This window comes from Manihot esculenta, chromosome 12, assembly GCF_001659605.2.
Source record: "Manihot esculenta cultivar AM560-2 chromosome 12, M.esculenta_v8, whole genome shotgun sequence".
Lineage (NCBI taxonomy): Eukaryota > Viridiplantae > Streptophyta > Magnoliopsida > Malpighiales > Euphorbiaceae > Manihot > Manihot esculenta.
This window is the reverse complement of record NC_035172.2, coordinates 32,624,881-32,735,567: the sequence shown is the minus strand read 5'-3', so window position 1 is coordinate 32,735,567 and position 110,687 is coordinate 32,624,881. Positions and strand designations below refer to the sequence as shown.

The 110,687-nt window shown below is 32.2% G+C and overlaps 8 protein-coding genes and 2 pseudogenes across 14 annotated transcripts; 6 read left to right on the top strand and 4 right to left on the bottom strand.

The window, feature by feature from the left end:
• Positions 1-8,585: 8,585 nt before the first annotated feature.
• On the top strand, positions 8,586-14,290 carry LOC110628494 (serine hydroxymethyltransferase, mitochondrial). The gene is made up of 16 exons (XM_021775180.2): positions 8,586-8,755; positions 8,915-8,965; positions 9,081-9,167; positions 9,557-9,678; positions 9,795-9,871; positions 10,063-10,187; positions 10,937-11,029; positions 11,573-11,665; positions 11,770-11,967; positions 12,120-12,224; positions 12,444-12,509; positions 12,680-12,757; positions 12,985-13,096; positions 13,175-13,285; positions 13,447-13,612; positions 14,106-14,290. The coding sequence occupies exons 1-15, from the start codon at positions 8,666-8,668 to the stop codon at positions 13,584-13,586; spliced, it is 1,548 nt and encodes a 515-aa protein (XP_021630872.1). The 5' UTR covers positions 8,586-8,665; the 3' UTR covers positions 13,587-13,612; positions 14,106-14,290.
• Position 14,291: 1 nt separating this feature from the next.
• LOC110628495 lies at positions 14,292-16,102 on the bottom strand (annotated as a pseudogene).
• A 2,104-nt stretch (positions 16,103-18,206) lies between these two features.
• LOC110628492 (probable cytosolic oligopeptidase A) lies at positions 18,207-26,133 on the top strand. Of its 2 annotated transcripts, XM_021775179.2 has the most exons (17): positions 18,208-18,711; positions 18,877-19,044; positions 19,456-19,579; positions 19,685-19,761; positions 20,027-20,170; positions 20,286-20,516; positions 20,577-20,667; positions 21,149-21,270; positions 22,422-22,529; positions 22,631-22,876; positions 23,576-23,721; positions 23,983-24,100; positions 24,390-24,549; positions 24,640-24,671; positions 24,972-25,037; positions 25,529-25,600; positions 25,835-26,133. In XM_021775179.2, exons 1-17 carry the CDS (start codon positions 18,283-18,285, stop codon positions 25,919-25,921), a joined length of 2,421 nt encoding a protein of 806 aa, XP_021630871.1. In that variant the 5' UTR covers positions 18,208-18,282; the 3' UTR covers positions 25,922-26,133. The 2 variants fall into 2 exon arrangements, with proteins under 2 accessions (XP_043804765.1, XP_021630871.1); XM_043948830.1 differs by lacking the exon at positions 25,835-26,133 and having other exon boundaries at positions 18,207-18,711; positions 25,466-25,553.
• A 722-nt stretch (positions 26,134-26,855) lies between these two features.
• On the top strand, positions 26,856-27,600 carry LOC110628496 (protein BRICK 1). The gene is made up of 2 exons (XM_021775181.2): positions 26,856-27,153; positions 27,265-27,600. The coding sequence occupies exons 1-2, from the start codon at positions 27,021-27,023 to the stop codon at positions 27,387-27,389; spliced, it is 258 nt and encodes an 85-aa protein (XP_021630873.1). The 5' UTR covers positions 26,856-27,020; the 3' UTR covers positions 27,390-27,600.
• Positions 27,601-30,929: 3,329 nt separating this feature from the next.
• On the bottom strand, positions 30,930-41,013 carry LOC110627447 (nodulation receptor kinase). Its single transcript, XM_021773754.2, has 15 exons — positions 40,325-41,013; positions 39,171-39,684; positions 37,851-38,323; positions 37,582-37,732; positions 37,039-37,110; positions 36,878-36,946; positions 35,830-35,901; positions 35,647-35,712; positions 35,367-35,545; positions 34,578-34,804; positions 34,104-34,230; positions 33,965-34,033; positions 32,478-32,667; positions 31,735-31,867; positions 30,930-31,498 (listed from the first exon to the last, which is right to left on the bottom strand). Exons 1-15 carry the CDS (start codon positions 40,413-40,415, stop codon positions 31,139-31,141), a joined length of 2,793 nt encoding a protein of 930 aa, XP_021629446.1. The 5' UTR covers positions 40,416-41,013; the 3' UTR covers positions 30,930-31,138.
• Positions 41,014-41,934: 921 nt separating this feature from the next.
• Positions 41,935-44,071, bottom strand: LOC110627632 (annotated as a pseudogene).
• Positions 44,072-44,742: 671 nt separating this feature from the next.
• Positions 44,743-48,279, top strand: LOC110628763 (uncharacterized protein At4g37920). The gene is made up of 6 exons (XM_021775564.2): positions 44,743-45,010; positions 45,096-45,373; positions 45,749-45,914; positions 46,369-46,613; positions 47,308-47,495; positions 47,592-48,279. Exons 1-6 carry the CDS (start codon positions 44,809-44,811, stop codon positions 47,800-47,802), a joined length of 1,290 nt encoding a protein of 429 aa, XP_021631256.1. The 5' UTR covers positions 44,743-44,808; the 3' UTR covers positions 47,803-48,279.
• Positions 48,280-62,143: 13,864 nt separating this feature from the next.
• Positions 62,144-68,568, top strand: LOC110628516 (glycine-rich domain-containing protein 1). Of its 6 annotated transcripts, XM_043948822.1 has the most exons (11): positions 62,145-62,302; positions 62,403-63,371; positions 63,488-63,650; positions 64,137-64,254; positions 64,350-64,607; positions 64,941-65,396; positions 65,776-66,287; positions 66,768-66,966; positions 67,303-67,458; positions 67,561-67,972; positions 68,048-68,568. In XM_043948822.1, the coding sequence occupies exons 3-11, from the start codon at positions 63,493-63,495 to the stop codon at positions 68,284-68,286; spliced, it is 2,508 nt and encodes an 835-aa protein (XP_043804757.1). In that variant the 5' UTR covers positions 62,145-62,302; positions 62,403-63,371; positions 63,488-63,492; the 3' UTR covers positions 68,287-68,568. The 6 variants fall into 6 exon arrangements, with proteins under 6 accessions (XP_021630906.2, XP_021630905.2, XP_043804757.1 ...); XM_021775215.2 differs by having other exon boundaries at positions 63,294-63,371; positions 67,561-68,568; XM_043948821.1 differs by having other exon boundaries at positions 62,467-63,371; positions 67,561-68,568.
• A 12,975-nt stretch (positions 68,569-81,543) lies between these two features.
• On the top strand, positions 81,544-83,537 carry LOC110627831 (transcription factor bHLH93). The gene is made up of 4 exons (XM_021774201.2): positions 81,544-82,227; positions 82,379-82,564; positions 82,641-82,808; positions 83,328-83,537. The coding sequence occupies exons 1-4, from the start codon at positions 81,652-81,654 to the stop codon at positions 83,412-83,414; spliced, it is 1,017 nt and encodes a 338-aa protein (XP_021629893.1). The 5' UTR covers positions 81,544-81,651; the 3' UTR covers positions 83,415-83,537.
• Positions 83,538-84,855: 1,318 nt separating this feature from the next.
• LOC110628043 lies at positions 84,856-87,279 on the bottom strand. The gene is made up of 2 exons (XM_021774487.2): positions 86,517-87,279; positions 84,856-85,729 (listed from the first exon to the last, which is right to left on the bottom strand). The coding sequence occupies exons 1-2, from the start codon at positions 87,222-87,224 to the stop codon at positions 84,986-84,988; spliced, it is 1,452 nt and encodes a 483-aa protein (XP_021630179.1). The 5' UTR covers positions 87,225-87,279; the 3' UTR covers positions 84,856-84,985.
• Positions 87,280-110,687: the final 23,408 nt, after the last annotated feature.

The following is a 110,687-nucleotide window of genomic DNA, read 5'->3' as shown; positions in this document are numbered from 1 at the left end:
TCGATTCAATTTTAAATCGAACCGACCGAATGCGTTCTCCTAACAACAGCCAAATAATGTTAATAATTTTTTTTTCTTACGATAAAATATTATTAATTTAGTTTAATAATTCATTTTTTTAATTCAATTTTAGGATAAATTCATCGATGCTTTCATTTATTAAATAATAAGATTATTAGATATTATTGATTAAAAAAAGCCTTTTATGCATAGAGTTAAATCTCTCTTTGAAAAATTAGTGTAAGAAAATTTTTTATTAACGATGAAACCAAAATCATTAGATTAATTTTCTTTTTTTTTTTCTATATTATAATGCTTGATTGCAGGAATATTAATTTGGTGACAAGTTTCGGTTATATTAATTATATAACCGACTCGTGACATTAAAGTTAGAAGGAATCTCTAACTATCATTTTCACTGATTAAGCAATTCAACCATTTTCTTTTAAAAAATTTCTTTTTTATAACTAATATTTTTAATTTATTAAATTGAAACTAAATTTTATTTGCACGGAATCAATCTTTTTAAAAAATTTAAATTTAAAAATTTCAGATAAAATATTTTGACATTAATAAAAAAAAATATTATGCTAATTTTATCAAGATAATTTACTAATGAAATTATAGATAACAATTTATCATGAATATTATGGTAATAATTTACGAAAACTTGTAGAAAAATCATATAATTTTACAAGCAATAAATTATATTAGTCTAAACAATCAATGAACATATACTATTTTAATATTAAAATAACATTATTAATTATGTGAATAGGGATGAGGAGTATTCGGTTCAAATTGAAAAAATTGATTCAATCGAATTAATTTAAAAATTTGATTCGATTTCTATTTATTTCGGTTCGATTTAAATTTAAATTTTAAAAATTTTGATTATTTTGGTTCGGTTTGATTTTAATCTGAAAAAAATTAAAAAAATCGAATCGAATCGATTAGTGATAATAGTATATTATTTTTAATAATATAGTGAGATTAAATTATATTAAGATTAAAATATTTTAATTAAATTTTAAAATATTAAAAATAAAATATAAAAAATAAAAAAAATTATTAAAAAATCGAATTGAATCGAATTGAATTAGACCAGTTCGATTCGATTCGGTTTCTGATCAAAATCAATTCGATTTGATTTTTATAAATACTAAAATTTTGATTTTTAGTTTATTCGATTCGATTTTAAATGGAATTGACCGAATACTAAGAAAAATGGGAAAAAAATGAAAAAGGAAAAAAATGAAAATATGAAAAGAAGAATGAAGATAAGAAAAGAATATGAAGGAAATTAAAAAAAAAAGGAGTAAAGAGTGAAATTAGAGGAAGAAAATGAGAAACATAATATGAATAGAAAAAGGAATTGATGAAGAGATAAAGTAAATTTGATAAAATAAAAAAAAAGAAAATGAGAAAAAAAATATAAACGACAAAAGAATTATGAATATTTTTGTAATTTACAAATGAATAATTTATTTTTTTAAATAAATATGTAATTTAAATATATACATTTAAATTCATGAATTTTAATGTAAAACTAATAAAATTGAGTAATTTATGGATCATGAATATTTTTGTAATTTACAAACGAATAATTTCTTTTTTTAAATAAGTATGTAATTTAAAATTATAAATTTAAATTCATGAATCTTAATTTAAAATATAAAATAAATTTTTGGGGTAAAATTATAATAAACAAATAACATGTAATTATTCACTAAAAAGGGGAAATTTAAAAAACCAAAAGAATTGTTTTTTTTTTTTAAAGTAATGAATGGAATATTGGAATAATTTTGGTTTTCCGTTAAGAAAACGACGTAACACTAAGTATATGGGGACATCCAATAATAAAAAGTTTGACTGTAATTTGGGAAAGACAAATACATAACGGTAATGAGTGGACGGCGCCTAAGGAGAGCCACCAACCCAATAATAATTTTTTCATTTATAAATTAAATGATAATATTTAAAATAATATAATTAAAATTAAATTATGAATGAAGAAGAAATGAGAAAAATGAAATTATGATAATAAAAAAGAAAAAAGAAAAAGAAAATAAATTAGGGTTTGATGAGAAAGCATGTGAAGGCAGCACAAAACCTGCAACAGCAGTACCCACTAGAAACGTTGTGGGGACGAAGGTGGATTTGTCGGGATGCAATTTCTGAGAGTGTGAAGAGATAAGAAGAAGAGATAACATAACTCAGAAACAGAGACAGCCACAGTTTGATAAATATTAAAAAGGACAATTCCCACTCTCTAAGATATATTCGGTGGCTCCACCATCCATCCTTTATTTTATTTTAGAAACGTTTACTTAAGTTTATGTGATATAATAAATTATTAATTAATTATTAAATTTTAAAAAATATATTAAAATATTTTTTATCATTAAATATTTTATTATTTAATTTATATAATATAAAAATTTATTGATTGGTCTATAATTTTATAAAATTATATACTAATTAATTTATTTATATTAATAATTTTTTAAACTTTTTTAAAATATTAACTTTTAAAATATTTAATTATTAAAATTAATTAAAAAATTAATTTAAAAACTATTAAAATCTATACATATTTTTTAATATGAAAGGATTAATTAATGAATTATATTATACCATATAAATTAAATAATATATATTTTATTTTTTTATCTAGATTCAGTCCAATATAAATTAAAACATAAATAAGTGTATTTTTTTTATAAAAAAATAAATAAAATCTATTTTAATATTTATTAAATTATTGATTAATCAGATTCACCTAAATATTTTCGGTTTTATATTTCTTCTTGCTCTATCTCCTTTCCTTGGATTCCTTTTGCTTTCTTTTCCCTTTGGATTTGTTCTAACCATTCATACCTTACAATGTATTCATGCATCAATCATACAATGTCTTTTCTTTACGTGGCTTCTTATCTATAGTCTATATATAGTTTTCATTATTTTTATTTCATTTAATAGAATATTGGGAATTATATATATATATATATGATAAAAATTATTTTGATAAATAAAATTGTATTGATCTATTTTTTTTATTTTAAAAGGACTTTAAATTAATAATTGAGATCTAAAAGGGACCATGGCTTCTTGGAAAAAATAAATAAAATAAAGGCATTAAACTTTAAAAAGCAAAGGGGTTGAAACTACGGCTGATCATTCGGTCGGGTCGGTTCAGTTCAAAATCAAACTGAGCCGAATAAATCAAAAATCAAAATTTTAGTGTTTATGAAAACCGAATCGATTTTGGTCAGAAACCGAATCGAACCGAACCGGTCTGATTCGGTTCGGTTCGGTTCGATTTGATCGGTTTCGATTTTTACTAATTTTTTTTATTTCTTACACTTTATTTTTAATATTTTAAAATTTAATTAAAATATTTTAATCTTAATATAATTTAATTTCTCTATATTATTGAAATATATTATTATCACTAATCGGTTCGGTTCGATTTTTTCGGTTTTTTCTGATCAAAATCGAACCGAACCGAAATAACTGAAATTTTTAAAATTAAAAACCGAGCCGAACCGAACCGAAATGTATAAAAAACCGAATCAAATTTTCAAATCGATTCGGATCGGTCGATTTTTTCGGTTTGAACCGAATACTGCTCACCCCTAGTTGAAACGGCACCAGGCTAATCCAAGTAGATTATAATGTACCAAATTATAAGCAAATCTAGCTAAATTTAATATGGTATTAAAATTTTTCTTAATATTGAACGTTCCATATAATACTGAATCTAATAATATGTTCTTATAAGATTTTTTAGACAATTCTCTTTTAAAATTAATTTTTAGTGAATTATATTATAAATTATAAAAAGACCAATTCATAAAAAATTTCGTGTCTTGAGTAGATAGGACTAGGATATAAATGCACCATGACTAGCTTCTTTCATGATCTAAGATTTACATTTCTGGGCAAGCACATAAATGTTCATAGGATGGTCCCAATATTTAATTTTTTAAATGCAAAAGTGATGTCTTGATGAAAATTGAGGAGAGATTACCAAAGCATGCATATCATAGGGTCACTTTTTTCAACTTTTTTTTAGCTAGGGTTCTTACCATTTTGATGTAAAATATGTAGCATGTTACCCCTTAAAATTGTTAGTGCCTATAGAACTTGGATTTTTGTGAACCATGTGTAGTCTGAACAAACCAAATCATCATATTATATATATATTGAGACTCGAGAGAAGCAATGTTGTTTTCACATAATGAGGGGTGAATATGCCTTAGGACAAAGTTGGTGATTTCACATGCACAAAATAAATACAAGTGCCCCTATTTTCTTTTAGAGAAAAGTAAAAAAAAAAAAAAAAAAATTCTATAATTTTATCAATTTTTTATTTTGAAGTATGTGATTTATTTCGAAATTTATAATTCAATTTTATATGAAAATAATATTTTGTAGTATGAATTTCATATTAGTATAGAGTATAGAAATTATCATTATTTAAAAATGACACGAGATATTATTTAAATATAAAATTAAAGAGAAAATTACTTTATAGTCCCTGATGTTTAACATAATTAACACTTATGTCCCTCTATTTTGGCGACCCAACACTTAAGTCCCTCACTTTCTCTTCCGTCCAAATTCGTAGTCCTTCCGTCCATTTAAACCGTTTGGTCAAAGAGTCAAAGGTGAGATGTGATAATTTTTTTCAAAAATACCCTTCTTTCAATGTGAAATTCCAGAAGAAGAAGAAGAAGAAAAAGAAGAAGAAGAAGAAGAAGAAGAAGAAGAAGAAGAGAGTTAATTTTGTCAATTCACGTGTCCCAAACGGCTATTTTGGACGGAAGGACTACGAATTTGGACAGAAAAAAAAGTGAGGGACTTAAGTGTTGGGTCGCCAAAATAGAGGAACAGAAGTGTTAATTACGTTAAATCTCAGGGACTACAAAATAATTTTTCCAACATTAAATCATATACTTTAAATTAAATTATTTTTTAATTAATAAAATTATAAAATATTTTTTATATATTTTTTAAAATATAATATAATAATCGAATACCACAGTGATTATATAATGAAATGTGATTTTATTTGTTTATTATGAAAATGAATAGATAAGAAGATTCAAACTCGAGATATAAACTATTTTTTATATTTTAAAGGTGAAATAAAACCGATAAAAATAAACATAGTTGATTTTATTTATGTACTTAATTAATTCCAATATTATTGTATATTCTTAATTCAATCACTTCTGTGTGCGAAAAAAAGAAAAATATTTTTAAATTTTTGTTCCAACGATTTTAAAGTGTAACGTTGGGTATAAAAGCCAAGAATTACTATATAGAAAGAAAAAGAAAAAAAAATCAATTAGATAAAAAATTTAAATATATACAAATTTTATATTTATATTTTAAATTTAAAATTTTAAATAATAAAATTAATTCTTTTAAATGTCATTGAGTAGTTAGCCTCAATTAATTTTAACAAAAAAAATTTTAATCCATTTATCATGGCATGCGAATTATTATTTTTAAAATTTATTGGATAAAAAAATTTTAAATATTTATTTTAATTTATATTTATATTCAAAATTTTAAATTCTTTATAATAAAATTAAATTTTTTTAATTTGTTATAAATAAGATAGCTAAATTGAATTTAAAAAATTAACAATAAATTATAATATAGTGTCTAAAGTTTTATATTAATAAAATATATAATTTTTTAATTTAAATTTTATATTAAAAGTAAATTTATTTTATATTTATCTTCTATAATAATAAATATATTATATTGAATGTATATTTCTTACCAATAAATTTCTATTACATAAGTTAAATATTGTATAAAAGTATTTTATTAAATATTTACATTCAATATTATAAACTATGTATATATTTTTTTATATAAAAAGTTTTACATTGTATAATAATATTAAATAAAATAAAATATTATATATTTTAATTTATAGGGATTTTTTCATTTTATTTTTTTATTAATCTATGATATATAAAAGTGAAATTGAGAAGTAAATCACAATATTAATAAAAAAAATATTATTAAAATAAAAGTATGTATTTTAAAAATTATTTTATTAATAAAATAAAATTTTAAAGTCTTTAAATTCAATTTAGTCATATTAATTATAATTATAACAAATTAAAAAATTTTAATTTTATTATTTAAATTAAAAGTTTTAGATATAAATATGAATTAATATAATGTGTAAATTTTTTATATAATAAGCTTAAAAATAATAATGCATATGGTATAACTGATTAATTAAAAAAGTTTTAATCAAAATAAATTGAGGTTAATAATTAAAATTTAAATAAATGTGAAAGAATGTATTTTATTATTTAAAATTTAAAATTTAAAATATAAATATCAAAATTCACAAATTTATAAATTTTTTTAATTAAAATAAGATTAACATAAATATCATGGTTTATAAATCTATAATTCAAAGGATGGAAACAAAATCAATTATACCTATTTTGTACTTTATCTTTCAAATTTATATCATATCAAGTAAAACACATTATTTATATTTTAAAAATTAACAAAAAATTATAAAATTATTATTTCACATTTAAAATTTGAATCTAAATTTAGAAATTAATATTATATGACATGAAATAGCTATTATATTTTTATTTTATTATTTTATGTAATAAAAACTTAAAGATAATCTTTAATAATATCAATAGCTATCTAAAAATTAATACTAATTTTTTTTTTTAAAAAAAAAAAAAACAAATCACACGGCGCAGTATATGGAATAAGCAACTACCGATTAGATGAGATAATTGATTCTTACCGTTGGGGAAAAAAAAACTAATTAAAAAAACTTTAATTATTAATATAAGAAAGGAAAAGGTCTTTTCCCTACCCAAAAAAAGTAGCCATGTTTTTTTTTAGGCGGAGCAAGGAGTTTCCCTTTGGTAGGGCACCGGCTATGCCGCTGCGGCACCTTCATCCCCTTCAAAACATTTTTCGGTCGCCGGTACGGCACGTGCCCCTTGCCGTAGCTTTCCTCCGCCCCTGGCTATGAATCATGGTCAATTTTTGTAATAAATTTAATATATAAATAAGTAAATTTTATTAATTTATATATAAATTTAATCACTTAAATATATCTTGAATTTATAATGGAATGAATTTAAATATTTTTTTTCCAGTGAATGACGAGGTATGAGGTCCAATTACTACTTTTAGTAGAAAGCCTCTTATTTTTATTCCAAACAAAAAAATTTTCAAACTAATATTTCAGATAGACACCACCAAATTCCTTTGCTGTTTGGAAAAATAAATGAAACAAATTTTTTTTCCTTTGCTTCAAAAGCTGGCAGGCCTTTTAGCCTTATAACAATCCTTTTAGTTAAACCTTTTGAGCCACTCTTCTCTTCGATGGCCCATCATGGAAAATCCTCAACTTCTAACAATCTTGACTTATAAATGAAACACTGTCAGCTTTTATTGAAATTTTATAATACCCCATTATATGTGTAATAGTTGTTTTTATAGTTATTGATCATAATGGTCCATAAGATTTATGTCACATTCGATTTAAATTTATTTAAATAATTTTTTTAATTTTATTTTTATTTAATTTTAAATAATTAATTTAAATCATTTAATAGTTTTTAAATTATATTTTCTCAATTTGCTTTCCATTCAATATGGAAATATTTCCCACAACGGTCTTGGATTCCACGGCTCTATTCATACTAAATTTCCAACGTTCTTACCATAATTTTATTGTTCGGAATTAGATATAATTATTAAATTAAAATCAAATGCGTTATTTCGTTTTGTACATATAGCATTTTTTTTACAATTTTATTAATTTTATATAATTTTTTTAACATTTTAAAAATAAATATTAAAATGTATTTAAATCAGTTTAACTCAAATATTATATTCTAACTATAAATTAATGGTTAACTTGTGATATAACGATTACATAGATTAATAATATATACAAGGATTATATGAAATAATTTTTTAAATTTTTAGTGAAAAATGAATATATTATTCTGTCATTTACTTATAATAAGAGTTTAATAAGAAAGTATGAATAAATTTTTTTTTTAAAATGTAGATTGAAGATTGAAAATTTGAGGAGTAGAATTTGAATTTACTCAAATATATTTATCATTACACTAAATCTATGAGTTGGCATAAATAAAATTTTTTGCGGCAAAATTTCTATCTTCGTGAAATATCAGTTTTGCATATGCATTATATATCTCGGCTTTGTGGCCAAGAAAAGGAAGCAGTTCGGATAGGGCTTTCCTGGCTGGATTTTGTGTAACATTGCCAATTTCTTGTCCTTCACCTCTCTAAAAATATCTCGCTTCCATTTTTAGTTTTCAATATTGAATATATTAAAAAAAACAAGGCAATATAACATTTTAAGGAGGGGAATAAGTGGGAATGAGTATGGGAGACGTTGAGACAGAGCAACAATCCCTTTCCAGGGGATAACGAGATCATCGACCACCAGCTCAGTACCACAACACAACCAGAATAAATTATAAAATTTTTAAATAAATATAAAAATAATAAATTTAAATGTCTTTAACCACGGCAAGCTTCAACTTCCTGACACCACTCTCTAAACAGAGCACAACGACAATATTCAAACTCAGGGGAAGATAAACGAAGAGAAGAAATGGCAATGGCATTGGCGCTCCGCAGGCTCTCCTCTTCTATCGACAAGCCCATTCGCCCTCTCTTCAATGCCTCCTCTCTCTATTACATGGTTCTCTTCTCTCTCTCTCTTTCTCTGAGTTTTTTTTCCCCTTTGTTTTCCCTCATTTTGCCGAGAACCAAACAGAGGAAACTCTTAACTATCTCAACAACTGATTCTCCTTTTGTTTTCATTTGCTACTTCTGATCAGCTTCATTTGTTCCTTTGCAGTCTTCTTTGCCTAATGAAGCTGTGTACGAGAAGGAGAGGTCTCATGTCACAGTAAGCTCAAGAAATTCTCTCCAAACACATCTTTTCACTTTCCTTATTTTGTTTTTCTACTTCTATAAATCTAATAATTTTTTTTAAACCTAAATGAAAATTTGCAAATTTTCAGTGGCCAAAGCAGCTCAATGCACCGCTGGAAGCCGTGGACCCTGAAATTGCTGACATAATTGAGCTCGAGAAAGCGCGTCAATGGAAGGTACATACATTATGTATTCACTTATAACGGTTTCAATAAGGAATTATGCCTTTTCTTGAGTACTGGCTGCATGTTTCTTTCTGTGTTCAGTGTTACTGAATCACTGATTAAGAGATGTATCTCCCGAAATATTCTAGAACCTTCTTTTTGTGTCTTGGACTTGGTTTCCTGTGTGTCCATGGAAAAAAGTAAGTGTAATTAACTCCATAACTTTTCACAATCTTATGACTGATTAGAGGCCAGGTTTTCTTCTTTCCTATGTTTTTTTTTCTCCATCCGTTTATTTATCTATTCTGTTAGAAATTGCTTGCCAATTATGTGGGGATGTGTAGTTCAGGATACTGTTTGATTTAGAGTTTGATTTCTAACTAAATAGATTTTGTTTATAGGGGCTTGAACTCATACCATCAGAGAACTTCACTTCTGTTTCAGTGATGCAAGCTGTTGGATCAGTCATGACCAACAAGTATAGTGAAGGATACCCTGGTGCAAGATATTATGGAGGAAACGAGTATGACCTGCGATCTCTATCTCTTGTTTATGATGCTTATAACAATTTCTTGAATATGTAGTTTTTTGTGGTTGGTACATTCTTGTAATTGACAGTTTTGAACTTCCACTTTTCAGGTATATTGACATGGCAGAATCCTTATGTCAGAAGCGTGCATTGGAAGCGTTTCGATTGGATCCTGCAAAATGGGGAGGTACATATACTCTTACCTTTTTCTTTCCTGTGATATGAACTTTGTTGATGTTTTGTAAGAGTTGCTTGCTATTTGATGGTAAAGGGAGACAGGTTAACTACACATCACGGTTCCGAAAGAAGTTTACTAGACTGAGATTTGTTAGCATGTTTGGCAGTGCTTTGAAAACATCTTTCACTTTTATATTGCAGTGAATGTGCAGTCTCTATCTGGGTCTCCAGCAAATTTTCAAGTTTATACTGCATTGTTAAAACCTCATGAAAGAATCATGGCACTTGATCTCCCTCATGGTGGGCATCTTTCTCATGGTTATCAGGTGCTTGAAGCTGCCTTGATTTTCTTTCTTCACTTGTATTATTTGACTTAATAAAATTATTTATACGCTGTAGCTTACTCCCCCTGAGGACATCAGCAGGATTTTTTTGCATCAAAAGTAACTATTTGCTTTCGAAAAAAATAAAAAAATTAGTTCATCATGGATGGATGAAATATCCTTCTTTTCCCACTAGACTAATGCATGCCTGTTTTACTCTTAAAAGCTTAACATGGTCAACTATTGAACCCAATATGGCATCATCCCCGCCACATTGTTTCTTTATGGCTCAATTTGTTGTGAAGATGTTTGTTCTCTTTTTTTCCTTTTTGTCTATAATTTTCATGATGCAAACCAACTTGTCCAAGGTAGCAGCACAATGCATTCTGCTAAGCTCCTGAAATAGAACTCTAATTTCAAATTCCATTTGCTACTTTCTTCTGTTTTCTCAATGGCGATGGAGGACAAAAAGAAGAATATGAATAAAAGAACGTCTAGATTTTCTGTTCCATTTCCTTGATTTTCTGGAATCAAAAGGAAAAGATCATATTCAAGCTCATTTATAATTAAGTTGTGGTGTTATATTTCTAAGTAAGTTTTAATTTAAAATCATAAAACCTCCAGGGAGAATAATAACATGACTGGTAATTGTAATAACATTTTAAGTGGGTTTTGCTTGTCCAGTGATTTCATTATGAAATACTTTCTAGCGTTTTTTATGACAAGTTTATCATCATTTCTTTACTGTGCAGACGGACACCAAAAAGATATCTGCAGTTTCAATATTTTTTGAGACAATGCCATACAGATTGAATGAGAGCACTGGCTATATTGACTATGACCAGGTGGATTGTTCCCTCCTTGTTATAATTATGTTCTTGTTTGAAAGAGCAAAAAAAAAAATCTACTGAGTTGAATCAACTAGGGAAGGTTTTTTTTTTTTTTTTTTCACATTACCTTCTCTGCTTCCAATTGTGCTTCATTTCATCTGTCGGCTGCTGCTGAACCAACTTTAAGCACTTGAAACAATGAGAGTTTTTTCTTCCTCTCCAGCCGCTTTTCATAAGAACATGAAATCTTGGAACTGGTCTCAAGTCAAAATTTAACCATCTGAACTTGCGGATTATTATTTTTATGCTTTCATCTGTGGAATTCCTAATTGAAGATATTCAGGTAAATAGATGGAGATTCTCTAAAGGCCTTACTAGAAAAATATGAAAATTGGGTGAATGTAATCAGCAATATCTTTTTCCCAAAGCTGCGTCAAAGTATCAGCATGCTTGTTTGCAGAAAGTGCAGAACAGAAAAACGTTACATTTCTATTTCTAACACTTCATTATTTGCATATCTTGTCTCTGAGTAAAAAGAATTTGCAAAACAAATTGCAGTTGGAGAAAAGTGCAACTCTTTTCAGACCAAAGTTGGTAGTTGCCGGTGCTAGTGCTTATGCTCGTCTATATGATTATGCACGTATTCGCAAGGTAACTTCGTTTGGATTAGTTTTTTGCATTTCCAATTTTCATCATTGGAGCTTGCAGTTTTGCTTTAATTTGTGTTTTTTAGGGTCTAAGTTTATGGGTTACAGGTTTGCGACAAACAAAAAGCTATACTGTTGGCAGATATGGCACATATCAGTGGATTGGTCGCTGGTGGTGTCATCCCATCACCTTTTGATTATGCAGATATTGTGACCACCACAACTCACAAGTCACTTCGGGGCCCACGTGGAGCCATGATTTTCTTCAGGAAGGGCGTGAAAGAAGTTAACAAACAAGGCCAACATGTGAGTTGTTAAAGAAAAAGTAAAATTTTACTATACCCTTGTCCTTTCCAATTTTATGGTAGCATTGACTGGATCATCCGCTGCTTCTTTCTTTTGATGAAATTGTGATTTTTGAAGTTGGAATAATCATTTGTATCGTGTTCTTGCTGAAGGTGTTGTATGACTATGAAGACAAAATCAATCAAGCTGTCTTTCCTGGACTTCAAGGTGGTCCCCACAACCACACAATTGCCGGTTTGGCGGTTGCACTGAAACAGGTCATTTTTCTTATAAGATATTGTCTATTGTTTTTATATTTCTATAGAGGGGGAATTTTTATCTTACCCAAACCTATTAGAATGTGCACACAGATAGTATGAAAATTTAAAGGTTGTGTCAAAGTGAGTGCTCTGAGTTAAGTCAAATTTAGGATAGCATTGCAATTTTTTTGTCCTTCTCTTCTATTGTTATTCATGTGTTCCTACTTTATCATGTAGGCTACAACTCCAGAGTACAAAGCTTATCAAGAGCAAGTTCTTAGTAATTGCTCAAAATTCGCACAGGTATTACCTTATTAGATGTAGCAAAGTTTGTTGTTGAAACATCATTGTATGAGCATATCTTTATCTCATTATTGAGAATTTCTATGATGAAATATTTTCTCATTGGAGTAGGGACTTAATTTATGTCCCTGCAGAATCTTTATAACTTGAAATTTTTACTGCTTTTGCAGACTTTAGTTGAGAAGGGATATGAACTTGTTTCTGGTGGAACTGAGAACCATTTAGTTTTGGTGAATTTGAAGAACAAGGTAGAGGATTTTCTTCTCTCTATTTGATCACCCAATTGAATTTCTCTTGGATCTCAGCCAAAGTGGTAAAAGGTTGTTTTAAGACAATTTTCTGCTTGTGCTAATAGAATAATATATGTTTGGTCCATTTCATGGTTGTGATTTTTCAGATTATAATCATGCTAAGTAGGAGGTATTCTCTCTCCATTCTTTTCTGTCCCTGCTCCCTAAAATTTACATGATATCAGGGTATTGATGGCTCCCGAGTTGAAAAGGTGCTGGAAGCCGTTCACATTGCTGCAAACAAAAACACTGTTCCAGGAGATGTATCTGCTATGGTTCCTGGTGGCATAAGGATGGGTAAAGCCTTTTCCATAGCAAAATATTTTTCAGTTTGTTTGTAACCGACTTTTGCTTATGAGTCCAATCATATCTCAGGAACCCCTGCTCTTACATCTAGGGGATTCGTTGAAGAGGATTTTGTTAAGGTAGGAGAATTCTTTGATGCTGCTGTCAAGTTGGCAGTGAAGATCAAGGCTCAAACCAAAGGTTAATAAATCTCAGATATATTAATTTCTACCTTAGATCTGGTCATTACTGGTGCTCATGCTGATTGTGTGATGTGTGACCTCTTGACCTTTTATTCATGGTTGATTGTGGGTCTTTAATTTGTTAATTTGGGTTGTGCGGTATTGATTTTTGTAACTCAGGAACAAAGTTGAAGGACTTCCTGGCTACAATTCCCAACTTCGAATCCGAGATCGCAAAACTGCGCCATGATGTTGAAGAGTATGCTAAGCAATTCCCAACTATTGGGTTTGAGAAAGAAACCATGAAGTACAAGAACTGAGCGAGAAGCCCCACTGTGAGCATCAGGTATACGTTAACCTCAATGTTGTTGGAGTTTGGCCTAGGACCATATTCAGGGTTATACATTTTTACAATTGACTCTAACTGAGACTCGAACTCGAGATCTCATAATTCAGCAGTAAAACTCATTAACGTGTTCATAGTGATTTTAGGAAAATCAGAAAGAAAAATTGTGGTTAACATTTTGGATGTTTGCCAACTCCTTGTAATTCAGGGTATTGATAACAAACTAAGAGATGTCATCTTTTCAGAATACATCAAGCATCATGGCAAGAGGAATAATAATGCAATGTAACTTTTAATTGCTTAGTTAATAATCCTTGGAAAATAATAACTACAAACATGTGCTCTTTCTAGTGAAGAAAAAAGCCTGCAGTTCTACTGCTTCTTGTTTTTACCAGTTTTTGTTTGAATCAAGTATCTTTCATGAACTATATGATTTTTAAATTTCATTATTGTTATTTATATTGTTTGCTGATCCTCTATTTCTGCGCCCCAGGTTTAGCAAATCTGAGACGAGGTGTATGAGGGTCGGCATTAACTTATGGGTCATTTATCAAGGTTGTGAACTAGGGCGTCTTATCCATATAAATCTTGCAAACCTTGATCTGTGCCTGTCTTAAATGTATATATATACACATAAACTGAAGCCAAATAAAGCAGTGAATATGCTGATTCCAAATGCTGATTCCAAATGTCATGACATGTTTTTATTGATGATCTAATCGGTTATATATGCTATTGATTAACCAAATATCAATAATTGAACAATACTGGAAATCATTATCTGGTTTCCAAAACATAACATTCTTTTGACACTGAAGATTAGGCTTAAGCCAATTAACTAAAGTTTGAGACTAGGATACCCATACAAATGTTTAGAAAGAGGCACCTTTAGTTGAAGCTTCATTATTGTAACCATCCTTTCCTTGCCGCATGAGCTTTTTCTCTCTCTTTGCAATCCATCGCATCTTTTTCTGGTGAATTCTCTCAGCTATATTCTGTGATCTTGTCTGCTGTTTTTCTGCTTTCATTTTCTGTTGGGTTACAACCCTCTCCTTCCATTTCTCAACATTCTTTTGATGCCTCTTCTTCGCCTTCTGTATGCTCCGTTTCAACAGTTCGAATTATCATGAACTTTAACTCCTGCGCAGCTCTACTTGTTGCAGCTTTCCACGAGTGCTTCTTTGAGATAATATCTGCTTTCACTGGATCCTTTGCTTCCTCCAATTCTTTTGCCTTTTGAAGCTCCTTCAACTTTGAAAGTTTTCTCTTCTTCTTTTCATGCCCTTTATTCCCTAGTTTAACATGACTAAATTTGAGTTCTTTTGCAGCCTCTGCCACATCCTTCTCCACTTTTCTACTGAAGTTTTTGTTAGGCTTCTTTTCTTCAGACTCTGATTCCCTCTTGCGTTTTCTTTGCCGAATTTCTTTAGTCTCTAAGCCACTATAGTTTCGGCCTCCTCGAAGCTCATCAATTTTGCGACGTAGTCGTTGCCGGAGTTCTTCATACGTCACCCTTCGATCATTGCCTTCCAGATCAGACGTCATAGGATTAATCTCCAATCCATCATCAACACTGTTGTCATTTGATTTTTCCACTTCCAAGATTTTCATTAACCTATCAAGTGTTGTTGTAGAAGACTTATCTGAATCTAGCCTATCCCTCCGTGCTTTCTTGATGTTTTCTCTTGATTCCATCTTTGATGTAGCCTATTCATCCTTGCTAAGGCCTTGGAACCATTTCTTCTCTTTATCACTGATTGGTAAATAGAACTTAGCAGGGATCAATTCAATCAACTTGTCAAAGAACAGAGAATTCTGATGAATGCGAGAATCAAGATCAGCTTCAGGAATGAACGCATTGACAATATTTTGCCTCTTCTTCTTCATTTCTACAGAATAAAATTGTGCGATGACAAAGGACAAACAGAAAACACACACAGTTAATACCACTGAAAATTAGCCCCTAAAGATATGAAAGTGAAGCAAAGAAGCCCAAACAACATTTAACAGAAAAAAAGAAAAAAAAGGAAGACACATACAGGCCTATATGATGTAGCTAAATCATGAGTTCATGTCCAGAGTAATATGGATGAATCCATATCCCATACTAATCCATGCAAGTACGTAATAGAGAAAAACAACAGAAAATCCTAGTTCAAATCCTCACTAAATTTACATTCATCATTTTCTGAGTTCTTGTTTGCATCAATGCCATACTACACATTTAGATCATCTCCCCAGTATGCTATGGCTCTGATTATGGTTGGGAGGTCAATTTGCTGCTTTGAGAAATTAGTTATTTTGAAATTAGCTAAAGGAACAATGCAGTCAGATATTCGAGCACCTGATAAATAGAGAGAACCAGAAGCAGAGGCTGCGAAGAAGGGAAAACCAGGCACATGCGCCGCACACAAGAATCCTGACAAGTCACAGCAATTTCTTCTTCGACGGCGAGAAGTTGTTGGAATCCTTGGCCGCTAATATTATGGGTATCTGTTTAGGTCCTTGGGGCTTGGGCTTCAAAGACCCACTGGATACTGGATAGCCCAACATTTCAACATATCATTACACTAAGGTTTGAATTCAACGCGTTAATTTTTCACTTTCACTTGCACTAGCAGTTTTGTCGAACATGAGATGTGGTCGGTTAGCCAAATCAAATCGGATGAAAAAGTTTAATTGATTATTTAAATATATATTTATATTTTTATATTATTTGAGATTAGTTTATTATACAATTAAATTAAAGTTATAACAGACTGAATTTATTAAAAATCATGATAATTAAATATAAATTAATTATGTTATTCATAATTTATTAAAAAAATCAGAAATTATTCACTTATAATTTATTATTTTCTCTAACCACAATTTTTATTTATTTTATTTTTTTATACATATTAAAAAATATAATTTTTATTAACTTTTTATTATATTTATTTTAAATAAATTAAATTTTATTAAATATTAAAAAATATTTTGAAAGGTTTTTTAAAAATAAAATATGATTACAATAATTAAAATTATATATTATTATAATTTTAAAATAATTAAAAAAATAAATAAAAATTATAAAACGAATAAAATATATTTTAAATTTTATCAACTGTGCCTTTAAATTTACATAAAACGATAAAATTGCTGTCGTTTAATTTTATCAATTTATAAAAATTTAAAATATAAATAGCAAAATTTAAAATGCATGCAATAATATTCGTTATTATTATTTTTTTATTTTTTAATAAATTAGTAAAATATAATTAATTTTTATTTAATTATTATAATTATTATAATTTTATTTGTTCAATATAATACAATTTTAATTTAATGATTTACTATTAATTCCAACTAATATAAAGGCATAACCCTATGGTGGCTAACCCTATAGTTAACTACCATTTAAAATAAAAAGTTAATTACTTTTATTTTTTTTAATTATATTTTATATTTTTTTATTAAAATATAATATTTTTTAAATTATTTCAAATATATTCTATCGTCACTTGCTGCTCACTGTACCATAGCAAAATTTAAACTTAATATATTTTACTTTTATCACAAGTTTACCTACAGTTTAATTTTTTTACTAATTAAACTTTATCTTTATAATATCGATCAAAGAGACTTGAAAACTTTCAAATTATTTTTTTTATTATTAAATATATTTAAAAATTACTACAATATTATTATTTAATTTTTTTAATTTTTATCAATAATTTTATAAGAATAATTCATTTTATTTTTATTTTAATTAAAATTATTATTAATTATTTTTTTAAATTTATCTAATATACTTACTATTTAGTATTACTTTTAAAATTATTGTTAAGAAAATAATATTATTAAATAAATTAATTAAGAAATATTAAAAAATAATTTTTTAATTAATCTAATATTTTTGCTGTTTATCATTATTTTTAAAATTATTGTTAATAAAATAATTTTATTAAATACATTAATTATAAAGTATTAAAAAATAATTTAAAATATTTTTAATATGATTCAATTTAAAAATATTAAAAATAATAAAATAATTTTTTAAAATATTTTTAACTCTCAAATATAATATTAATTTATTATTTTTTAAAATTATACTATTATTCATAATGAATTTAAAAAATATATATATATAAATTAAGTATTTAATTATTTAATCTAACTTAATTAATTGACTAAATGAATATATAATTTATTTTAAATTATAAATTTAATTTTCATTCTTCTATCTTTTAAATTATTTTTAATTTTATTTTAAAATTGAATATGTAAAATTAATGTGGCGAGCCTAATAATTTTAATTTTTTACCGGCACAAATAATGTTAGAATATAATTAAAATAATTTTAATAAATAAAATTTTAATTTTGACTTTCGTTACAATAAATTTGAAAATATTAATTTAATTGACGAATTCGTTGAACTAACTTAAATTAAAAAAACTTATTGCATTAACATTTTCTAAAACAAAACATTAATTTTATAAAATAGTTTCAAAACTACATTATTTTTATAATTTTTTTTAAATATACATTATATAAATAATAAACCAGGGAATGGCGATTCAAACTTAATCTAAATCAAGCAGGTGGGTGACTAATTCCGATACAATTCCACCCTCTCCTCTAAAGATATATTTACAGGGAAAATGGAGCCAAAAGGTCCAAATCCAAAATGAAAATGAAAACTACACTACACATACCAATTAAAGTCCTCTTCCTCTTCATTTCAGCAACTCTCCTTCTTGTTGTAGGCGTGCTCATGGCCTCACGTATCTCTCTGTCCCGCTCAATCAACCCAATCCTCAAACGCTCTCCTTCTTCCCGTCTTGCCCCCAAACAATTCCTCAAATCCCATCCATGTCCTCTCTGGTCAGCTTCTTTCTCCTTCTGCCTTCAATCTCTCCATAAATCCACTTCTCCCTCTGTCTTTCCTTCACGCTCTTTCTCTCCTTGCTATTCTTCATTCTCTTCACCTTCAATAGCTGCTCCTGATGAAACCCTCCACTCCAATCCTCTGTTGCAGGATTTTCAGTTCCCTCCCTTCGATGTTGTTGAGGCTAAACATGTTCGACCTGGGATTCGTGCTTTGTTAAAGAAGCTTGTATGTTGCTTTGATATTTTTTCATGTTTTGGGATTTTCGAATTTCGATTATTTGAGTATGTTCCTATTACTTTTTTCCCATTTGAGTGATGGTAGATGCTTGTACATTTTCTGTATTTTGGTTTTGGGATTTTAAGATTGGTTCCTTTTGCATGTGTTCTATAGGAGAGTGATTTGGAGGAATTGGAGAGAACAGTGGAACCATCATGGCCAAAGTTGGTGGAGCCATTGGAAAAGATTATAGATAAATTGGCTGTTGCTTGGGGGGTGATCAATCATCTCAAGTCTGTTAAGGATACACCTGAACTCCGTGCTGCAATTGAAGAAGTTCAGGTAAATTTTTATATAACTTATTTCTCTGCCTCTCTCTCTCCATCTTGTGCAGACACTGTTAGTCTATTACTCATGCAGTGCATCTCATCTATGCTACGTATGTAAATTCTTGTCTGGGTAAGGACTGGATTTGGAAAACTAGTGTAATATATGTAAACAAAAAAATAACTCTCACTGAAGTTACATATATGCCTGAAGCAACGTTTTAATCAGCATTTTGTTGGATTTAATTTCAAGGTACCATTTGTGTTTCAATCAGTAATAAAGTTACTTAGCTCTTATTAGCATTTGAACTGTTAGTCTTAAATTGCTCTTCAAACTTGATTAAGATTGTATTAGGTGCATGAAGTTGGGCTCTATTCTCGTTGTTGCAACTTGCAAGTGCTTATGGCCTTAATTTTTCGGTTGCAGCCAGAAAAGGTGAAGTTTCTGCTTAGGCTGGGACAAAGTAAACCAATTTATAATGCAGTAAAGGCTATCCAAGATTCTCCTAAATGGCAGTCACTAAACAATGCTCAGAAACGTATAGTGGAAAGTAAGCAATGTCCTTCCGTTTTATTAATTAGCGGTGTTTAAACATTCAAGGTTGCACTTGACTTATTTAGCATGTCTGGTTACTTTTGCATATGTGTCTGCACAGCCTTAATAAAGGAGGCAGTTCTTAGTGGTGTTGCTCTTGAAGATGATAAAAGGGAAAAATTCAACAAAATTAAACAGGTATTTCCCTCATGTAGAATAGGAATGCTCATGTTCTTACTAGCAACTGGTAGGGGGAATATGTTTTTGACAATTTCATTGTTGAAGCCTTGAGTTATTTCCTCTTCTTCATCTTTCATCTTTTCTTCTGCTAACTTGCTTTCTTGTTTGAAATTTTTCTTCAGAAAACATCAGCTATTAAATCAATATTACAGTGTATAGTGTTGTTTCTGTTGTTATACCATTATTTCTGTTTATTGCTCTTGAATCATCTATTAATTTGCAGGAGCTGGAAAGGCTATCTCAAAAGTTTGGGGAGAATGTATTGGATGCCACAAAGAAATTTGAAAAACTCATTACAGACAAAAGAGAAATTGAAGGGTTGCCTGCTACAGCAGTTGCATTGGCTGCACAGACAGCAATGTCTAAGGTATAGATGTGAAAATATGTTGTATTTTTCTTCTCCATTCATTAGCTTTTATTTTTGTGTCCACCATCAAGTCTAGCACCCCTTTTTTTCATAATTATTTAGTTTTATCATTCAGGGGCACAAAGAAGCAACAGCTGAGAATGGACCATGGATAATCACATTGGATGCACCTAGTCTTATGTCTGTCGTGCAACATGCTCGAAACCGTGATTTGCGTGAAGAAGTTTATCGTGCTTTTGTAACTCGTGCCTCAAGCGGTGATCTAGATAATACTCCAATTATTGATCAAATATTAAGGCTTAGGCAGGAAAAGGCTAAACTTCTCAATTACAACAACTACGCTGAGGTATGGTTTACTATTATGCTAAAAATAACCCTTGATTTCTTGCTGAAGTAGATGTAACAGGTAAGCATGGCAACAAAAATGGCAACTGTTCAGAAGGCAGAAGAGCTCTTGGAAAAGCTTCGCTCTGCTTCCTGGGATGCAGCAGTTCAAGGTATCATATTAAATGTAATTTGTCAAACAGGCAGTAGCACATGCTAGTTTAGTTCCTATAACTTTGGGCTTAAGGTGAAGCTGTTATGGATTTAGTAACAGAAACCTTTTCCTCATGAAGGTTTCACCATTTTGTATTGTTTTATTAACTGCTTCATGTCTGCATCTGAACACACACACACACACACACACATTGGTAGCTTGAAAAATTATATGATTATGTTGTATGTGTAATCATGTTCCGTGCAATATTCTAAAATGAAAGTCCAGTTTGGATCAATTAAATCTAGTGATTCTCCATTCCTCTTGGCCTGGTATGATATAAATGTAACCTTTTTAGTTGGTTATAAGGTTACTGTTGACAATGGCTTGCTTTTTCTCTAACTTTTGGAAGCTTTCCTTTCTTAATGCTCCTTTCTCAGCAAATTCACCTTTAGTTGGAATAAGACATGCCCAACCATGTCATTCTTTTACCTTTGCAGATATGGAGGACCTTAAAACTTTTGCCAAAACTCAAGGTGCCATAGAAGCGAATGAATTAAGTCACTGGGACATGAGCTTTTGGGCTGAGAGGCTTCGTGAGTCAAGATATGATATCAATGAGGTTGGTCTTCTTTTTCCTCCATTGTTACTGTTTTGTGTCTTTCTGAAGCATATTGCAAATTTGGTATGTTAACTATGTGATAGAGACCAGTTAGATTTGGGGATAAGGGATGAGAAACCAATTCTCTAATGGTAGAGAAGACATCCCTAGACAACAAATTCTCATATGAAAAAGAGATACAAATTCTCAAATCTTAATATTGTCAACAATAATATCATAGCAAAAGAATATACAGAGAACATAGTTGTATATATCTATAGACTATAGAGTATTTAATGCTACTAACATTAGGATCAGAAACCCTGAATCAAATACTAATTAGGAATTACAAAACACATAAAATTTCAAAGTAACAAACTAATAAACCTTAAAGAAAAATATTCCTACATAAATAGAGTTTCTAAAAAATAGAAAACTAAACTTCCTAACTGTATAATGAATATAATTCCTAAAGTTGGTCTTCTCTGCATCACTATGATTTTCTTTTTGTCTTTTGTGATTCATTATATTAGCAGACAGATATTATGCAATTGATATTATATTCAATTTATGATATATTACTACTGTATTATGCATCAACCTTGATATGCTTGCATGGCCTAGTCTTGGATTTTATTGAACTTCTAAAATAGCCAGTTGAATTTAGTATCATGCACCAATTATAGTTGGAAGGAAATTTAGAAGGCTCTGATTTAGCACGTAAAGGAACTGCCTAAAGGGATTTAGATTAGAATGCAATACAGTTTATTTTTCCCAAACTGTCAGAAAAGTTATTGCTATTCTTTACCTACCAATTGGATTTTTTTTTAACTGAGGTTTTATTTGTATTCTAGTTGTTTAAGTAAAAAAATTTTTTTTTGCAAATAGTGAATATGATTGTAGTTTTTTTTTTCTTGGGATAAATCATTCTGTCTGATTTTGACAACTTCAAACTGAAGAATGTAATGATAGCATGTATATTGCATGTTTTGAATGTACAAGCACTAGCATTCATGTGCGCACCATCCATATGCAATAGTGCTTATAGTTATTTCAGTATGGTATCAATTACTATCTATGACTGACTCCACTTTCTTACCTTCCATTTTTGCAAAACTTCTATCATCTTTCATGGAGAAAAGCTTACTTTTTTTCTGTTTTTAATTCAACAGGAAGAACTGCGCCCGTATTTCTCATTGCCAAAGGTTATGGATGGCCTCTTCGGCATTGCAAAGACACTTTTTGGAATTGATATTGAACCAGCTGATGGTTTAGCTCCTGTAAAATATTCAATCTGCCACATTTTTGTTTCAGGTTCTGCCTCAAATGTATTTTATCTAACTGTTCTGCTCCCTATTAATTTATGCTTTTGATTTTATAGGTCTGGAACAATGATGTTAGATTTTATCGTGTTAAGGATTCCTCTGGTAGTCCAATTGCATACTTCTACTTTGATCCTTACTCTCGTCCATCTGAGAAAAGAGGAGGTGCATGGATGGATGAGGTAGTTGGTCGAAGCCAGGTTTTGTCATGCAATGGCACTGATCCAAGGTTGCCTATTGCCCACATGGTGTGCAATCAAACACCACCAGTTGGAGATAAACCAAGCCTTATGACATTTAGGGAGGTATGGAACATCTTGTTGTTTCAATGGCTTTGATTTGTATTCAGGGACGCACATAGACAAACTTAAAAGTAATAAATCAAGGATTGAAAATCCACATGCAGTGTATGGGGAGACAGAAAGGAGATATACATTACTGTGACGAATCTCTGCAAAGATGGCTAGGATAAAGGAGAAAGAGGGTGGCAGATAGACAGTTATCATCGTTACATGTGGAACATATAGCCATCTTCGCAGAGATCCATCGGAGTAATGTATATCTCCTTCTTTCTGTCTCCCTCTATGCTGCATCGGATTTTCAAGTCTTGATTTATTATTATTAAATTTCAAGTCTCCTCCTTCCAAGACTAGTTATTATTTTTAAAATTTATTTACTACAAAATGCCCATTAGGAAAATGACTCAAAGTTTCATGTTAAACCTTTGCATCTTTAGAACTCTATTTTTCTTTTAGGAAATTGAAAGAAGCTGTGTTCTCATGCAGCTATGGACTGCCCTTATACAAATATGAAGGAGCAAATATATAAACCATCACGTAGTTTTTGTTAAATGGAGGATATAATCTAATTTTGATATAAATTGCTTGTTTATTGGGCCAGTTATATATCCTTGTAGAAAAGGAAATTTGTAATTGGGAATTTTGTTTATGTAAAGCGAGTGCATTCTATTTTCCTAGTTGTGAGGATTGATGGCATTTCTGCAGGTTGAGACAGTCTTCCATGAATTTGGTCATGCCCTTCAGCATATGCTAACCAAGCAGGATGAGGGTCTTGTTGCTGGTATTCGAGGAATAGAGTGGGATGCTGTTGAATTGCCTTCACAGTTCATGGAAAATTGGTGTTATCACAGGCAAGCTAACCATTATAATTACAGATCATTAAAAATTATAATTTATAATGTTCCTCATTGAAAATCCTTCATCATAGCTTTCCTTATTATTTTTATTGCTCCTATGAAATTGTTTTGCAATGATAGTTAGCCTGTCTTAGCTTCTTATATTGTATCAAGCTTAGTTAGAAGTTATCTCACTTTTTTCATTTTTTGTTTTTGGAGTACTACTTTCAAATTGATTCAATTTTTATGTGCTTATATTTTCATGTATTGCTGCAGGGAAACCTTAATGGGCATTGCAAAGCACTATGTGACTGGGGAGACTCTCCCAGAAGACATATATTTGAAGCTCCTTGCTGCAAGGAATTTTCGTGCAGGTTCTCTTAGTCTTCGCCAGGTTTGTTGCACTTGTTGGTTTTGCTTATGCTTTCTCTGTACTTTATTTGGATTTGGTAGGTCTCATATCTATTGAGGATACTGCTTTCTTTTTACTTGTTGATGCGGAATTACTTTCCTTCTATTTGAAAAAAACATTTCTTCTATCATGCATATCACTTTATATGTGGTTGCTAGCAGTCCATTTTAATTAGTGAAAATTTTATTTTTAAGAGAATATAGCTTATGAACAAGGTCAAGAATTCATGAAAAGTTTTGAAATTGCTTACATTGTCATTGTGATGTTGCAGATAAGATTTGCAAGTTTAGACTTGGAGTTGCACACCAGGTATGTACCTGGTGGGTCAGAGACCATCTTTGATTTTGATCAGAAGGTCTCTAAGAGGACACAAGTGATCCCTCCACTACCTGAAGATAGATTCCTTTGTAGTTTTAACCATATTTTTGCAGGTTTGCTTTCCTGAGAATCTAAGCTCTAACTTTGTTAGTTGGTGACTTTCATTTTGATGTAATTAGTTGAATTCTCTTTGTGACTATTAGGTGGATATGCAGCTGGATACTACAGTTATAAGGTAATGTACTCTTTAGTTCCAAAATTCCTTAATTTCTTACATAGTTAATGTTGCAATTGGAGTGTGGTAAAAGTTTAACTTCCTTTCTTTACTTGCTTTTGAGGGTTCATGATGTGTAACTCAAACATTCAGCATTCTAGAGCAAACAGCCCAGCTTGAGCTTGCTATTTATTATTCCTCTTCTCTTTATTTTTAAAGAAAAAGAAAGAAGAATTTTTGTCATAATTAATGTTCTTACTTTTCCCCCCACACTTCTTTTGTTTATTGTTTGTCACATTCAAATAAATTTCTTAATTGCAGTGGGCAGAGGTACTATCGGCAGATGCTTTCTCAGCTTTTGAGGATGCTGGATTGGATGACAGCAAGGTATGCTTGCAGAAAATGCTTTCTAGGACTGACTGTAACAGTATTGTTACTGATTGTGAATTTTAATTTTTGCCCTTTCTTTATATGAATTATCTGTTTGATTATTGTAGTTGTGCCTGCTTATGATGAATTGCATTACTACCTCTTGAAAAGATTTAATTGGTTGTTTATTGTACTATGGATGCATGGCATAATAGGATGTTATTATGATTTCATTTAATATGCAATAAAGCCTTATTAGATTGATAAATAACAATTATTGAGTTGTGGATATTAGTAAAACGGAGATAGATGTGGGAACTATGAAAAGGTTAATACAGGATCCTTAATTTATATAAGTATTTACTTCCCAATTAGGATTCTGCCATAAATATGTTAATTTGCTATTCATTATGTTAATCCAAGTTTTGCCTTATTAATGTCTACAGAAAACTTAGGACTAATAAGTATTGAAGCAAAGCTTCATGGAATAAATAAGCTTCATTCTGCAGGCTGTCCAAGAAACAGGCCACAAGTTCCGGGAGACCATTCTTGCTCTTGGAGGTGGAAAAGCACCATTAGAGGTCAGAGGAGAGAAGCTATAATTTTCCTTCCATCTCACTTTTAATTGCTTCCTTCCTTTGCAATCACTTGAAACGAAGCCTGGATGATTGTCTCCTTTTTTTTTCCCCTTGCCTCTGCTAATATTTTCCTGCATATTTTTGTGGGTCATCCAGACATCTCGGCTTGCCCTTATGCAGTTTTATTTTTCTGTTTCTTCAATTTGACCATCCTCACATGTTAAGATGTTGCACCAGGTTTTTGTGGAATTCCGAGGACGTGAACCTTCACCAGAGGCTCTGCTCCGACATAATGGTTTATTATCAGTTACAGCTTCAGCATGACATACTGTATATCTAAACTCTGTCAGTGTACTGCGTTTTTAAATGAAATGCAGGCATATACATTAGGCCTTTAAAGACTCTGCACTGATCATGGGTTAAATTCAGAGAGAATTGCCTCTGATTCCCTAGGGACCAATGGTAATTGTCTACACCCTTGTTTGGTTCAATTGGCAGATTATAAATGTACAACATCAATTTATTTTTCCCTTTCATATCTGCTTTTATCGGTCGGTCCTTTTGACTTCCTTTTTTGTTGCATGAGATAATTTTTAATGCTCTTGCGGTGATCTCAAAATGGGAAGAAAAAGAAAGGTTCTTGCTGTTGCTTTGCTAGGTTTTCAACTTGGGATGTCACTTACCAAGCATGTAGCAACATCATGAATCCCTAACGAAACCTTAACAAGGCGAAGCATCTTGAGTTTTTCCGCTTTTAGGCATCTACGCCTATCCATAAAAAATTGTTAAAATGGGCAAATTTATTTTAATTGAAAGTAAAAGATATAAAAGTGAAAGAAAGGGCTAATTTACACGTGTTTAAAAACACTTTTTTTAAAATAAAAAAATTCCAAAAGCAGATTTAATTATTCTGAACTGTGAAAAATCAATTAAAAAATATTAAAATAATTTTATATTATATTTTAATAAATAAAATAATTTTAATAAAATTTCATTTTTATAATTTTAAAAATTATTTATTAATTTTATATTATTTTTAATTTTTATATTAATTAAAATAATAAATTTTAATATTTTAAATTCAAAAAATATTATTTTTATTATAAAAATAATATTATATTAATTCACTTGACCCTTAATAAAAATACATAAATCTATTTAAATTTTATTTCACCGAAAATATGAGATTTAATTAAACTTATTTTCAATTATTTTTTTCGGAAATGGTTTTATTTTTTTTTAAGAAGTTGAAACAGATATTCTTAATTCTTTTCCAAATGCCAAATTTGGAGAAAATGATGAGAGCTTAGCTTCGAAGATCAGAATGAAATAGAAGCATTTTACGGGAAAAGAAAGAGGTCAACTGATAGCAAAAAGCAACAATTTTTGCTTTTGGACTCGGTAGATCGAATCAGGTGGGAGAATGGCAAGAGCTGGAGGGATTACAAACGCTGTCAATGTCGGGATAGCAGTGCAAGCCGATTGGGAAAATCGCGAATTCATCTCTCACATTTCCCTCAACGTTCGTCGCCTCTTCGAATTCCTCCTCCAATTTGGTAATTTCTTTTTGTTTGTCTCCTCAGAGATCTTAGTCTTTGGGATTTTGTTTTTTCTTGGAGAAGATTTTCTGCTAATGGTAATAACATTTTGTATGAAATTCCTTTCAGAGGCTACTACCAAGAGTAAATTGGCTTCGCTTAATGAAAAGCTTGATACGCTGGAGCGACGTTTAGAGGTCCTGGAAGTCCAAGTGGGTACTGCAACTGCCAATCCTTCTCTTCTTAGTACCTGATGTTGATTTGGTTTATTGTTTGTATTGATTCTGCGTCTATGTAAGCGTTCCATCTTGTCTGTAATTCTTCTTGTGAACTAAATATATTTGAGCTTGCATTGTATCCCTCTTGAAAGGTAATATATGTGTCTTCTTTTTGTCCCTCTTTTGGAATATATCATATAAATTTAGCATTTTCCCTTTTTTAATAGAATGACCCCGTATTCCTTGACATTTTGTTTCACAACTATTTAGTATTGATCTAATTACTCTTGGCTGGTGTAAAGTTTTCCTGGATAATTGCTTACAAATTTTCCTTGGTAGTTGTTTATACTTTACAGACCACTATTTGAAGTGAGCATTTACTGTAAAAAGCGTGAGATGCTGACTAGGGTTTATGTAAAAATCGGACCATAAACCATTTGATTGCAGAGCACATAGCTTTGGGACTCAAAATATAGGCTAGAAATGGAGGAGGTGAATGTAGGTGCAAAATAGGTTTAGGAAACGTGAGGCTAAAATGAAGAAGAAGGAGATGTGGATGAATATGGGAGAAAAATAGATTTGCGACTCAAACCTTAAGCTTTGAAATCATGTTGAAATTTTGAATGATAGAAAATACAGAAGAACCTATATCTATGGATATAAAACCTCAAATGTAATATTTTATTAAGTTGTGGGCAAGCATATTATGTAAGCATCTATGTTTAGAATAGAAGACACAAGATGTACATATGTGGCATTCCTTCAGTTAGTCCTAATACTAGCACTAACAATCCTAATGATTTTGCTAATCAATCACATGGTTTCTTGCTATCATATCCCACAAATAAAGGTAAAATCTCATCAATTCCAACAAAAACAAAATAACAAATTTTCCTAGATGTGTTTTTCATTTTGAAGTGATATTCCCAAGGTAATCTGTTATTCAAAATACGGGCCATGTCTTGTATTTGACTGCTCTTAATTCACCTAGACTTTGGAGGAGATATCACCAATTCTCTTTGTAAGGGTTGCACAAACATTTGAAAAATTAGACAATAAGGAGCAATAAAGTTACTGGATGCAAGAGGTTAAGACAATTGACATTCACTAGTAATACCTTTTGAAACATATGAATTACTTGGATATATTAAAACAACATGTGCACATATCTGAAAAATTTGTTAGCTGCTCATTCATCATTCAAATTTTTTAAGCCATTGATCAGTTGTAATGACTTCATATTGTTCTTTCTGTTGTTAGGATCCACTCCACCTCAGTGCATTCCTGTTCTATCTATTTGAAACTTTTACTCTTAGGCTCTTAGCAAAATTATCAAATCCTTAATCCTCAACCTTTAGAGATTGACCTTTTTTTCTTGTGGAAAGAATATTCTAACCAGGCAAGTTTATTAGAGAATCCTCAATGAGCCTCCACATCATATATCTTTGTCCATTATCTAATTGTTGCCTTCATTTGGACTTCTTGAATTTTTATAACATCCTTGCACTATATTATTACTGAGTTTTTTTGCATCATTCATCAAATTTTGAATCATGAGTTGAACTCTCTGTTTGTGTTTGTATGTATGATATTATTCCACATAAAAAAGGCCCTCTTGAAAATTGCAATCTCATGTATCACAACATTAAGAGTTTAACCACTCCACCGAAATCTTGCTAATCTAAAACTACATTTTCGTTCTCTGCTCTATAAGTTATGATAATGTTTATGTGATACTTATTTTAGGAGTTGCTTCTTTCTGCAAAAGTCTAGGCCCTGTTTGGGGTTGAGGTTAGGAGTCTAAAAATGTGTTTTGAAAAAGCACTGTTTCAAATGCTGTTGGAAAAAAATTTAGTTGTTTTAGGATTCTTATATCTAAAATATGTGAAATTTAATTTTATACATTTTCTAATACCCTCTAGCTGACATGTTTAAAGATGTACTTTTCTGAAAAACAATTTACAAAACAATGCCAAATAGGCCTTGAAACATTTTATTGGAGCTGTTGTTCACAAAGTAGTTCCTTAAGTGTGCAAGTTAGATGGATTTGATATGTTGTAATGATAAGAATTGAAAAAATAACTAAATAGCCTTTCTCAATAGCATCTAAAATAGTGCTTCTCCAAAATACTTTTGCATTGTTTTTGGAATTGTTGTTGAGAAAAGCACATCTTTAAATATATTAGTTAGGGAGTAATTAATAGTCGAGTTAAAAATAAATTGACATGTTCATTGAAGAACTTCAAAATAATTAAACATTTTTTTAACCATATCTTAGAAAATGATATTTTTCCAAAGAATGCCTTTTTGGCCTCCAAACCTCACATCTTAGGATCTGCTTGGTAATTGTTGTTTGGCGCGGTTGTTAAGAAAAATACATCCTTAAATAAATTAGTTAGTGGGTGTTAAAATTGCTTTGATATTAAATTTGATATGTTCTGATCATTAGAACTCCAAAACAACTGTTTTAAAATAATTTTTCAATATAATTTAAAATGATATTTTTTTAAAATGTGTGTTTTTGTTGGCTATTTTAGAAGATTTTAAAGATTTGATTACTGTTTTAATTGCTGGATTTTAGGTTCCAAATTGTGGCTAATTTATTTGTTGCCGTTTGTATAAACTTCCTAGTTAAATTTAATTCTTTGCATATAAATAGGTGATTATATTATATGTAATTGACATTGAGAATCAATAAAACTTAGAATTTCTCAAAATACTTCAGTTTTTTCCCTGATGAACTGTTCTTTCACTCAACCTCAGAAAGAATACCAAAGAACTATTATACTCGTCATTATCTACATGAACACTCAAATTTCCAAAACTACCTGAGGGTTGTGCAAGTATGTGAGAAATCAAATAAAAAGAAAAAGGACAAACAAATGAACACTTCCTTGAGGCCTAGAAAGAAGATCCACAATACATTGAGAATGCATGGAGTAATTTTTTTTAATTATAATGTCTTTGAAACATAAAAATAAATTTGCCAATTGGATAAGCTCCAAAATTGCAAGTTGCCACAAAAGAAACCCGAAGTTTTGTTTTTTATTGGAAGAACTGCGTTTGAAATCTTCAAGAACCAACATTCTCCATCACACTTGCTCTTGACTTTCTTTATGTCATCAATATGCAACCTGTCATTAGGAATTTCCCTTTCTCTCCTGCAATCTTTAAGCATTTTATGTAATCAAGATTCTATGAGAACTTCGGAAATACTTAGATACTCATAGGGGTCTTGATATCTGGTTTAGATACTCATAGTGATCTTGATATCTGGTTTTGAGAAATTCAATTATATTCTTTGGATTGTTTTTTTTTTTTTTTTTGTGCAATAGATTATGAGAACATATCCCATTGATTCAAGTCATTAATTGTCCTGAAGTAATTGAAATGAATTTGGAAGTATAAATCCAATTTAGTTATTGAGTTCTTTAACAGGTCTTCCTGGTTAAAATTAAAATGCTTGGGCTGCTGTTTTATATCCGCTGCTGCCAATATGGACAACGATCTACTATTACACTGTTTTTAATAACAATTTATTGTAATCTGTAATTCTGTATTGATGTACTGAGAATGTAATGCAAACCCATAGTATATCCTGTAAAAATTTTATTGCAAAAAGTAGATTCTTTAACTTGAAATTCAGGGAAAAATTGAACAACTTGAAGTAAATGGAATAGATGGACGATCTCTCACAAAATAGCATTCGGAATCATCTTCAGATTTCCTTACTATAATTCGTCAGTTGATGCAACTAAACTGACTGTAATTTTCCAACCCTTCTACTATCTTGGTTCTGGAGGAGCCATCGCTTGTGCATTAATTGGTGAAGGTTCTGTTGGGGTTGGAGTTGGTGGTATAACATTCTTCTTGTCTATGACTATCGAGAAGCGATTGGAACCTCCCAAGCTGTACCCCCCTATGCTGTCTATGGACTTCATATATTCAGATGCATTGTTTTCAATTATCAAAGCATCCTCCAACTCCCTAACAATGTCAGCCATGCATGGTCGATAAGCAGAGAAGGGCTCGATGCATGCCAATGCAGCCTCCACCACTCTCCACATTGCCTCTGCATGATAAACTCCCTTTATGCTAGGGTCCACAATTTCGTCGATCTTTGACTCCCTTATATAGGGTTTTGCCTGCAGGTAGATCTTTTTTTTTTAGTTCAGTTCTTTGACATCTAAAAAGGAAAAGAAAATGGTAGGTGGAGACTAGGGAGGGTGGGGGAAGAGAAAGCTCAAGCTCAATGCAGGCAGTAATTTCAGTCTTCATGAAGTAACAAAGTCAAGCTATAGCTTGTTAAGCTTAAATATGGCATCTGGAAGAGAAGCTTAATAAACATATTCCCTTTAAGCTGGAGATAGCATGGACGTACCCATTCAACCAAGCTCCATTCATTTCGTGGCCTGTGGATGTTGAGAGGTTCTCGACCACTTACAATTTCAAGGAGAACCACCCCAAAGCTAAAGACATCACTTTTTGCTGATAGATGCTGCGTTGAATAGTACCTGGATGATAGAATTATCAAATAGTATTAGTGACAGACATTTTTGAGGTTATAGCTCCTTCTGAAAAGCATGTGCCAGCATCGACATCTCATTCAGCAATATACACTTCCTGAGCAGCTGTGAAGAAAATATCCAATGTGCATATGTTTGTGAAGGGGGGTCACATAAGAGTATTGTATACTGAAGCAGTATTTCTCTTGTTTATGGTCAAGGAATGATGGGAACAACGTAAAACTTGCGATAAAGCGAGTTAAAGACTCGAGAAATGTAGAATCATGGTCTGAAACCTGTATAGGTTTATTTGAGAATATATTAGTATTTTCTAGTCTTTACAAACTCCTAAGTTCGATAACCAACTAATTTTAAGATTTTTCCAGGTGCTTTTTGATGTTGTATGATGCTATACTAACTTTAGGTTTGATGGGACCTTGGATGCGATATGTAAGAAATTCTAGGAATTGGAATCTTGTAACTTTTTCATATTCTTAAGTAAGCTACAATGCTTGTAAGATCTGAACTTTTTTTTTCTTCAATGCTCCCTATCTTTCCTACATCAGTAAGCTCATCTGACTCGCAAAATGATATTTGAGTCTACGTAATATGTACTTACTCTGGATCCAAGTAGCCAGCAGTGCCTCTTACTTCCAGAGAAGCACCACTGTCCCCTTCCTGAGGAGCATATTTTGAGAAGCCGAAGTCCGCCACCTTGGCATTCATGCTTTGATCTAGAAGTATGTTGCTTGACTTTACATCTCTATGTATAACGCAACGGCCAGCGAACGTATGAAGATGTGTCAACCCTGAATAATGGAATATATCCTTTAAACATTCTCATATCGTTGTCAATTAATGCATAATAAAAGTGCAGGGGAATAAACCAAAGACAGGAATCAAGTTAATTAAACAATGTGATTTTGATGAACTTGTGTTGGAATATAATGTTAACTGGAATTCACTTCTTATTTATTGTAATCCATATGATAGAATTTTGGTATGATATACTGTATTATTTGATCCACTTTTTGTCCCTTACTCCTAATGATAGAATTTGCTGATGACATGGGCAGAATAATCTCTGATCACTAATTCATTGTTCTCCGCCTCCATTATTTACACCATCAGGAAAGTTTTTTCTTAATGTGCATTTGCTAATCAATCCAGAATTCAGCTGACCTCTGATAGTTACTATTTCTCTGACGTTAATTTCTCCTAGAAGTAGATTTGCACTTCATTCTATAGCTGCTTGAAATTGTTACTCAGAGCAGTTTTTTCAATTAATCCATTTGTTGCCTGAATAGAATAAAATTCTACATGTCAATGCAGTGGTCTAATTTTTCCATACTCTTTTATCCTTTATATAGTTGAGCAACAATTACTGCACCAACTAACATTATCATCTCTTATCTTGAATCTATATGTTGCCTGTTGCACGAGCATTTTTGGATGAATGTACATTTATTATTGCCCCTTTCTCACGTCCAGATCCTTAAAACTATATATGAAAGGAAGTAGATGTGGATTTGTCCTCTTTATTGTTAAGATATGGTGTGGCTTGCGCAATCCATTACATGCCTGTTCTCCTGATCCAGAGTGATAACCCTAGATAGACCTGTTTATCATGTTTGGCCCATCTTTAATTTGTAGCATTAGCCATGAACGCATGCCCTGAAGCTACATATGTGTCTAATTCCATTTCACCAACAAACTATTCTTAATGAGCCTTGTGTATTTTCTTTTTTTCTCTTTTGGAGAGCAGAAGTCAGCAGTGACATGTGCTAAACTGTTCATACTTGTTTATAGATTGTATCTAATAGTGTCACAACATCGCCACCGCTTCACGCGGAAAATTCAATAAGTAAATGCATGTTATTATGTTGCTTGTTAGTTTTCCTTGGTGAGTGGTCAGCTCTCCTGTTTAAGGGGCATTGGCAGAAATTATACGACTATTGTGAACTCAGACCTTGGTTGTATACTCATAGCATGATAATATTCCTCTAGGAAAAAAGTTGAACTTAGTTTCATGTCAGATTTTGTTATGCAGATAGAAGTAGACAACAAGAAAATAATAAATGCTTAATATCCCTGTGAGTTACTTGCCTCGAGCAGCACCAAGAGCAATTGAAAGTCTGGTTGGCCAATCCAGAGTTTTCCTTTTAGCTGCCTCCCCTGTTATGCAAATAGTTGTTAAGAAGAGATTAATGTCAAATCAAAGTAGATATGTTTTGATGAGAAGTACCATATAGGCGATCTTGCAGAGAGCCATTGGACATGAATGGGTAAACAAGGATTTGTTGATCATTTTCGCAACAATAACCAAGAAGGGGTACCAGATTCTCATGTCGGATAGATGATAGAAGGTTTAGCTGTAACATGAATTGACACAATTGTCAGTGTACGTACGTCTTAGACAGACTGAAATCCTAATTGTGGAGTTATGTAGAACGCGGAGATACTTTAATATTTTATTTTCTCAGATAAAAAGAAACATATTGAAAAGGGTTCAAATGAATGTTAAGAAGGGATGCTATTTGATTCATAATTGTTGAACCAATACACAAATTTCTGGTGGAGGGGGGATACAATCACAAGAGTGAAATGGAAAGTGATAAGATTTCTCATAGCAGAATATTTCATTTTGGCATTTGAATAATGAATTTAGAGATCGCATGTAATAGACAAGATTACAATGCAAATGCTTAGTTATACGTACCTCATTCTCAAATTCCCGAGTTCCTTGAGTTGAGGTGGATGACCGGACCTTCACTGCCACCTCTTGACCATCAGATAGTGTGCCACGGTATACTGATCCAAAACCACCTTCACCTATCAAGGTTTTATACTTGTGGGTGGCATTCTCTATGTATTCTAGGGTAAACATTTGAATAGTTATCGACTTAAAAGTTACATCATCCGAGCTGGGCAGAGAGAAAATGGCATCTGCATTTGTAGGAAACTTTGTTGAGACTTGATAGATGCTTATTTTGCCATAGGAGTACAACACACATTGTAAAAGAAGATTTTTACAGCCAAAGTAACAATCAGCTGTAAATTTGAGTGAGCAATAGTGAGCTATAGACGCATGCGTGTGTGTAAATTTTACATGTGCACTGCACATACAAGCAGTTGCACTTGCTTTTGTCATCTCTATGCAATTTAATCTGGATGGAATTATTTTTGCTGTTTGCACTATTTTGCATATTGAGATTGTAAGATTTTTCTTTGTACTTTGTATGCTTCTTTCTTTAGGTTTTTCTAGGCATGTTTGTGTATATTTTCCATAGAAATGGGATACATTTTGGCTATTAGATCCGATATGATATCTCTCCTTTTACCATCTTAGACTATAACATACCTGAAATGACACAAACTCAGGTTAATGCATTTGCGATAAACAGATACAACATTTCAGGAACTAAAATTATCAAAACTCAAAGATCTAAGTTAGAGACAGATAACTATGATCTGAGACTGTCAGCTAGCATTAAGGATGAATACTCACTCTTTGTCATAGGGTGTCGTTTTCCATCAAAATTCCTCTGAGCTATGAACTTTTGCCTGTAAATGCAAACTAAAGCAACTCCAAGTGCTAATAGGAAGGATCCACATGCAACAGTACCTATGAGAATTCCTTGAATATTACGTGTTGAGCTTTGTGTAACATTGACACATACCCCATAGCTGAAACATTATACTTAAGTATTAGATTGTTATTTCATTCTTGAATAATAAATATTAAATATTTATGTGCACTGTTAAGGAATAAATTATCAATTTCATACTCTGTAGCAAGTCTTGAGTTGTTAAAACTTGGAGTTCCTTTGCTTAAATTATTGCAGCCATAGTATCTGGGGGAGCAAGGATATCAGTAGTGAATTAAACATTCAACAACAAATTGTGGAGGTAGCTCCACTTAGATAGACATTATCTTTTAACTTAAAAAACTAAAATTACTAGCAACTTACAATGTTGTCAAATTTGGAAGCGAGGTCAAAGAGTTTGGAAGAAAGCCAACCAGTTCATTGTGGCTCAAATCCCTGATAAATTGATTGTGCATCAGACAATGGCATGTGTCATTATAATTAATGTTCCTCTGCCCTATAAAGATAGGGACACTTCTAATATTCATATGGTTTAAGAAAATATAATTAATAGGGAAATTTACTATTTAGTCCTTATATTGTAGGGAAATTCATTAGTGAGTTTCTTAATTTTGAAAATACATTAAAACCGTCCTTGATGTATTAAAAAATCTACTAATTAGTTTTTTCGTTAGTTTTAACCGTTTAAATTTTACTACTTAATCCCTATACTATAAAAAAATTTATTGGTTGAACTTTAGTTTTGTAAAAATGTATACAAATTACTCTCTCTATATTGAGAGCATTTTAGACTTTTCTACAACACTTAACGGTTAAAATTGGAGGTACTAATCAGTATATTTTTTTAAAATAGTAGGTATGTTTAATATATTTTTCAAAATCAAGAGACTAACTAATGAGTCTCTATAGCATAGAGAATAATAGTAATTTTTCCTAGTCAATTAATTAAATCAATAAATTTTGTTTATTTCTTTTTCTAATATACCCTCCACTCATATCATTCCATGATAGGACTTGTATTGCTAAATTATTCTTACAACTAATGAATTTTAATTTTTTAGCACTTAATTAAATATTTTATTGGTACCAAATAAATAAACTATCATTTCAAGAGAGAAAGTGGCATGTAATTTGGGACAAACGAAAAAAGAAAGTGAGCATATATTTATGGGATGGAGGGAATATGATCTATGCAACATTAAAAAACTTCGTGCTAAACACCTAGAAATTATCATGTACATGTTCATTCAAGCATGAAGAAAGAAAAAGAAGACAATTTAGTATTCCATAACGTTAAAGCAAGTAGAGTTTGCAACCCTTAGTTCTTATATTCCTCATAACTTGCAGAGACTATGATGTCAATAGAAAGCTATAAATCCAATTGCTAAAGAAGAAAGAAATGGACAATTACACTGATGTTAACTTGGAGGATGATGGGAATTCTGGTATCCTGGCAGTAAATTTATTGTGGGTAACATTCCTATATACCAAACACAGACGAGAAACTATAGTTACTACCAAGAAAAACACCAGTATAAGAATGTTAGTAAATAGTAGCAGCATAAGTCTTACAATTGCATTAGGTTGTTCAGCCTAGTAATATTAGCTGGAAGCGGCCCACGAAGACGACTTGAGGAAATATCCCTGGAAAGCATGACAAATTAGAATATAACTGTAGATTAAAAAATGAAGAGAAAACTTGATTGGAACAGTTTCAGAAAGTGCCCAACAAGAAGGGATGGATTTTTTTCACCCTTATTACATCATGTTATTCTATGTTAAAATCATACGGACATGGTATTCATTTGTCATAAATGAGGATGTCTTTTAAGACACTACACATGTCATTAGAAATAATTTGATTCATCTAATAGATAATTTTAAACCATAGGGATATCATTTTCAGACGTAAGTTTAATGATATTATACAATGATACTAAAACAACGATAATTGAAAACTCATGGTAATAGTATGACCAAAGAAATTTTGTGCCCCTAAAACCAAAAGGTGTTTTTTTGAATAGTACCCTGTTATGTTTTAACATGAATATGTAGAATCTCATCTGAGAAAGAACCATAATAATTTCTAGTTTCTCAGAGAACAGAGGAACTTACAGCCTGGTGATCACTGGGTCCCCGTTCATGCTTTGGCATGTTAGACCTTTCCAAGGAAGAGGATGACATGGGTCTCCTGACCAACTTTGCAACACTTGATTTTCTTTGTTATGCTGAAGCAGTTCATATCTCGCCATCTCTATTGTGTCCACTGAAAAGACACGCAATTTAAGTAACAGAAGGCATGGCATACTGACTCAAGTGTACCATTTGTCAATGTATAAATGAACTCAAATTTGAGTTTAGCATATTGCAACTGTTGATCTTACCATCTTGCTGGTTAGTTCCTTGAATCCATGAGTACATTTGTAAGATCTCATAAGCATTTAAAATAGGTCCAAACACAGACCTATTTGAGACCTTGACCAGCGTCAAGTTTAGTGCTTCTTTTGCTGTGACATTCAGTGCAACTTCATTATAATATGATCCGTTGGCCTGTATGTCAAATTCGTCCTGATGAATCTCATTGTTAATGTAGATTTTAAACACCCTTTGTTGAGGTTTTATAGTGGAGTTAAGCTCAAAAAAGTAGAGGAACAGGGTGTAGTTGTGATATTCTGCATCAAGGCTGCTGTGTAGGAACTCCAGTCTGTCTGGATGTGTTAGTGCAGTTTGGAGAACTCTAATAGGCACTGTTGTGCTAGCATTATGGATGTAGGATCTCGCTAGTGTTAAGTCTGGTGATGGCTTAACTAGTTTGCTGTCTGTGTCCCAAATTCTATCAAAAGGGTCATCTGGGTACCTGAGATGGGAAAGTATAAAACATAAGTAATATGATTTCAAAACTCACGAATATGTATTTATTATAATGTTACTATATGCATTTTCTTTTTCTTTTGCTGTACGTGATGAGAATAAAAGATTCCTACAGTATATGTATACAGTTTCTTTAATTTGATGCGAAAAGGTCATGATTTTGTTTAAGGTACTTTTAAGATTTTGTGTCGACTTGGGTTAAAGAAGTTTAAGAAGGGTCATGGGTGAAAGTTGTATGGTTGGAGGTATAAAATTCAACCTTTTCATTGTAATCTTACTAGGTAAAGTTTTCTAATTTCCTTGTTTTATTATTATCGTTATCATTATTATTTCTTTTCTTTCTTTTTTATGTAGCATTCTTGTTCAATCCCTTTGTCCAATAGCTAGTGCTAGGGGCATGATGGTGTCATTTAGTTAAATATACTTCTGCTAAGACTATTATCTGAATCTTTTAAAAAGAAAGCGCTCTGGTCATTTGTGTTCTTTCATAGGCTCTCTTGCTTCAATTTGTTTTTAAATGTGATAGTTGTGTTTTAGGAGACATGCTTCACTTTCAGGGCCTTCATATATTTCTAATGAGTGCTACATTGTGTTTGTTAGGACTCATTGTTACGCTTATTTATTGCTAATATTTAAATTGGTATCTTACATTACTGATGTAAAAATTATGATAATGATGTACAATTAGTAATAAACAAGCTTATTTAGTGAGTCTTAACAAGTGCAATATTACATTTGTTGAAAAAACTAAATTCTAATGTTTCAAAACTTCTATTCTTTTCCATTTGAGCAGACAATCTTTTTTTCCCCTTGCTAAGATAGAAGTGACATACCTGATATCCTCTCCTGAATTTCCTACATCATTTCTGCTAACCAATTTCAAAATGTTAGGTGCCTTTCCCAGTACGTTTAAATACTCTGAATCTTCCAGGGGCTTGAGTTCAAGCTGTGAAATGTATGGGTATCCTTTGTCATGCACTAAGCAAAAATCTGTATGCTGATCTTTAGCTCTAAAAATGCCCTCCACCTTCAAATCCTCAGACGTGTTCACTCTGCTTATTTTTGTCACACCGATCAAAACGTCAAAGGAGTCCAAAGATCCCACTGAATCTCCATAAAGAAATGTTCCCCTTATTAGATAGTCTTGATCTTTATTTGTTGGTAATTTGTAGCATCTCTTCCCTGAATCAATTTTGAAAAACCGAACATCATAACCTGTGAAGTTTGCTTCTGCTCGGGTTATAGGCTGGCAACTTGCATCATCTGGGAACCATCCATAATCTGATATCCAGGTTAATTTTCTTATATCTGTAGAATTTGATGCAGCACAGCATTTGATGTTCAAACCTGCATGAAATTCAGATACTTTTGGGGTTAAGATTATGCTTTTCCAGGGCAGTATTAATAAATATTCTGCCGGACTTTTGTATGTGGTACTTGTAACTCAGAACAATGTCATTTTATTGCAGCAATCACATACTTTATTTATGTTCATGCTAGTAAAGCTTGAAATATGCAGCTTGATTTCTGATCAATTGTTTGCTTCACTTATTTCATAGAAGATCCAGTTTCTTTAGTGATTAGAATCCTCCAATGTCTATCAGATTAGCTACTAAGGTTTGGTTTTGAAATATATCATTAATGGTTGACCAGAATTGACCATTATAAGAGACATGCCTGTAAACTTTTAGGTTATCATTCTAACAGTTAGAGCAGATTCTGAGATCATGAAAAATTAAATAAATTATGCATTAGAAATCATTTGTACAAATTGAAATTTCTCCAGGCAACTTACAGAAGGAAAAGATCGTTATTTATGCTGCACTAACTTAGAGATCTAGATTCTAGGATTATACCAAAACTAAAGATTAAACATGATGAAAGCGGATCAGATATAAATATGAAGAATTTGTCGAAAAATTTAAAAACTCCATGCATTTAACAATCATGAGACTACACACAAAATTTAGGAGAAAACAGCACTAACCTTCTTCTGCACAAGTCAATGGAATAATTATGAGCAGGCAAGCAATAAAACACTCAACACCTCTTACAATCCAGTTATGGATTCCCATCATCTTCTCATCTTAAAAGGAATTCGCCCCATCTGGTCATCAAACTCATAATCAGACCAGCTGTTTTTGCAGGTTATGAATTTTCTTGTACTCCACTAGTTCAAGCACCTCTCATCTGCAGTTTTCTGTTTTGAATCAACGTATAGAACCAGATTTAGCTATGTTCTCTCTAATACTTGAGATTGAAATCTAAGTAAAGATCATGTTGAGATTATATCAGGCCTATTAGGATGTACAATAGGGTTCCAGTTATCTTAAGTTGATTTAAACTCTGATAACGGTTTGTTTTCCGGATCCTTACAATATGATATCAGAGCAAACCATGGCTATGCATCATTGCAGGAGTTCATCACAGAAGAATCGTGTTTCCGGCAGAAGGGCAGAAAATTTTGATTTTGAAGAAGAAGCAGAGGTTAATAACAAAGGTTTGACTTCAAATGTGGGAGTTAAGAGGAGAAGCGTAGAAAGGAAGAAGGATGAGAAGAAGCTTGAACTAGAAAATCCAAATTTGATAATCACTTTTATGTTATAAGATTATTATTAAAACATTGATTTGGTGGTGTGGGTCTAATTTTGTATTTTTAATTAATTAAGGTTTGATATTATTGGGCGGAGCAACCCTTCATTTTCGTCTCTCCCCTTGTCTGTTTCCATGGATGGAACATCATGGAAATGGCAGTTCGGTTTCTACAGTAAACTTAAAACACCGTCTATTACGGTTAAGTAAATTATTGATCATGTTTGACAGATAGGAAAGAAAGAGAAATTTCTGACAAGTTATGATTCTACTTGGTCAATTTGTTCATTGGATATCGTCCTGTAAGGTTATTTTATTTAGTCTGAAATCTGATAATTTGGGAAGCTTCACAGTAACCGTTTTAACGGTTCTTACAAGGTTGAAAAGACGGGCTATAAATAATTTTATGTGTCTGAAAGTTTCCGATTTCATCATCTATATTGTTATGGTTTTCTTTGGTTGTTCCAACTTCAAAGTCTTTGATTTTACTTGTAAAATAATTTATAATAGATGCTCCGTCCGATTTTCAAAAAATATCTTTTAGACAAATATTTTTTTTATTTAAAAAATTTAAAAAAATTAATTAATAAAAAATATTTTATTTATAAAAGATTATGCTTATAACAAGTTAATTAAAGCTAATAAAAATTTAATTATAGAAGAAATTAAGGTCCTTGAATTATGCTCATAACAAGTTAAAGCTAATAATTAAGATTATTTTAAGCCGCCTATGACTTATCACATATTAAACAATTTTTCAAAAGTCTAAAATTAATTTTTAATTATTATGTATCATTAAATTATTTTTTTAAATATGGATTTTATATCATTCTGCAATATATATATAGCTGTCCACATAAGATTACCTAGAAGAAATTAAAATAATTTAATTTATTTATAGAAATTTTCTCAAGGTGGTTAGCTATGCATTGATGCTTCCTATGGTTGGCAAGTATATTCCTAGTATTAAACTTTGTCTATTGCTGACATACATAGGCCAAAATTCTATCCCAGCTGTTTTTTCTTTTTTTAAAAAATACCCACTAATATTTTTCAAATATTAATCCTTTTTCAAAGAGTATTTATTAAAGGGTAAATGTAAAGGTATTTTCATGGCTGAAAACTAGTAAATTGGATTTCTTTCATTGCTGTTAATCAATTAGGAAGTTTTGAAATATCACTGATATATCACGGTAGAACCTAATATAAACCCATAGCTGCAGGATGTGGGATGTCACAGCTTCACTGGGCACTGATGCTTAATTCTGTCAATGCAACCATATAGATGAACATGGTTCCAAACGTAACAAAAAAGAAACATCAGTGCCTAGTGAGATTCATCAATAATCCTTAATAAGGATAATTCATGGTGGAAATCTTGTTCATCCACTTCCAATACATGGGAATATCATGGGTATTCAAGAAGTAGCCGCAAAACAAGAAGAAGAGAGCAGTGAAAGCAATCACAGCTGCATAACCCAGAATGTAATTTGGCACCACTGAGCTCAAAAAAACAACAAACGAGTTGGTGGAGAGAAGGGAAACTAGAGCACAAACAAGAAATAGTAAAACGGTCCTCGGAGCTTCAAAGCTTTCCAGACAATGGCTGCATAGACAGCAGACTGCAGTGCAAGCAAAGGAAGGTAAGTGATGAGACCTGCAATGGTGTAAGAAGAAGCTCTGTAAGCATTGTGAGAAGTTTCGCGGACGAAGATGAAGCGTTCTTGGATAAATGCAGGAACGGCATCGTTTGAAGAGAAGAAGAACAGGCAGACTGTGAAGATGAAGAAACTATGATCGAACTCATTAGGTTCATCTGTACTTGTTTGCAAAGGAAGTCGTTTCCCATAATTTCTTCTTTTACTTGAACCTTCTGACTGAAGGCGGTTCCCACGGGGCTGTGGCGGTGTCGGGACAATGGTGGATGCCGACATGTCCTCATTGGATAACTTAGGCGGTCTCACTCCAGTGAGTACAAATTGTGCTAGTGCCTCCACCCCATGCTCAGATTGATCATACTTTTGTATCACATCAATTAGATACTCTATTGAGTTTTATTTTTTGGGGACTTTTCGCCCCATCCGGCTAAGATGGAGAGTGACATCTTGTGGTGAGCCTTGATACATGAGTTGCCCACGAGCTAGAATTATGAGATGATCAACAAGAAGTTGGATTCTGGAAGAGGGCTGATGAATTGTAAGAATCACAATGCTCCCTGATCTTGCAATGCGAAGCACCATTCAATTACACTATAAGCACTGGTGGAGTCCAGACCTGAGGTAGGCTCATCGAGGAAGAGCAACGGTGGTCCATGGATTATGTCTACTCCAATCGACACTCTTCGACGCTCGCCGCCGGAGACTCCTCTGCTGCCTTCGTCGCCTATGTAGGTGTTCCTGGAAGACTGCCATGAAAGCAACCATGGAAACTAATGAATTTTAACTAATCAAACCGAAAACTTCATAGGAAATAACTTACAGATAAACCGAGCTGCTCAATCAGCTTCTCCACTCGCTGCTTCTTGTCAGCTGTAGAAATCGGCCCAGACGAAAATCAGCAACAAAAATCAAAGTCTCGTAAACAGTAAGCATAGGAAACAGCCGATCGACCTCCATTATATAGGCCGAAGTCCTCTTAATCAAGCTTGGACTTATTTCCGAGCCAACAAATGACACTCTACCTCTGAGGCTTAATTCCACTCGCGATACCGCCAGCCAATCCATCCAACAACGTAGACTTTCCGGCACCACTAGGCCCCATGACGGCGGTGATGCAACCATTGGGTGCATATCCAGTAATCCTATGTAACAAATCCACTTCTTGGCTCAACCATTTTCCATCAACCTCCTGCTTTTTACTCACTGTATAAGTAAGACTATTGAACTCAAGTCCTCCAGTGAAACTCGCCGGCTTTACAATGTCAATAACAGTTTCATGCCGGCGACAATTTGCGCGTGCCATAAATTTATTTTCTGGGAGAAATTCTAAAGCATTAAAGAAGGTTGAAGGCTAGTGTGTATTGCGGTTCTCTCCAAAGTTGGCATTGATGGGAATAGAGAGAGTTAAGGGAAGAGAAGAGATAGAGAGAAAAGCTTAATTATACAAGCTAAGAGGCAGATTGAGGAGTTGGATCCAAAGTTCTGTATGCCTAACGATGTCCTCATTGAAGAATCCGGTTTCAGTCGTTTTGATAAAAAAGAATGCCATCTTGTTTTCTTCATCCTCTTCTTTGACGTCACTACATCTGCAATTTATTACTATGTACCCATTTCTTCGGATGGTTCAGGAGAGTGCCGCTAAATTATAAATTTTTATTTTTTTTTTTCAATTTTTTTTTTAAAGTAGGAATGGTGATGAAGTAAGAGAGTAAAATCTGAAATACTATAGATATATTATCTTATTAAATCTGTAAGGGTAGATTTTTATTTATATATTTAAATATTTTATTATATATTTTTATTAATAAATCTTTTTTAGATATTTTATATTTTTTATATACAGACTTTATTTAATTTAATTGTGTTTTTTTTTAGGAGTGACTTTTTCAAGATGGAAATTTTAATTTCAAATTATTCATTCACCTTATAAAAAAATAATGAAAATTTATCCAAATAATCAAATGCACGTTTTATAAGTTCGAATGTCATGGACTTGATAAAGTTTTAAAGAATTTTGCAAAAATTAATTAAAAATGAAAGATTGGGCTTTGCTTAAAAAACAAAAAAAAAAAAAACACGAAACTACGGAGGTCAGGATAGCAATGGAAGTTGAAACGACGTCGTTAGCTTCGAGGCTTTATCCTCTATCGCCCTTCAACAGGGTGCAACCTGAGCCATTTTTCACATTTCCTCTCCGTTCCGCTTTCAGAAGCAAAAAACCATGAGCACTTGCAGCTTCTTCGTATCGGAGCTTTTACCCTCTACTGCCCAATCCCCACTCTTCACCGCCTCCGTCGCTGCTTTCTGCTCATTCAATGAAAAATTTTCTCCAACAACCCTCAGATTCCACTCTGCATCGTCTCCCTCTCTTTTCCCTCGTAGCAAACTCAAATCCAGAGCAATAAGCCACAGCTTTAAAACCAGTAAGTACCATATAACCTCTTTCCTACCTACAAGTGTTTGCTTTGCTTTAGAATGGTATGCTACATGGTTGCTCTTTTTCCCCAGGTTCTAAAGCAAGTAGCTTTGCAAATGTTGAAGTGGAAGAACAAGGAGAGGTGGAAGTTGCAGAAGGGTACAGTGTTACCCAATTTTGCGATAAGATAATTGATGTGTTCTTGAATGAGAAACCCAGAGTCAAAGAATGGAGAAAGTATCTGGTGTTTAGGGAAGAGTGGAACAAGTACAGGGAAAGATTCTATAAAAGATGCCAAACGAGAGCTGATATGGAAACTGATCCAAATTTGAAGCAGAAATTTACTTCACTTGCTGCTAAAGTGAAGAGGGTACGATACTAATGTCTCAATTTCGTTCTTGCCATTTTCCCCTGCGAATTTCTGCGGTTGTTAGATTTAAATTTGCAGTTAATGCTTCGTTTTATCAAGGAATAATTTAGGAATAGAAAGGAAAAAATGATATTTTGATTTTCCTCCTCTTTTATGTTGTTTGGTTCCCAAGAATTGACAAAGTCATAAAGTGGAAATTCATGGTTGTGGGGAATTGAAAAGAGTGTGGTTTTGATTTTCCTGAGGTCCTTAGATGACATAACATTATTGGAATTCTGGTTTCCTAATGGTCATATAGAGGGTTGATTGGATATGGTTACTCTTTTGGGTTTAGAGCTTCTTTTGATTCTGTGTACTCAGGAATGAGCATTGCAGATTGACGAAGAGATGGAAAGACACTGTGATCTTCTTAAGGAAATTCAAGACAGCCCAACTGACTTAAACGCAATTGTCACAAAACGACGCAAGGACTTTACAGGGGACTTCTTCCGTTACCTAAACCTTCTTGCAGAAACTTTTGATTCCTTGGAGGACCGTGATGGTAATTACTGATTACTTGATGGAATAGATTGTAACCCTTTTGAATTCTAATTTGTTTGGTTTGTGCTAACACTATTTGGATGATGATTGTTGAATAATGTATGTTCATTTGGTGAATATTCTATTAACTACAAGCAAATTGCCAACATGGGTTTTGATAATTTTCTGTCTTTATATTTAAGTTTCAGTAGTGTAGAAGGAAATGATCCTTTTGTTGTTAAATAGTCATGAACTATTTATTTACTTGTTATTTAACCTACTTTAAATATATTTTTTTTCAAAGCGAATAGTGATTTTCTACCCAGAACAGGATTACATCTGCATAATAGAAACTTTCCTGCTAAACTTATCTTGTGTTTTTTACTTTTTGCTTGATGATAAATTTACATAGAACTATTGCCTATAAAGATAGCTTTGTGTACCCATCTGATGTGAATATTTATTGATTTGAACAGCAATAGCCAGGCTAGCAACTAGATGCTTGTCTGCTGTTAGTGCATTTGACAGGACACTGGAGAATGTGGAGACTTTAGATGCTGCCCAGGCAAAATTTGATGATATTCTGAACTCTCCTTCTGTGGATGTAGCATGTGAAAAAATCAAAAGCCTAGCCAAGACAAAGGAACTTGACTCTTCATTGATCCTATTGATAAACAGTGCTTGGGCAGCAGCAAAAGATTCCCCTGATATGAGAAATGAGGTATAAATGTGAATCTTCTGTTAATAATCTTTTTTTTTTGTTTTTCTTAGAACTGATCAGTATATCAGTACTGCACTGGTAAGGTGGTTGTGAGGGCTAACTAATAGTCTTATTTGCCTGTTAACTATCTCTAAAGCATATTTTCCTTCTTTTTTGCTCAATTACATCTATCATGTAAAGCAAGCCGTACTTTTTTTTGTGGCAGAATTGAACTATGGTGCTTTGATCTGTGGAGAAGTTTTTAAGCTTGAAAATGTCTGACTAAAGACGCCTTATAATTTGTACAAATTAAAGAGTTAAATATTCCTAGCATGTAAAAAACATATCTAGTGAAACAATATTAAGTTCGTTTTTGTTGTCCTAATGGCTTCCAGAATTCAAATGATGAAGGTACACTTAATACATATTGGAGGTAAATATTAATGAGCTCAATTGTCCAAGTATGTGCTAACCTTTATCTGATGAAATTCTGACCAAATTTCATCATTGGACCATTACTAGAATATGTAGAGCTTTTAAGCATTAGCATCCACCATGTTTTCTCCGCTAACATTTCACTTATTGTGAAGAAGCTAACTACTACATACAGATATGACTGCTTGAACTTTTACTGCATTAGCTTGTTGTGTCTTACATGAGCTTTAAGTACTGGTTTTTCAATTATCAACAATTGAACTTGGACATCCAATTTCAGGTCAAAGAGATCATGTATCGCATATACAAAGCCACAAAGAGCAGCCTTAGAAGTATAGCCCCTAAAGAGATAAAGCTTCTTAAGCATTTGCTGAACATTGCAGATCCTGAAGTACGATTCTCATCATTAGCAACAGCATTTTGCCCAGGAGATGAACATGATGCCAAGGACCCATATGCTTTATATACGTAAACAAGCTTTTTAATTCCTCATAATTGATTAGATTTGGGTGTTCTACAGCTGCATAACTTATTTTGTCATGCTACCTTTTTGTGTTTGGGCAGAACTCCAAAGGAACTGCACAAGTGGATTAAGATCATGCTCGACGCATATCATCTCAATAAGGAGGACACTGATATCAGGGAAGCTAGGCAAATGACTCAGCCTGTTGTTATACAAAGGCTGTTCATCCTAAAAGAAACTATTGAAGAAGAATACTTAGATAAAACCACTTTTCGGACACAAACAGAAGACGATGCCAAACCAGAAGACTGAAGAGGTACTATCCAGTTTCTGTCAATACCTTTTCTCTGTCTTTCACTTACCTGCTATGGAGATAATGTTTTGTAAGATGAAGCCTCATGTTACGAACCGTAAGCTGACAGCCAAAGGCTTTTCACATCCTATTTTTGAGGAGAAACGGGAACTGGGAAAAGATTTCAATGAGTTTCTGGAGGTTAAATACTTCTCAAGTAGGAAATCACATGACCTTTCTGAGGTTGTTCTTCTTTCCTCTTGGGTGTTGGGGTTTGCTTATGAATATTTGGATGGATGCTTACTATTGGAGGGCTAAGAGGCTATTTCATCTGTGTAAACAAAATAATTTGCATGTCAATGGTCTTAGTGGATGTGATAGCGTCATGTATTATTGATAAGTGCAGTACACTTGATTTGACCTGGATGTTATTCATCAACTTCTGGTTTCTTTTCTTTCTACCATATATATTAAACTCAGAAAACTTTGGTTGCTCATCGTATCGTTTGCATTTGCCTTCTTAAATCAATTTTGTTTGGAAGCAATACTGCATAATGAGATAGAACAGGTCTCCGTTTTGAAGGGTTATTTCAGTTAGTGTCCTTAATAGTTCTTTGGGATTAAGGCTTCGTTATCTGTTATTGTATTATTTTTTCTGCTGTCTCTAAACTTGGAGCATTGTAACAATGTTGGCAACTTCAATTTGTAACATACTCCTTCATATATCTATTCCATTTTTGACAGTAAATCGAGAATATTGTTATTTAAAATGATTTACAACAAAAAATTTACCAATGTACTAACAGAGAAAATAATCAAATTATGTCTAGTTTCATGAAAATTTTAATTGAAATGCCATAGCGTTAATGTAATTTATTTGGTGTATATAAGAATAAACATCATTATTTTTCATATGAATTATTATATACATGTATAAAAACATAAATCTATATATATAGGTTTTTTTTTTCCTTTCAGAAAATAAATTTACTAATTTTTTTAAAATTACTTCATTTTAGATATGAATCCATTTTACAATTCATAATAGAATGAATTTGAAAATTTGCACATGAATGCTTTTAAATAACTTCATTCTAAATGAAAATTAATGTGTGTATAGTATCTTATATTTTTTTTAGACATCAGATTCAATAGAAACACTGATATAATAAGTTTGGATAGTTATAATTGAATAAGTTTGGATAGTTATAATTAAATTTAAAACGATTCAAATTTAAAAATTAATATTCATGACGAGTTGAGATCGGAATTAATTTTATATATAGATTATTTATTATTCATTTAATTTATATAAATAATTAATTTAATAAAATATATATTTTAAAATAATATTATAAAATTATGCATAATTTTAATTATTTTTAAATAAATTTTTTCAATTAAAAAATTAAATATTTTCCATTTAAATAAGCGAAATAATAAAAAAATTAATTGAAATTAATCCTTACAAAATTTATGATTTTCATGATTCCAAACATATGGTATATATATCTGTGGTTCTAATATTTGAGTTTTAAATTTTATTAGGCCGAGTTTGATAGGATTGCAGATGCAATCTTAAAATTCTTTCTCGCATAAAATTTCAATGCTTTATAAATTTCAAATTCATTGTGTGCATCATCTTGATTTGTGAGAACATATAATATTTGGAAAGTTGGATTCATTACAACAGAAAGAAAGGCTTAATCTAATACATGGAAAAGTCTTGGATCTAAGAAAAAGCTAAAGGCCATATAATTAATCAGCATTCAATCTATACAGTGGAGTTCTAGCTACCAAAAACAGCAAGCATTATTGCTAGTGAACAAAACTCTAGTTGACTGTCAATAAAAGAATAGTGTTACACACTCAAAGGAGCTCTCGCAAGTCTAATTGGTGGACTGGTCCAATTTTTCATTATCAAGGACTGCTCTAGGCTGGATAAAGGATTTTGAGCCTTGACAAACTGAATTGCTAAAGTCGAACGAGAATTGCTGAACTCGGATTGGCCAGTAGACCTATTGACGGGCTGATTAGCGGAATGGATGGCCTGACTAAAAGGGTTGATGGGTGGGAAGACCTGTTGGGCAAAAGCAGCTAGTAGTTGGATGCTCAACAGGCCTGGCAAGAGGCAGCTCAGATGTCTTATAGGCCTGCCAAGAGGGAACTTGGATATTTGACAGGGCTGGTTGCCGCAAGAAAGGCCTGATATGCGAAGTTAGCTGGGACAGCAGAAATGCCTAGGAGAGTGGGATCTCGCAAGGCAGGCAAAATACCCTGAGTAGCCAGTAGGCCTGGCAGGGCTCGGAGCCTTGATGCCTATGACCTCGCCAAGTGCCCAGAAACCTAAAACACGGGGAGAGGCGCGTAGGCCTTGTCCCCAACACAGTGCAGACTTGTGCAGTCCTTTGGAAGCGCTGATGGGCCAATTTTTCAGAGACTTCCGAAACCACCATTCTCAAAAGCGGCAACCCAGTTGTTCCAAGGCAATTGGACCAGATGCAAGTATCTGATTAGTCCATCTATCCCACCATTTGTTTAGCTGGAGAATTTTTTTATTTTTATTTTTTTTTCAATTATTTTCAGCCAAGTGTTTATGGAGGTGGGAAAGTGTGTAAATGCCACACTACCTCATGCATGTGTGTGTGTGTTCTTGCATATAACTAGTAGAAGCTTAAGAAAAGTACACTGTACCGAGAGCCCTTGTTTTCTCCACTTGTAAATTTTCTCTAAATCAATACAAGTTTAGCTTCCCATTTTCAATTGGCCATAGCTTCCAAGAGAGCTGTGCACTCTGGGTTCAACCTCTACTTGTTGAATTGTTGTCTCTTGAGAAAAGACTGACTTAGCCATAGAGATTAGTCTAAGTGTCGCACGTAGCCTTAAAGATAGACAAATTTATTAAGTCTTATAGCAAGGAACGTGACAAGTGATATCAGAGGCCGAAGGAAGTGAGCATGCAGAACTAGTTGAGCAAGTTGTCCATGGTGGCCAAGCTAGTGGCGAAGAACAATCCCCTGTGGTGATCCAACCTACTGGACAAAAAAAGGGATCCAAAAGTAAGTCTCCTGAACCCTCTCGTATTTCTAGCGAGATGGTGTTAGTGTAAGCCCTAATTCCATGTACACTGTAAAGACATTTTATCTATAATAAATAAAGATGAGGCATTTGTTTTATTTTTTTATTATTATAGTGCATATTAAATTGATAAAATATCCTTGAATGTTGGGTCTATTCAAGTTATCAAGTGTGAGGCACTTGGTAGTAAAACTTTGAAACTTTAAAGAACAACATTTTAAACTTCCCTAGTCAATCATTATTATTGGAGTGACATTGAACTCAAACTAGTATGGTCTCTGTGAGATTATCATATTTTACAGGTCATAAAATATTAGATATCAATCAGAGAATATAAATATAAGTTAAGAACGTTGTATTTAGAAACGATCCACTTATGAGAATACTACATGGTTGAAAGTCATAAGTATCTCTCTAGGGATATTTATACTAGAAGTCCTTAGACTGAAAATCTCTATGGATGCCTAGATGAGTCCTCGTATGCTTTGACTTATACCTAATACACCCGTAAATGGGTTAGTAAGTACCGGTATGATTGGGTATACCACGATTTATGCTAAGAAACATAAGAGAAGTGAAGAGATTGCCTCTCTCGAAGAAAGAGAAAATATCATCAGCCATTTGACTAGTGAAACTGAGAAGAGTATGGCCATACCCAAGTTGTATGATAAGAGTTATCATTAATTTAATTGATTCAGTATCACTAATAGGTCAAGAAAAATGATTTAGCAATGAATATGAATGACTTATTCCATACCTTATGCAAATCATGATACCTTATGGTAAAGGATTGTACCAGTTCACTAGTAGGGTGATTTTCTAAGCAAATTTATAACTATTTAATTTGGGTAATTATAATGTCTTGCTAGAGACCAATTATAATTTATGGACCTTAAAAATCATAATGCCAACATTGAATAGTTCTACAAGATTGCACACGAAAAAATTTGGACAAAGGGTATTTTGGTCTTTTCTTATCGAGCCATTAATAAGTGTTTTGTTTAAAATATTATCAATGGGCTCATGTGAATTTTGATAAACATTCCTAGGTCCACTTAATGTGGCTTAAGGTTTGATATAATTAATTAATTAAAATGTTTAATTAATTAGTTAAAAAAGAGATAGAGTCCTAATAGGATTAGAACTTGTTTTAAGGAAGTTTATTTTGAATTAAATGCTAATATCTAATTGGATTTGAATTCAAATTAAATAAAAACTTTCTCTCCAGATTTTCCACTCCCCTGGTCGAATTAGAGTGTCTAAAATAGAGAAAAATAAAACCCTAATAGGACTCTGAAGATATAGCTATATATAAATGAGAAAAAATGAGAAAGAATAGTAAGCTTCTTTTACCTCCTCTCTTTGGCCGAACCTCTTAGAGAAAAAGAAAAGATTTTTCTCCTACTTGCTCTTAAGTTTTTGACACTAAACACTTCAAGGATTGAATGAGATCAAATCTCCAATCCTCTACCTAAGCCAAATTCACAAAACCCGAAAGGAAGAGATAAACATTCAAGGTGCTAGCACACTTCCTTTGGCCGAGAATTTCAGTGTGTGAAATTAGAGAGAAGTCATTATTGGGTAGTTCCTTGGTCACGTTTTGCTGCTGGAAAGGAGATCAAAATGATGATTTTGATTCATTTCGTTTTGGTCTAGTCTTGTAAATAATTCAGCAAAGGTAACTCTTGCACTTTTAATGACATTGTTGCATGCATCGACTCTTGTTTGTTCTTATGACTTAAAATTATTTTATTTTTCATTGCACCAATATGATATTACGCTCATAAGATTCCCAACAGATGGGAATTGTGGAAACTAGGCTAGCCAAAGTGGAGCTGAAGCTCGTGGATGGTGAGGAGAAGTTCAAGGAAATTGATTTGCACTTGGAGGAGCTCACGTCGACTACCGATGAGTTTTGAGATGAGACGCAAACTGCTTTGAATGGTGCCATCAAAAGGCTGGCTAGTGACAACGAGACAACACGCCACAATTTAGGGGAGGAAGTAGCCACATTGAAGGACCAAAACTTATTCTTGCGGGAAGAGCTTGACCGAGTATTGGGAAGAGTTAGGGAAGTTGCTGATGAGCTTCCCTTGTTGAAAAAGGCAGTTGCATAAGGGAGCACCTCTAGTCCATCCACATCTGTGGGGACGTTGCCCACTTCATAGAGTATGGAAGTACTAAAGCCTTCCTTTTTTAAAGGCTCAAGGAACGCTAAAGAAACTGACAATTTCTTATGAGGTTTGGAACAATACTTTAGAGCCATGGGGATAGTGGATAAAGGTACTAAGGTTGATAATGCATCCTTATATTTGGCAAATCCAATATCGGGGATGGGATAGGGGTAATGTGCCAAGCTAGTTTTTGGTTGAGTTAGGCGCCAAGTTTAACAACTTTTCTCCCGCTTTTTCTGAGAAACCAAACAAAGAAGAGTCTCCTACTCGCTCAACTTCATGTATCGAAAACTACAGCAACTACCGAAGCATTAAGCAATAAATTAAAACAACAATAAAATTACTTCCAATTCCACTGAAATCGAATATGTCTATGATCGTTAAGATGATTCAACATTACCAGAAGAACCATGGTATGGTGAAGGAGGCGTTATGTTGACATGGAAAAGGATCTTTGCACAATTGCTACTTGGAGTGACTTTAAGAAGGAGTCGAAGAAGCAATTCTACCCTGAAAATGCAGCCCTGAAAGCAAGAGCTAAGCTGAGAAGGCTGACACAAAGGGAGAGTGTTCGGGACTATGTTAAAGAGTTCTTCGAGGTAATTCTTAAGATTCCTGATTACCATGATGATGAAGCTTTATTTGCATTTTTAGATGGATTGCAACATTGGGTAAGGCTGAAAGTTTAAAGAAGGGGAGCTTAAGACTTGGCTACAGCGATGTCAATTGCTGAGTCCCTTGTAGAGTTTAGAAAGCAGCCTGACCAAGGCAAGGCTAAGTCTCATAAGGGCAAGAGAGCTGCTAAAGCAAGCCATAAGCCAAGTGACAATCCCAAGAGTGGCAAGAAGAAGGAGAATACTTTTAAGTTTAAGAAGCCTGAGTATTCCTCCAACAAGAATGTAGCCCAACCGCCCATTAAGTGCTTCATCTGTGAAGTGCTTCATCTGTGAAGGTCCTCATCGTGCCAAAGAGTGCCCTATAAAGAACAAGCTCTCTACGATGGTGGAGGACAAAGAAGGGGGCAACAAGAAGGGAGAAGAGGCGAGCATGGGGTCACTCTAGCTGGTAGCTGTGAGCAAGCAAGACCCATCCAAGGAGAAGAAGGATGTTAACTCCAAGCCTAATATGATCCATGGTGTGGCAAAAGATGTCAAGGTGAAGATAGGTGAGTGGCTAGGAACTCTTGACTTTACTATTGTGATTGTGGATGATTATCCTTGTGTTTTAGGGATGGAATTCATAGATAAGGTGAAGGCAATTCCCATTCCATTCGTCAATTCAATGTGTATTATGGAGGATGGGAACATTTGCACCATTCCTCTAGCACGAGGGAAATCTGGTCATGGCAGTCACTTTCGGCCATGTAATTGGGTAAGGGAGTCAGGAGGAGAGAGCCAACCTATCTTGTCTCCTTAAAGGAGGAAGATGCCGAAGTGAAGCTTAACGTCATTCCTACGGAAGTGCTGGAAGTCTTGGAGGAGTTCAAAGAGCTGATGTCGCCCAAATTGCCTAAGAAGCTACTACCCAGGAGAGAGGTGGATCGTGATATTGAATTAGAGTCTGATGCCAAACCACCTTCGGGTGTGCCTTACAGACTTGCACCTCCAGAGTTAGAGGATTTAAGGAGGCAGCTTAATGAGCTCTTGGATGCTGGTTTCATTCAGCCATCGAAGTCACCATATGGAGCTCCTGTTCTATTTCAAAAGAAGAAGAATGGCTCATTAAGGATGTGCGTGGATTATCGGGCATTGAACAAAACCACTGTGAAGAACAAGTATCCAATCCCATTGTCTGCTAATCTCTTTAATAGACTTGGTGGTGCACGCTGGTTTACCAAACTAGACTTGAGATCAGGGTATTGGCAGGTTCGTATAGCCGAGAGAGATGAGCACAAGACAACATGTGTGATGAGATATGGCTCTTACGAGTTTCTTGTGATGTCGTTTGGGCTCACAAATGCACCTGCTACATTCTGTACTCTTATGAACAAAGTGCTCTACCATTTTCTTAATAAATTTATGGTAGTTTACTTAGATGATATTGTTATATATAGCAATACTTTGCAAGAGCATGTTGAACACTTGAAGCAGGTTTTTAAAGTTTTGAAGGAGAATGAGCTTTATGTGAAGAAAAATAAATGCCTCTTTGCGCAAAGAGAGGTACCCTTCCTCGGTCACATTGTGGGAGAGGACAAGGTGAAGATGGACAAGAGCAAGATCAGAGCCATTAATGAGTGGGAGCCTCAAAAGAAAGTGACGGAGATGCGATCTTTTCTGGGCCTGGGCAACTATTATCGGAGATTCATCAAAGGCTATTCTTCAATTGTCGCCCCATTGACTGATTTGTTGAAAAAGAATAACAAATGAGATTGGGATGAGAAATGTCAAAAAGCCTTTAAAGCTTTGAAGCAAGCTATTACTAAAGAGCAGATGCTTGCTCTGCCCGATTTTTCCAAGCCATTCGAAGTTCAGACTAATGCCTCCGATTTTGCCATCGATGGTGTGCGGATGTAAGAAGGCCACCTTTTGTTTATGAGAGTAGAAAACTCAATGACACCGAGAGGCGCTACACCGTACAAGAGAAAGAAATGATCATTGTGGTGCATTGCTTAAGGACTTGGAGACATTATCTTTTAGGGTCTAAGTTTGTGGTGAGGATGGACAATGTTGCAACGAGTTATTTTCTGACCCAAAAGAAATTGACTCCAAAGTAGGCTCGGTGGCAGGCTTTTTTGGAAGAATTTGATTTTACTATGGAGTATAAATCGGGCCGTGCCAACCTTGTGGCTGAAGCCTTGTTGAGAAAAGTCGAGCTAGCTGCGACAAGTGTGCCGACATTACCGCCGGAGGAGCGGATAAGGGAAGGAATGAAATGTGATAAACAGTCGCAGAAGCTGCTGGACTGGGCATGACTTGGCAGAGTGCATAAGTATATCGTAGATGGGGAGCTGTTAAAGACATATTCTGGATGTTTGTATGTTCCGGATTGGGGAAACTTGTGCAGAGATATTATAAGGGAATGTCATAATTCTCTATGTGCTGGTCACCCAGGCATGAATCGCACCAAGGCACTTGTGGAGTGTGCCTACTCTTGGCCTTAGCTAAAGGATGATGTGGAGGCCTATGTAAAGACCTGCTAGGTGTGTCAATAGCATAAAAGTGAGTAGAGGAGACAAACTGGACTACTAGAACCTTACTTATTCCGGAGAAGTTGTGAGAGTCTATTTCTATGGAATTCATCGTTGGACTTCCAAAAGTGGATGGGTGTGGCAACATCATGGTGATTGTGGACAGATTTAGCAAGTTCATGTCCCGAACAAGTTTAATGTAAAAGATGCTGCCAGGTTTTTTTTCAAGTTTGGTGTCAAGTATTAGGGTATACCTCGGTCTATTGTAAGTGACAGTGATATACGGTTTACACGAAAATTCTGGACCGAGCTGTTCAGGTTGCTTGGCACGGAATTAAATTTTTCTACTTCATTCCATCCACAAACAGATGGGCAGATAGAAAAAGTAAATGTTCTTCTTGAAATGTATCTTAGACATTTTGTCAGTGCTAATCAGAAGGACTGGGTTTAGCTCTTGGATGTGGCACAATTCTCCTACAACTTATAGAAAAGTGAGGCAACTGGAGCTATCCCATTCGAGATTACCACGGGAAGACAACCTCTTACTCCTTACACGGTTGCCATAAGCTATGAAGGAGTCCAGGTGCTTATAAGTTTGCTAAGGGTTGGCAAGAAAAGACAGAGATTGCTAAAGAATACCTTAGCAAAGCTTCAAAGAAAATGAAGGAATGGGCTGACGTATCAAGAAGGCATGTGGATTTTAAGGAGGGTGACTTAGTTATGGTCAAACTTCTTCCACATTTACAGAGGAACTATGGGAAGGTTCATAAGGGTCTTCTTCGAATATATGAAGGCCCCTTCCCAATTGAGAAATGAATTGGAAAGGGGGCATATCGGATGAAGCTACCAAGACATATTGAAGCTCATCCTCTATTTCATATGAGTATGTTGAAGCCATTTCACAAGGATGAGGATGAACCGAGTAGAGGGATGTCTCAATGAGTACCAGTTGCCGTTTGTCGTTGGCAGGAGCTATGCTAACTAGGTGAAGGAAATAGTATTGCATCGCATGGTGCTAAGGAGAGGAAACCATCCAAGTTATAAAAAGTACTTGGTGCGTTGGAAAGGCCTATCTAATGCCGAAGCTACTTGGGAGCATGAGCTCAATTTGTGAGAAAATGAGACGAGTTACTCGCTTATTAGCAAGGGGTGACGAGAGCATCGCCACATTAACTGAAGGAGAATGTTACACACCTAAGGAGCTCCCGCTAGTCCAACTAGTAAACTGGCCCAATTTTCCACTATCAAGGATCGTTGTAGGCTAGATAAAGGCTTTTGAGCCTTAGCGAACTGAGTTGCTAAAGTCGGACGAGGATTACTGAATTCAAATTGGCCAGTAGGCCTGTTGATAGGCTGATTGGCAGAATGGATGGCCTGCCTAGAGGGGCTGATGGGTGGAAAGACCGGCTGGGCAAAAGCAGTCAATAGTCAGATGTTCAGCAAGCCTGGCAAGAGGCAGCTCAGATATCCCGTAGGCCTGCCAAGAGGGAACTCGGGTACTTGGTAGGGCTGATTACCTTAGGAAGGCTTGATCTGCAAAGCTGGCTGGGGCAACAGAAATGCTTGAGGGCGCGAGACCTCAGCAAGGCAGGCAAAACACCCCGAGTAGCCAGCAGGGCTGGGAGCCTAGATGCATGTGACCTCACCAATTGCCAAGCAACCCGAAACACAGGGAAAGGTGCGCGTGCCTCATCCCCAACACAGTGCAGTACTTTGATAGAGCTGATGGACTAATTTTCCAGAGACTTCCGGAACAACCATTCTCAAAGGCGGCAACCCAGTTGTTTCAAGGCAATTGGACCAGATGCAACCATCTGATTCGTCCATCTTTCCCACCACCTGTTTGGCTGGAGAATTTTCTTAACTTTATTTTCTTTTCTCAATTATTTTCAACCAAGTATTATAGAGGTGGGGAAGTGTATAAATACCATACTACCTCCAACAAAGAATGTATGTGTGTTCTTACATGTAAGTAACAGAAGCTTGAGAGAAATACACTATACCTAGAGCCCTCTGTTTTCTCCACTTGTAAATTTTCTTTGAATCAATACAAGTTCAGCTTCCCATTTTCAATTCTTTTGCAATTAAATTTCTTCATTCTCTTATTGCTTGTTTAATTGACCATAGCTTTCAAGAGAACTATGCACTCTGGATTCAACATTTGCTTGTTGAACTGCAATCTCTTGAGGAAATGCTGGCTTAGTCATAGAGATTGGTCTAGGTGCCGCACGTAATTTTGAAGATAGATAAATTTATTCAGTTTTCAAAGTAAGAAACGTAACAATAGGTTTTCAGAATCATTGAGGGAAGCAGCTGCTCTATATAAAAGATCCAACCAACAGATAAAACAAAGGAAAGTCTAAAGAATAATCAGCGAAAAGTTTGGTTTTGAAGATAGACAAATTTATTAAGTTTTCTAAGTAAGAAACTTAACAATAGGATTTCAGAATCACCGAGAGAAGCAACTGCTCTGTATAAAAGATCCAACCAACCGATAAAATAAAGAAAAGTTCAAAGAATAATTGGCGAATAATTTGGATGGAGATAACTATAAACTAAAGAATAAAGGTTCTCTTCAAGCGCACAAGGAGTACGATTCAAAATTCCATTAGCAAACATGGTCTTTTTTTTTTTTGAAAAAAAAAAAGAAAATTTTAACAAAATCTTCAAAAGTGCTTTAAATCTAGACGCATGTTCTAAATGAGAGTGCGCAGGATTATTGATTCTGGCAAAAAAAATTTAAAAAAATAATTTTAAATTTTAATGATCATTCCAATTAGACCTTGAGAGAAGAGATGACATACTTTTTAGGTATATGTTTTTTTTGAATTATATAAATATTAATATGTATGCATGCTTTTATTTTTATTTTTATTTTTTTTTGAAACAGGAGGTTGGGGGAGTCGAACCTTAGACCTCTCAGGTCCATCAGGATGCACTTTCCACCAGGCTAAGCCTCGGAGTGCCATGCTTTTATTTTTTAAATTTAATAATTTGATTTTTATATTTTAATTCTATCAAATTGGGGGCATACATTAATTTTTCATTAATTGTATGGAAAATTATAAAAGTTCTTCTAAAGATATGTTACTTTTTCATCTTTTAATTATATTAAAATTAACAATTTACATTTCTCAGTTTTTAAATATAAACATTTTGACCTTGATATTTTGATTTTATTAAATTTAAAAATATATTATTTTTTAATATTATTGAAATTATTTTTTAATTTAATAGAGTCAAAATATAATTATTAAATCTATTGAATTTTTTAATTATAAATTTAATCCGGTGATAACTGGATTAAAATTGAATTGAGAAGTTTAAAAAAAGTAATATCGTATATCTATTAATTTTTTTATATAATTAATGAAAAAGTAATTTATTTTTTTTTATTTTCTAAAACATAATATTCCAATCGGTTATTTCTTGTTTGGAAACCATTACTCAAAAACTTCATGCAGCCCAACTTATTTGGGGTAGGCTAGGTGTGAAGATTAATCGGTTCAAATCGAAAAAATCGATCGAACTGAATCGATTTGAAAATTTGATTCGATTTTTTATATATTTCGGTTCGGTTCTGTTTTTAATTTCAGAAATTTCAGTTATTTCGGTTCGGTTCGGTTTTTATCAGAAAAAAATCGAAAAAATTGAACCGAACCGATTAATGATAATAATATATTTTTTCAATAATATATAGAAATTAAATTATATTAAAATTAAAATATTTTAATTAAATTTTAAAATATTAAAAATAAAGTGTAAAAAATAAAAAAATTATTAAAAATTGAAACCGATCAAACCGAATCGAATCGAACTGAATCAAACCGATTCGATTCGATTCGGTTTCTGATTAAAATCAATTTGATTCGATTTTTATAAACACTAAAATTTCAAATTTCGGTTTATTCGATTCGAAATCAAACCGACCGAATGCTCACCACTGCATACGCTGCTTATTATAATAGTCTATAATATTATATGACGAGAAAGGGTGATAATGTAAAACCATTACAATTTTCAAATATTAATATAAATTTAAAAAATATATTCATCTTATAATTGTACGACATAAATTATACGCAAGTTTTTTCTTATTGCTGGAATTATTGTTTTTGTTTGTACTGTAGATCTTTCCTTGTACTAACCGACCTCTTTTATATGTATGTTTCGTACAAGTAATTTCCAAAGAAAAGTAGTACCATCATTTGTGATGCAAGAAGCGTCTTTTGTCCATTCTTATCTTTTTAGTACACTCTCTTCAGGTTGGAATTCAACATTTTCAGTTTTCCAAACGATTTGAACATCAATAATAGCTGTTACAAAAATTTATTATTTAACTTTTATATTATTACAAAATTTATTAGTTAATATTTTAAATTTTCGAAAAAAAAATTTTAATTTAAAAAATATATTAATTTTTTATATATTTTAAAAAATTTATTAATTAATTATTTTATTAATTTTATTTGTTAAGTATTTTATTATTTAATTTTTATAATTTAAAAAATTATTAATTAATTCTTTAATTTTATAATATTTTATTTTTTTTAAATATTTAATAAATAAAGTTAACAGAAAAATTAATTAATATAATTTTTAAAATATTAAAAATATTTTAACATATTTTTTAAAATCAAAATATCAAGTTTACTCATAATATAAAATTAAATAGTAATTTTTTCTATTTTTTTATTAATCTCTTTTCTTTTTTTTTTTTCACTTCAACAATGTGATATAAATTTTTGAGGAATTTCCTATTTAATTTTATAGTATATAAAAACTCGATACTTATTTTTTTTAATTTTAAAAAATATTAAAATTTTTTTAAAATTTTTAAAAAATTATTAATTAATCATTTCATAATTTTTAATTATTAAATATTTTATTATTTAATTTATATTATGTAGAAATTTTATTTATTAATTTTTAATTTTATAAAACTATATATTAATTAATTTCACTAAATTAAAAATTTTTTAAAATTTTTTATAATATTTAATAATTAAAATTAATAAAATAATAATAGTAAACTTTTAAAATTATATGTATATTTTAATATATTTTTAAAATTAAAAAATTGACTAATAAATTTCTCAATAATATAATTTCGTATTTTGATTGTAATTTTAAATTTATTTTAATTTAATTTAATTTATAATTTTTTTAAATAAATAATTTGAAAATTTTGAGATTTTTTAAATAAATTTTTCTACTTAAAATCAATCTGATCAATTTTGATTTTGTTTTCGGTTCAGACCAATTCAAATCAATAACAAATTTGATCCATTTCTACCTGTTTCAGGATTAGTACAATCATCTTAGCTAGAACTTCTTTGTCTCGTATCTATGTACTTCTCACCTAAAGAAAAGGACTATAAAATAAAATGGAAGGTCATCATGTTCAAGGACGGTTTGAAATTACACTTTTGTACAAATCATCTTTATATGAGGATATTAATTTGGTATTTATAAATTGATCAAATAATAATAAAAATGGTAAATCATCTAAAGGTTTTTTTTTTGTTAATTTTTTTAAATTTTATTAGGATTTGAATTTGACATTATTTTAATTTTTAGATATAAAGCTCTAATTTTTTTTATAATTTTAATTTGATAATGTATTGTTTTATATTTGTAGTTTGGAGTTTGATGTTACAAGTAAAGAATATTTTATTATGCTTTGATTTTTTTTTTAAAAAAAAATTGTATTTTAATCTCTAAATTATTATATTATAAATAAATATTCCAATTTGTCAAAATTTCATAAAGAAAATATATAAAAAAAAAAACTTTAATTTAGAAATGGAATGAATAAATGTATATTTCAAATCAAAATCTAAGAGCTATTTGAAAAATGGTTATTTATTTTCTATTTTCTATTTTCTATGTATTTAAAAATTAGATTAGAGATTTGAAGGGTACTTTTGTCATTTGAATCCAGTCAGGCCAACTATACATATCTGCCTTCGTCGTTGCTTGGTGCAGAGTAATCCATAACTTGCGAAGACTGTCATCACACTCTAGGTAGTCAGCAGCTTGGTTACACCTAGAATTGCCAATCTCGCCGGGCCGAAACCTTTCCTGGCGATCTCCTAGCTCTCTTCAGTGACCGGAAAGACTTCCTTCAAGCTACTTCTGGTAATGTTGAATCATCTTAACGATCATAGACATCTTCGATTTCAGTGGAATTGGAAGTAATTTTATTGTTGTTTTAATTTGCTGCTTAATGCTTCGGTAGTTGCTGTAGTTTTCGATACATGAAGTTGAGCGTGTAGGAGACTCTTCTTTGTTTGGTTTCTCAGAAAAAGCGGGAGAAAAGTTATTAAACTTGGCGCCTAACTCAACCAAAAACTAGCTTGGCACATTACCCCTATCCCATCCCCGATATTGGATTCAACACACCCCTAGCGCGCCCAGGTACTACACTGAGCCTAACATATTTATAGGTGGCCGACATCGAAAGCTAGCTCAAGGGGGAAAGCTAGCTCAAGGGAGGAGTGTCTAAGCCTCTTCCCTATCCCAAACCGGTGGGATTCAGCAGAAGTGACATTTGATGTCTTTAACTGTTTAAAATTTCTCCTTAACTTCTAAATGTGCAGAGTGAACGCCTTTACCAGACACGGCTTCTATTCCTATTTTTAATTGCCGATTCATCCGTTTACTTTCGTTATATATATATATATAATAAGAAAGTTATTCTCAAATGATAACTAGTGCTAATTTCTTTTACCGGTTATTATTTTATCAAATTGAAACTAAACCAAAGCTTCAATGAAAGATAATATTCAAAGACCTTACGAATTGCAATTTCAGTGCAGTAAGGCGATTGATAGGCCATTCCAGCAATCAAATTTTCTATTAATCTGTTACCAATGGTATCACAAAATCTTAGAGAATTTCATGTCTGTATTTTATCCGGTAATTGTATTGGTATTCAAATTTTAGAAAATCCGTGGATTTCAAAAAAATTTTAGAAAATCCGTGCTGCTTAATTTAGTAATAAGATTGTGATATAAGTCTTGTGTTATATTCTAAAAACTATGAAATTACTGCTTTATCATACTGTGGGATGGCTGAATGGAGATTTTTAATTCTGAAGTAATCTAGAAATTGATACGTTGTAGTGTAGGCAGCTTAAATGAAAAGAAGAGTTAGTGATGCGGCTACAATTTAGCTTCCTGTTGCTTTGTAACCGTTAAGTCGCTATATAAGTAAAGAATGTGGGATGTACGTGCTATTTTTTATCGATCAATATATTGGCTCTTTGGAGAGAAGTCTATTGAGTTCTGTTTGTTTTCTTTCCATTTCTTTTTTGCTTTGTAGCAGAGATGGAGATGGAACAAGAGTTAGAGTGGCTTGAAGCACAAAAGATAGCGATAAGTGTGGACCTTTTGGCCGCAGCCAAGCAGCAGCTTCAGTTCCTTGCAGCTGTTGATAAGAATCGTTGGCTTTATGAAGGACCTACTCTTGAATGTGCCATCTACAGGTATGCATCTAGAATCGAACTCCTGAAGTTATTGCTTAGGTTCATCTTTATGAGTTTAATTTTTTATGATATTCAATTTTTAGCTAATTTAATGCAAAATAATATGGTTATATATTTTGGTTTTCTGGTTAAATTTCATAGTCAATTTTTGTCATTTATGCTTTCTCTTGTGAGTTTTTGTTTGTTTAAGTGGAAAATTACAATGAATTTTCTGTTAAAAATTTTGTATTTCTTCTTTTGGATGTAACTTGATATTTGAAAAGTGGCCTAAAAATTTCAAATAGTTGTCCACCTATAAATTTTGGTGCTTTTTTTTTGCTTCTTTTCTGACATGCATTTGGATATGAATGTTTCTTACTGTTTAGTCAAGGCTTCAAAATTTGGTTTCTTTGGTCTGCTATTCTGTTGCTTGTCTTTTGTATTGTATTTAAAATGGAAGTTCTTTGTTTGCAGAGTTCTGATTTTTATATGTGCTTTTATTTTCAGATACAATGTTTGTTGGCTTCCATTGCTTGCCAAACACTCAGAGTCACCAGTTTTTGAAGGGCCACTGGTTGTACCTCTTGATTGTGAATGGGTTTGGCATTGTCACAGGCTCAATCCAGTAGGCTTCTGGAATGAAATATATTTATATACAGATTCATAAATTTTGATTTTCATGTTCGGTGGTTAATTTCTGTTTCTTGGCTTTGCATTCAGGTAAGATACAAAAATGACTGTGAGGAGCTTTTTGGAAGGATCCTAGACTATTCTAATGTTGCATCTTCTGTTGAAGGGGGAATTTGCATCAGGCAATCTCAAGAAATTTGGAATAAGTTGTACCCAGATGAACCTTATGACTTTGACTTGACAAGAGCTTTGTCCACAGGCCCCAATTGGAAGTTTTTCCCAGTAGAGAAATACACCAAATATGATTTGGTTTCAGCAGTGAAAAGACAGAGTCCTTTCTATTATCAGGTATGTTGTTGTCTTCTTATTCTAATTAACTTTGGATTTTTGATAAATCAAATATCATCCATTTTGTTAGTTTAGGTAAATTTATATGGCTGGAATAGTTAAATTGAGATCCTTGCATATTTAATATTCATCATGTATAGACAAAACCGCTGAAGATGGTCACGAAGCTATTGAAATATGGAAAACAGCATCAATATAGTTTTAGTAGAAAGTTTGGATTCCTTGCATCATGGCTATATATTTCCACGATTGATGTATATTAGATTACCTTGTTTGTTAGAAATGTCTGGAAATCCTTATTGTTAATATTTTTTTTTTCTCCATTTGTGACAGGTATGCAGACCCCATATCAACAACAATGTTTTTCTTGAAGAAGCTGCAGCCAGATATAAAGGGTTTCTGTATCTAATTAAGAGAAATATGGAACGGTCGATAAAACGCTTTTGTGTTCCAACTTATGACATTGATCTTATTTGGCACACTCACCAGTTGCATCCAATTTCTTATTGTAAAGATTTGAGTAGAGCAGTTGGCAAGATATTGGAGCATGATGACATGGATTCAGACAGGACTAAAGGAAAGAAGTTGGACACTGGATTTTCTGGAACTACTAAGCAGTGGGAAGAGACATTTGGCACAAGGTATTGGAAGGCAGGTGCAATGTATAGAGGCGGGATGCCATCTCCTGTCACAAAGATTCCACTCCTGCCAAATCTCTTGAGAAAAGATATGTTAGCATCAAATGAATGTCAAAAGATGATTCAACTTCCAGAGGTGAAGATTGTTGAGGTAGTTTCCACCTTCTTTATCATTTGTCGATTTCAAGTTCCATCTTGCCTACTTAAGATAAAGCTTAAAGAAAGAGGCACTGATGTTAATCCTTTGCGTCTGTGCTTAAACCTAGTTTGCAATATGTGTCATTAGATTGCTATACTATGCTTGCAGAGTGTTTTTTCAGAGCTAATGACATAGAAGTGTCTGCTTTTCTTTGGCTGAAATATCAATCAATTAAAAGTAGTTTAGGTGTCGATCATTGTTGAACCAAAGGATTTAATTCCCATCTAGTGACTTTATCAATACCAATTGATATTATGCTAACTAGTCAACATGATTAAAACAATTCTCATTTCTCTAATATTTTTCCTGTTTGTTTTTACTACTAGTTCAGGTCCTTTTGGAGTTTGTGGGTGTTAAAAACTTACCAGAGGGACACAAGGGATGCCACTTTGTCAGATTCAGTAAAGAGCAGCCAGATGTATTCTTCAATGATAAGCAAAAACTAACTATTCTGTCAGAATCTAAAGAAAAACAGGTTGTTTCTTTACAGTGTGAACCTAAGGGAAAGCTGATCTTTGAACTTATTTCACATTCACCTTCTGATTTTCTCGTAAAGGAGGCATTTAAGACAATAGGTACTGCTTCATTATCTTTACAAGACTTTCTGAACCCAGTTTCTAAGCTTGCTGTCGAAAAATGGGTAGAATTGCAGCCAAGTTCTGGCAATTTGAGTTCAAAGCCAATCTGCCTGCGAATTGCTGTCTCATGTACTGTTCCCATCCAAGCACCATATTTGCTGCGCATGGTTCCCTCACAGTCACTACCTTTAAGGGTTCAGCATGCTAAAATCTGGACTCACATCACTGATGAAAATGATAGTGAGATCATCAGCCTGCAAATGAGGTATCCCTTGTGCCTTCATCTTATGCTAATTGCTCAACTGTCTTTGAGGCCATTGCATGTTGAGTGAAATATTGCATATACCAGCACAAAATTAATGTAATATTTCAGTTCCACAATCCTAAAGGAACCTTAAATTACTAATCAGGCAGATCTGTCATTCAAATGCTATATGAATATAGCTATGGTGCTAGCAGTTTATCAATATTTTAATTCATCATATAACAATCTAGCTAATATATGATTTTACTTCCGTATATACTACATGTGTTTAGTTTACATTTCCTGGATGAACGGAAGTTGTTCTTTTCTCTCATCATATTGGATATGCAAGATGTCCTATTAGAATTCAGAATCCTTTAGTAACAGTGTATGCTTATTATGCATCATCTCATTGTTATGTAATTGTAGCTCTATAGATGTATGTTGCTCTATATTATGAAGTCCAAGTTGTGTCATTCACTGGCTTGGATTATGTTCCAGGGACTCAACAAATGCAAAGACAACAGACAAGAGCATACTCAAGAAGCAAGTAGTAGGTGCTATGAAATCTGGTGAGACACGTGATCTCGCAGAGTTTATGAGGACCCATTGGTCTTTAATTGATTCTCAGTGGTGCCTTAGTTTTAAAAGAAAATCTGATGAAGATGGTCATTTCTGTGAGCTCATTGGCAGTAGGATGGTAATTGTCTTTTGCCCATCACCTGTTTTCTTTTAGAGTTGTTTTTTGTGCATTGTGAATGTATTTTTATCAATAACTTACCTTTTCAATTATAGTTAATTTTGTCCATTGGTGACAAATCATGCTTTTGTTACTTTATATCATGAAAATCTCCAATTATGTTAGTCAAATTGACCCAGAACCTTGAGATTTGCATATTACATTGCATAGTTATCTACTCAAATCTACACGGATTTTGTTTGTGCATTAATTTTGAATTTTCTTTGGCTATAGAATCTTTTATCATTTCAATCCAAGTTGCACAGAGCATTCATTGCACTTAACTTCTTGGTACAGGTAAAAATCTTTCATGGCAGAAAACTGGATTTTGAGCGCAAACACTGTGAGAAGCAAAGAAATGAACGAGATTTTTTTACTGCAGTTGAATTTTCTGCAGAGTATCCTTATGGCAAAGCAGTAGCATTGTTCGACTTGAAGTCTGCCGCTGTCAAGGTACAAGGTTGTCTTCTCGTTAGATTTGTCCAGAGTTCTAGTTAGAGAATCTTTTTGGCCCCTTCTCTATGCATTGCTCTTAATTTTAAAATGAATTAACAGGTGAAAGAAGAGTGGTTGGTGTTGCCTGCAATCATTTCAGCTTTTATACTTGCTGATATTTTTAACAATAAAGGGTATGGAGGCTTCATGGTTAATGGTGAAAATTTGGAGGAGTTGGATGGTAATGTGGAAAAGGTTAATGGGTTCCATGTGGAAGCCAAACAAATCAAGCAGTCTACTTCTATAGAACGTAAACTGGTGTTGGATGTGGAGGCATCAAAGTGTGGAGGCTGTGGTGGCGGCTGTGGTGGTGGATGCGGGAACATGGTAAAAAGTGGAGGCTGTGGTGGCGGCTGTGGTGGTGGATGCGGGAACATGGTAAAAGGTGGAGGCTGTGGAGGCGGCTGTGGTGGTGGATGTGGGAACATGATAAAGAGTGGAGGCTGTGGAGGTGGTTGTGGAGGCTGCGGTGGTGGTGGTTGTGGTGGATGTGGAAGCATGGTGAAGAGTGGCGGCTGTGGTGGATGTGGAAGCATGGTAAAGAGTGGCGGCTGTGGTGGATGTGGAAGCATGGTGAAGAGTGGTGGCTGTGGTGGATGTGGAAGCATGGTGAAGAGTGGTGGCTGTGGTGGATGTGGAAACATGATCAAGGGCGATGGTGATGGGTTTGGAGTTGGAGATATGGTGGAGAATAGAACATCACATGAAACCAATGTTGGTCACTCCCACATTGATTCTTCACCCAGAGAATCACCCACCTATATAAGTGAAGCAATAGCCGCATGATCTCTATGAATCATAATGCCTGCAAGGAATAAAGCATGCTTTAATGAGGTTCACTGGAAGATGAACAAGGTTCTCATGGTGTCTCTGCTTGGATGTTAAACTTGGCATTGGCATATTTCTTCTTTCTATATTCGAATGGATTTGTCATCAAGGTGTGATATGTACATAACGAAATGTCTTATTTAGATGTTTGGTTTTATGGTTTATGGGTTTCGATATGTAATTAGTTATTTTCATTTGGTTGCCGAAAGGATGAAAGAAAAATGATATCCTATTGCCTTATTTTGATGGGTTTGGGAATATTTTGAATGCTAAATAAATTTCAATTCTACTTGATCTCGCTAAGTGTTGATGGAGGAAGGCAGAAATTAAAGGAAGGAGTCTACACCAAGAGATTTAGAAAAGAGACGCTTCTAAGTATTCTTTAACATTTCAGAAAATGAATCTCTCCCTTCAGGATTAATTAATAAATTTTTAATATTTTTTAAAAATAACATAATAAAAAAAAAAATTCGAAAGCACAAGTAATGTCCATAATTTTTTTTTTTCAAGAAAAGGAAAGTAACTATAATATTGTGTAGTGCACATACTGTAGTGAATTAGGTGCCTCATTTTAATTGCAAGAGAAAAAGGATTAGGTGGATGTGCATGTCATCATCATCAGCAGTTGCCCCACCCCCACCAAGGGCACATAATCCTTTGTTTGCTGCGTCATCCCTAACAACTCCACTTCCTAATTCTTCTTCTTCTTCTCCTCCAGCTTTGGCTATCATAATAATAAGGTAGTTTTGAGATTAAGAGTATCCCGCTTGTCTTGATATCTTGAATTCAAACTTTTTTTCTCCCTTAGTATAATGTATTCTGATCTGCCCTATATGAATTTTAAATGTTAAAAGGTAATAATAATAATAATAATAATAATAATAATAATAATAATAATAATAATAATAATTTACAATATAATCCTTAAAATTTAATAAAATTCAAAATTTAGCCCTTACTAAATTATTTAGTGTAAAAAAGATTAGATTGTGAGTTTTGCACACACTAATAAAAATGAATTATATTAAAATTAATGGATAAACTAATTATTAATTTTTTTTTTAAATCTTAAAAACATTTTAATATATTTTAAAAATTAAAATTAATTAATAAATTTTTCAAAATTAAATAGTAATTTTTTCTAAATTAAACCTCCATTATAGCATGATTTGAAATCTTGTGTTCAAGACCCACCTTTTATCCAGTCTTTCAAAAATGAAAAATTTAACATATAAATCAATAATATATAACTATTATTATTATTATTTATTCTATTAGCATGAATTATTTTATTAAAAAAATTAATTAATTATTAGGAGCCAAGATTCTATATAGCTTTCAAGTTAGACATATTCCTCAACAAAAGCTAGTTGTTGGTTTTCACACCAATGCAATGTCACAAAGAATATGCGGTTTCACACTTTGAAGATGCAATCAAAGAATATGTGGTTTCACACTTTGAAAATGTAATCAAATTAAATCGATTAAATTAATTATGTGTTAAGAGAATTATTATAAAATATCTAAATTTTTAGAAAATAATTAATTAATTTTTATTTTAAAATTATTTAATTAAAATTTTATATATTTTATAAAAATATATTTTAATAATTATAAATTCTAATTTTGAATATAATAAATAAATAAATCCATTACTTATTTCTTTTTAAGTGAGCCAATTATTCACTCTTAAATAAACTTTTTCAATTTTATTGGTCCATTATTTTTCTTTTAAAGAAAAATTCAATGGGTCATGCATGCGTATACATATAAAAAGAACAAATCATCTGTTATCTCGTTTCATTGATGGCTAAATTTTTTTTTTTTTTTGTGAATTAAAGGTTAGGCGAGTAAACCTAAGACTTTTTAGATTTATCCATATATATTCATGGTTAAATTATTTTTATTTTTAAATTAAAAATTAAAAGAGTAAATTTGAGACTTTTCATATTTATTCATATGCATTCATAGTTAAATTATTTAACTCATATTTTTATATAAAAAAATTAATATTTTAATATTTTTATCATTAATTTTTAATATATTAACTTTATTATATAATTAAATATTGATAATCTGAAATTCAGAAAATAGGATTTTATAAGAGATTTGTAAACTTAGTCCTAGAGAATAACGCTTCTCCCCTTTTATTCTTTTTGTTTTTTGTCTACCAGTGACGTGTAACGGTATCACTGTCATTGGACCACCTATCTTTACCATACGGATACGGACGCACGCATGCGGATAGACCTACTAGGTGAATGGGCTGACTACCTTTTCTCCTCCGGACTGGACTGGTTGGTGAAATTAGGACTGAGGTCCAGGGGAGGTCTGATCTTAGGGCTAAAAGGACTGGACCGGCCCGATTGAGAGATTTTAGGGAGGTCCGATTTTAAAGTCGAGCGGGCTGGATCTAATTTATTTGGGAGGTTTTAGGGCTTTCAAGTAAAGGGTTTTGATAATGAGTCAGATCTCAAACCGGAATGATGAAATCAGTCATCAAATATGATATTTTATTTTTAAGTGGTTAAATAATGAAAATATTGGAGAGGATAATAGAAAGAAATTAATTTCTCTTAAATCAGAAAGAATAGATGAATTTTATTAATCTCAAAATTAACTCAAGATATAATTACGAAATTGCCATCACTATGAGGAAATTTAAAAAGAAAAAGTATTCAAGAAAGAAGGACACAAATAAAATTACATTTCCAAATCCAAATTTACTTACAATAAAGAATACACAATTTATTAACAAAAAATATAATTGAACTAAAATTTATTGCTAAATTAGCCAATTAAAGCATTAAAATCGATTTTTTTTAAAAAAAAATCATAAATATTTTGTAAGTTTGGAAATAAAATGTGACGTTGCATTAAGTTGAAATAATTTTGAAACTTGTTCTTAAAAGTCAGTTATTTTACGTCAAAATGGAAAATAATAATATTAATTTTAAGTTCAATTGATTTAAAAATTCTATGTATGCACGTATTTGTATTTTAATTTAATTTTTTTAATTTTAATTTAATTAATTCAATTTTTATATTTTAGTATAATTTAAATTAATCTGTAAATTTTTAAATTTAATAATTTATGTATCAATTTAATAATTTAGCTGGCATGTTTATTATTATTATTATTATTATTATTATTATTAAATGACTGAAAAAATTTAAATATTTACATTATTTTATATTTTAATATAAATATTTAAATTTTAATTTAAATGAATTTGTATGTAATTTTAATTAATTTTTAAAAATAAAAATATAAGAGTTTATATAGAATATCAAAAATAATAATTTATTATTTTTTAAATATAAATTAATTTTATATATAAAAATAATATTAATTCATATTTAATTATAATTAAATGATATATTTAATTTTAATAATAATAATAATTTAACTGTTAAATATACAACCAATTATTTCACTAGTAGATATAGTTTATTTTTCATTAATAATCATAAATATTTTATAATAAATATATTATTTTTAATTATTTTATATATATTAACTATTTTAAATTAAATAATATATTTATTTCAAAATATTTATAATTATTATTATAAAATAAAATTTATCACAAATAAAAATATGAATTATATATTTAATAATTAAATTATTTAATTTTAATTTTCAAATTAATTAAAATTATATCTAAATATAAACGTGAATCAATTTATTTAAAATTTAAATATTTAAATTAAAATACAAAATTATATATATATTAAATTTTTTTCAATTAATTGATTAATTAAAAAATAATTATAATAATAAATATAATATGTCAGTTAAATAATTAATTATTATATAAATTATTAAATTTATAAATTTATAAATTAACTAAAATTATATTAAAATATAAAAATTAAAAAAATTAAATTAAAATTAAAAAATAAAAAAATAAAAACGGAGAAACATTTAACTTTTTTATCAATTGGCCTAATTTTAAAAGAAAGATTTTTTTGTTGTTGCTTTTTAGATAGATCCAAAAGAATCACATCATTTTTAAAAGTACACTCATTTACTCCCTCTTTAGACACAAGCAAAAAAGGTAACAAATTATTTTTAAAAAGCCTCATCATTATTTTAAAATATGTTTAATATTGTTAAAGAAAACAAAATACATTTTTTTATTTAATCCCTAATTTTTTTAACACCCCAATATAAGCCATTATTTTTTCACAACTTCTGGGAATGAAACTTATTTTGATTTAATGAGCTTTTTTGTCAAAATTTAATAGAAATATGAAAATTTATCGAAATACAAATGCAAATTATAAATAAATTTAAATCTATTTGTAATTCTAACCGTGCTACAAATCTCATGATACTCTAAACTTTTAAAATATTTTAGGATATATTTAAATTTTTAAAAAATAAAATTAATTTTTAAATACATAATTAATTTTTAAAGTAAATGTACACATTAAATAAAGAGCTAGAGATTTTAATTAATATTGACTATAAAAATTAAAAAAATAATAAGTTCCGTCTCTATTGAATATACTCGACGGTGACTTTATTAAGATTAGAGATTTAAGAAATAAGTGATTTTAAGATGAATAGAATTTTTTAGCCATTTGCATATTGAAAAGACAGACTATTTTAAGGGTCTATATATGTATTTGATCAAAATAAATTAAAATAACTTTTTTAATTCATTAAAGAGAGCATTTCGATTAAAATGCTAATAAGAATTCAGAGAAGCATCCATGGTTTCAAGTAAGAGTTGGGATGGATTCATACTTGTTTTTCTGAATTTTGTTAAATAGGAATTGGAATGAGGATGCGAGCAATAATGGGTATTAATTTGGATGAGATGGAGGGCTTTTTGTAAAATTAGGGGTGGGAAAAAAATTATTTGTGAATTTAATTTGATAACCGCTAGACTTTTCTCACTCTAGGGGAAACTAAATCCGAAAAAGTGAAATAGACATAAGATCTCAGAAACCCACTTCATTTAGCCGGTCCAGCATCTTCGATCCTGACTCAGATAATTGAACTGCCCGCCAGTCTAGGTCCAGCACGAGGAGTCCAGCCCGGTAATGTGACTTGAAGAAGGGTCAATTCGCAGCTCATCCCGCATGCATACCGGATGAATTAAATGGTCGCCTAACGTGAAGAGGGGTCCTGGCATTTCCGTACTAGCGATCTAAGCACCTTCAATTGTAATTAGATAATATTAGATATTTTTATAATAATAAATATTTTTTATAATTTTAATATATTAATATTTAATAAATTTTATTATTAATTTTTAAATAAAAAATTATTGTAATATATAATTTCATAATTATAAAATTAATATTATAATGCGATTAGATATATAAAAACAATTCAGCTATAATTAGATATATAAAAATAATTCAATAATGTTATATATATTTATTTAATGATAAAATTTTTTATTATTTTAATAAATTAATATTGTTAAATAATATCAATAATTTTTAAATTATATAATAATATTATAAAAAAATAAATAAAAAATAAAAAATAATAATGGCCTGACGCCACTTAGAGTGGCGCCTGGCCATTCTTAAAAAATAAAAAATAATAGCCTGGTGTCACTTTAAGTGGCGCCAGGCCATTCTTAAAAATAAGAAAAAGGTTGGCGCCATTTAGCCTGATGCTAGTCAAATAAGCTCCACGCTCTCTTTTTGGCTGCCACTTGACAGTCCAACCCGAAATTCGCAAATAATTTTTCTCTAATCCTAAATTCACAAATAATTCTTTTCCCACTCTAAATCCATAAATAATTCTTTTTCACCCCTAATTTTAAAAAGTCCTGAGATGGAAGGTGAGAGAATGTGTTTGAATTGTGGGTGTTTTTGAGGAGAGCTTCTGTAAGATTTTTTTGCTCTATTTTTAAAAAATGAAAGCTTATTAACTAGGAGATGAGGAAATTAAAAGCAAATGCTATGGATTTAAAGGAATATTATATAGACACAGAGTTAGATAAATTTTTTGAAGGAGAATGAACGATGAAAGCAGCAGAAGAAATTGCAAAGGGAAAGAAGAAAAACAAGTTATTATTTATCCTTAATTTTGTGAAAATTTATAATCTTTCCGTTAAATTTACTTACCTATTATCTTTACTTAAAAAATATTAATAATATTAAATTTGAATAAAATTTAATTTAAAAAAGTATCTAAAATTCTTATAAAATTTATCAAATAATATATATATATTAATTATTAAATAATAGATTTATATTAGCGGTATTTTTAATACTATAACATGAACTTTATTTCAATATTACAAGTTTCACTTAATTTTGTTTTTTAAAAAAATTGAGATATGAAATATAATATTTTAAAAGAAAAAAATGCCACGAAATTTTTTCATAAAAATGGAGGGAAAATTTATATATTTAACTTTTTTTTTTTTTTTTACTTAAAATAGCAGATATTTTACTCAAGAAAATTACTCTCCCAAATCTATGATTGCTTGTATATTAAAAACAGCTTTTATATATATAAACAAAAGAGACATAACGGTTTAATAAAAGTGACAGACAAGCTACCCAACAGAAAGTAGTTTTTTCTTAAAATAAATATATAAATAGACTTAAATTTAATATTTCATTTATCTTAAAAGTGAAGAAAAATTAATTATTTAAAATCATTATTTTTATGCATATATACTTTACAGCAGATATGTAATCAAGATTTTTCAAAATATATTGAGTAAGACAAAAAAATTAAAAAATAATTTCAATTTACTCATCTTATATTTTTTACAAATCTCAAATCCACAAATAATATATATAAAATTTAAATATTTAATAAACTCATTTTCTATACCACCTACACTTATAAAAGTTGAAACACTAATATTAAAAAAATTTAAATGAGAATTCGATAAACGTCATAATGAATAATTGATAAATTAGTGAAGATTCTTACGCCACAATAAATAATTAATAAGTTAGTCAAAATTATTAATGCAATTGATAAAAGCAATATTCGTCAAATGCATAAAGAAAAATTTTAAAGAATTTTTATTCTCTCTTATAAGTATTTTTTTATCCTTATATAATAAAGAGAAAATAAATAAAATCTTGAGAAACTCTTTTTAAGTCTGGCCGAACTACACATAAGATCCAAATCCGATCACATACTAAAATATCACATCAAACTCATAAATATTAAAACATATTCAATACATAACCCAACACTCTAAAAGTTAAAAAATAAAATATAATCAAAATATAAAATCAAATAAAACCAAAATAAAATAAATATTTAAATAATAAAATATAGACTTGATTAGGTTTCATAAACCTATAATAATTGTTATACGAAATCTGCCCCATATAAATTGAATTACGCTTCAAATGTATATGAATCATATTAATATAATTTTAAACTCTTTTTAGACCAATTTAAACCATATAAATTTGTTACAATATTGTTAAAAATTTACTCTATTAGATTCATATAACTTTTATCTTGTTTAAAGTATTTACCGTCCATATAAAATTAAAAATTTATTTAAAAATTTAATTTAATTAATTTTTTTAAAAATTAAAAAAATAATTCTTTTTAATTTAAATATTTTTACTTTAAAATAAATTAAAATCATACATAATTTAATAAAATTTTTATAAAATAAATTATACTAAATAAATAATTAATTAATAAGATAATGAAAAAATAAAATTTAAACATTTAATTTGAGAATTTTGATAACATATTAAGAAATCACTGCAATCTAAAATTTTAAACTTTTAATTAGGTGAAGCCAATTCTAAGAATAGTGTTGTATCTCTAATAAGAATAATTAAAGATGGACTGAGGAACGAAGGAGGGTTGTAACGTGATTTGGCATTTTTCTATTTAAGTGAGGTCAAAAATTTAATTTTCGGTGAACGGAGCACTAAGAGTATTTTATTTCTTAATAGAACCTTGTGCCCTTTCTGAATTTTTAGTTTTTAAGAAAATTATGAGTATTTATTTAATTTCTCAAAATCCTATAATAAAATTATGTATGATTTTATTTTTTAAAAAAATAAAAATTTTGTAAATTAAGATTCTAAATAATTTTTTATTTAAAAAAATTGATAAAAAAATAAATTAAATTAAATTAAGGGGTTTGGGATTATAGAGTAATCAATTAGGCTGAAGAAAGAGATAAGCTTTTGGGTGTGATAATAAGCCAATTAATAGCGAGTGATACAGCATTTGGTGTGAAAGTTGCTTGAAATTGAAGGGATGAAAGTAGAGTGAGTACAATATTTAAATCTACAAAAATTGTGTAAGTTTGCCAGTCTGTAATGCTCCAAATGGCGGAACAATTTGACAAAAACATCAAGCTGCTGACTTATTATCACACTTTTTGCCAACTTTGACACGTGAATATAGCAACTTCATGAAAAGACATGCAAGTTTCATAATTTTATTTTTTTTAATATAACTATAGATTTTCTTAATCCATTAAATTGAAAATAAATTTTAAACTGAATCGATAAATTAAAATTTTAAATTTTAAGTATAAAATATTTTAAAATTAAAAAGAATATTTTATTACCGTTTGATATAAATTCGAATTAAATAATATCGAATGATTTGATTGAAAAAATATTCAATAAAGACGAAACAATCCATAGTATTGAAAGTCCATGTGCTGATTATTGGGAATTTATTAAGATTTTAATTAATTATGCTTTAGAACCCTAGATCAATTTCCATCACATATATGATGCATTGCCCAACTGGTTATGAGTTAATAATGGAGATTAATCACACTCATATGCATCGATTACTGTTGTAGTAAAATACAAAAACTCAGTTGGGCATTTAGAAGACATAATTTCACGTGATTATAGAATAACCCACCATTACTTTATTACCAAATCCAAAATAAGAAATATTTTTTAAAAATAGAAATTAGAAGAATAAAATTTAAAATTTTTTAAATTTATTTAAATATATTTATTATCAGATTAGTTCAGTGAATCGGTTAAATATTTTTAAATATTATTATTTAGATAAATCATTTTTAAAAAATAATTTAAATTGAATTAAAGTGAATTCAGATTTGATGGGGTATTTCGGCTGAAATCAAATTCCCTAGTCACCCCCAAAGCATTTTGACTTGGTTAACATGAGTGAGTCTATGGTACTAACGTACATAAAACATTAATTGAAATTACCTCATTTTGACTTGAAACCAAAAGGGTGGGTTTGCTTGGGTGCTTTTAGGCTTTAACGATTAACACAATGATGATGTTTCTGATCTACCAGATTTCATCATAAAATTCTTCTCATCATTACCAAGTGTATATATATGCAGTTGTTAGATTCAGGCTGGTTCTCAGAATTTTCATTAAAGTTGCTCCCCACTATGCAAGAAGAAGACACAACCCATGCATTAGATTTATATATAAGGTCAATTTCCCCGTATTGTGAGGTCCATTTTGCTCTTAAGTTTCAAGCCAATCTATACATAGTTGTCAATTGATGTAATTCAATTAAACTTTAAAAAAATTTAATTAATATATGATATTCTCAAATTAAAAAAATAAACTAATTTATAGTGGTTGTGTAAGTATAGGAGAGAGGAAGACTTTTCTTTTCTTTTATCCCTTTTCTCACCATTCACTCGTAATGCCTAATCACTTCTTTATTATAGTAACACATATTTTTATTACTCAGACCCATACATATAGAAATGTTAGGATTTCTTTTCACGTCAGACGACTATTTAATTTTCTCTTACACACGTGCGAGTAGAGCTGCGAAATGACTAGATTAATTTTTTTCATTCACATCACATCACCGAATTGAACTGCTTTTTATCGGATCCGAGTCTTCGATAGGTCTAATATATCTCGTGTGTCTGGATTAAAATTTAAAATACTGAATCGATCCACTTAAAAAGAGATCGATGAATTTTAAATTAATGTTTTTTTCTTGAGTCTAAATTCGTTTCAAATAGAGAAAAATCGACAGTATCAAAATATATATACCCATGCACTTAAATTATTTTAAAATTGAAGTTCCCTCTTAAATTTATAACTCCAACCGTAGCCGTGAAAAATCCTCCCGACACACAGTGGAGATTTGCATGTGGGTTTTTTCAAATTTTGTTTTCTACTATTTGTTCTTTGTGTCCATATATAATACTGTATTAAAATTTCTCTAAATTATTTGTTTTTATAGAACTTATAATTTCTTGTTTTTTTAGAAAAAAAATATATTATATAATTGGATTAAAAAGAAAAAAGAGCAACGTCTGTATCATGAGCAAAGCTGTTACTGTTAGTTAATTTTTGCACGTCTTTTTATGGCTTTTTTATTTTATTATTTTTTGAGTTCCCTCGTTTTCTTGTGATGATTTGACCCATGACAGTTCACCATTTTCCTTTTTTTTACCTATTTCTTTCTCTCTTTAACAGCGACAAAAACCCATCATCTGCTCTACCCTGAGTATGCTGCTACACTATAATCATCATCTTAAACCCATTAAATTATTTTAAATTATAAATTTATAATATTTTTAATAAAAAAATTAAAATTATAAAAAGTAAAAAAAAATTGAAATTTTTTTGGACATTTCCCTATTAAGGCCAATTAAATTCGTACAGAGACGATCTCGACTAGCAACAAGCTGTTTAATTATTTTCTATCCTACGCAAAAGGGCAGCAGAGGTCTCTACTCTGTACCCTTCTCCACATCTTGACACACCAGGGACTAATGGGCCCCAGTCAAAGGACAATAAAGCAATCAATAGTAGGAAAAGGAAAGGGAAATTAATTAATATTTTTAAATTCCATTTTTAAAAATTCAAAAAATAGAAAAGCGGTATTGTAAGTAATGATAATATTGTGGGCTGCTACCTGCGGGATTGTTTCATGCAAATCTCAGCAAAACGTACGAATAAATACCACACACCCACATGGACACGACAGCTGAATTCTTGGGACACAATTTAGAGAATTTTTTTTTTAAATAATGAAAAAGAAATTATAATCCACTTGCTCGTTTACAAGGAAAACGACAAAAAATAAATGAAAACCCACCAAGTGTAGTGTCGTTTTAAGGGTCAGAGTTGGAAGGATGGGCCTAGGGTTTTTCAAGTTGCACCGAATCTCCGTACTCTCGTGGTCTTTTCACAGCTCACAAGGGATGCTTTTCTCTCACCGCCCAAATCTATAAATCTCTTCCCTGCCTTGTCACTCTCTCACTCTCACTTCACTCTTCCTGCTTAATGTTATTTCTTTTCTTTTTTTCTTATTATTTAATTTCGAGCTTCAAATTTTTTTTATATATTTATTTTTTTAGTGGTGAATAATTAATTAAATATTATAAAAAATAGCTTTTAATAATTCATTTCATCAATCACTAAAATAAATATTTTAATTTAGTAAAAATATTAAATATTATTTTTAAAATTATTATAAAAGTCTTCAAAAAAAAGTAAGAAGCTTAAATTTTATTTTATTTTTTAATTTTAGAGTTAAAATTTTAAATTAATTTAAATAAAAAGAGTAAAAACAGATTAAATTAAAATATTGTGAGGTGAAATTTGTCATCAAATATATTTTTTGTAGCATAAAGTTTAAGGTATCTCCCCATATATTTTTTTAAAAAAATTATTTTTGTAATTAGATTAAATTAGGGAAATAATTTTTTGTTTTTTTTTTTAAAAAAAGGAGAATCGATTGGCAAGCAGGCAGTGGCATGGTAAGGCTAGTGCAAGTAAGAAGACAGAAGCTGGTGTATTATGGAAAACGGAGAATTGATTTTCAGGTGAAACATTCACGTGCTCCATTCCCCCCCTCCTTTCCTTGTCTCCTTGATTACTGTGTCTGATCCTCTCCTTATCTTACTTGCATTAATTTATTTACTTTTCCGTTTTTATTTATTTGATTTATACAATTTTTTATTTATTTTATTTTAATTGAGATTAACACTCTATTTATTTCAAATATATATATATATATATATCAAGAAAATATTCTCAATAGAATTTTTAAAAAAATTTACATGAATAAAAGTTAAAGTAAATTAAAAATTTTAAAAATTTTAAAAATTTAAAAAAAAGGGTCTTTGGGATGAAAATTTTAAATGGATTAAGATGTAAAGTTCACAGACAGTAATTTATTTTTTAATTTTTTTTTCTAATAATAGAATTTTGAAGTACATGAATAGTATTCCATTCTGGGTCTGTTTTCAAATTTCCTAGTAAGAACAAGCATATATTTTCAGATAGAATTTTGCTGCTCACTGAAAAAATAAATAACCCTAATTATTGGTCTCGTAGAGAGACAATCACCCTAAAATTACTTTTCCATCTGTCTCTCTGGAATTTTGATTTTTAAATAAGAATAGATTGAATATAAATTTATTTTAATATAATATCACATTTTCTATCTGAAATTTTTTATAAAAATTTAAAAAATTTTAATTTACATCTAAACACATATTTTAATTTATTCTATATAAATTTAAAATTATTATATTGTTAAATTTCAGGTCTATTGTGAAAAGGAGTAATGTTTCCTTTATATGAGTTAGCTTTTGGAGTGAGTTAGATTTATTTAGAATCTTTCATCTAATATTAAATCTCCTATAAATATGTTATACACTAATGTGTTGATGAATTAGACCTGACCCAAAATTTAACTGATATATTATAAATTTATTTCAACCCTAATAATTTGCACCCATGATCTCTAATGTGGCAAAATTATTAAATATTGTCTAGCTGTGTTTTTTTTTTCTCTTATATAATAATGAAATGTGGAAGCTTCTGGCATGAATTTTAATGCTTTTTTTTTTTAAAAAAAAAAGAGATATTTTGCATTGATAATTAACATTAACGTATGGGAAAGGGTTAAAAATAATTTTTTTTTAAAAAAAAAAATAGTAACAAAAAGGAGAAGAGGAAGGAAAAGAGAGTAGAGATCCTATAAGTCCATCCTTTTCAGTTGAGACACAGTTGTGGGTCAAACCTCTTAGGGTATGGGATTAAATATTAAGTTTGTCCGATTGATAATTTCGGTGAAAAAGACATCAACATTTAATCAACTTACAGATAAAAAAAACAAAAAAACAAAAAAACAAGCAGATTCCATTTCAATCTTAGGCCTTTTATTTTGCATTTTAATTCAAAATATTTAAATTTAAATTAAAAAAAAAAAAGGAAATTGAGCATCATTTTAAATATATGTTTATATATAATTCCCACTTGCTGCAAGTTCTTAAGCCTTTTGGGTCATCAACTGATATAATCTTTAAGCCTTACCAGCTAGAAAGACAAAGAAAGAGAGAAAGCTGAAGGGAGACAGAGAGAAAGGGAGAGATGGAGCTCTCTCAGCATGGTTTCTTGGAGGAGTTACTTCAAGCTCCAAGAAGAGACAGTAGTAGTTGGGCAAGTTTTCCTTCAACTGGAGCTACTGAGTTCTTCTCTAATGGCTGGAACTTTGATTCTTTTGATGAAAACACACCAAATCCTTCATTCATAGGATTCTCCACTTCTCCAACAGAACCCACCTGCACATTTGACTGCCCTTTCAGTGACCAAACATACCCTTTTGTTGATAGCTTCACTGTCCCTTCAGAGATTAATGATCATACGCCTCCATTTCCAGCCCAAGATCAAGATTACCCTTCAATGGTTGAAGATGAAGAGTTTGGTCTTCTTACAACTCACTGTAGTTTTGAAGAAATATCAAGCAATGGCTGCAAAGTTGAGATTGAACAACCAGCTTCTAATAATGCTCAGGTTTTCAATATGGGTTTGGTTACAGAGAAAAAGAGCAAGTCTAAGAAGTTAGAAGGTCAGCCTTCAAAGAATCTAATGGCTGAAAGAAGGAGAAGAAAACGCTTGAATGATCGCCTCTCCATGTTAAGATCAATAGTCCCCAAGATCAGCAAGGTGATCTATATAAGTTCTTGATTTTCTTTAATTTTTTCTTCACAAAAAGCTTGAGATTTAGAGCTGAAACAATGCTGCATTCATCTTCTTTTTTTTTTTTTTTTTTCTTTTTCTGCAAATGCTTATAACAAGAATGTGGAATTCTTAGCAGATGGACAGAACTTCAATACTTGGAGACACCATAGATTACATGAAAGAACTTCTTGAAAGGGTCAATAAGTTGCAAGAAGAAGAAGAAGAAGAAGAAGAAGGTGAAGAGAGTAAAAATGAAATGAACTTAAGAACCAAGTTAAAAGATCTCAAGCCAAGTGAAGTGGTGGTGAGAAATTCCCCCAAGGTATGGTATTTCAAAAATCAAACACTTCTTTTTTTCTCTAAATTTTCAATTTTTGAGTTGATTAATCGCTTGGCAGTTCAATGTGGAGAGGACAGAGATGGATACCCGGATCGATATCTGCTGTTCAGCAAAGCCAGGACTTCTGCTATCAACAGTGAACACATTGGAAGCTCTAGGCCTTGAGATTCAACAATGTGTTATAAGTTGCTTCAATGATTTTTCCATGCAAGCTTCTTGTTCAGAGGTAATTAATCATACAATAATTAGCATCTTAATCTTATGAAAAAATTATTATTTAGTCCCTCTAGTATGGAGAAATTCACCGATCCATCCATCAATTATGAAAAATATATTAAAATATTACTGATATTTTGAAAAGTCTAACAATTAATCATTCTATTAATTTTTAACCGTTGAGTGTTTTATTATTCGGTGTCTATAGTTTAGAAAAATTCATTCGTTGGTCTCTCATATTTGTAAAAACTCCACTAATTAATCTCTTTTTATGAAGGTATTTTAGACTTTTTGCGATACTTATTAATTAAATTAACGGATGAATTGATTATTATACCTTTTCAATCGCCAAGAACATTTCACTTTCAGTGTATATTTCAAAATTGAAAAATTAACTAACGAGTTTTCTCGTAATAGAGACTAAATAATAAATTTTATTAATCTTATTTGCTTTCTTTTCATTACATTAGCACTTCATTAACATTGCTTTGAATCAAGAGATGAATACTGTTAATTGTTTTCATGTCAGGCTGCTGAGCAGAGAAAGTTAATAGGTCCTGAAGATATAAAGCAAGCACTCTTTAGAACTGCTGGCTATGGAGGAAGATGTCTTTAGAATGAAATTTGTTCACTTGACAGAGATAGGAAGTTTGCTAAGTTTAATCAGCAAAGAATTTAATTTGCAAGTGAGAAAATTTGTAATAAATGCATTTTATAATAAGTGTAGGTTCACTTATAATTTCCTTCTCACAACTTAGCTCATCATAAATAGCATTAAATTATATATGGGCCATTTGTTCTTCTTCTAACAGAAACCCATCAAAATTATGATTTAGAAATGGACAAGATTAGATTAATTTTGTATAAATTCTTTGCCAGATTAGAATTATACTTATTAATTTTTTTTAAAAAATATTATTTAATTTCTATAGTTCGGGTAAACGTACTGATTTGTTTCTCGATTTTGAAAAATATATTAAAATATTTCTGATATTTTAAAAAATTTACTAATTAGTTTCTAGTTTTAACCGTTAAATATTATAAAAAGTCTAAAATGCCCATAATACGGAAAGATTAATTAGTAAATTTTTAAAAAATATGAGAGATTAATTAATAAGTTTTTCAAAATTATAGGGATTAAATAGTAAAATAATTAACAGTAAAATTAATAAAAGGATTAATTAGTAAATTTTTTAAAATTTGAGAAATTAATTAATAAATTTTTTAAAATTATAGAAATTAAATAGTAAAATAATTGACAGCAAAATTAATGAAGGATTAATTTAATAGACTTTTTAAAATATCAGAAACATTTTATTGTGTTTGTCAAAATAAGAGACTAATTAATAAATTTTTTCATATTATAAGGATTAAATAGTAATTTTTTAAAAAAATAAATTATTTAAACATATAATAGTTGGAAATATGGATGTTTCAAATGCTAAATCATAGCTTCACCAATAATTGAAATTAAGAATGGGAGATGATAGTGACATTTTGTCCCAAAATCTTGAAGAATATCCAACACATCAATCAGTAACAATCAAGCCCACAGAAACATTACAGAAACCAAAGGAAATTGCCTGCAGAGACCAAAGAGTGAAGCAACTAAATTAATTTCTTTCCAACATGTTAACATCAAACCCACAATTAAAATATCTAAATTCAAAGCCAGGTGTTTAGATTCATGTATATATATATATATATATATATATATTTGGAATAATATTTTTCAAATATGGTAGAATTTAAAATAATTATAGACTTCAATATTCATGAGCTAATCTTGATTATGTTAATAGCTTTTTCTACAGAATTGGTTCTGATCAAGACCTCCTACTCTTGACTGGTTATTTTAGAAATTGGAAAGGAAAGGAAACTTGAAAATAAAAACAAAGAGGACACAAATTTCAAGTCAAATTAGTCTTGCAAGATAATCACTAAGAACTTCAAATAATTGCAATCATTATCATCACAATCTTCACTATATGCATGATGCCCATTGTCTCTAGTTGTTTAACTGTGCAAACTCTTAATAAACCTTCTTTCATCACTGTAAAACAATCTAACTCAGATAAAGATTATTCTAAACCAGAGGTTAAAGTATTAGCATTTACACAAGGCAACTTCAGTTTCTGATGCTAAACTTATTAAATTTTGTTACAATTCCTCACTGTTAAAACAATGTCAGAATCCATCAACTTCAGCATCATCACTGCTGACACCATCATTGTCAAAATCAAAAGAGTCATCCTTGGCATTGGTTTGCAGATCTTGGAGCTTATTAATAGCATCTTTTACATCAGAAACCAGTGCATTTTTTGCTGCTCTAACCACATCTACTTTCAGAATGTTGACCTGCGCACTACTCTCTTTTCCTGCTTGTGGGCATGCTGCCTTTCTCTTAGCTTCCCTGTAATGTAACTGGTCTATGTATTTCTCATGCAAAGCCTTGTTTTTCACTTGCTTCAATACCGGGGGACTAACAAGATCTGTCCCACATGAACTTCTAAATCTTGAGAGGGGTATTTTCTTACCAAAAGATCTCTCATGGCACTTCTTAAGAAATCCTTGTTTTTCTGGTGAATGCTGCGGGGTGGAAACTGCATCGTACGTCTGAGTGTCTTGCCTAGACAGATTCACATTGGGCTCGAGGATGGAGAATAAATCTGCTTCATAATTCTGGTCCATCTGATTATGCTTTTGCAGCAAATTTCTGGCAGTTCTCTTTGCAATATGACTCTTCTGTTTATGACAAAACCTTTTAACTTTCAGCTCAGAGGAACCTACTAATTTGCCTACAGAAAGTGAAAAGCATCCAAAAGGCGATGAGTTCAGTCTCTTTGCCCTTGATCGAGGCAAAGGTTGAGGTGGAGTTACATGGTCCGAGTGGATCTTCTCAAAGCAATCTTGTGCAGTCTTTCCAGGCACCTGCAACAATTGATTTTGCATGTGGTTAAAATGAAAAGGATTTTAGACCGACGACAACACTTCACCAATAAAAGAAGTGAAAAAATGAAACAACAACTTGATTAATTATTTATCTTCACTCTTCAGAAAGAAAGAAGCAATGGCAAAGATAGCTTAACCACAAAATTAATAATTGCATCTCGATCATATAGCTCAAAATACTTTTATACTTTTACACCTCAATCTTAAATGAATATAAATGGAAAAGGTACAGCTGGAGAGCTCCATTTAAATGATGCTTAACTGACTAACTGCGTATAGTCACAATATTTAAAGGTCATATCACTAGCAACTTACATGAATCATGTTGATGAGAGTCTAGCAGGATTAGCTAAAATGGTGAATTCAAGTAAATACATAAACAACCCCGGAGCTATGCTGGAGACACACCTGAACCTCAACCTACAAATTTCTATGAAGCCAAACTCTATGTCTTCATTTTTAAAACCCTGAGCTCTCTTCAATGATTTAAAATTTAAACTGCTAGCTACGCTGGAGATAACACCTGAACCTGAAACTACATATTTCTCTGAAGCCAAACTGTGTCTTCATTTTAAAATCCTGAGCTCTCTTCAGTGATTTAAAATAAACATATAACATCCTAATTTTCATAATTAATCCAACCTTTTTCTACCATATAGTTATGACTGGATCAATTTTAAATAAAATAATCCAACCCTTCATAGAATAAAAACACAACGCCAAGGGTTATACAGAAACTAAAGGAACCAAAGAGTAGCACAAATACCAGCTTAGAAACCTTCTTCCAGAAATGAGGAGTGGGCTTGGCTGCAAAATAAGCTCTCTGCAATGCCGCTTCTTGCTCCTTTGACCACCCTTTAACACTTCCATTATTACCTTCCTCTCCTCTCTTCCTCTTCCTTCTTTGAGGAATAATTTTTCCTTTGGCTGCTTCAAGTCCTAGGACCACTTCAACAATGGCACAACCTTGAGTCCTCCTTTCGCTTCTCTGCACAATCTCATCACATGAACCCACACACGCTTCCCCTTTTTCTTTATTTAACAATACCTCCTTATTATCCGTTGATTTATTTGAAGAAGAATGTCTGAGTTTCTTTGGGTTACTATCACTGCTCTTCGTCGACTTGTCTTCGTCACTCTTCTCTTGAATTGCATTATTATTTCCCAGCAGAGAAAGCCTCAAAGATCGCCTAACATTCGAAATGGCTTCCACCCTCTTACTAAACCTTGGAGATCTTCTCAACCCAAGGGCGGGAGTCGAGCAAATTGAGGAACTCTCCTCGGATTTTCTCAGTTCGTTGAATGCTTTTCGTGTATAATCTGTGTGATTTTTTGAAGGTACTGGGTTGTCAGTGCTCACATCATGGGGCTTTTGTTGGAGAATTCTCTTGGATCGACGGAGAGGAGTGGTCAGCTCGTGCTGCGTGGTGGTAAATGCGGTGGTGGGTTGTCTGGCGGTTCTCTGTTTTGGCATTTCGTAGAGCGATTGGTGGGTGTTTCCTTGTTTCCCGTTTTCTTCACATCTGAAAGCATTGGGAGGGAGAACGGGACAGTGTTGGCCATTCAAATTTTGGGAAGTGGATTGGGCTTTAAGATGAGACCGACGGGAAGACAACACATACAATTTTTGGGCCACAGCCCATCCCATCCCAGCCCAATTCGAATACTTTCAGTTAAGCTGCTTTAATTATTACCTCTGTCCCACAATTTTTACATTTAAAATTCATTCACTCAAACGAATAAAATTAATTAATTATTTTAATTTAAAAAAATAGATATAATAATTTGTCTAAAATATGAAAATCATAAAATTTAGGGCTTCTTAATTTTTAATTTACATAAAAAAAATCAATAAAAGTGTTTAGTCTGAGAATTTAAAAAAAATGGTTAAATGAAACTAAGTTGAAACTTGAATAAAAATGAATTGAATTAAATATTTCCAATAAATACTGAGAGTAAGAAAATCAAATTACACATAAAAATATCCATTTGCTTCCATTAATATTTGATGTTTAAAATTAAACAAAGTTACAAATAATTATTTAATATTAACTATTTTAATAATCAAATCAAATCATAATTTTTCTTAAGATATATGGATGGAAAACTGACACGAAACAATTAGTCTTGAATTTTAACAGACTTAAACCGATTTTAAATTTTGTTGTCAACATCCGATGAAAACCACGATAATTTTTCGAAAAAAAAATTTAAGACACACGACTTTCAAAAGTGTGACGAGACCGTAAATTTGTTATAAAATTTGATATGAAAATTCTATTATTTAGAGGTCAATTTTGAATGTTGATTATTTTTTTTATATTTTTATAATTTTATATATTAAATTTTTTTATTATAAATAATCTCTCATAACTATTAAAAATATATTTTTTAATATTTAAAAATTTTCAATAAGATCGTTTATTTTTAATCTATTTTTTTTCTTATATTATTTTAACCAAACGATATTAGTTAAAATTTTTGACACAGTCTAATTAGTCTTTTATCAAAAACATACTTAAGTTTGTAAAAAAAATATTAAAATTAAAAAATTATTATATAAAATTATTTATAATTAATAAACTATTATTATAATAAACAAACAGAGATTTCATTTGACTTGCAAATGATTTTTTTTTTTTTAAAAAAAAATAGAAAGATAAAATCCTGTTTTTATTATAATATCTTATGTATTAAAATTTTAAAACTTGAAAGTAGACCCACTAGCATGCAAGTTTTTAAAATATTACTTTTGGGAAAATATGCTTTAAAAAAATAAATTAGAAAACCATTTTAAAGGGAAAATTTTATAAAGTCTAAACTACACCAAATGCTTCCTTCACATTATCATATGCCTAGCTAGTTGAAAAGTTATGACTTAGTCTTTCTCAAAGAAGAGCAAAAGATTCACAAACAAATAGAAAAAGGTACCTTTTAGAAAAATCCCATATTTGCAGTTCAATAATCCAAGTCGGAGACGATATTAATATGCAAGTCCCTATGACATAAAAAAATTCACTAGTTAATTTCTCGATTTTGAAAAATACATTAAAACATTTTTATATTTTAAAAAGTATATTAGTTAATCACTCCGTTAGTTTTAATGGTTAAATATTATAAAAAAATCTAAAATATTCTTAATATGAAATGATTAATTAGTAAATTTTTTAAAAATTTAAGAAATTAAGTAATAAGTTTTTTCAACATAGTAGAGACTAAATAATAAAATAATTAACGGCAAAATTAATAGAGTAACTAATTAGTAGACTTTTTAAAATGTTAAGAACGTTCTAATATATTTTTTAAAATTAAGAGACTAACTAGTAAATTTTTTCGTATCATATCATAAGGAGTAAGTAATATTTTTCTTTAGATAAATATGTCATTATTTACTTTATAATTCTTTCCTTTCCCTAAATGCATGTATGGTTGTTAAATGGAAATATGGGTTGCCTTTGCCTTTGCCTTTGCCTTTCCCTATTCCTTTCCAATTCAAACTTTTCATATTGCAATTTGCAATCTCTCTTGTAAGCACACTCCTTTCTAGAAATCCATCTTTCTCATTATTTCTCTTTCTTTCTTGAATGAAAACAATAAGTAATGAGTATAATGAACTATGATTTTTCATTCTTAAAAAAAAAAAAAAAAGTAAGATTCATAGATAGAAAGTTAGTTTTGTTAATAAGATTTTAAAAATCATTTTCTTTAATATTTTTGTAGTTTTTTTTTAATGCTCCAAATATAAAACATACAAAACAAATTTTTTTAAATTTTTTTTAAAAAAGTATTATTTATTTCTTACAATATAGTAAAATTAACTAGTTAATTTCTGTATTTTAAAAATATATTAAATTTTCGTTATATTTTTTAAAATTTAATTAAAAAATTATTTTCATTAAATTTTATGAGTGGCTGCCCCATCCACTTGCAATGCTTACATATAAACTACAATATCCAAACAATAGTTTGAGAGCAATTTGGATGGTTCTTTTTTGGAGAAATTTTATTTTCATAAATATTATACATAATAATTTATTCACAAAATTTTTAATTTTTATACTAATAAATAAATATCATAAAAAAAATATAGAATTGATGATAAAAAAAAACTAAATGCTTTGCAATATATTTTTAAAATAAAAAATATTAATCAAGTTATTATCAGATTGCACATTAATTAATAATTATTTATTTAATATATTTGAGTATAGATTTATTTAATATTTAGCTACTCGTTCCACATCAGCAAAGTATGGAAAATTAAGTACTCACAAATTTAATCCGATGATAAATGCATTTAAGTAAATATGAGAGGTTTCATATTCTACTTCCCTAATCTTCGATCCCCATTTTAAAAATAAAAAATAAAAAATTAAAATTATATATAATAGTTAGTACGAAACTACTAAATAATTTAGGTTAATTATTTTAAATCAAATAAAAAATGAGTCCAAAAATTATTTAGGTTAGATTAAACCGGACTGTTTCAATTGGTATTAGAGTCATCTGAATCAGAAAAATTGTGCAGAGCTAACGGGACTGCGAGAAAAGACGAGGTGGAGCCACTCGAATTATTAGCGAACCATAATACTCGAGGGTTTGATCCTAGATTAACAATTATAATTGAATTCGATTCAATTACGACGAGTAAGTCGCTAATTTAGTGAAAAAAAAGTGTGATATTCAGTTTAGATCGGAGTGTTTTAATTTACTAATTTAACAAACTTAATACAGGCAAGAAGTATCAATCCGAATTATGCCAAGGGAGAAGCATGAGTCAGAAGATAAGAGAAAGAGGAAATGGAAATGCTTTAATTTGTTAAATACTAAAAATAATTAAACCAAACTTTTAAGTAGGATTTCCACTATAATTACTCAAAGTAGAAGTATGTAGTATTATTGATTTCTTTTATTGTGGTTGCTTTACCCTACTCTTTCACATCATCTTACTCATTTATATTCCAATACCTAATCTTTTATGCTTAGTGTTATTTGATTGTTAACCCATTTTCAGGGAATTCTTGTGACGTATTACTTTATTATTATTTTTCTTCTTTTTTTTAAAGTTATAGCTTGAAAATTAATTTCAGTTAAAATAAAATGAAAAATATGTTTATTAATATTAAGAAGATTTACTAAATATGTTTATTAATATTAAAAAGATTTACTATTTAGTTTCTGGATATTATTATTATTAATAAGTTAGTCACTACATTTTTTAAAATCTATTAAAACGTTCTTATCTTTTCTTTCCGTTAACGAAATAATCCTTCCGTCATCTTTTCCGTTAAAAATAGATAAAAGAATGAGAGAAAAAATTTTAAAATCTAAATTTGCCTTCAAATAAAACTCTTTATTTAGTTTTTAAATATTGCTATTATTAACAAATTGTTCTTATCGTTTCTTTCTGTTAACGAAATAATCTCTCGTCCTCCTCTTTCTCCTTCTCAAAAAAGAAAAAAAAAAAGAAGATGACGATGATGAAGGAGAAGAAGAAGAAGAAAAAAGAAGAAAAAGAAAAAGAATGAGAAGAAAAAGATGATGATGATGAAGAAGAAAAAAAAAAAGAAAAAGAAAAAGAAGAATCGCCGCCTCCTCCTCCTTAGAAGAAGAATAAAAAGAAAAATCGAAAAAGAATCAAAGAAAAAAAATAAAAAATAAAAAAATTAAAGAAAAAGAAAAAGAATCGATGAAGAAGAAGGAGAAAGAAGAGGAGAAAAAAAAGAGAATAATTTAATTTTTGGCTATATTTTTAATTATAAAAATAAATAAAAAAATTATTTTATTAACGAAAAAAAAAATAAGAACGTTAAAAATAATAAGAATAATATTTAAGAATTAAATTATAAATTTATCTTAATATTATTGATATGGTTCCGAATTCTTAATTTAAAGAATTAATTTTTAACCAGATAAATGGATATTTATTCTGTCAGCATGACGATATTTGATTTACCGTCTAAAAATATTTTCTTCTTATTTTTTATTTAATTATTATTAGGGTGCTTTCCGGACGTAGTGGTTGTTAAATATAAATAAAAAAAGAGACCATATTAAGCGGCTGGGGTCAATAAAAGCAGATTCCTTAATAATGGCAATTAGATTTATATGATTAATCTAAACATTAAGATCATGTTTTAATTATTAAAAATTCTTTTGAATTTTGGATGGATGGATGCCTTCCAAAAGATTTTCATTATTGTTGCTATGACAGTAGACATGCATCAACATTATTATATGATTGTACCACTTACTAATTAATTATTATTAATTGAAGTGGTTAAGCATTAGGACAAATTTCCTAACATTTTATGATTAAGACAATACATAAGCAGATAATCTTTTATGATCTCACTTAGGGGTGAGCATTCGGTCGGTTCGGTTCAAAACCGAATCGAACCGAATAAACCGAAAATCGAAATTTTAGTATTTATAAAAACCGAACTGAACCGATTTTAGTCAGAAATCGAACCGAACCGAACCGGTCTGATTCGGTTCGATTCGGTTCGATTTGATCGGTTTCAATTTTTAATAATTTTTTTATTTTTTACACTTTATTTTTAATATTTTAAAATTTAATTAAAATATTTTAATCTTAATATGATTTAATTTCTCTATATTATTAAAAAACATATTATTATCACTAATCGGTTCGGTTCGGTTTTTTCGATTTTTTTCTGATCAAAACCGAACCGAACCGAAATAACCGAAATTTCTAAAATTAAAAATCGAAACGAACCGAAATATATAAAAAACCGAATCAAATTTTCAAATCAATTTTTTCGGTTTGAACCGAATACGGCTCACCCCTAATCTCACCTGATTTAGTTTAGTGGTTAGATATATAACTCACTGTTAGATTTAATTTTAAATTTATCACTCCTTTAATCTCCTATTAAAAATTAAAAATAATAATATTTTTTATTTTTTAAATACATAAAAATAATTAAATCTTTTGAATTATAATTTATACTTTTAATTTAATTTAATTTTAAAAATTAATATTAATTATGATAGAAATTTATTTTGGGACATAAATTTTGTTTTAGTGTATAATCTAGTTAATATAAAAAGATTTTTTTTATAAAAATTTGTGGGTTAATGTTAATTTTTATTTTTTAATATAAAGGAGGCATAAAGTCAAAAGATATGAAGGGATAGTCACATGAGAATAATTTAGGGCGATGTCTCAAATTATGAGATCAAACGTAAGTTCATATGGATTAGGCAGATATTTCATTAGTAAAAAAAGTCAAAAGATATGAAGGGGACAGTCACATAAGGACAATCCAGAGTGTAGATAGCCTTTGCATATCTCAAATCATGAGATCAAACATGAGTCCAGCTGGATTAGGCAGATATTTCACTAGTAAAGAATTATTTACCATGATATTTATAAGTTTATTTGACACCTTATTCGCTTTATGATAACAATATTGCAATCAGACCTTCTAAAACCGATTAAACAATTCACGACACTGGACAGAAGGCTGAAATAAAGGAGGTTCTCTCATGAACATCCATTTAAAATTAAGGCCAATATAGACTTGGAATCCATTTCCATCACCACACGCGTATATCCACGAATCCAAGCTAACTGCAACCACAAAGAATCGCATTAAGCTCAACTTGTATGGAATTTCAAATTTCCAGTCATACCATAAAGCCTTCCAACCAGAATCCTTTGCTATCCCTCAATACCCCACCTCTCCCATCACATCCTGAATTACCTTTAGCAGCTCCGTTTGCGTTTAATTTCACATATCTATCACATGAAGGTTTCTAAGCCACGACTAATACCGTCCTACCAGGATCATAAGAAGGGGATGTAACCCAAACAGTTTTATTAATGCATATATAAGCTCTCAATTGGTACAACTCACTATGAACTTGTAACTCAACACCCTTGAAAATAGTCTCATTATGCCATTGCCATAAAAACCACAACGTAATACTCGAGATTTGAAGAGAAGATATTGTAAAACCATCTCTAGGTACCAAACTCGAAACATTGAGAAATATTTATTCAAAATCCATATTATAAACATTATTCAAAGTATTAGATTCCCACACTTGTTTCCAAAATTCACGAGCTTTACAACATTCTTTAAATAAATGAACCACATCCTCAATTGGCCAACTACACAAAAAACATCGCAAATCATCAGTAAACCCACAGAGTAATTTCTCCCCATTAGTCATAAGCTTACCAAGAAAAAATAAATAAAGGAAAGACTGAAAAAATAACCAAAGGAAAGACTGAATTTTTTAGGTAACACGTACCTACCAAAGAAGATTTCATATTTTATTAGGTGCAACTCTTATTGGAAGTTTTTGTCTTAGAAATACAGTTTTGATAGAAAACAACCCAGTAGATGTATCCTTCCAAGCTATTTGATCAATCGAGTTCATAATTGGATCCATTCTAACAGCTTCTAGTTGTTTGCAAATATGAACAGGTAGAAAAGAAGTAAAATTATGCCATAGCCAACCTGAACTAGTCCACATCTGAGCCACTGTGACATCAATTAAAGTATTTTGGACTGCAGCAAAAGTAAGAAGGGATGGTGGGCAATCACCAATCCACATATCATTCCAAAAGCTACTAAGATGTCCATTCCCAATCAATATAAAACATCTCTTTCACAGCAAATCTGCACTTTCCACCGACCCTCGCCATAAAGCAGAAGCATGTGATTTTGAGACAAAAGCATCCATACTAGTAATTCCTGCATAGTACTTACCTTTTACTATCTTTAATTAGAAGGCATTCTCTTTTTTGAGAAGACACCAACCAAGTTTCACCAGAAACACCATATTCATTTCTCTACATGTACGAATGCCCAACCTACCAAAATTCACCGGTAGAGTTACCTGATGCCAGTTAACTAGGTAAACTCTCTTATTAGCCCGCTGGTCTCCCTGATTTCATATATCAAATTCCTCACATACTAATTTGGAAAGATACATTGCTTGCATTAAATAATTAGACAAAGCAGATAAAACCGATTTTACCGTAGTCACCTGACCAGAGAAAGACAATAGATTGGATTTCTATCCCGCCAAATGAGAGTCAATCTTCTGCAATAAAAGGTAGAATAAAGCTTTGGTCATGCGTCCTTGAATCATTGAAACTCCCAAGTACATACCAATTTCCTTTGTGCAATTCATGCCTGCCATAGAATAAATATCATGTTGTAGGATAGAATCTATATTAGCTGAGAAAAAAAATCAATGACTTATTAACATTAATATTTTGACCCGATGTAGTACTTAAAGTATCCAAGCACTGTTTAATTACATTAATCTAGTCCACAGAAGCTTCCACAAAAAGTAACAAATCATCTGCAAAGAAGAGATATGAGATTTCGGGACCTTTACGAGAAATCTTAATAAGACGCTAATCACCCGATTCTACAACCCACCTTATACAATGACTCAACCTTTCCATTGTAACGACAAATAAAGTATGAGATAAAGGTTCACACTAACAGAACCCTCTTGTTAGTACAAAATTGTTAAACACTAAACCATTCCATAACACTTTCATAGAACAAGCCTGAAGGCATGTACTGATTTGATCTATCCGGACTCAGGAAAATTGGCTTGTCGCAGACAATCTATCAGAAAATCCCATCATAAATGATCATAAGCTTTCTCCAAATCTATCTTCAAAATCATCCACCCTTAACCAGTATGCCTATAATGCATAGAATGGACTACCTCCTGAAGAAAAACTACATTATTATGTAATTGATGCCTAGCTATAAAACTGCTTTGGTTCCCAGAGATTATGAGAGGAAGAATTTTCTGCATCGTGTTCGCTAACATCTTTGTAATGATCTTAAAGCTCACATTGCAAAGGCTGATTGGCCAAAATTGGGTAATGGACTCTGGATGATCAATTTTGGAGATCAAAATCACCAAAATCTCTGCCAAATTATCCTCCAAAACCCCATTATGCATGAAATTAAGTACTGCCTTAATAATATGAGGGCCCACCGAAAGCCAAGATTTATGATAAAAATACACTTGAAAACCATTCAGCCCAAGTGCTTTATATGGATCCATAGCAAATACTGCCTCCTTTACTTCCTCAGCAATAAACAGTAGAAAGGCATATCCCCTGACATTATCGGGAAGAGAAGGGTAAGTGATTGTATGTCTAATCACTGTATTACTTTCATGCTCGGCTGTATGCAATTGCTTATAGAAATTAAAGGCCATATCCAAGAGAACTGATTGATCAAAGCACTATTCACCAGATTCATTCTGTAAACCAAAGACTTTCTTCATAGCACCCTTAATGACAACAAAAGTATGATAGAAAGAGTTATTATGATCCCTCTTCCTTATTCATCATTTCCGCAGTTTCTGAAACCATAGAATTTCTTCTTGATCTAGTACTCTTCCAAGTCACTACAAAGCTTTTTCTCCAAGTGCAACAATCCATTATGAGGAGAAAGCACCAGCCTAGCTTGAACTCCTCTTAATCTTGCTAAGAGATGTCGCTTGCAATGATAAAGACACCCATAAACCTATTGTTTCCATACCCCAAGTCGAAAAACTAAGTTTTTGAGAGCCATAGATAACAGAACAATAGTATTCCAATTTTCTGCAACAAAGGATTGATACATGGGATGTTGCAACTAGGATGCTTGAAATATAAATATAGGGATCACACCAACAAAAAAATTCATAGAGAGTTGTATTAATTGAGGACAATGGTTAGAATAGAGCTTCTCCAGATGAAAAATTACAGTAGAAGAGAATAAATAGCGCCAAGAAATATTACAGATTGAACGATCAAGTCTTGCAGTTTTGAAAGACCTCGAGATATAATCATGATGCCATGTAAATTTAGGACCAGAGGTTGAAAAATCTAGTAAACCCAAATCAGACATCCACTGCAAAAAATAAGTACATCTAACCACAATATGAGTTCCTTGTAATACCCGGCTAGATTCCGGCATCGGAATCCCTACCTTCCGGCAGAATCCCCGTTGGAATCTGGAATTCTGAAGATGCCAGAGTCTTCTAGAGGGGTAAAATGTATTTTCTAAATGTTTTCACATGATTTTATGGTTTTTAATGGAAAAGAAATGAGTTTTTAAAGGATTAGACCAAGGAGGCATTTGCCAGGTTCGGCCGCCAAAAGTGAAGTTCGGCCACCGAACATAGGAAGGTTTCGGGAGAGCTTTTGGCCTTTGAAAGCTTTGTTTGAACGAACCAAGGTTCGGCTGCCGAACCTCAAGTTCGGCTCTCGAACATGCATGAGTTTAGGGGGCACGTTAGGCTGCCGAAGTGGTTGACCAGGCCACCTATAAAGAGCCCTCAGATCGGAAATGGGCGAGTTTTCTCCCCATTCTCGAGCTCAGGTGTGTTCATGTCCTCCTTTAGTCGATTCCATGCTTTTTCTTCAAATCTTTCACGTTTTTATGGGTTACATGGTTGTTTTGAAGAGTTTTAAAGCTTGGATCAAGTTTTTGGGAGCTTGGAGATCCAAGGAGTTTCTTTTCTCCCATCTCCAAATTAGGGATCGCACCAACCCTCGATTTTCAAGAGGTAAGTGTAGATCTATGCCTTCCTTTATGTTTTAATGAAGTTTTAAAGAGTTTTACTGCTTGAGTATGGGTAGATATGCATGTTAGGGTTTATGTGGGTTTATGCCCAATGCATGTTATGTGATGGTCATGTTGAAGGTTTAAGCTAGTTTATGCATGTGGGAGTGTGTATGCATGCTTGGGAGAGAGCATGTGAGGTTTTGGGTTGTTTTAGTTGGTTTGGATGTTGTTTGTGCATGTGGAGGCTGAGTTCTGCCTTTCTGAAAGAACTCAGGTTCGGCAGCCGAAGGGACTTTCGGCCGCCGAACCTGCCTGTGGTGGCTTGTTTTGGCTGCCGAACCCTGCCCCCGAAAGTTGGACTTTCGGCTCTGGAGGGGAGTTTCAGCAGCCGAAGGTGCCGCCGAACATGCATGAGTTTCGTCTCTAGATGAGACTTTCGGCCGCCGAAGGTGCCGCCGAAAGTAGCTGAGTTTCGGCTCTGGATGGACTTTCAACCGCCGAACCTGCCGCCGAAAGTGCCCTGTCCAGCCTTCCTTTGCATGATTTCTATGTTTGTTTTGAGGATGTTTTAGGGGGTTTTTGGGGAGTTGTTTATAAGTGTTTAGAGTATGTTTGACACCTCACTGGAGTCCACCTGTGTAGAATCGGACCCGAGGAACCAAGGTGTTTAGCAGTGTTAGCTGCTTCAGAGTCGGTCCAGAGCTAGTCAAAGGTGAGTAGAACATAACTCTTTTCATATTAAAGAAATTAAATGTTTTAAGCATGTTCATGTATCACGAATACCATGTTATGTAATAGGTTGTTTGCATTAGAATTCACGAATATGTTGCATTGCATAATACGATGATGATGATGTGGATGGATATTGGATGATCCATTAGCCCTCAGTATGACATGATATGACACGACATGACATGTATGACATGATATGAGATGGAAAGACCAGGCGTGGCCGTATCGCCCCTGACATAGAGTATGTGAAGTCCAGGCGTGGCCGTATCGCCCCTGGCATAGAGCATTGATGAACTTGTTATGATATGAGATTTATATGTTGAGGGCTATTGGTGACAAATTCATCCTTGATGTGTATTGTTTGTGATGTGATGCATGTCATGAAAGCATATGATATAATAAACTGTTTTTCTATTTAGTTCTGCTCACTGGGCTTTATAGCTCACCCCTCTCCCCTAACCCCAGGTTTGCAGGGTCAGAGATAGTTCAGGAGGTCAGCAGATTATGGCTATGGTTATGATTTTATGTAATAGTATAGTTGTGGACATGATGTAATGTAAAGTTGTGGACATGATGTAATGTAAAGATGTGTATTAAAATGTAAAATGAGATATTGTAATGTAATAGATAAAGTTGTGCTTTGCCCTAGTGGGTGGTTAATCCCTCTGTACATGGTCTTTATGTATGTTTTATATTGAGGCATGAAAACCAAGCTTAATGTATGTTGCCCCATTAGAGTTGTTGATGAGAACTCTAGTGTTGGGGTTTATGATTAGGAGTTGTGCATGCACAGGTTAAGCTTGGTGTATGAAAGAAAGAAAAAAAAGGTTTACAGTTTTATGTTTTAAAGTTTTTATGTTTATGTTTGATCATGTATGGGATTATACCAGCTGTACAGGATGTCTGTTAGGCTTGCTACGGGTCCCGGCGACCTTAAGTCGATCTGGATCCTAGCGCCGGTAGCGGTCCAATTTTTGGGCTGTTACATTCCTAAACTGAAAGTTTCTAATGGGTCAGCATGATTATTGAAATCCCCAGATAGCAACCAAGGGCCAAAAATGCAAGCGATCAGTTCATGTAAAGCAATGTATAAACCCAACCTCAACTGTTCCCTTGGACTCCCATAAATAGCAGTAAAAAACCATGGGAGGTGCAGCTAATCGTCTACCATAACACGTAAAAATTGAGAGTGCATCTTAAGGACCAAGATAGAAGTATCAAAAGAATTTTAGAAAAGCCAAACGCCCCCACTCATATCAGTAGACTCAGTATGGACCCAATCAGTATAATGTATGTTGACAGAAATTAGATCTGCACGATGCCCATTTACCTTAGGTTCTACAATAACTAAAAGAAGAAGCTTATACTGTGAACAAAGATTATGAAGGAATCGTTGAATTTGTTTACTAGAAATTCCTTGAGAATTCCAAACCAATAAAAATATAAGAAAAATAAAAGTAGAAATACCTCTAGAAAACCTTCAACACAATATTTGCAACCAGAAAATATTAAACCATCGCAAACTAGAGGCCAACAACCTCAGGCAAAAGGCCTATTTGCCAAAACGGGGATAGAATCATCTGATAGTCCATGGCCACTTTTTGTTTAGACCCGTCAAAAGGAATGATCTGGTTCTCCAAGTCCAAATTTCGTTGCATCGGAAAGGTAGTCAAACTTGAGGATCTTTTTATGACTTCCTCCGCATGAGACATGATTCTGCAGTACTATACCCCGCCTTGCCGACAACCACAAAGTGCTCACCTATTCCCGTAGCATTAACAGATCAGTGATGAATAGGTGGTGAAGTAGTAACTAGTATAGTAGAAGGATCCTTTAGAGTGAGAGGTACAATAAAATGAATAAATTGCAAAGGAGATTTAGAGGAACCAACCCACAAGGTACCCTGTGAAACCTTTTTGGATTGAAGTGAGCTCTGCTTTTCTTCTACCTTAGAAGCCAAAACACTCAACTGAAGTCCAGAATCCAAAGGAGGTGAAGCATTACGGACCATCCGAGACTAGGTTTTTGCCCACCGCCCGTCTTTTTTAGTGGACCCTTGTCTTGACCTTTTTATTATCATCCATGGTCTAAACTTGTCCACAACTTCAGATGCTATCACCATTGAATCTGCTCTCATCTGTTCACACGATTGGCCCCCAACATCCTTGGCTTCACTAGGCTTCACTAGGACCATCCTTAATGGAGACAACTTATGGTATCCTAGTTTTAGAAGGACAATCATCATATTATGCCCATAAAAACCACAAACAAAACAAATCAAGTGTAAATCCTCATAGTCAATACGGTTGATTCATCACCACAAGCAAAACTTGGAAAGAAAATGTTAAGCCAAATCCGCCTCCACACAAAACCATGCAAATCTACCTTTGTTAGCATGAAGAGTTTGGTCATCCACCTTCACAAAGCGACCAATTTTGTTTCCAACACGCATCAAAATTGACTTGGCAAAGTATTCCATTGGCAGATTTGGAATACGACACCAAATCAAAGCTTTATGCATAGATGCAGTCTCTGGATCAAAATTAGGCATCCATTCCCGAAACACAATGTAATGATATGCAATCATCGACATTCCATCAGATAAAACATGTTCGTATTTAGAGATATTTGAGAATCTAACCATTATCTATTATTAATAAATCGATTGAAAAATATCTATCAAAAGTATAAATGTCGACTTCATTAGAAACAAACTTTCATTTTTATCTTCTTTAACTTCATAATTTTTTTGTTGTAAGTCTCCGACTTTAAACATGTGAAACACTTCAAACTAAGAATTATTGCTCTCCTCATCTACTAAGCTAATTTAACACTATTTAATCTCATAATTTTACTACGCTTAACTTTAGTCACGTATTAAATCCCATTCACTCATAGATCTTTCAATTATCAACTATAAATTTTAATTTAATTATACTAACATTATTTTTACATATTATAAAGAGTGGAAAACATTACTCATATTTTATTGATCATATAGTATTACAATAAAAATGAATATAGATACGTTCTTCGATATGAGATATGACGTTGAAAATAATTTAATTATATTTATTGAAAAATCTTGATAAATAAAGTATTGAGCATCAGTCCACCATCAAGTGGAGCATATGATCTACCTAGTAGAGTTCTAAGAATTATTTCAATTATAAGTTTTTATATTTTATTATATTATTATATACGCATCAACTCCAACAAAATCATTAATTTATATTAATTATATTTTATTATGTTGAATTTGTATATTAATTATATTTATTTATGCTTAATTAAATTGCCTGTTTCATGTTATAATTCGCCTCTGACCCAACTCATTGATACCACCAATCTATTTCCCACAGGTTTCTCAAATGGCTTTTTTGGAAAAAAAAAAAAAGAATTAATAAATAAATTGAAATGTGACATCATGATAGACACTGGTGGGATAAGAGCACTGAGAAGGCACTAAGCAAATGTGGTAGAAAGGGCGTGTCCCCATGTGATCTGTATCATCTAAAAGGGTCCCACACACCCATTAGAGGCAGTGCTTATCATCCGTACGTTTAAAGATCCCCCTTTTCTTCATTTGAATCCTCAATTACACAGTTTGCTCCATTTTATGCTCTTTCGGCCGCCAATTCTTCTGTAGGATTACATTCGCACTTTAACACATTTACTAAATAAAATTACAAATGCACTTTAATTAATTTATAAATTACTTAATGGATTTATTAGCCATTTGCTCTTTGAAAATAATTATTATATTTTCTTATTTTTTTATATAATTGGCCCTACACCTAAAAATTTAAATATCACTTTGATAATATTTAATCTTAATAAAAAAAATATATATTTTTTTGACATAGGGTGCTAGAAATTGAATTCGAATTGAAAGATGTATGAAAGCATTTATAATCAAAATAAGCATGTGGGTATATTAGTGAAAAAGAAGAAAAAGAAGCAAAATTGTAATTTTCCAGCACTCCAGCACTCCACATGAACTCATTCTGTCAACTGTCAAGCACAAAAAAGGTAATACAAAGAAACAAACCAAAGGCCAAGGGCAGAAGAAAGCTCGGTTGGGAGAGGGAGCAAGCAGTGATTTTATCTAAAGATTGAGTCCCACTTGCTGGGTATGTGCTGATAAAAGGTGGTCCACGGTCAAATCAAATCATATCTCCCACAAGCAAAAATTTGGTGAAGAAAAAATAAAAAGGACCCATGAGACCCATCAATTAACGTCATCACGGAAAGAGTACAAAGGAAATTGTAGTTGTACTCGGGGGAGGTGGAGAATCAAAAGCCAACCCCCCCACCCCAACAGTAAAATTAGGTTATGAAAGTGCTGGAGACCACCCCAATTCCCCACTTGGGTGTCTTTTTCCACACTTAAAAATCTTTTTAGTCTTCACTGAGCATAGTGTGTTTGTGGTACACCTTGCACTAGATTGACAAGAATGTGGTGAAATGGATTTTGTATATGTATACTTTTTTTTTGCAAGTGAATTATATATGATTTTAGAGGATTATGGGATTGTAAGCATAACGCATCATAAAAATATCATTGCCTTCCCTTTTGGGATATTCTTGTATTCCATGTTATAGATTTGGACAAAAAATAAGAAGCAATCTTGCTATATGTCCATGAATCCCAGTCGAGATAAATTGTATAAAAAAATTCATAGATATAGTCAAATAAAATAAAATACAAGATAATTTTGAGTCAAAATTTACTTAATTATTGTAAAAATGCTAAAATATGTTCAAAACACAACTGTATAGGAGAAAGAACCAAATATGATTTTTGATCCAGTTGAAATAGAGCTGTACTGTAATTAGTCAACCTATAAGAAAAAAAATGTAAGACGGTTAGCGTCTACGGCAATCACTCCGATATTTAAGTCAGTAAATTGAAAACAAAGGCGAATGTAATGTAATGTTTTAAACTTAACAGTAATTATATAAGAATTGCGTACTTTCATCGTTGTACTCATATATTTTTATACTGTCATAAGTTAGAGACCAAGTATCCACCGTTCCTCTCCCTCTACCATTCACTATTTTAAAAATACCTCTCTTTATAAGTTTAGGTTTATCTCTAGGTAATTTTGTATTTTAGCCTTTTTCTGAAAATAGACATTTCTTTGTCAAAGAAAAGAATGCTAGGCTCAATACATAACAATAATATAGACTTTAAAAAAGCGAGTTTTCTCAAATTATAAGAACTAAGTAGTCATTTTTCTTAATAATAACTTAACAATTCCAAGAACAAAAAAAAGATGAGAATTGATATAATATATTAATTGCCTAAAATAGACCATATGCTAGCACTCGAAAACAGGATCATGTGACAAGAGTTTTATTAGATGATACTCGGTCCCATCAAGGAAAAAAAAGACTCGAACAGTTTAGATCTAAACTTTTTGTCAAGACCCGTCCTCTCAACTATAGAGCGAAGTTACCATTAGAGAACATAATCCAGCAGATTTCCATTACACCTATAATCGCGAGATCTCATATCTATTAATCGGTGCTAGTTGGATTTTTAAAAAATTTGATAACCATCTTTCTTTCAATTACATATATCTATAGTTCTTATTTAGTTGGAATAAGTTAATTCAATAACTTTAAGTTATGAGGAAAATAACATATTCCGCTTATTTGATTGCTTTTTTCTTAATTTTTCAAGAATTTATAGAAAATGCTTTCTTCCCTTCACTCCTGAAAAAATAAAGAGTTTGAACTAAACAAGGCTATACGCTCGAGAAAACGAATTTTTAAATTATTGGATCTCAAAAATAAAGTGGAAATTGATGTTCCAAAACATTCGCCCAAAGTAAGTCATAAGTTGTCGCTACGAGATAGGGACATGTGACACGTGACACAGACCAGACACGTAGGAAATGCGGACCAGCACAAGAAAGAGTAAACCTGAACACCTTAACACCGGGTTATCACTAGAAGACTCGCCCTTCCTTCAATAAGGCGAGTCTCGACACGAAGTTATCGTTATCAGGCTCAGCCTAACATATCTCCATCACGCCTGTCATCGCGGAATTCCCACCTATTGGCTGGTGATATCCCGTATCAAGTAGATGACCACATTAGCGCCAAATTATCAAAAAAATGTCATATTCATCTCAACCACTTATAGTATAAAAGAAGAAGAATCACAGAGACAAAGGTACGTTATTCTCGAATACTAAAACTCTAAGTAATACATTGCATTTTCTCTACTTGTCAGGATATTGAGTTGAGCGTCGGAGTGACTGTAGTGGGCATCCACCACCATCTTATGTTTTCTCCCTTACAGGCTTTAACCAATCACATCACAGTCTCATTCCGGTTATGTAATCAATCTAAACTCAGCAACATCATTTGATTCTGCTGCCAAGAGATCCATTGAATTCCCTTTATTCATTTGGATTACGACCGATTTTCTATTCCTTCTCTCTCCTTTCACTCTCAAAATTTCCCGTAGTCCTAGAGTTACTGCTAATGTTGCTACCAATGAGAGAGTCATCGTTTCTTATGCCCTGGACAATAGATAAAATACGCCTCCAGTGGTCAACAAAGTATACCTCTGTAACGACCCGAAAACCGGACCGTTACCGGCGCTAGGATCCAGATCGGCATAAGGCCGCCGGGACCCGTAGCAAGCCTAACATACATCCTGTAAACCTGTTTAATCCCATACATGATCAACACATACATAAAATATTTGAAATTTTCTTTCATCCATTCATTCTTTCAATCATTCACCAAACTCAACCTGTGCATGCACTATACATAAACATAGTCATAAACATTAACTCCTCTTTGGAGTCTCATCAATGCTCCAATAGGGAACATAACATGTATCGAGTTTGGTTTACAATAAACATCATTAAACATCTAAGATCATGTACAAAAAGGGATAAACAACATACTATGGTCAAGCACAGCTCTAAACCTCCATAAGCATCATTATATAACATTTCTATACCATACTTTTACATGACTGTACTAAACATAACGTATCAACATTTATCATGTCCACACTAGCTATTACATGACCATAACTTCATTACTCTTGCTGACCTCCTGGTCTACCCTGTACCTGCAAACTTGGGGGGTTAAGGGAGAGGGGTGAGCTATAAAGCCCAGTGAGCAGAATAATGGAACATAATAATTAAACACATGATAACATGAAATGCATCACATCACAGCTAATCACATCAAGGATGAATTTGTCACCAATAGTCCTCAACACATTCCAATAGTGCCAGGGGCGTAGAATGGGCCTCGACCTGGTCTTTCTCTTATCATAACATACATAACATAACATTCCATTAATGCCAGGGGCGTAGAATGGGCCTCGACCTGGTCTTTCTCTTACTATAGTGCCAGGGGCGTAGAATGGGCCTCGACCTGGACTTCCATACCATACCATATCACATCATGTCATACCATACGAGGACTAAATGATCATTCAACATTCATCCACATCATCAACATAATATGCAATGCAACATATTCGTGAATTCTAATGCAAACATCCTATTATATCTCATGGCATTCATGATGCGTGAATCATGCTAAAACTGATTTATTTATTTTAAAGCATAAGGAGTTATTCCACTCACATCTGGCTGAAGCTCTAAAGACTCTAAAGCAGCTATCTCACTGCTGAGGGCCTCGGTTCCTCGGGTCTAAACCTACACAGGTGGACTCAAATGAGGGACCAAACATTCATGAACATGACTCTAAAATACTCCCCAAAAACCCCCTAAAACACCTTAAAAAAATCATGGAAATCATGCAAAGGAGGGCTGGACAGGGCACTTTCGGCGGCAGGTTCGGCGGCCGAAAGGCCCTCCAGAGCCGAAACTCATGCACCTTCGGCGGCACCTTCGGCGGCACTTTCGGCGGCCGAAGGTTCCCTCCAGAGACGAAACTCATGCATGTTCAGCGGCACCTTCGGCGGTCGAAACTCCTTTCCAGAGCCGAAAGTCCACTTTCGGGGGTAGGGTTCGGCAACCGATACATGCTACCACAGGCAGGTTTGGCGGCCGAAAGAGCCTTCGGCTGCCGGACCTGGTTTCTCCCAAAGGGTAGAAACTCGGCTCCAACATGCACAAACGTCTCCCAACTCATTCAATCATACATTTTCCTATTCTACAACATGCATACTCAAGCATACAAGCTCTTAGGGGCTTCAAACTATCTTAAACCCCAACTACAACACATCAAACATCCACAAACATCATACATTGCTAAAAAACTTAACATAAACCCATAAAACCAACCAAAACCTAAACATGCATTTCTACCCCATGGAACTTCATAAAACTTACTTAAAACATGAAAGGAACTATGGATCTACTCTTACCTCTTGTAGAACGAGAGGAGAGACGATCCAACTTGGAGATGGGAGAGATCCGCTCTTTGGTCTCCAAGTTTTCCAAAACTTGCTCTTTTTGCTCAAATCTCTTCAAACCAACATAAAGCTTGTTAAAACATGAAAGATCGGAGGAAAAACATCAAAAACGAAACATAGGAGAGCATGAACTCACCGTGGCTGAAAATGGGGAGAAAACTCGCCCGTTTCGGCCATAGAGCTCTTATATAGGGCTGGCAGACCACCTTTCGGCAGCCGAACGTGCCCCCACATCTCATGCAAGTTCGGCGGCCGAACATGAGATTCGGCGACCGAACCTTTGAGATTTTCGGAAGCCTAACTTGCCTCACTAAACCGTCCAATGTTCGGCGGCCGAACCTGGAAATGTCTCCTTGGTCTTTTTCATTTAAAACTCAATTTCCTTTTTGCTTAAAACCTAAAATACATTAAAACATTTCATAAAAATATGGTTTTACCCTTCTAGAGGTTTCTGACATCCGAGATTCCACCGGACGGTAGGAATTCCGATACCGGAGTCTAGCCGGGTATTACAACCTCAATAATTTAAACAACGAACAGATGTTCCAGTATATCCAAAGGTTACAGACTACTCTCAGGCAATATAAGACTCGAAAAGAGGCATCAAAGATGGATCTTGAAAAAGGGAGGAAGACTCTGTAGACACCCAATGGCCTAAACAATAGCAGCCAAATTACTGTAATACCCGGCTAGACTCCGGTATCGGAATCCCTACCGTCCGGTGGGACCTCGGATGTCGGAAACCTCTAGAAGGGTAAAACTATGATTTTATGAAATGTTTTAATGTATTTCATGTTTTTAAATAAGAATTAAATAAGTTTTTGCATGAACAATCTTTGGAGGAAAACCCAGGTTCGGCCGCCGAACTCCGAAGTTCGGCCGCCGAACATGCATGCTTTCGGAGGGACTTTAGGCGCCCGAAAATTTTGAGTGAGGGAAATGCAGGTTCGGCCGCCGAACTCCAAGTTCGGCCGCCGAACCTTGCATGCATGCGGAGGCACTTTCGGCCCCCGAACGTGGCCTGGCCAGCCACCTATAAAAGGGGCACTTAGCCGAAATGGGAGAGTTTTCTCCCATTTTCAGCCGCAGCAAGCTTCCGACCTCCCTCTCCCAAATCTTGTGTTTTTCCTTCAATCCCCACCATTTTCTTTGAGTTTTAAGGTTCCACAAAAGTTTTTGAGTGTTTTTAAGCAAGTTTGGAGCTTGGAAGTCTTGGAGCTAAATCCCTCCATTTTCCGAGCTAGGGTCGTTCTTCCTCTCGATCTTCAAGAGGTAAGTTTCAATCTATGCTTCTTTTATGTTTTATGAAAGTTTTATGCAAGTTGATGGGGTAGAATGCATGTTTAGGCTTGTTGTTAGGTTTATGGGTTTATGTTGTGATTTGAACAATGTATGTTGAAAATGTGTTGTTTGAAGTGTTGTAGTTGGGGTATATTATAGTTTGAGACCCCTAGGTGTGATGTATGATGTGTATGCATGTGTAGAGACAAGTTTATGCAGGTTTGAGGCGTTTTGGAGGCTGTGGACACAAGGGAGCCAAGTTTCTGCCCTTCGGCAGAAACTCAGGTTCGGCCGCCGAAGTGACTTTCGGCCGCCGAACCCCCTTGTGGAGGCAGTTTCGGCTGCCGAAGCCTGCCCCCGAAACTCAAGTTTCGTCTCTGTCTGGGAGGTTCGGCCGCCGAAAGTGCCGCCGAACCTGCATGACTTTCGGCTGCAGAGGGACTTTCGGCCGCCGAACCTGCCGCCGAAAGTGCCCTGTTCAGCCATTTCTTGCATGTTTTCATGTGATGTTTTCAGGATGTTTTAGGGGGTTTTTGGGGAGTATTTCAGAGTCATGTTCATGTATGTTTGGTCCCTCATTTGAGTCCACCTGTGTAGGTTCGGACCCGAGGAACCGAGACCCCCAGCAGTGAGCCAGCTGCTTCAGAGTCTCTTCAGAGCTAGCCAGAGGTGAGTGGAATAAACTTTAAGTTTTAAAGCAAATTAATGAAATGTTTTAGCATGATTCACGCATCATGAATGCCATGAGATATATTAGGATGTTTGCATTAGTATTCACGAATATGTTGCATTGCATACCTTGTTGTTGATGTGGATGAATGTTGAATGATCCATTAGCCCTTGTATGTCATGATAGCCTATGTGAGTCCAGGTGTGCCTGCTACGGCTCTACGCCCCTAGCACTATGACTGATTATGGAAGTCCGGGTGTGCCTGCTACGGCTCTACGCCCCCGGCATGTATAAGTAAGAAAGATAGGGGCTAAATGGTGACAAGTTCATCCTTGTTGTGAAATGTTTGTGTTATGGCGCATACATGAAAGCATGATTTAAATTGATGTTTTATTATTCTGCTCACTGGGCTCTAGTAGCTCACCCCACTCCCTTTATCCCCAGAGTTGCAGGTACAGGATAGATCAGGAGGTCGGCTAGAGTGAAGTTCAGTCATGTATGTTGTAATAGATAGTAGTGGACATGAACATGATGTAATGAGTATTTATGACCATGTAATGTAATGAATGATTTGATGATGTATTGAGGATTATAGTAGTGCTTGACCTAGAGGTGTGTGAATCCCCATTATGTACAGAGTGTTTAATGAGTAATGATGTTAATGACCATGATTATCCAAGCTGATATGTATGATGATGATACCCCATTGGAGTATTTGATGAGGATTCCAGTGTGGGGTTTATGTATGATTTTGTGCATGCACAGGTTTTGCTTGGATAAGAGAAAAGAAAATTTTTACAGATCATGTATATGTTGTTATGTATGGGATTCCACAGGTTTACAGGAGGTATGTAGGCTTGCTACGGGTCCCGGCGGCCTTAAGCCGATCTGGATCCTAGCGCCGGTAACGGGTCGGATTTCCGGGTCGTTACAGGCCTAAAGGAAGGGTCGAATCCGAAGATGAATCAGATGAGGCTCCGAAAGGAGTTGATTGGAAGCTAGTACGGGCAGTTCAAAGATACCAAAAGGAACAAGAAGAGAATTTCAGTCTAGATGGTGTTTCACCTCTTTTAGAAGAAATATTAGTAGAAACCCTTTCCACCAAGTTCAAGCTGTCTAGCTTAGACAAGTATGATGAAACGGCAGACTCTAAAAGCTATCTGGCCATCTTCAGGATGGCCATGCAGCTTCAGAATGTCAACGATTTTGTGTTATGCTGAGTGTTTTCGTCAACACTCACAGGTTTGGCTTAGAAATGGTACCACCACTTAAGCCCATGTTTAATTCAAAACTTTGCACAATTTATTACATTATTCAAATTCAGATTTATTACTTGCATACCTCCCAAAAAACTTTCCTCTGACCTGCAGAAGATTCGCCAGGGAGAGGCCGAATCTTTAAGGAGTTTTATTTCACATTTCAATGCTGAAGCCATACAGGTGGAAGAGTTAAACCATGAGATAGCATGTGAGGCATTGAAGAAAGAAACTCGCAATGTCAAATTCATAGATTCTTTAATTAAAAATCTAACCACAACATACCAATAGTTGATAGACAAAACCCATAAGTATATGAGGCTAGATTATGAAGTCCAAGCATTGAAAGAAGACAAGAAGGCGAATCAGAAGCAAAGTCAAAAGGCCAAAAGACGAGGACATGAAGGAGATCACAGGAGTTACCCTATCTTGCAAAAGAGGGAAGAACAGAATAAGTATAAGAATTACACTCCGGTAAATGACTCGTGAACTCGTATCTTGATGTGGATCAGGAAAAATAATTAGAAAATCAAGTAATCGCCCAAGCTTCATCCCGAGAGAGTAAAGAAATGAGACAGGATAAAGTATTGTCGCTTCCATGAAGATCATGGCCACATAATAAAAGAATATCGACAACTAAACGACGAGATCGAAAGACTAATAATAATGACCCGAAAACCGAACGACTACAGGCGCTAGGATTCAGGTCGACTTAAGGTCGCCGGAACCCGTAACAAGCCTAGTATATATCCTGTATACCTGATAAAATCCCATACATGATCATACATTTTCATAAAAACTTTAAACTTTTCATATACCAAGCTTGACTTGTGCATGTATCATAACTATATACATAAAACCACTTACTGGAGCCCTCATCAAATACTCCAGTTGGGTCAACATCTCTTATGTCAAGTGTAACGACCCGAAAATCGGACCGCTACCGGCGCTAGGATCCGGGTCGACTTAAGGACGCCGGGACCCGTAGCAAGCCTGACATATAACCTGTAAACCT

Bases quoted from the DNA above. Each gene is read 5' to 3' on its own strand.
- LOC110628043 (XM_021774487.2), bottom strand. From the start codon at position 87,224: ATGCCAAAACAGAGAACCGCCAGACAACCCACCACCGCATTTACCACC. The intron at 85,730-86,516 runs GTATTTGTGCTA...CAATTGTTGCAG, and splicing joins GGAAGAAGGTTTCTAAGCTG to GTGCCTGGAAAGACTGCACA.
- LOC110627447 (XM_021773754.2), bottom strand. From the start codon at position 40,415: ATGATGGGAATCCATAACTGGATTGTAAGAGGTGTTGAGTGTTTTATT. The intron at 35,902-36,877 runs GTAATTGTCCAT...TCAATTTATCAG, and splicing joins TCCTCCAAGTTAACATCAGT to GGATTTGAGCCACAATGAAC. The intron at 32,668-33,964 runs GCAAGTAACTCA...TCCATTATTCAG, and splicing joins TGCTCTTGGTGCTGCTCGAG to GGTTGACACATCTTCATACG.
- LOC110628494 (XM_021775180.2), top strand. From the start codon at position 8,666: ATGGCAATGGCATTGGCGCTCCGCAGGCTCTCCTCTTCTATCGACAAG. The intron at 8,966-9,080 runs GTAAGCTCAAGA...GCAAATTTTCAG, and splicing joins AGGAGAGGTCTCATGTCACA to TGGCCAAAGCAGCTCAATGC. The intron at 12,510-12,679 runs GTATTACCTTAT...CTGCTTTTGCAG, and splicing joins ATTGCTCAAAATTCGCACAG to ACTTTAGTTGAGAAGGGATA.
- LOC110627831 (XM_021774201.2), top strand. From the start codon at position 81,652: ATGGAGCTCTCTCAGCATGGTTTCTTGGAGGAGTTACTTCAAGCTCCA. The intron at 82,228-82,378 runs GTGATCTATATA...AATTCTTAGCAG, and splicing joins TAGTCCCCAAGATCAGCAAG to ATGGACAGAACTTCAATACT. The intron at 82,809-83,327 runs GTAATTAATCAT...TTTTCATGTCAG, and splicing joins TGCAAGCTTCTTGTTCAGAG to GCTGCTGAGCAGAGAAAGTT.
- LOC110628516 (XM_021775214.2), top strand. From the start codon at position 63,493: ATGGAGATGGAACAAGAGTTAGAGTGGCTTGAAGCACAAAAGATAGCG. The intron at 66,288-66,767 runs GTATCCCTTGTG...ATTATGTTCCAG, and splicing joins ATCATCAGCCTGCAAATGAG to GGACTCAACAAATGCAAAGA. The intron at 66,967-67,302 runs GTAATTGTCTTT...TTCTTGGTACAG, and splicing joins AGCTCATTGGCAGTAGGATG to GTAAAAATCTTTCATGGCAG.
- LOC110628492 (XM_021775179.2), top strand. From the start codon at position 18,283: ATGAAAATGAAAACTACACTACACATACCAATTAAAGTCCTCTTCCTC. The intron at 20,171-20,285 runs GTATAGATGTGA...TTTATCATTCAG, and splicing joins CACAGACAGCAATGTCTAAG to GGGCACAAAGAAGCAACAGC. The intron at 20,517-20,576 runs GTATGGTTTACT...TAGATGTAACAG, and splicing joins ATTACAACAACTACGCTGAG to GTAAGCATGGCAACAAAAAT.
- LOC110628763 (XM_021775564.2), top strand. From the start codon at position 44,809: ATGAGCACTTGCAGCTTCTTCGTATCGGAGCTTTTACCCTCTACTGCC. The intron at 45,011-45,095 runs GTAAGTACCATA...CTTTTTCCCCAG, and splicing joins AAGCCACAGCTTTAAAACCA to GTTCTAAAGCAAGTAGCTTT. The intron at 45,915-46,368 runs GTAATTACTGAT...TGATTTGAACAG, and splicing joins TTCCTTGGAGGACCGTGATG to CAATAGCCAGGCTAGCAACT.
- LOC110628496 (XM_021775181.2), top strand. From the start codon at position 27,021: ATGGCAAGAGCTGGAGGGATTACAAACGCTGTCAATGTCGGGATAGCA. The intron at 27,154-27,264 runs GTAATTTCTTTT...AATTCCTTTCAG, and splicing joins CGAATTCCTCCTCCAATTTG to AGGCTACTACCAAGAGTAAA.